General features: G+C 45.8%; 1 protein-coding gene across 1 annotated transcript; it reads right to left on the bottom strand.

The window, feature by feature from the left end:
- Window positions 1–8,552: 8,552 nt before the first annotated feature.
- LOC102397781 (aryl hydrocarbon receptor-like) lies at window positions 8,553–59,758 on the bottom strand. Its single transcript, XM_045165357.1, is given in 11 exon segments — window positions 8,553–11,155; window positions 16,538–16,679; window positions 16,850–16,890; window positions 16,892–16,957; window positions 17,800–18,002; window positions 18,917–19,059; window positions 23,398–23,524; window positions 28,483–28,572; window positions 40,333–40,451; window positions 50,466–50,653; window positions 59,526–59,758. Coding segments are annotated over 11 exon segments (2,976 nt in total). The 5' UTR covers window positions 59,603–59,758; the 3' UTR covers window positions 8,553–9,375.
- Window positions 59,759–144,179: the final 84,421 nt, after the last annotated feature.

Genomic DNA, 144,179 nt, shown 5'->3' on the forward strand with positions numbered 1-144,179 from the left:
TAACAAATTAGAGCTTAAGATAAAAACTCTTATGTGACTAAGACGAAGGAATGTAGGAAAAAAACATTTTTCCTTTTCTCCTCCTCGAGAGCCCCAGACCCTTTTCTCCTTCTTGAGGACCCGGACTCCTTATCCACCTACCTAAGAATTAGCGCTCTCAGTACTCCTCAGGACTGAGGGAGCTGGGGTGGCCACTGGGCGGCATTTACCACACACACACCCTGCACTGGCTTCTGTGCTTCGAGGACCCACCTCACTGAGCTTCTGGTGCCTCCTTCTTGATCCTCAGCCCTGCTCCTGTCCTTTGTCTTCTCCTGCCCCAGCAGGTGTTTATTTCTTAGACAAAGCAGTTTATGTCTTTGTTTCTCTGATTTCCTTCAGGCCCTGAGAGCCAAGCTTTTCACACCCAGAGCAGATTCCTAAGTGTTTTTTTTTTCCAATAGAGAAGGTCGTCTACTGCAGAGACACATTAAATTACCTCCTTTTGGGAGTCGCACATCAACTTTCCTTTCTCCCCTCTGCACACACACGTACACAAATACACATGCTCACACAGACACATAGTACACACATACACATGCTCACACAGACACACATGCTCACACATACGCTCACATACATGTTCACACACACACAGACACACAGCACACAGATAAACATGCTCCACACACACACTGCATAGATACGTACATGCTCACACAGACACACATGTACACACAAGACACGTGTGGACATACACATGTACACATACAAGACACATGTGCACACACAGTCACACAAGACAGACACACATGCTCACACACAGACACAGCACAGATATATACATGCTCACACACACAGTGCACACAGACACACACCCAGACATACAGGCACACAGACATACACACAGACACACATGTTCACGCAGACACACACAGTGCACAGATACACATATGCTCACATAGGCACACACAGAGACACATGCACACAGACACATGCACACAAGTACACATGCTCACGGTCTCAGGTCACATCCCCATCCAGTGGATAAAGTCAACATCTGAGGCTACATCTTTATACATGTACACTGATACACACACAAAGTTATACATACACAAAGTTATTCACTGAGTTATTGCCTGGTAATAGCCACATATTGGGTAAGCTCAATGCTCAACCACAGGAGTCAGGGTGAACTACCTCTGGTACATCCCCCAAATGGGGATGTACTACTATGTACTACTATGTTCCAACTACTATGTAGTTGGAAAAAAACCCAAACAACAGGAAAGTTTCTATGAACTGTTACAGCCTGATTCCCAGGATATGTTAAGTGAAAATAACAAGGATCAAAGAATATTCATGATGCTACTTCTTGTGTAAGAAGAGGAAATTTAAATACACATATACATGTATTATTTTCTGAAAAGAAACACATGAAAGATAGACTACAAACTAAGGAAAATGGTTATCTGCAGAAGATGGTTGGGACAGAGTGTCCCTTGGAGCCATGCAAACATAATCGCCTATGAAGTGTACAAAAAGTTAACTGGGGCGGGGGTGTGTGTGCCACATGGTGGCCCATGGAATGTGTAAACATGTCAGCCATGGACCCTAGCCCTGCCTGTGCTGTACATTTTTCTGGTTGACAGAAAAATCTTATGAAACAGGAAAATTGGAAGAGCTCCTTTAAATTGTGAAAGACATGTCATGTTCACAACAATTTTGAGAGTTCACTACTGTTTTCTGCTCCTCAAAGCCTCCCCAGATCGCCTGCTGAGTAACGAGTGTCACTTTATGTTCAAGCAGAGGGAGGTAGATTCTCACAGAACATATGACAACAGCAAGCATAAAAATGGACGGGGTTATTGGACCTCTTTCAGATTTCATTTTCTTCACTAGAATTCCCCTGAATGGAGCAACAAAATTTGAGTCAGGAGCCTAATGGGGAGCAGCAGGGGTGTGCAGCGATGCTCTGAGTTTCCAGTCGTGTGAAACCCGCCTGATGCACTGGCAACGCGGGGCTGCTACTGAGGGAGCTGGGCCTGGGGGGGGGGGGGGGCGGGGGTAGGAGGTCACACTCCACAGAGCTCTTCCTCTTGTCTTGCTTGCTTTGACCTATAAATACATTTTCCCACTACATAATCAAAACAATCCTTCTATAGACCACCTGAGAAATGTAGTGACATTAGAGAAAAAGGAATCTCCCAGTCCTGCCCCCGAGAGACAACGGCTTTTCACTTAACCTGTCTCCAGAGGGTACCACCTGGTTTTGGGACTCGCCTCTTGGGGCCTTTCAGAGGCCCTCTGCACACAGGCTGTACCTCCTCATCTGCTGGGTCCCCTCCCAACACCTCCTGCCTACTTCCTGTAAAATGTTGGGCTTCTCCTCACTTGCCCACCAACTCCAGTAGATCACCCCACACCCGCTGGTGACCCCAGGGCCTCAGGTCTCTCTCCTGAGCTCCAGATCCTGAGTCTGATGGTCCAGGACTTGGGTGCCTCAGACGTTCAGGCTCAAGTCCTGACTCCACCTTGAAGGAGAGGCACCGCCCTCACCGTGCCTCAGTTTCCCTGTGAGTGAGTTGGAGGTGATGATGTACCTTCTCCAGAAAGTTGTCAGGATGGTGGTGGTGGTTTAGTTGCTAAGTCGTGTCCGACTCTTGCAACCCCATGGACTGTAGCCTGCCAGCCTCCTCTCTCCATGGGGATTTTCTAGACAAGATTACTGGAGTGGGTTGCCAGTTCCTTCTCCAGGGGCTTCCCGACCCAGGAATCAAACCCAGGTCTCCTGCATTGCAGGATTCAGGAATATTCAGGAAGATTCAGTAAAACACTGAGCATCCACAACAGCCATCATGTCTACAGCCACCAAGACAGATGCCAGAATCCCTGTCAAGCCTCAGCCACCTGTCACAGCGCAACCTGGCTGCAAAGCAGCTGTGGCCCTCACCCCTCCTCTGGCTGGCAGCACCTCCAGGGATCCCTGCTCCCTCCCAGCCCCCTCCATCTTTGTCAGTGATTCTGGATCCCAAGAGGAGGTGGCCAACTGAGAATCCTCGCAGTTCTGGAAATGTGGGGATGCTGAGGTGTGCAGACAGGACAGAGGAGCTGCCCAGGCTGGCTCAGAGGTGCTGCCTCCATCCCAAGACTGAGGAAACCCTGATGGCTCCAGGACATGTGTGCCAGTTGTTGCTGGGCAGTGGTGGTGCTCACAGCGTGAGTCCTGAGCTCAGAGGCTGGCCACGTACCCGGGCACGTCCCGGCAGAGCGGCTGCATGTGGGGTTGTTTGTCCTCCCCTGCGTGATGCAGGAAGGTGGCCCATCTGCACCTCCAGGTGAAGTCTGTCTGTCGAGGCCGACTTGCCGCCCTCTGTCCGCAGGGACTGTTCAGGTCTGGCCAGTGGGGGAGCAGAGTCTGTGGCGCCCCCAGGAGAGGTCCTGAGCAGGGACTTGCCCTCTTCTGCTCTGGGCCTTGTTTTGTTGTGAGGTGCACCAGGCCATCTGGCTAACGGCACAGGTTGAGGCCCTGCTAAGGCTGAGTAAGGGTGGAACTTGCTCTTTCTGCCTGTGTGGGGCTCAGACTTGGGCTCAGACTACAAGTCATACTGTTGGCTGCTGGTTCTCAGGGACTTAGGCTGGAACTGCACCATTGACTTCCCTGGGGGCCCAGCTTCTCTCTCTCTCTCTCTCTGCTGTGCGAGCACTTACCTGTGAGGAGTAATGTAGAGTCAAAGAGTGAGCACCACTTCAACCCGACATGACGACTGTTGTTGTTCCATTGAGTCAGTGATGCCATCCAACCAAGTCATCCTCCTGACATGACAATGCCAAAGTGTCTTCCAACCTTGTACGGACCTGCACTCCCACCAGAAGAGAGTAAGATGCTCCACATCTTTGCCAAAACTTGGTTTTGCCAGACTTTAAAACTTTCTCCCATCTAGGATGGGTAAAATGCTCACAATTTTAATGTCCTTTTGTTTCTGCTTAAGTTAAGTGTCTTTTTACTTGTATTGATTGCCTTTCTCTTTCCTCTTGTGAAATGTTTATGTCAGTTTTCTATGGGATGTTTTTCTTCTTGATTTCCATATGTACAACTTCCCAAGTTCTCTGAGAAACCCTGAAATTCTGGCTGGAATTGCACTGAATCCTTAGATCAATCAGGCACGATGGGTACTTTATGGTGCTGAGTTTTCCAGTCAGAGCTGGAATGGGAGCTCCTCTGGACTCTCACAGGCTCTGTGTTCAGAGCGGGGTCAGCCTGGACTCAGCCCCTGTGTTACTGGGTTCCACGTGGCTGCCTCAGGGCCTAACACAGCTTCAGGAATCAGAGCTCACTGAGGGCAGAGACAGAGAGCTCGTCAAGCCTTCAGAGGACTCATGGGTGCCAGAGTGCCCCCATTCTCCAGCCACCTCACCTCCACTGAGTAGTAGCAGCTACTACTCTTGGGAACAAGAGATGGACCCAGATTCCAAATCTACTGGAAAAATCCCAGACCACCCCATCCTCTCAAGTTAGCTCAGGCACATGCACGTGACCCATCCTGGATCAGTGGAAAGTGACTGCTGGGAACTTTCAGGAAATTTCACTTGCTCTTGAGAGAAGCCACAGGAAGGAGGGACAGTCTTGTGTGGCCTGTTGTGGCTGTGGTACAGGCGGTGTCCCTAGCCAGAGTGAAGGGAACACTTGGCAGAAGGCGGCCCCCAACTTGGAAAGAGACACAAGCAGCACCTGCTCATCTCACAGCTGCCCCTACACCAGTCTCTAGTTGGGGTTCAAGCCCTGGTCTAGCTGCTCAAACCAGAGCTGAGGTTTCTGTTTATGCCATTCAACTGCATTCCTTCTGATGATCCCCTACAGAGAGCTCCAAGTTCCCGTTGGAAAACTCTCTACCCCACTCACTGCTCAGGTATTTGGTCGGGGTGGGGGCCACTTCCCCAGCCTCAAGAGTGGTGCCCATGACCTTGGCTAAGCCAGAAGGCTTACTCCCAATCCAGGCAGGTCCTAGAGGGAACTTAACGCAGCTTTTGCCATGTTGACTCACACAATCCCACAGCAACGGAGGATCCTCTGGTCATTTTTATGCTGAACACTCTGGGCTTTCCCTTGAGTTCTGATGTCAGGAGCTTCTTCTGTTCCCTGGCCCCTGAGTACCTGAGCTGGGGCCACCTGGGTGTGGCCTTCACCCAAGCGAGGGCAAATGACAGTGCAGCCAGCCAGCGCGCAAGCCCACAGTCTTTCCCCTTTCACTCTACCCTCCCACCTACCTCCTCTGGCCAGTTCTAGCCCTGACGGTCAGGCACTCAGCCACCCCTTCAGCTGTCCTGGTTGTGGAAACAGCGTGTCTGGGTCCATAGGTGGTCCTCAGTCCTCTTCATCAGCCCCATTGCTGAGTCTGAATTACAGCAGCCACAGAAGATGTTTCTGGAACACTGGTGTCTTGAAGAATGTGTGCCAACTCAAAAGCACAATCATCAATTATTTTCAAACTATAATTAGCAGAAAGGAAGAACACAGTTTAATTATCTACTCTCACAAGCCAGGATGGTTTTCACATATACATTTACTTCAACTCCTTCTGCTTGACAGAGACCACAAATATACATTTTCAGAAAACTTCACTCACCAAAGATGAGGCAGACCTGGAGCCATGAACACACAAATACACGTGTACACATCTGCTTTAGTAAGCTAAGTCAAGAATTGTATCTAGGGAGTTACGACACTGGCCATGTAAAATATATTTTCTTTTTTGAATAAAGAATAATATTTTGTTGAGGGCATGGACTATATTTGATTAAAGGCCATTACTGCCAAGATCTTAATTAAACAAAATTTAGTCCTTCTTATGTTGTACATGCCAATAATTAGGGAGACTGATATGTTCCATGGAATGATTCATCTTTCTGGGACAATGGAGCTTCATCTAGGGTATGGATGATGGCTTTGTGCTTTACTAAATAGGGATCCTGCAATGTCTGGGACAAGAGGGCAATTTACATGAGATTGAAGGCTTTCAGGCAACAAGAGCACATTCTGAGCAGACAAAGGACAGACCCACGCAAGAGAGCACTTGGGCAATCACATGGCTGGCTGCTCGTCAGGATGAACCAGCAAGCCTCCTTGAAAGGAACTTGGGGGTGTCTGCATTTAAAATGAGTTTATGTGCTCACAGCTGTTTTCAACTTGTCTGGATCAGATTGAGGCCTGGCGTGGTTGCTGCCTTGACCCAGCAAACTGCCAAACACATCTGAGGGCACATCATGGACCCTTGAGCCCCAGCTGGGCTCCTTGGTGACCACGGCCACACGGGTGAGGCCGGAGTGCCCATTGCACCACAGAGCCATGAGCAGACAGATAGCTGCTGTTTTAATCTCCTAGGTTTAGGGGTGATTTGTTACTCAGCAATGTGGTGGATGAGATGGTTGGATGTCATCACCAACTCAATGGACCTAAGTTTCAGTAATCTCCAGGAGTTAGTGATGGACAGGGAAGCCTGGCGTGCTGCAGTCCACGGGGTCGCAAAGAGACAGACACAACTGAGCAACTGAACTGAACTGAACTGATTGTGATGGAACCACCAGAGGTATTCATGCCAGTGTTTTACTACAGTCTGTAGGGAGGAACCAAACACATGGAGAAGCAGGATGTGCGTGTTAACTATTACACACATGTAATGAGTCTGCACTTTACATGGAACTTTGAGAGCAGTTCTATAAAGCTTATGACCCAGCTGAAAATCCCACCGAAGGACAAGTCTTCACATCATGGCAGGCCTCAGAGTGTTCAAGTACATGTGCTGGTGTTGATTAAACTGCTTTCTTTGGACAGAGAAAAACACAAAAAGTAGTCCAGACAGACCATTGTCTGTTGGGACATGGTGCTCCCCACAAACAGACCCTACATGAGGTTAGAGAATTTCACCTTAGTCCACGATGGGAGGCTGTATTTTTTGGCTTGAGACATAAGGTTGAAACATTTGAGTATTTTTGTGTTTGTTTTCTCTCATTTGTCGGGTTGCAAGGCCTTAGTTGATGGCTAGGTGTTTTGGGTCCAAGAGTTCAGTGGCAGAGTTCCCATTCACAACATTGACTGGCACAATGACCAGCACATCCAGTGCTGTAGAGAAGGAGCATGATGGCTTCCCTCTGGCTCCCTGACACATGAAGGTCATGTGGTTCTGGCAACTGGTGGTGGACTCAGCCAGCTCTGAAATGGACAGGTCCCTGGCCTTTTGGTGTTTCAGTTCTGTGGTCTCTTCACCTGCACAGTCACTTGTTCTCACACGCAACAGACACTCATTATACACCTCCAGGGCCAGGTTCAGGGTGACAGAGCTGAGCAAGTCAGATGGTGGAGTCATACTTGATGACATCAAAGGTCCATTTCAGCTCCTGAACAATGAGTCCTGTGGTTCAACCCACAGGAGAAGGTGGACGTGCTCCCTAAGACTTGTCCATTCTGAACCCTTTGTGGGAGGACAAGCAGGAGTAGCCTGAGCCTTGCCAACTTCTTCCCTCTTGCTCTGCTGTGAGACAGAGGCCCCAAGGAGGCTGTACCCCTGCCTGGATCCCCCACCCACAGTGTCCCCAAGCCTGCCCCCCAGGAGGGCTACCACTCCTGCGCACTACCCTGGGTAACAGCTGAGCCCTTTCATGGGCCACACATCCCTTCTCCTTAGAGGCTGTCAGCGTGTCCCCATGCTGTAGGAAACAAGCAAGTGGATGGCCCTGGTCACAGATAGGCTATCTGGTGCTGAGCCTCAGCCTTGAGCCTATAAATGTGGCTGCCAAACCTCAGGGCTTGGGGACCCTTTCAGGCAAATGTTGGGACTAGTCTGGGAGGTTAGATCTTCACTATGTCCCTTTCCTATTAACATTTTTTGTGATTTGGACATTGCTTTTTAAGCAAAGGAGAGAATTCTGTATACTTTTTGAATATAAAGTGCACAAAATAAAATGAAGGAAAAAAATATCTTTGGGATCTAGAGAATAAGCTTTCAGATATGTGTATTTATACACATAGAAAAAAGTCAGATATTCATCAAGATATGAAACTTTAAGATACTTCAATTCCAGGGAAAATGTCAGCAGTTAAGGCCCCCAATCACATCCACAGACACTGGGTACAAAGCATGATGCTGTCCCTCTAAGTCAGAATTTGGAGGAAAACGTGCTTCCTTTTGGGCCCGGAGCCCTAAGGGCCGTGATGCTGTGCGCTTTGTTCTGTTGACATGGCTGTTAGGAAAATGGGGAATATTAAGTTAGAACAAAATTACACAAGATGAGGGTTAGTCCAAGTAACTAAAATTGACACTTGCTTATAAAAGATGCAAATTTGAGGCTTTAATTAGGAATCTGCTTTGGTTTCAGATGTAAGTCTAACAAATTTGATCTTCTGACTTTATTTTTTTTTTACAATATTGTATTGGTTTTGCCATACATCAACATGCATCTGCCATGGGTGTACACGTGTTCCCCATCCTGAACCCCCCTCCCACCTCCCACCCCTTACCATCCCTCTGGTCATCCCAGTGCACCAGCCCCAAGCTTCCTGTATCCTGCATTGCACCTGGACTGGTGGAGGTGGGGGGGGGGGATGATTTGGGAGAATGGCATTAAAACATGTATAATATCATATAAGAAACGAATCTTCTGACTTTCTAACCTATGACAGAGGGAAAGGGGTGTGAGCACAGGGCTCCTGAGACATGGGAGCCTGAGAGCTGCAGAAGTGAGGGCTGGCTGTGTGACATGAAAAAGGCGCAGAAAACCCAGAAGAGAGTGGGGGGTAGCGGGGTGAGGGAGTACCAAGTGCAGCTCCACGGGGCAACCTTAGCCCCGAGGGTATCATGGTATCATGGAAAACCTGAGTACTCGCTCCCCTGTGGGAGGCAGAAAGGTCACACAGTGTGACTTGCACCCAAAGCTGCATTTAAGGGTGTTAAGTGACAGTTATGTGACGATCAGAGCGTGTGGAGTATTAGGTAAGTGGGCAGTGCTCCTGTGGTAACCTCTCGTGGGCACAGGAAGTGGTGCCAGGAGGTGAGAGCAGAGCAAAAGTGGGCACTGAATTCAAAATACTCACGATCAACTCAAACTCTGGGTGTCCAAAGCTGGGCTCAGTGATGGTCCAGGAGACACCACGGAGTGAAGGGAAGGCAGCTGGAGAGCTCAGGCTTATAATTAGGGTTCTTCGGGGGTCCAGCTGTTCCTGCCACCACATGCCTCACTGACCAACGCGGACGGTGATGGCTTATGTTTGCAATGTCCCTTCACGTGTCCCTGCACTGGAGCCTCACAGCAGCCCCGTGCCCAGGCCCCACTTGGCCAGCCCAATCGCCTCCCCTGCTGTCCAGATTTGCCCGTAGGTCCCTGGGGCTCCGAATGCAATACCTATCTGGGACTGCGGGCTGTGGCTGCTATGCATGGAGGGGGTGGCCAGGCTGGATCAGGAGGGCAGGGAGGCAGGACTGGACTGGACTGCATCTGGTGTTGGCCCACAGCACTTGGTGCTGGGATGGCCAGTCTGTCATTGCTCTGCCTTGTGGGCTCAGCCGGGCTGTTGCCTTGGCTTCTTCCTGTGCCTGGGGGGCTGCTCTCCAAGGACAGGAAGGGGCTTAGCTGCAGGGCCTGGGGACAGGCATCTTTCAGGTGGCCGCCCAGGTGCTGGGCTCCTGGTGCTCCTTCTCTCACTTGCCCGCAGTGTTCCTGGGTCTGCAGCCCCATTTGCACCCACTGATGCTGCCTGGTGACTGGGCCTAGGTCTGCCCTGTAAGAGCCCTGGGTAGCCAAGGGTCCATGCAGAAGTGCCTGGGGAGGACAGGCAGGGCGCCCTGAGAGCTGGCTCCCTGTCAGGAAATGGGGTGGCTGCTCCTGACTCCCAGGTGTATCCTGTGGTGGACCAAGTGCCCCATGTGTCACTAGGGGCTGACTCGTGCACAAGCTGGGAGGAATGCCACTGGCTGGCCCTCCCCACTGAAGGCAAGGATCAGCTGTGGTAAACCACAGGGGACTGAAGGGGTCAGGCTGGGCCTCTCCTGCTCCCTGCTCTGCCCCCACTTCCACAGGGACCACTACTGGCTGGCCCTGGACACGAGAATCCCAAATGCTGCCCAAGGAATGGGTGCCACATGGATTGGCAAAAGATGTGGAGTCTGAGGCATTCAGGGGCCCCTGGCACTGACTACTCTGTGACAGTGTCCAGGGAAAGGATTCTTTGCAAAAATCCAGACTCCCAAGGCCTGGTTGAGCCAGGTGTCCAGGGACATTTTGTCCTAAAGGGAGTGAAAGTGCGCAGTTTGACTGGAACAGCTGGGCTGACTGGCTCGGGCTGGAGGCCTCAGGCAGTGAGACAAGGTCAAATGGTGTTGGTTTCTCGAACATTCCCAAACCGAGAGGGGCCACCTGGCTGTGCCAAGGCTGCCACCATGGAGGGCTCCAGAGTGTGGAGCTGGAGGTGAGACAATGCTGGGTGTGCGCGTGAACGTAGCTAGGCACTGCGCCTCTGTTCTGAGGTGGAGTTGCCGCCATGGCTGGCTGGCCTGCGTCCAGAGAGGACTGTGGCTTCGCTGTCTGTGGAGCAGCTGTGCTGGCTGCTAGGGGCGAGCCCACACTGCCGCTGCCATGAAAAAGTGCCTCCTCCTTGCTGTGGGGGCCCCTTTCCTGGCTGGGAGGCAGCAGGCAGCAGGTCTGAGATCCTGCAGTGTCTGAGTCTGCCCTCAGAAGGTTCTTTCCCCACAGACTCTGGTCAAGGTCCGTGACACCCAGATGCTGTAGGGTGGAGCAGAGGTCGAGCTGCTCTTCCACGTCTTTCTCCAGCAGGTGCTCGATGAGGGTCAGCAGGGAGTGGTCTCCCTTCTCTTCCTCTTTCTCCTGGTTGTCCTCACATTTGTCATGAGACCCCCACCTCTCCAAAGCTGAGCCTTGAGAGATTGGGGCCAGGCAGGACAAGTACTCAGATTCATCTTGCTGCCTCGTAGCTCCAAGGAGAGAGCCTGTGCACACGGAGCCCTGGTCAGTGGGGGGGCCCTTCCTTGCCCTGGTCCTCTTCCTGGCTGGGAGGGCAGTCAGGGGGCTGGGGAGGCTGCTCTCATACAGGATGGCCTCCCCTGTGGTGAAGGTGAACGGCCCCTGCAGCGCTCGCTTACGCAGGTGATCCTCCCCCTCTACATCCCTGTGGTTAAGAAAACACAAGACTGAATCGGGGAATCAGTGTACGAATGAGACAGGGGGTACCCTGGCCAGAAGGCAGCAGTGGCCAAGCAACCAAACAGATGAACAAGAGGCAGGGTATCCTCTGTTCCAGTTTTTACACCCCAGGAAGCAGCCCTAACACTGAATTTGCTTCTTTTTTGTATTTTTTTGGAGTATAGTTTTGGATTCTGAAATACATGTGGTCTCAGAGGAAACTGCTCATTTCTGGAATGAATATTCTAGAAATCCATGTAGAATTCCCTAAATGTCAAGTTTACTTTGAAAAGAATAAAGAATTACACAAATACATACATACAACTTTTCTCACCAGGGAAAAAATTTCCCTTTTTCTCCCTTTCCAAGAGATTCATGGTACATGTCTGCTCGAAGGCTGCCCCAACAGGCATGTAACACCACGCTCAGCAAGGAGAGCCTTCCTTCAGTAGCCTGACTCCACCTGCAATCTCACATTTGGTTTGGAGTCCCACAAAAGAAAACTGATCCAGCTAAAATAGAGTGTCTTTCGCAGAAGCTGACCAGCATGGCATGGGCACAGGCTGGAGGGATCTTTAGAGAAGTTAGTCCTTATCTAAAGATCTCTGCTCATGACCTTTGTCTTTAACTCTACTTTGTCAGATATTATTACAGTCACTCTGGCTTTCTGGTGCTTATTGTTTGTATTACATATCTTTTTTTTTTACATCTGATTATTTCTAATGTATTCATGTCATTATTTTAAAATGTGTGTCTTGTAGAAGACATACAGTTCAGTGCTGCTTTTTTGCCCATTCTGACAATCTTTGTCTTTTAATTGCAGTGTTTTATCCATTAACATTTAATAGATTTACTGACAGGCCTAATTTGGGTCTTCTATATTGCTGTTTGCTTTCTGTTTGTACCCTCTTTTTTGGGGGGGGGAGTTGTTTCTTTGTTCATGGCTTTTCTGCATAGGCACATGAATTTTTTAAAAAGTTCATTTGGAGTACACTGGATTTTCTGCTGTATCTTTTGCCTTATACGTTTCATGGTTGCTCTAGGAATTACAATATACACCCTTAACATTTCGATGTCTACTTATAATTAATCTTGTGCCACTTTACATAAAATATATGCACCCTGCAACTCTGTAGTTCATGTGCTCTCAACACATCTCTTTTATGCTAAGTTGTCATCTATATTATATCCACATGTAAAAAATTTCATACTATGTTTTTGACTTTAAGCAGTCACATGTATTTTGAAAAAAAGAGAGAAATAATTTTATGTTTATTCACATGTTTACTATCTCCTGTTCTCTCCATTCCTTTTTCAGCTTCAAGGCTTTGGTAGGTGTCATTTCCCTTCAGTCTGACAAATTTCCTTCAGCATTTCTGGTAATAAATTCTTAGCTTTTGTTTTTAAAGAAAAATACCTTTACTAGCTACCATTCTTAAAGGGTATATTTACTGGTCATAGAATTCAGAGTTGACATTTTAAAAAATACTTTAAAGATATTGTTCTAATGTCTTCTGATTACCACTGTTTCTGGTGAGAAGTCCACAATAATTTAAATCACTGTTCCCCATATTTAATGTGCCCCTTATCTTAGATTGCTTTCAAAGTTTTCCCTTGATCTTTAGTGTGCAACAGTCTCACCAGAATATGCCTTATTGTGTTATTTTTTTGTATTCATACTGCTTGGAATTCACTGAAGTTATTGAATCTGTAAAGTTAAAGCTTTCACAAAATTGGGGAGGTTTCTGATTATTATTTCTTCTAATATATGTATATATGTACATTATAAATACTCAAATGAAAATTATATATACATATATATTTTTTTCTGCCCATTCTCTCTGTTACTTTTCAGAGATTTGATTTAACCATATGTTAGACCATTTGGCATTGTTGCACAGATCTCTGAGACTGTTTATATCTTTATTCAATCATTTTTTTCTCTTTGTTACTCAGATTGGATAATTCTATCAATCTAGCTTCAAGTTCACAAATTCTCCTGTCATCTGAACTTTTACTATAGACACTGTTCAAAATTTTCTGCTTTTTACAGTTTCTAATCTTCTGCTGAGAATTCTTATTTTTTCACTCATCATAAGCATATTTTCCTTTGTGTCCACAAGCATAAAGTTGCTATGAAATTCTTATCCAATAACTGAGTCATCTAAGGGTTGATCTCTATTACTTTTGACTTTCTTTCTTGTTTCTTCATATATCGAGTAATTTTGGACTTCATTCTTGACAAAATGATAAGCAATTTTGGATTTTATATGGACATTGTGATAACATATTGTAGATCTGGATTCTTTTATGTCCTTCCAAAGATCAGGGATATTTTTGTTTTACTTAACTTGGCTAGACTGAAAATGTGGACTCTGTTTCCTGTATGATGGCTGACAGCTGAAGTCTTTCTTCAGTTCTTTTGGCCTTAAAGTTGGCAGCTTGAATTCTAACCCACACATGCATGGTTCAGGGGTCAGCAGAGATTTGAACTGAGTTTATCCACAGAATTTGAGGGCTCCTACTTTCTGGTTCTCTTTCTATTAGAAAGAAAATTTTAAAAATAGAAAGTTTATATTTATTCATTTGATGCTGCTGCAATTACTATTGTCTTTGTTGTCTGGTTTTAGTGTCATTAAGACCATAAGTTTCCTATTCAAGTTTTTAGCTGTCCAGCCCAAGTGCAATCTTCTCTAGACTGAAAGCAGTATAACCCAGGAAACTCACTCTGTCATTCCATTCTTTCAATCACTGATTCTCCATGACTGAGGTTAATTGTTATTATTTTTTTTAACATTTTGTCCAGAGGCTTCAGTTATAGATGTTGCTATAGTTTTACTTATGGGAAGGTTGATGCAAAAAGAACAACTTTGCCGTTACCAGCAGCAAAACTGTTTCAGAAAATTTAAACAAAAACAGAATCAAAACTGGGTAAATTCTCAATGTAAACAGTATGAAGTAGAGATTTCATTTTCCCCATCTTCCAAAAGGCTAATCTATTACTACAAACTCACTACTTTGTTCTGTCCTTGTAGATTTAAAATGCCTCTTTAACTATACTTTGTGTCCAACTCTTTGTGACCCTATGGACTGTAGCCCGCCAGGGTCCTCTGTCTATGGGATTCTCCAGGAAAAAATACTGGAGTAGGTGGCTGTGCCCTTCTCCTGGGGATCTTCCTGACCCAGGGATCAAACCTGCAGTCTCTTAAGTCTCCTGCATTTGCAGGCAGGTCCTTTACCGATAGTGCCACCTGGGGAGCCCGAATGGTACTTCATTTTCCATATGTCCATCCAGATTTGTTTCTTGCCACCCTGCCTCTTCATTGCTCTGTCTACCTGATTCTAGGACAACTCTTTGCTAAAACTGGTGTAGCATTAAGCCTGGCCAGAGAATAATTTGGTACAACCTTTTTGAAAAGCAATTTGACAATATTATCAAGAGCCTTTGAAATGTTTAAACACTTTGACCTAAAAATTCTACTCTTGAGACTCCTTCTAAGGAAGTCAGACTATCAACCAGATATTTATATACAGACATCTCACCACAGTATTTCCATAATAATGAAAAACTCCCAAATTTTAATATTTAATGAAGGGCCATGATGTATTCATATATTATATAGTTATCAAGATAATTATGGATACTTCTAATATGAGAAATTGCTTTTAATTTATTATTATGTGGAAAAATCAGGACATAAAACTATATATAGGATATAATTTCAAATATGAAATTTAAATATATGCCAAATATACCAGAAGGAAATGTACGAACATACTGACAATTTTCCCTTAGTAGGATGACAGCTGATTTTTGTATCACTTTTGCAATGTTTTTCACTTTCTACAAAGAACAAGTGTTACACACTTAGTGAAACAAACATTACTAAAGGAACTGCTGGTTCCTGAACTTCTTGCTTAGTGAATCCAAAGAACAACATAGCTGATACGAGTCATAGAAAATGCACACTAAGACCCTCTTATTTTTGCAAGGCAGCAAATTGAGGCACATTTACTAAGTGCTTTTCTGAGGCCAGGGTGGAATCAGGCTCAGAATCCAAGTTGTTGGACACATCTTGAATTTCCCAATGATCTAAATATTACTCAGTGAGGCTGCATGTTCAGGGGCCAAAGAGTTTGTTATATGTGGCATATTTTGGCATTACTGGATCTCTGATCCAGAATACAGTGCTAATGAGACCTGGGCCAGATAACTTATTTGGGCTCTTTCATCATTCCCTACATTTCGAATCTTGACCATCCATTTTATACAAATACGTCACAGACCCAAATGGGGTCCGGCCATGCAGATTCACAAGTTGGAAGAGAACTTTCTATTGCCTGACATGCTAGCAACATAAAAACAAAAATGAAACTAGACTCTTACTTGTATGCACATTACAAAGTATGTTGTGGATCAACAAACAGGTGGGTATGGAGGATTAAACGTGAAACCCTGGTCTTCTGGAAGTGAGGGAGCAGATGCTGTGTTACTCGGGAAGTGTCCTGGTCTTGTGCTCAGCCTGCCCCACTGAAGAGCCTTTGACCTCCTCCTCCCCGCAAAGCTACGCATCACAGATTCACAGGAGCAGGGAAACGGAGCAGGGAAACAGGGAGTGGAGAAAGCAGGTTGAAGGAACAGCATCTCTGAGGACAGGCAAGTAGCTTTCTGCACAGTGCAGTGGAGCACAGTAACATCCTTTCAGTATAGCTGATGGCAGATTCTATATGAAACTGAATTCTGGGCAAAGAGATTCCAAGAATTCTTTGGAACTAGTATTCAGGGTCTCAGTGTGAGCAGCCATTTTGGTACCGGCCTGAAGAGACACGAGGGTGAGAACTGGTGATCAAGGAAGACGTGGAGAAAGCCCACCTGGGGGAGCAGACGCAGAGAAGGCCCTCTGTGGGGCTACTTCAGGGGAAAAGTGTCCGTGTACATGCTTAGATTTACTGCTCAATGGAGAGGCACCCAAAGCCATGCACGAGTTGTCCTGCCAGACTCTGCTTCCCAGACTCCACCAGCCTGCATCCCAACCCCCGCTGGTTCCTATGCATTCACCCCCACGACCACCCCCAGTGGAGTACTCTATCTACTCTAGACTTGGAGAAACTGAGGGCCATGCTAGCCTCTTGTCCAAAGTCAAACAGCTGGAGAAAAGCTGCAGAATGTGGAGCATCTCAGAGGTGGCTGGACTCACTGCCAGAGAAAGAGCCCAGCTCACAGGGCACACGGCCCTCAATTCCAGCAGGGTCCTCACTTCCGGCTCTCCTTACTACAGAGTCCTCTGCTACATCTAGGTCTTAACTCACTCTCGTGTCCTGCTTTCTCTAATATCTGGGCCTCGTTTACTACGGGCCTCTCACTTACGTCAGGGCCCGCTGTCGCGCGACGATGCATTCGGGTCGGCCGCCACGGAACACCAAGTGGGCATTGGACTGCACCCACAGCCAGCCGGCCCGCTTGGTGAGCAGCCGGAACACCGTGAGCCCGCTCTCACCTGTTCGCATCACTGCAGAGAGAGAGGCACGCTCGCTGTGGAGCCGGGCCACACCCTGCCCACCCCGGGACCCTGGGAACCCACCCCCCGCGAGGGACAGTGGGCGGCCGGGAGCCCCGGAGACGTGTGGAACCTCCAGCTTGCCCGGCCCGGGGTGGACTGGGGGTGCCTCCAAAACTCACTGCGCGCGTGATTCTCGGCGCAGTACATGGCATCGGCCGCGGATGAACTGGTAGCCGGATCCCTGTCTGCAGAGTTCGCTGTCGGTGTAGCCCAGGACCACCTTGCCTCTGCAGAAGAGACGCCACAGCCTGACCTCCCGGTCTCGAAGTGGAAAGGAACATTCACTGTCCTACCTGGTCCTCTGAAGCAAGACCTGCGTTTGCCCAGAGGATCTCACCCTGGACTCAAGTGCCAAGGACACTCTGGGTTCAGAGGGGGCAGCTCTCCCACAGCAGGGCTGGGGCAGGACCTGTAAGCAGCTTCCACACTGAAAAGGTTGTGGTGCCCTCTTAGAGCCTTGTGCCACACAGGTATTCCAAAACTGTTTTAAGCCTATGTTTGTTTACCTCGCTGGATCTAAAATATTCATATAGGAGAATCAGCGGACTTTTTTCAAGTTCCACAGCTTTCATCCGAGGGCTCTGTGACTCCCCTAAAATTTGCAAGTCATAGTACCAAGGATATATTGGGTCACCTGTTCTTAAACCAGTGCTTTCTAGAACTTGTTCTAAGAGGCATTGGTACTGAAGCCTGTTGATTGATGTTTACCCAAGAAAGATCAATGGTCAAATAAATCTGGGAACATTTGCGTCAAACCTAGTTAATTAGATTTCATAGTGGGACCTCTAGGAGTTTCACTATGATCTGTTTCTGGAAGTCTCTGAGGGATTGTCCAGGATTTGCTGTGTACATCACTCTGACCCAAACCCCATATTCCTGTGTGGAAAATTTGCTGCATTGCCCCTACAAACACCATATTTCCTACCGACTCACTTTGCAGAACCCATTTGGACAGGACTGGACAATTGTTCTTGCCTTTCCTTTGGTTCTAGACCTAGGATTTTGGCCATAGCTAGTCGAAGCACTCTTAGGTCTCTGTGAGTCACGATTTCTGGTCACAGGGATGTACCTAGAATCACAGGCTATAGGTGTGAAGTCCAATTTGTGTTTTGTTTGGAAAAATACATCTTTGTTTTGGAGCTCCAGGATGGTGAATGGCTGGCGAGGTGTTGCCACAGCAAACAGGGTGAGTTGAGAAGATGTGGGGATGCCATCTTCTGAGCTATTGTTCTTCCCAGGGAGGAATTTAAGATGGCCATGGAAATTCAACTCCTAGAAAAAGAAGACCCCCACCCCCCCAAACATAATGAATGAGCAGGGAGAAGAGAATGTTAAGTAGCTAAAACAGTGGACATAAATTCCCCCTCTGGAGCTCAGAGTGTCCAGTATCCTTGGGGTTGAACAGGCAGGATCGCTTCCTCCTTCCTCCCCTTTCCACAGAGCACAGGCATGCTCAGTTTTGGAGCCTCCTCATTCTTCTGTTCTGCTCATCAGGCCCTGATCATTTTTCATGGCTTCTCTGTCCTCCCTCAGTGCCCTGACTCATGCAGTCTCTTAAAAAAAAAAAAAAAGAACAGAGCTGCAGAGTATATAGTTAATTGACCTGTGAGAGGGTATTTAGTTCCAGGAGTTGGTAGGCATTGTTAGCTTATAGCATATTTTGGTGATGGTGAAGAAGGTGGATGTTAATATCCTGAGTTCACCTGGGATTCCCCACTTTGGGCTGTATTAGAGGTAACGTGTGTGTGTGCTAAGTCACTTCAGTCGTGCCCAACTCTGCGACCCTATGGACTGTAGCCTGCTAGACTCCTCTGTCTGTGGGGTTCTCCAGGCAAGAATGCTGGAGTGGATTGCTGTTCTCTCCTCCAGGGGATCTTCCCGACCCAGGGATCGAACCTCCGTCTCTTGCATTGGCAGGTGGGTTCTTTACCACTAGTGCCACCTGGGAAGCCCTACCAGAGGTAACAAGTGTAAATCTCAAGCAAATATATCCCAAGTCTTAACTAGGCAGAGGAAGTTTCAAAAGACAACTGTATCTTAAACAGTCTGACCCTCTGAAATCGTAGTGAGCTGAAGGCCAGAAGGCCTTCCTGGGATGGTGAGGAAGCCTGGCCCAACCCTTCCATCCAAACAGAGCCATGCATCCGTTTAAGAAGTTCCTGACACTTTAAGTACAGTGTGATTACCAGAAACCCAGAAGAATTGTCCAGCAGGCAGCGGAACCGACAGACAAAGCTTCTCTCAAGGTAAGAGGGTTCCTCCAAGGACAGATGCTGCAGGCTGTCACTTGAGGTGCCACCAAGTGGACAAAACTTCTTCCCAGGTAGAGCTGAGAAGACAGAGACAAATGAAGAGTCTTCGTCAGAAAAGTCACTATCACAGAGCTGAGACATCTGTAGTCTTGGAAGAAGCTGGTGGGTGGAGACAATGGGGAGTCACAAGCCCTGTGGCCAAGTGAAGCTTCCCCTTCCCCAGTAGACTGACCTTGATCAGCCACTCAGGCTGGCTTTCTCTCATCAGATGATCCTAGCACTCCTGCAGGCTTACCTGCCTTACGTTGTCACGAGAATCAAGATAAAAATGGGATGATGCACCTAAGTATTAGTCACTCAGTTGTGCCCGACTCTTTGTAATCCCATGGACTGCAGCCCGCCAGGCTCCTCTGTTCATAGAATTCTCCAGGCAAGAATACTGGAGTGGGTTGTCATTTCCTTCTCCATGGGATCTTCCCGACCTAGGGATCAAACCGGGGGCTCCTGCATTGCAGGCAGATTCTTTACCGTTTGAACCTCCAGGGAAGCACATAACATATATATCCAGCAACCTTATTGGCTCTACTGTTGAAATATACCTTGGAAACAACTCTTTCTCACCACTTCCACTTTTACTGTGCCGGGCAGTCATCGTCTGGGGATACATCTCCCCCTTATCAGCTGGGGAAAAACCTTGGTGGTCAAGAGCATGAAGACTGAAGCTTCACCTGTTGTGTGACCCTGGGAGAGTTATTTAACCTCTCTGTGGGCCTTAGTTTTCTTATCTGACTTAACAAGGTTGTAATGAGAATTAAACACATTTATGTATATAAAGCACTTGGAATAATGCCAGGCATGTTGTAACTTCTACATAAGCTGGCTGCTATGCTCATCATTTTTTCCCTGTTTTAACTTTGCCTCAGCCTTCTAACTGGTGTCCCTGCTTCTACTCTTGCCCACTATGGTCTGTCCTCCACTCAGCACAATAGGTCAGATCACGTCACTTCTCTGCGCAGAACTCTGTGCTGACTTCTTACCTCAAGGTCTAGAGTGGCCTGCATGGTCTGTCTGCCCCTCCTTCTCCTGTTCGCTGCTTCGCTCTCTCTGTGGCCTCCTTGCCATTGCTCAGCTTTGCTGAGTGCACTTCTACCTCAGGGCTGTTGCACCTCTGCTGCTCTTTCACCTGCACTGCTCACTCCCATTTATCCATGCCTCTTTAAATGGCAGATGCCCACCTGATAACTTTGGTCTCTCCTTGCTTAATTTTAGTTTCTTCTTGGCACTATATCCCACCAGAAATGGTACATAGCTATTCATTAAATTTAGGCTCCACTGGAAGAGGAATTTTGTCTCTTTTGCTCACTGCTTTATGCTTAATGCCTGGAACATAGCCTGGCACGTAATGGGCACTCAGAACACATTAGTTGAATGAAAGGATGAACCAAATGGAATAGAAATGATCATTTTTCTCATTCTTATTTGCTGCAGTGAATGTCAGTTACTGCCACTTGTAAGGAAAAGAAAATGCTGTGCACAGAAAAGTGACATGATTGTGTAACCTACTAGGAAAAAGCACTTTCTGCTTTTCACCTTTTTTGGTGGGGGCTAGTTCAGCCTCATCTCTTTCCTGTCCCAGGAGTTTTCAGGCAAGTCTTCTCAAAGAATAATAAGAGGATACTCTTGGGGTTAAAAATCCATCTAAGAACCATCTGCACTTCATTAGGAAGTCAAGGATGAAAACCCCAAGTCTGTTCTATTTTTCTGTAATTCTTAACCTGACAAATCAGATTATATTTACACTGGTAATACTAGTTTTCCCTATGTCACATGAAAATTGATTTATCTAGATTTAAATTCTGCAGAAGAGTAAGAATAGTTTAGCAATATTCTAGCAACTTAAATGTTCAATGGGAAGAATGAAGGGAAAGGCTTAATCAGAGTGTGATCTGATAAATTTTACTACTGTTTTTTCTTAATCTCATTTGATAAAGCCCCTAGTCCAGTGCCTAGCACATGGTGTTGTTTTAGTCGCTAAGGCGTGTCCAACTCTTTTTGTGACTGTAGCCCGCCAGGCTCCTCTGTCCATGGGATTTCCCAGGCAAGAATACTGGAGTGGGTTGCTACTTCTATTTCCAGAAGATCTTCCTGACCCAGGGATCGAACCCATGTCTCCTGCATTGGCAGATGGATTGTTTACCACTGAGCCACCTGGGAAGCCCTAGTACATGGTATGCCCCTAATATACACACATGTATAAAGCATACATCCACTTGAATTTGGCTTAGGTGGGCGGTCTTTAGGCATTTATCTGGCATATATATAGCACTGTTATTAAACTAAGGGCTTCCCTGGTGGCTCAGCTGACAAAAAATCTGCCTGCACTGCAGGAGACCTAGGTTCGATCCCTGGGTTAGGAAGATCCCCTGGAGAAGGGAACAGCTACCCACTCCAGTATTCTGGCCTGGAGAATTCCATGGACTGTATAGTCCATGGGGTCACAGAGTCAGACACAACTGAGCGACTTTCAGTTTCAGTTTATTAAAGTACTACCGTATTTTGTTTTTAAATTTAATTTTGGATGACTTGGATCTCTTGCTGCACATGGGCTTTCTCTAGTTGTGGTGAGCAGGGGCTACTCCCTTGTTGGGGGGCACAGGCTCTAGGGTGCATGGGCTTAGTTGCCTCTGGGCATCTTTCAGACCAGGGATCGAATTTGTGTCCCCCTCACTGCCAGCCAGATTCTTAATCACTGGACCACCAGCGAAGTCCTTTATCTTTATTTTGAAGAATATTGCCATGCATATATTTATAGACATGGGTAGAATCTTTCAGACCAGGGATCGAATTTGTGTCCCCTGCACTGCCAGCCAGATTCTTAATCACTGGACCACCAGTGAAGTCCTTTATCTTTATTTTGAAGAATATTGCCATGCATATATTTATAGACATGGGTAGAATGCTGGACAGGGAAGCCTGGCATGCTGCAGTCCATGGGGTTACAAAGAGTCGGACATGACTGAGCGACTGAACTGAGACCATTATATGGTTTCTGCTACAAGTATGTAAGTAGCAGTTTCTGCTGCAAGTATGTAAAGGATTAAAAGAAAATTTAAAGTATGAAGTTATATGCCAACTTTCAGAGTATTCATTGTTAAGGGCATAATTTAAGCTTGGCAGTATCAGGAAATATATAAAAGTCTGAACTTCAGGTCTTTGCTCCTTGTCCTTGTGACCCTTGCCAGTCAGAATGGACAGAAGTAGAGGCACAGAAGGAGCCCACACAGAGGCATGAAGCTCAGTACTGAGGACAAGATTCCTCCCTTTAAGGAGCTGATAATCTGATGGGAAAGAAAAAAAAAAAAAGATGTATTTCATCAAGTGACTTTAGACCCTGGACTTAAGCTGATGTTCTGTTCTGGAGATGGAGACTGTGTGGACGGTCTTCGGTGGAGGCTGGCTTCAACAAGAGCAGGACTGGGATCAGAGCAGCCAAAGCCAAATTGAAACAAAGCTGCATGTCGCAAGGTTGTACAACCATACTTGTAAGTTCATTCCTGTTTAGTATTTTAGGCTGTCTACTGCAAAAAGGAAATCATTATTACTGGGCAAACACTGGCGCATGGCTTAATTCTTTTCCCGAGTGAGACATCTGTCTTTTGAATATTTCATTCTTTTCTGGCCACACTTCACAACAAAACAGAAGAGTCTTGCATGCTGGGTGAATGCATTAAATGTGCTCTAAATCCTTGGAGAGTGGACCTGTATCTGGATTTACAAAATGGCATTGACTTGTGAACAATAGTGTTGCCTTTTCCCTGTGGTATCCTGTCAGTCAGCAGTATGACATGTGGCCAGGCACAGATATGAGCCCCCCCACCAGCTCAATCATTGTTCAGGGATGCACCTCCCTGGGCAGCAGAATGTTCACTTCAGCATGAGTCTTGGCACTCACAGTTGGATCCATCTGGGCGGACCTCAGTCTCATCCATACATTCATTTGTTTAAGGGACTAACCCTTACTGAGTGCTACTGTCTCAGGCACTATTCTAGCCTTGGGGATACACAGGGGAACCAAACAGCAGGATATCCCTTCCTGCATCCTCCTGGTGTAAAGACAACAGAAGGTCATGCCCCATGCATGTTTTCTAGTCACTCGGAGGATCAGATGAGGCCACAGGTGTGAGAAGGTGTAGAGGATGCAGAGTCCTGTGCCAGCACTCTACCTGATTCCCATACAGGTCCTGGACCTATCCCCCACTCCATCCCTCATGTACCTGAGGCTTAGTGGGTACGTGATCAGTACTGTACGCTGAGAAAGTCTAAACTCCTGGTCCTATTTCTTCATCAGGGGCTACTGAAACACAGACAGGGTTGATTTCAGGTTCTAGCCCTTCTCCTGAGCCGTGGTAACTTACAGTGGGTGTCCTGCTGCTCTGCTCTGCTGATGGGAGTGGTGTCTGGAGGCCAAAGGAACTGGCTCTGGAACATGGCTCTGTCCTCCTTGTGGATCAGCTCAAACACGCTCTGATAGATGACGTCTGACTGCAAAGACCAAGAATCCCCGTCACCCTCCTGGGGCTGCTTCCTGCCTTCCTGAGACTAGGAGTGACCTATTCGCTTTCCATGTCCCTGAGCCATGCCAGCCCCTTTGACATCCTCCTAGGCCTCCTTGCCTCACCTGCCCATGCCCCTTCCTGAGCTGGTGGCTGGCCATGTGCTCCCTCACCCTAACCCTCGTCCCTCTTCTGATCTTGAAGATCAGAATCTTCCTAGGTTGCTGCTGTCCCCAGATCCAGAAAACATCACCCATGGTGTTGGAGGCCAACCTTGTATTGTGTCTTGTAAGGGTGGCACTTCCTGGGGTCAGTGGGAAGGAGTGATTGGTGAGGAGACGAGTCACAAACCAGCAGCAGGGGGATGCCTGAGGTGGAGCACCTGCAGAAGCCACTGAAACAACACTGAGAGCTGGCCTGAAGCTCTGCCAAAGTAGAATGCTGAGCTTTCCTGGAAGCCAGCTCTTCTGGACGACCAAATCCAACTGAATTTGAACAAAAATTTCATTTCCAGGGAGATCCAAGTTTGTTCCATCACTTATTAAAGGAGATCAGATCAGATCAGATCAGTCACTCACTCGTGTCCGACTCTTTGCGACCCCATGAATCGCAGCACGCCAGGCCTCCCTGTCCATCACCAACTCCCGGAGTTCACTCAGACTCACATCCATCGAGTCAGTGATGCCATCTAGCCATCTCATCCTCTGTCGCCCCCTTCTCCTCTTGCCCCCAATCCCTCCCAGCATCAGAGTCTTTTCCAATGAGTCAACTCTTCGCATGAGGTGGCCAAAGTACTGGAGTTTCAGCTTTAGCATCATTCCCTCCAAAGAAATCCCAGGGCTGATCTCCTTCAGAATGGACTGGCTGGATCTCCTTGCAGTCCAAGGGACTCTCAAGAGTCTTCTCCAACACCACAGTTCAAAAGCATCAATTCTTCGGCGCTCAGCCTTCTTCACGGTCGAACTCTCACATCCATACATGACCACAGGAAAAACCATAGCCTTGACTAGATGAACCTTTGTTGGCAAAGTAATGTCTCTGCTTTTGAATATGCTATCTAGGTTGGTCATAACTTTCCTTTCAAGGAGTAAGCGTCTTTTAATTTCATGGCTGCAGTCACCATCTGCAGTGATTTTGGAGCCCAAAAAAATAAAGTCTGACACTGTTTCCACTGTTTCCCCATCTGTTTCCATGAAGTGATGGGACCGGATGCCATGATCTTCGTTTTCTGAATGTTGAGCTTTAAGCCAACCTTTTCACTCTCCACTTTCACTTTCATCAAGAGGAGATGAGAGGATATAAATGCCAATCTAATCTCAAAAGAAATGGGTCAAGAAGCAACAGTTAGAATCAGACATGGAACAACAGACTGGTTCCAAATCAGGAAAGGAGTACATCAAGACTATATATGGTCACTCTGCTTATTTAACTTATATGCAGAATACATCATGAGAAATGCTGGACTGGATGAAGCACAAGCTGAAATCAAAATTGCCAGGAGAAATATTAATAACCTCAGATATGTAGATGACACCACCTTATGGCAGAAAGTGAAAAAGAACTAAAGAGCCTCTTGATGAAAGTGAAAGAAGAGAGTGAAAAAGTTCGCTCAACATTAAAAAACTAAGATCATGGCATCCAGTCCCATCACTTCATGGCAAATAGATGGGGAAATAATGCAAACCGTGAAAGACTTTATTTTGGGGGGCTCCAAAATTACTGCAGATAGTGACTGCAGCCATGAAATTAAAAGATGCTTACTCCTTAGAAGAAAAGTTATGACCAACCTAGACAGCATATTAAAAAGCAGAGACATTACTTTACCAACAAAGGTCCATCTAGTCAAGGCTATGGTTTTTCTAGTAGTCATGTATGGATGTGAGAGTTGGGCTATAAAGAAAGCTTAGTGCAGAAGAATTGATGTTTTTGATCTGTGGTGTTGGAGAAGACTCTTGAGAGTCCCTTGGACTGCAAGGAGATCCAACCAGTCAATCCTGAAGGAAATCAGTCGTGAATATTCATTGGAAGGACTGATGCTGAAGCTGAAACTCCAATACTTTGGCCACCTGATGTGAAGAACTGACTCACTGGAAAAGACCCTGATGCTAGGCAAGATTGAAGGCAGGAAGAGAAGGGGATGACAGAGGATGAAATGGTTGGATGGCATCACTGACTCGATGGACACGAGTTTGAGCAAGCTCTGGCTGTTGGTGATGGACAGGAAAGCCTGGCTTGCTGCAGTCCATGGGGTTGCAAAGAGTCAGATATGACTGAGCGACTGAACTGAACTGGTATGGTGACTTGAACATGAAACAGAATTAAAGTGTCCTGTCTCCATACAGATTTTGGAAGTATTTTACACATAAAGAGAATGTTCGTCTCCAAGCCAGTTTGCCTTGGGAAGTCTTATGTAGTCCTTGAAAATAAAATAGGTTTGATTAAAATTTAGTGCGTCTCTGTACCCTTTGTTGTTGCCGTTCAGTTGCTAAGTCGTGTCTGTCTCTTTGCCACCGCCAACTTCTATCTGAAATAAATTACATACTTTTTCCTTCTCCTCCTGCACTCCCACTGCCTACACAGCATGATTGCCAGCAGCTGCTTGTATGTAACCGCTGTCTGCCACGAAATTCTGTGAAAACAGCTTTGCAGGAGCATCTCCACCCAGTATGTGGTTATGGTGACAAATGTTAGAAAGATCTAGTCTAATCTCTGAAAGGACAGAGACAAGGAAGGGCCTGGCCAAACGGCCTCCAGGCTGGCAGAGGGGAAACTCAGGTGGGGGAAGACACCAGGTTACAAGGAAAGCCTGAGGGGGGTTAATGGAGACAGAGGTTTATGAGATCTTGACCGATGGCAGCCTGGGGCTGAGACCAAGGGAGGCTTCAGGGACTTCAGGGCAGAACAGAACAGAGCCTGGAGGAGTGAATGGGCCCCAGGAAAGCACAGCCCCCACACACGCTTGTGCTCCTTCCTCTAGAAAACCCAGCACTGGTGTTGGGGGGCTGTGCACAGAGGCAGGGGCCACTCCTTCCCCCCTGCCCTGACTGCCCTCCTGCCTACCTGCGGCTCTCACTCGTCCTGCCATCTGCCCTCTGCTCCTGCAGGCTCTGGGGAGGAAGGCCTCTCAGCAAGGCCCCGCTCCACCCTCAACATTCCCTGCACCAAGCAAGGGGTTTCTCTGAGATCAAGGGCTTTACTCAGGTTTGGTTTTTTTCTTTCCTTTGGAAGCCCTTTATTTTATAAGGGTCCCTGTTCCTCTACCTTCCCCAATCACGCTTGTCCTCAGTGAGGACACGTGCGTCGGGAAGTTGCACATGGATGGTGTCGGTGTGCTGAGCTCAGGGTCTCAGTTCTGTTTTGCCGAATAAAACTCCTCTGAGTTTCAGCTGAGAAGCAGCCGCCACAGACTGGAACTGACTGACACTTTTTCGAAAGGAAAAGTGAAAAGACTAAAAATTCTCGTGTCTTTTCATCACAAGTAGGGGGTGGGTGGTCCCAGATCCGCTAGTGGGCAGGCTGCGCCCTGTGTGGGAATGTGCTGCGGTGAAGAGTGGGGTCCTGAGTCCTTTTGCTGCTTGGTTTTCAGAAAACCGTTTGTTGCCATGACATTTTTCAAGCCCCTCACTTGTGCCTGGTGAGTAAGGCACATTAGCCAGGTGGGTTTTCAGGCTGCAGAACAGGTCTGTGAGGCATGGAATGTCTTCCTTCAGTGGGGTTGTGGAGACAACCCTCAGGGCTCCCACTGGCCCTCAGGCCTCTGTTCACTGAAGTCCATGGGGCAGTGGCTCTGAGGCAAATGTGTCCTGGGAGACAGGGCTCCTCCAAGGGGCAGCTGGGCCTCCAGGGCTGGCCTTTGGCCTTGAGACACTTCCTTGGAGCCGCTCCATAGGCTTACCGCCTTTCTCCCAGTGGTCAGATAAGAATTCTCAGAACACAGAATTTCACACCCTGGCAAGGACCCCAAGAAATGGGATGAACTTATTGTTGGGGGTAGGTGGGCTCTTAGAAGCTGGAAAAAGCCAATGGCCAGTGAGGTGGCAGAGGGCAGTGTGTGCTCAGTCATGTCTAACTCTTTGTGACCCTATGGACTGTGGCTCACCAGGCTCCTCTGTCCATGGGATTTTCCATGTGAGAATACTGGAGTGGGTTGCTATTTCCTTCTCCAGGCAGAGGGCAGAGGAAGGGACAAAAAGGCTGGGGGAAACAGGTCCAGAGGTGACATGCCGAGGGAGGCCAGGGCCAGTGCTCCCCAAGGCCACGGAGGTGCACTAGTGGAGGGCCCAGCATCCCTGAGAAGCTTGGTGACTGTGCTGTGTGGTCAGAACAGATGGCAGAGAGGAAGGCACTGGGCTGGGCTCATTAACATCCACCGGGATGATGGAGCCATGAGGTACCAGAGGCCAGGTGGCAGCACTTATTGACCAGAAGTCAGTGGGCTTTAGTCAGTGACAACCGGCAAGGCCAGAGGGGTCTTGGGCCTTGGGGGCTGTGGAGATGGTTGCAGAGCACAATGTCCTTAGGGAGAAGTGACGGGCAGCCAACAGCGATGCTGCTTAACATGTATAAAAGGAAGTGAGGATGGAGGCCCAGGAGGCTCAGGGCCATCACCTCCATGAGAAGTGATCATCCTTTGCTCAGTTTCCAAACCTGAGACAGTTTTAAGGTCTGGAGCCCCCTGACTGGAGAAGTGGCAGGGTCCCTAGGAGATACTCAGGTGACCACACCTTCTATCCAACAGACTTCAAAATGCCTGGTCATTCTCCTTTCCCCAGAGTGTGGTCACCTTCCACCAGGTTGAGGAAGCCAGTGTTTAGGGAAGGCTCAGGTGGGGACATGCAGTGTGTATGTGCGGGATTGAAACCTAGGTTCCCACAGTCACCCCACAGACATTAGCATAAGGTGGCCCCACCTTGCCCCTAACTACTCAACTGAAAGATAACCACTCACCTGATGGAACCCCAGGTAGTCCTGGACCGTGGGAGAGACATAGAAAACATAGCCGTCTTCCGTGACCGCCACGAGGAAGCCGTCGAGGGCCTGGAGAGAGGCAGAGAGGGCTCTGTTCAGAGTGTGCTGGCGGGTGGAGCTCCTGAGGCCAGGCCCAGGTTGGGAGGGGCTTCTGCTGAGCTTCCTTTTGGTGTGGGAGTCGCGCACATCCTGAATCATCACTTTGTAAGCTATCCTGCTAGGCTGCTCAGTGCAGATACCCCTCATTCACTTGGGCTCCGCTGGAAAGGCGCACGTGTGTGCATATGTGTGGGCGTGTGTGTGTGCACACGTGCGCATATGCATGTCTGAGACAGCGGAGTCAAATTCCAACTTCTGTCAGTTGAGAACACTGCAAACCGAACCGCAATTAAACAAACAAATACACACACATTTTTTTGTTTTGTTTTCCTCTCCTCATCTGTCTTCTTGATGCAACTGATCCGTTCAGCGCCCCTCGTCAGGAGACAGAGCAGACTAGTGCTCTCCATCCGCTGAGGCTGTGGCTGGGCTCGCCTGGCCAGGGGTAAAAATGGAGCTCATCACCTCCCAGCCCACCTGCAGCCACCCGGTTGGAAACCCCAGGAATACAAAATTTTAACCATTTTCCCAGGAGAGTCTTAAGAGGCATCAAGCCTCAGGAAAAACATTTTTTTGGTTGTGGTTGAGATGAGTTTTAATTTTAAGCTTTCAGTTGGAAACAGTTTTTTATACTTATGTTGAGGAAACACGTACTTATGGCTTGAAGCCATCCCCCACCGCCCCCAGCATTTCCAAGTAAATGACAGTGATGGCAATAACAAGAAGGGTAATGGTAATACTGCTGGAGGAAGCCGGGTTCTGCTCGCTCCTTATCACGCCTGTACTGTATGCTAATATCAATTATTGTAATGGTTGCTTCGTGTACACTCCCCAGTTCTGTGCTCCTCTCTTGATTCACTGAGCTCAACTGGGTGAGTTCTAAACCTGGTTAAATTCAGCCTTCTGTTCACTCCATGTCTGCAGCCTCACAGCTGAGCATGACATTTCCACATTACTCTCCCCACTGTGAATCTTAGATGGTCCCAGATGCTGCTTAAGCATTCTGTTACATTTTCCTTGGTCTAATTCAGTCTCCTGTTCTCTTAGATGACTGTTTCACACCCCTCTCTCTCCCCTCACATCTCTGACACCTCCTTGCCTGCCATCACGTTCAGCCTTGTTACTTTGCACTGAAAATAAAGAGCAGTGGGAAGAGGACTTCTACAGGGTCCCACCGCCCTGCAACCTGAGTTTGCATGCTCAGTCACTCAGCATCTGACTCTCTGCAACCCCATGGACTGTAGCCTGCCAGGCTCCTCTGTCCATGGGATTTCCCAGGCAAGAATACTGGAGTGGGTTGCCATTTTCTACTCTAGGGGATCTTCCCAACCCATGGATCAAACCTGCATCCCCTGGATGCAGGATTTTTTACCACTGCACCCCCTGGGGGTCTCACAATGTATGTTTATCTGGTTCCATAAGCTTTGCTTTTCTGCTGGTTAAAATGGGTGAACTCTTCAGCTTGCAAACCAAGCCCAGCCCCTCCACTCACTGATACACTAGATCCCACCCCCCATCACTTGGGCAATAAAACAATGTGGAAATACGTCTTAATGCACCACTATTCCTAGTCACATGGATTGGTGGAACAAAAATTCAAACAATTAAGCAGTTATTACAGAAAATCCTGGAGTATGAAGTCAAGTGGGCCTTAGGAAGCATTACTATGAACAAAGCTAGTGGAAGTGATCGAATTCCATCTATTTCAAATCCTAAAAGATGATACTTTTACAGTGCTGCACTCAATATGACAGCAAATTTGGAAAACTCAGCTGTGGCCACAGGACTAGAAAAGGTCAGTTTTCAGTCCAATCCCAAAGAAAGGCAATGCCAAAGAATGTTCATACTACCATACAATTGCGCTCATTTCACACGCTAGCAAGGTAACGCTCACAACCTTTCAAGCTAGGCTTCAACAGTATGTGAACCAAGAACTTCCAGATGTACAAGCTGGATTTAGAAAGGGCAGAGGAACCAGGAATCAAATTGCCAACATTCTTTGGATCATAGAGAAAGCAAGAGAATTTCAGAAAAATGTCTACTTATGCTTCATTGCAGGGAAGGAAATGGCAACCCACTCCAGTGTTCTTGCCTGGAGAATCCCAGGGATGGGGGAGCCTGGTGGGCTGCTGTTTATGGGGTCACACAGAGTCGGACACAACTGAAGTGACTTAGTAGTAGTAGTATGCTTCATTGACAATGCTAAAGCCTTTGACTGTGTGGATCACAACAAACTGTGGAAAATTCTTCAAGAGATAGGTATATGAGATCACCTTACTTGTCTCCTAAGAAACCTGTATGGAGGTCGAGAAGCAATAGTTAGAACTGGACGTGGAACAATGGACTGGTTCAAAATTGGGAAAGGAGTACGTCAAGATTATATACTGTCGCTCTGCTTATTTAACTTATATACAGAGTACATCATGCAAAATGCTGGGCTGGATGAATCACAAGCTGAAATCAAGATTGCCAGGAGAAATATCAGCAACCTCAGATATGCAAGTAATACCACTTTAATGGCAGAAAGGAAGAGGAACTAAAGGCCTCTTGTTGAGAATAAAAGAGGAGAGTGAAAAAGCTGGCTTAAAACTCAACATTAAAAAACTAAGATCGTGGCATCTGGTCCCATGATATCCCTATCTCTTTTCTAAGAATTTTCCAGTTTGTTGTGACCCACACAGTCAAAGCTTTTAGTACAGTCGTTGAAGCAAAAGTAGATGTTTTTCTGGAATTCCCTTGCTTTCTCTATGATCCAACAAATGTTGGCAATTTGATTCCTGGTTCCTCTGCCTTCTCTAAACCCAGCTTGTACATCTGGAAGTTCTCGGTTCACATATTGCTAAAGTCTAGCTTGAAGAATTTTGAGCATAACCTTGAGTTGAATCCTTTCCAGGAGCAGGATTTTGCTGTTTTGAGGCTTATTCTGACTCCAGGCTTTTTCTAAGCTGTCTGTTTCCCTGATTTTCTCTGTTAAACTTTAGCTGTTCTACAATTTCACCCCTCTGAATTGGTAACTATCAAAATTACCATCATTTTTGAGAGTGCCATTATACTGAACTTCCCCAAGCTCGGTTCCAAACTAATTTAGTCCCTTTAGGGAGAGCTTCAGAACTCCCTATTCTTATGGCCTATTTCTCTCCAGAGCCCCTTTACTGGAGCTGGGACCATGGGTGGTGGCCACTTCTCTGGAATTATATCTTTTCTCTATGAGTGAGTCTTAGGCAAGGATGGTAATCTCTGATCATCTTGACTAGACCGTTTGAGTATGGATCCTCCCCACAAAAAGGGAAATGAGTTGGGGAAATTTTCAGTCTGCCATTCCTGTGACAGACTTTCTACCCTATAAATGGGGCCTTGATGTGGGAAGGGAAGCCCAGGATTTTTGGCCATACTTTCTTGGAACAGAGCTTTGGCAAAATGAGCTGGGGTGATGCGAGCTGACAGAAGCCTGCCACTCCTAGGGTGAAACCACAACCATAGATTGGGAACTGGGGGGAGAAGGAGCCTTATCTTACTGGCTGCATGCATCCAGAGTAGAGCCTCTGCACACTGAACTGGGGCCAGAGGGCCATCTGCCAAGCTCTTCCCACTGCCAGTCTAGAAGTCCCAATTCTCCACACACAACCAAAGAAACAGAGAAAACATCAGTTATTCTATTTGGATGGCATCAGATTTTTACCATTTATTATTTTTTATATTTTATGCCTGGTCTTACTTCATCATTTCCTTGTCTAGTGTATTTTTAGAAAAAGAGAATTATTTAAATTTGACTTGTTCTTGAATGCCAAACATCTTAAAGGGCACCTAAAAAATGTCAAATATTTATTCAGCAACTGAAACAAGTTTTTTTCCTTCAGCAACTGAAACTGATTCTTACTGGCAGTCATTTAAAATGTTATTAAATATGAAGCTGTGATGGTTCATTTTTATGTATCAACTTGGCTAGGTATGGTGCCCAAGAGTTTGGTCAAATACTAATCTAGATGTTGCTGTGAAAGTATTCATTTTTGAGATGTGAGAGTGAAAGTCGCTCAGCCCTGTCTGACTCTTTGTGACCCCATGGACTGTAGTCCATGGAATTTTCCAGGCCAGAGTACTGGAGTGGGTAGCCTTTCCCTTCTCCAGGGGATCTTCCCAGTCCAGGGATCAAACTCAGGTCTCCCGCATTGCAGGCAGATTCTTTACCAGCTGAGCCACCAGGGAAGCCCAAGAATACTGGCGTGGGTAGCCTATCCCTTCTCCAGTGGATCCTCCCGACCCAGGAATCAAACTGGGGTCTCCTGTATTACAGGTGGATTCTTTACCAACTGAGCTATCAGGGAAGCCCCTTTGAGATGTGAATAACATTTAAATAAATGGACTCTGAGTAACACGGATTGCCTTCCATAATGTGGGTGGGTCACATCCAGTTAGTTAAAGGACTTAAAGGAAAAAGTTTGAGATCCCTAAGAAAAAATTCTGCTTTCAGAATTTTTGGACTTCAGCCTTTGGACTGAAGATTGCAACATTAACTTTTGCTTGGGTCTATAAGCTTCTAGCCTTCCTGCTAATTTCAGATTTGCTACACCCCACATTCACATGAACCAATTTCTTAAAATCTTTCTCTCTCTCTCTCTTCACACACACACACACACACACACACACACCCACACACACACACACACACATCCTACTGGTTCTGTTTCTCTGGGGAATCGTGATTAATACAGAATTTTGGTAATTTTCAATTAAACAAACTAATTTAAAACTATTCTTTAGGCACCTTATTTCAAGAGACTTTTGGTTAAAATTCCTATGTTAAAGGTATAGATACAAAGCAGTTCAAATTCGCTACAAAGTAAAGTGATCATTGTAATCAACCATCATAAGTCCAGCATTTATGGTAACATTTTGACAGTTTTTGTAGCAGGTCTTTTTTTAAGTTTTTTAAAGTATGAAGTATTAAAAAAAAATAGTACTCTTGAGAGAGTCTTTCCTAGGCAGGTTGATAGGGAGTCTAGGGGTCCCCAAGGAGAGAGGGGTCTGGAATTCTCAAGTAGGAAGAAAGGACAAACTTTTTTTCTTTCTCCACATTTCTTAGGATTATATAACAATAATGTATCCTGCCTAAGGACAGTCTTGGATTAAACCTCCTGGCTAATTCTGTTATCTTAAAATGTAAATTATGGGAGTAGGTCTGGTGAGGTCTTTACAACCTCCAGACATTCTTTGGAGTATATAACTTCATTGCTAACACTATCAAGTGGGTACTCTTTCTGCCCCCTTCTGATGCCTATGTCAGAAGCTTTCTCTATCTCCTTTATGCTTTAATAAAACTTTATTACACAAAAGCTCTGAGCGATCAAGCCTTGTCTCTGGCCCCGGATTGAATTCTTCTCCTCCGGGGGCCAAGAATCCTGGTGTATTCGCATGATTCAACAACAACCTTTCATCTTGGGGGCTCGTCCGGGATCCTTCAGGACAAGGTAAGGATGCTTGGAGCTTTAGTTCTTTGTTCTCTTAGCGAACACGTTTTCTGCTGTGCTTTACTAACTGTACGGTGTGCTTCTGTGAATGAATGGCATGCCCTGCGTGAAGCAAGTAAGGAGCCCTGCTCTGCGGTTCCACGGTGATCTCATAGGGCTTATGGCAGAAACCTGTCAGGGCGTTATACTGACCTGCCAATGGCAATAGGCACCCAATGTCTCCTTCGGGAACTGACCAGAAATGGGCAAAGCATGTGGACTGAACTCTCCTTTTTTGGTCAAACTTTTAGGTCTCTTTGACCATTTCATAACTCCTTGGGAATTAGAAGTACTAACCTAATCTATCGGATCATAGACTTTCAAGGGACTTGTGATCTATACTGTTATTGTGTACTGTGGCTTAGGTCCCAAACTTGGATTGGTATTCAAGAAAGCACCTAGCCTGGCTAGGAATCAAAGGTTCGGAAGCTAGATGGAGCTCTAGCTCCCAGAACATCTCAGAGGTTAAAGGTTACTCAGATTGGGACTGCGATGGGTTTTTTTTCTTTGGTAACTCCGGCTCTTAGTGGATCAGAGGAGGCTATTATACTGGTGTGGTGATGCTTAGAAAGAACATCTCAGTTTTATGTTCGTGTCGATCTTATTGTAGTCAGGAAATACTCAGGGTCGTGCACAGGCACTCAGGTGATGAATGTTTTCCACAGCGGTCTTAGCTTGGGAGGCATTCCGGAAGGTTACTCTGATTCACCCCGGGTGACATCAGAGGCAAGCAAGGTTAAGGGTGAAGAGCTGGACGTCAAGTAGGGATGCTATCAAGTCTACCCCTGGTACATCCCTATCCCATCTCGGTGGTAGAACTGGGAGGGACGAGTATGGCGCCTGCGTCGGTAAGGGACAGACTAAGTCTGACCAGGAAGGAAAAGCTTTTGGTATAACATCTGTCTATACCCCCATCTAGAGCAGGGAGGGACGCCTTGGGTAGAAAAATGGCGCTGGTCGCTTTTTTTCTCTTACAGATGGGAGCTAACAATTCCAGCTTCACTCCTTTGAACTGTATCCTGAAAAACTGGGATAGATTTGATCCCCAGGGCTTAAAGAAGACACACCTGGTCTTCCTATGTGATACTGCATGGCCACGGTATCCACTGGAGGATGGCGAACGGTGGCCAGTTGGAGGGTCTCTTAAGTATAATACTGTTCTACAATTAGACCGGTTCTGTAAGGAACAAGGGAAATGGGTAGAAGTAGCATATGTGTTGCCCTTTTTCTCTCTGAGAAATATGCCAGACTTATGTCCTAAGGGTATAGATTTGGGCATGAAACCTTCAGCTCCCTCCTGTCCTCTTACTTTGCCCCCATACCTGGGACTCCAAACTGGGATTCAAACTGCCCACATGGAGGTCCAAACAACTCCTGTCTCAGTACGACCTCAGACTACTCTGGTTTTGGTAGAAACTCAGACCATCGAAGTAAGAGATGAGATGGAGGACAGGAGACAAAGAGAAGAGGAAAAACAGGTTTCTCCAATCTATCCCTGGGATCATATGTGCAGAGCAGCCAGAGAGACTGAGGAACAGCCACACAAGCTGTTGCCTCTTTATGAAACACCCACCGGGAGAAATAATCAGTCTGTGAGGGTTAATAAGCCTTTCTCTTATCAAGAAATACAAAGAATCAAGGAGGATCTGGGAGACTATTTAGAGGACCCAGAAAAATATATTAGAGCTTTTAAAGGTGTTACTCTGCTTTATGACCTCACTTGGAAGGATGTGATGTATATCTTGGGACAAACGCTGACTCCTGAGTCAAAGACTCGAGTTTTGGGAAAAGCGGTTGATTATGGAGATGAATGGCTTGGTAATGAATCAGTAGGGAAGAGGGAGAACGAGATAGCGGCCCTCCCCACTGGGAATCAGGCGGTCCCAACTATAGAACCAGACTGGGATTACAACACAGCTAAAGGAAGATGGGATCAGAATCATTTTGTTAGATGTATTCTTGAAGGACTTAGGCAGGCGCGTTCTAAGCCTTTAAACTATGGCAAATTGGCAGATATAGAACAGGAGGAGAAGGAAGCTCCTGGTAAATTCCTAGATAGACTGAGAGAAGGCCTTTGCAGATTCACTGAGATTGATCCTGAAAGTGAAGAGGGAAAAGTGATCTTAAAGGATAGCTTTCTCACTCAGTCGGCTCCAGATATCCGCGGTAAGCTATTAAAATGGGCGTATGGACCAAATCAGTCTTTAGATACTCTGTTACAACTGGCTCAGACAGTCCATTATGGTAGGGAATATGAGGAAAAGAAAGAAATGCAAAAAAAGACAAAGGAAAAGGCTGAAGCCTTCGCCATGGCTATGAAAAACGTTCTTAAACAGCCTGAGAAAAATGCCCAGAGGGACGCAGGTGAAAAGGGATGGGCTTGCTATTACTGTGGAAAGGAGGGGCACCTCAAGCGGGATTGCCCTCAGGCATCTAAGCCGCCCCCAGCTCCACGTCCGGTCTGCAAAGGACCACACTGGAAGAGAGACTGCCCCCAGAGGCGTAGGTCTCCAGGGTTGGACTCTCAAGACAATCAGGACTGAAGGTGCCCGGGGGTCCCCACACAAGCTTCTTGTCCTAATTACACCTGAGGAACCCCGGGTATTAATAATTGTGGGGGGGCCAATCGTCGATTTCCTTTTAGATACTGGGGCAACTTATTCTGTGCTTACTGAAGCCCCTGGCCCACTTTCTTCCCCATCCGCTTCCGTAATGGGACTGTCTGGACGAACCAAAAGGTATTATTTCAGTTATTCTTTATCTTGCAACTGGGATTCTGTGCTGTTTTCACACGAGTTTCTGATCGTGCCAGAATCTCCCTCACCCCTTTTGGGAAGGGATATACTGAGCAAGGTCCATGCCTCTGTTTTCGTGAATATGGAGCCCTTCCTTTCTCTCCCTTTAGTTGAACAAAATGTAAATCCTAGAGTATGGGCTGATGGAAAATCTGTGGGTCAAGCACAAAATGCTATTCCTGTAGTTGTTAAGCTCAAAGACCTGCACGTATTTCCACATAAGAAGCAGTATCCACTGAAACCTGAAGTTAAGGAAGGGTTAAAACCCATCATCGAAAATTTAAAGGAGCAGGGACTATTAATTCCCTGTAGCAGTCCTTGCAACATTCCTATTTTGGGTATAAAGAAATCGAATGGTAAATGGAGACTAGTTTAAGATTTACGAATAATAAATGAGGCTGTAGTTCCTTTACACCCCGTGGTGCCTAATCCTTATACTCTATTGTCTTAAATTCCTGAACGGGCCAAATATTTCTCAGTAATTGATTTAAAGGATGCCTTCTATTCAGTGCCTTTGGCGGGAGAAAGTCAATTTCTATTTGCCTTTGAAGACCCTACGCAGCCAGCTTCTCAGTTAACCTGGACAGTTTTGCCCCAGGGATTTCGTGACAGTCCTCACTTATTCGGACAAAGTTTGTCACGGGATCTACAAAACTTTAATAGCTCTGAAGCAGTGGTGTTACAATATGTAAATGATATTTTGCTCTGTGCCGAGACAGAGAAAGCTTGTTTGCGAGCCTCAGAAGATTTCTTAAACTTTCTGGCAGGCTGTGGTTACAAGGCATCAAGAGAAAAGGCTCAGCTTTGTCAACAGTCGGTTAGATATCTGGGCCTAATCATATCAGAAGGAACTAGGGCCACAGGCCCTGAGAGAATTAAACCTGTACTAAATCACCCCCTACCTATGACTTTAAGACAATTGAGAGGATTTTTGGGAATCACAGGTTACTGTTGCATTTGGATTCTGGGTTATGAGGAACTTGCCCGGCCTTTATATAAACTTATAGCTGAAACTCAGCAGGCCCAAACCGACAAACAGAAACTCAAAAGGCTTTTAAGGTTCTTCAGGCTGCTCTCCTGCAAGCTCCAGCTCTGAGCTTGCCCACAGGGTCAGAATTTAATTTGTTTGTCACTGAAAGAAAAGGTGTGGCATTGGGAGTTTTGACACAACCCCGAGGGCCTCACCAGCAACCTATTGCTTATCTAAGCAGAGAATTAGATGTAGTTTCACGTGGGTGGCCCCACTGCCTAAGAGTAATTGGGGCAGCGGCTTTATTAGCACCTGAAGCTTTAAAAATAATTAATGGACGAAACCTTACTGTACTGACTTCTCACGATGTGAGTGGAATCTTAAATTCTAAGGTTAATATTTGGAGGACAGACAGTAGGCTTCTTAAGTATCAGTCATTGTTGTTAGAAGGACCAGTAACTAAGCTTAAAGTTTGTGGAAATCTAAATCCTGCCACTTTCCTTCCTGAGAAGGAAAATGAAACACCTGATCACGATTGTTCTCAATTCCTAACTTGAAACTATGCAGCTCGGGAGGATCTAATGGATACCCCATTAGACAATCCTGATATGGAAATATTTACAGATGGCAGTTCTTTTGTTGAGGATGGAAAACGTAAAGCAGGTTACACCGCCGTGACTGCTGAACAGGTTTTGGAGGCAAAATCTCTCCCCCAGGGAATGAGTGCTCAGTTAGCGGAGCTTGTGGCTCTGACCCGAGCTCTAGAGTTAAGCAAAGGGCAGCGGATGGGCCTGATAATCTATGTGAGTCTACTTCTGCTGACTCCAAAAATCCTGAATCTGCCGTTGGATCCTCAAGACAATGTCTTCCTGTCCTGGGCTCACTCCTACGCTGCATTCCACAATCGGTCTAAATGCTGGGTCTGCGGAGCGCTGCCCTCTTCATCAGTGGAAGGCTTCCCGTGGTGGACATCCCCACTACAAGGAAAAGACTTTCTCCAAGTCTGTGAATACCTTCGACAACAATCACCTGCGACGCCTCTTCTTCATCTGATGACATCTACCAACCCTAAGATGGACTGGTGCAACACTTTGCACTTTACCTATGGACATAATGTGACTTTTAATTTCGATTTTAACTTGTTTTAATGACTATGTTGCCTGCATCTGTAATTGTATAACTGGATTTGTTTCTAGCCGCTTGAAAGCTTTTAAGTTACAAATGATTGCTCAAACTTCTGCTACTGTTGCAACTTCCTCCAGCTACTATTTGGGGTCCCTGGATCAGAGATCCTCAATATGAGGATTAGGAGAATATGTTGCCTCACCAATTTAGGGACAACGCCCCTTGTCAGCTCAGAAGCAGTTATGGAACGAGAACGACACCCCTTTTCCCTAGGCAACATAATTCTCCTAAAAGAAAAGGGGGGAATGAGAGAGTCATTTCCTAGGCAGGTTGATAGGGAGTCTAGGGGTCCCCAAGGAGAGAGGGGTCTGGAATTCTCAAGGAGGAAGAAAGGACAAACTTTTTTTCTTTCTCCACATTCCTTAGGATTATATAACAATAATGTATCCTGCCTAAGGACAGTCTTTGGATTAAAACTTCTGGCTAATTCTGTTATCTTAAAATGTAAATTATGGGAGTAGGTCTGATGAGGTCTTTACAACCTCCAGACAGTCTTTGGAATATATAACTTCATTGTTAACACTAGCAAGTGGGTACTCTTTCTGCCCCCTTCTGATGCCTATGTCAGAAGCTTTCTCTATCTCCTTTATGCTTTAATAAAACTTTATTACACAAAAGCTCTGAGCGATCAAGCCTCGTCTCTGGCCCCGGATTGAATTCTTCTCCTCCGGGGGCCAAGAATCCTGGTGTATTCGCGTGATTCAACAACAACCTTTCACCCTTCAGTGGAGAGAATAAGTGACTTTTAAGACTCTAAGATAGAGTGACTGTCCTGAGGGAGAAGGCAATGGCAACCCACTCCAGTACTCTTGCCTGGACTGTGCTGAGATTGAATCCTCAGCAGATAAATAAGCCAACACCATATAAGTAAGGATGCAGTGATCTCTTCTTCCCTGAAGAAGAGGCCCAACTGCTTCTGTGGCTGGTTGTCCAGGGCCCTGCATGTTCTCCATGCTCAGGGCCTAAAAAGCTCAGATGGAGAACACCTCTTGGGGAGAGGCACCCACACTTGACTAGCAAGTGGCCACCAGGGCCTGGCATCCATGGTTCCCAGCTCTTCCTGCCCCTGTGTGACTCCCACCCACATGCAGTATGAGTATAGAACTGTCCAAAATGGAAAACTAGATATAGAACACTCAAACAGGATTTTGACACAATAATTAAAGACAACTTCAACAAGAGCTGAAACAAAGTGTTTTCTGGAAAACTCTGGAGCTTGATTCTGTTATGATTCATAACCTCTGATAGAAAGTATAGATGTCAATTCATACAATACCTGAAGAAGCAAGTCTCCTTCAGAAAACAATTCTCCATGGACCTGTGCAAAAGGGTGCTGTCTTCTGGGGTTCATGGATGGGTCAGCAGAGTAGTCCACACTGCCGTCCTTTAGGGTGGCTGAGAAAGAGAACAGGTGTTATGAAGATGTTCTGTCCACCTGGGACAGACAGGAGAACCCAGGTGACCCTGGTTCTCAGCTCAGAATGGCAGATGCAGCTCTGTCCCCTGGCACCTTGCGCTCTTCCCCAAAGGCTCCTGTGAGAGTGGCCATGTAATTAAAACCTGCCCCTCCACCTGGGAATAGGGCGTCATTTCACTCTTTGTTTGAACAGTTCTTATTGAAAGCTTCTCTGCAGGCAAAGCATTCATTCAATTCCAAATGCTGCCTCCTCTGAGGAAGACTCACCATTTCTCCTGATGAAAGTTACTTGCTCCTCCGTCTCCTAGCAGTACACAGGTGTCGTGTGCTGTTTCTGCCTGACCCATCAGACCAGGCTGGAGCAACCGACACAGCCTGTGATAGGAAGCTGCCTTTGCTTCATCACCTCCACCCATCTTGGTCTGAAACACCAGCTCTCACTGGACCAAGACACCAGCCTCCTCACTGATCTCCCTACTTCTACTTTTGTCCCAGGCAATCAAGCCTCTGAGCAGCAGCTGATGTAGCATCTCTTGCACTTACACAGCACATGATGCCACTTCCCTGCTCAGAAGCATCCAAAAGCTTCACATCACAGGGAAAAATCATAATCCTGACCATGATGTATCAGTTTGATTTTGAGTAACTGGAGTTAGCAAGGAAACAGCTTCCCTGTACAGTCTCGGAGGTTGTAGGCAGGACCGTGCACAGCTGTGTTCCATGACGCTTCCTGGGACCGGCTCCTTGGAGCTTGCCCTCTGCCCTTCTGGGCCCCAGCCTTTTCACTGTTTTCAGAACAGTCCATGCCCCTGTGCCAGGAGCCCTTCAGGTACTGCCCTCTGCCAGAGGGCTCCTCCGTCACGTGCCGTATGGGCTCAGCTGTCCTCAAGTGGCCTCCCGCTCCACAGTGTTGATCAGCAGCACCTGCCACTCTGCCCTGGCCCCTCAGCAGCCCCGCTGAACCTGCATCTGATGTCTTATTGTGCATCTGTCTCTGAAGTCACAGTCGTGTCCTCCACTCCTAACCTCTGTGCTGATAGGTCTTTGCTCCCCGTGAGCCCCAGCACCTGCAGAAGAGCCCAGAGTGTGACGTGCCTTCACGTGCTCTGCAGGGTGAGGTGGGCAGACAGATGTCACATGCTGGGCCTTTATCCTGGCATTGCCAAGGGCTGAGATCATTGTCATGTTTGTGCGCAAGGAAAGCAACAGGACTTGGGTTCGGGGATCACAGGCAAGGGAAGAAGCAGGTTCCCTGGACAGGCCTCAGGGGTTGGGGGTCACTTCTCTGTCCTTGTCCTCTATTCCACAAATCTAAGGTGAGTGTCTTCCAACCATAAATTCCAAACCCCATTTCCCTGTATCTGTAAAACAAAAAGAACATGGCCCCACGAGGTACACAGGTATATCCATTCTATACAAACCACCCTGAATTCTAGCAGTGTGCCAGAAAAATGAGCCAAGGTTTTTTTCATTTCACATTTCTTGGTGTTCTCTTTAAGTAAGACTGACTGTATGAGTCCCAGAGATATTTAGCTGGGTAAACACAAGATTTATTACTAATGCAGATAAGGAGGTAATTTCACGATTTATTTGACAATGAATGACTCTTCAGTGCAAACTCTGGAAACTCCTCCCCTTAGAATCATCAGTAATATTGGTGACTGTATTTTTTTTATCTCAAAGATGAAGTCTGAAAACAAAAAAGCCTTTTCTAAAAAACCCTATTGGACCAGCACATGCGTAAGTAGTGGAACAGTGTCTGACATTAGAAACACAGGTCGGCACTTGCCTCATAAACAAGTCATCCTTTAGTTTACACAGAGAACAGCATCACATGTGAACTTCTAAAGTCTTCGGGAAAGTGGCCAAGACGCACTAGCAAGCTCGTTAAAAGTCCTCAGGAAGAGGGCTTTCCTTTTGTCACATGGACTTGGCCACAGTACACCAACACAACAGCTTGTGGACATCAGAGCAACACGGACTGATACAAACTCAGTCCATGGTCTGTATAGAATGGAGCTGTGTACCTCATGGGGTTGTGTTCTCTTTGTTTTTACAGATACAGGGAAATAGGGTTTGGAATTTATGGTTGGAAGGTACTCACCTTGGATTTGTGAAATAGAGGACAAGCACAGAGAAAAGGTGACCCCCAAACCCTGGGGTCTGTCCAGGGCAGCTGCTCCTTCCCTTGCCTGTGACCCCCGAACCCAAGTCCTATTAGAGGCAGGACGAATGGCTGCAGTGTTCCCCAGACTCTGGAGACAGTTTTTGCAATCAAGGGATTTAAGGCTCAAAATGCCCCCTAGTCCAGGTATCACTGTGTTATGTTACATACGTTAGTGTTATTCCTCAGGGACACGAGCTTCCTGAAGGAGGGAAACCTGGCCCCCGTAGATAAGCCCCCTCCCCACCCTTCTTTTTCCTCTGTTGCTCTCATTAAGCTTCTTCCAGCCAAAGAGTCAACACATTCCTCTTTGTCTACAAACTTAATGTCTTGACAAATGTATTTTTTTCCTTCCTCAAACCTCTTGAAGGAAAAGCACCTGCAGTTGGGTAAGACAAACTACTATTAAGATGTCTGGCTTTCGTTGACCAGCTATTTCACTCAAGCCCCCAGATGTTTTCCTTCCATTCCTCTCAAATGTTTACCAAAGACGGGCTGTGCTTAAGGCTGCATGAAGAATACGGGAATGGTGAGAGAGGCACTTTTGGGCTCGGAGGTGGGGGGTAGAAAGCACCACCTGAAGCACTGTGGCCTGAGGTGCTCCATCCAGCAGGAGGGGCCCTCAGCTCCAGGATGTCTTCCTGGAAGAAACAGCATGTGGAACAGCCCTTGAAGGATGGGCAAGATGCCGACAGCCAGTGCTTTCCATCAGAGCTCACCCCAGGATGTCCCCAAAGGCACAGCTTGTGTGCACCTCCCCGCCATGCACTCAGGGTCCCGTTCCTCATCACGGAGCCCAGAACCTTCCTCCTGTCCCAGTCTCTGAGGCCATACATCCTGAAGGGGCTGAAAGGCTGCTCCCATTTCCATGCTTTTGTCTCCAGGTGAGTCCCACCCCAGCCCAAGGTCTTGCCAGTCCTTCCCAAGGAGACTCAGGCTGTTGCCTGCAAACATTGCAGGAAGCGAGAGAGGAATACAAATCCGAACTGTAGGAAGGGGCCTTGAAGACACGTCTGTCTGGTGAACTGCACTTAGCACCTTTCAGATTTCAGGAAATACAGGGAAAAGCAAGATGAAAATCCAAAAGCCACAGAGAGATCTTATGATTCAGTGTTTTGGTAGCATTTTCTTTTTAGTAACAATAAGAGGTGGTGACAGGCTGTTAACACTGGTGCAGAAACCATCCTTCACTGGGGTGACTCAGGCCATCCCAAAGCCCCCAAACCCCTGTGCTCTGGCTGAGGATTCAGGGTGGTGGCTCATGTCACTCAAAGAGGGAACTGCTGGAGAGCAGTGACGGCAGGGACTGAAAAGAGCGGGAAACTCGGTCCTGAGGGGTCAGCTGAGCAGCTGCATATCACACGCTCTGCTTCAGGATGTTCAGAAAAAAGGAAAGTGTGTCCTGGTCAAGAAACAATGGAAGCGTGGAGGGACTTGAGGAGAGGATGTCACAGGCAACGAGAGGCAGAGTAGACACACCATGGAGGAGACGCCAGGGTCTTGGGTCACAGGAACACACAAGATTCCAGCCTCTCAGAACACACACCGATCTCATGAGTCCCCTAGCAGAGCAGAAGCCCTCAGTGATGCTCCAAGCCTCTACTTTCAAGGAATGGACCACCACCTCTATGTCTGTAGTGAACACCTCTTCAGAAATATTTGATAAGAAAAAAGATCCAAAGATTAAAAATAAATAAACATGTTTAATGATCTCATTGGCACAGCTCTTGTTCAAGGAAAGCATCTTACAGCCACAAAAATACCTATTAAGTGATATGGCTCTGATTCTTGGAAAGAAATCCAAAGGCTGTTGAAGCTGCCTGTGCTTGTCCAGACCAGCATCAGAGATGGAGCGGCCTTGAGAAACAGCTGGGTCTAGCTTGAAATCAGAAGAAAGTCATTTGTTTGAAGAGGTCTGTGTGTCATTTTAGTATTTAGCAACTCAACAACAAACAAACAGCCTTCTTTGTCATCACAGAGTCCAGTGGAGACCAGGGGTATCCCTACCCGAGAGCTCTGGGCCAGGACCCCTGCAGCATCCCTGGGTCAGATGTTGCTGGTTGACTGGGAGGATAAAGGTGTGGGAGGGAGGAATTCTGCAGAAGGAATTCCATGCTCCAGGAGCCTTGCACCAAGGAGTCCTGAGAAATACGACTTTCTTCTCTTCAAAGTGAGACATCTGGGCAGGCTTCAGGCTGGCAGGGGTCCAGAGTGCCCACACCCTCTGATTCTACACACACCCCTTCTCAGGCTCCTTAGCCTCCTGCCATGCTGAGGGGTAATGTGCTTGCCCACCAGGCAGGGCAGCCCCAGCAGGCCATCCCCCAGGTTCCCAGAGGGGTATGAGCAGTGGGCTCCTGTTCAGCCATGTGCTTTTCCCATCTCTCCAGCAGAACCTCCTCACATGCTTTCTCTACACAACAGTGGGCCCCAGAGAGTCCAAGACCCAGGTGATGCCCACCCAGTCTCCTCCAGCTCAAGTTCACGGTGTCATACTAATTCCTTCTGTGGCGGAAGAGGCTCTGCCCAGTGCGGAGCTGGCTGGGCCCTAGCTCTGTCTCTTGCTGCTCTGCCACCTTTGGTGTATCCTTGACCTCTCTGAGGTCATCTTTCCTCATCTGACTGGAGTATGGTGACAGGGTACCACAGTCAGATACCTACACAGAAGGCCTGGCTTAGAGAGGATGCTCAGAAATGGCACTTCTTTCTCATGGATGCTGAGTCACAGAGAAAGAGTAAGAAACCGGAGTGGTGAGCATGTATCAGGTAACAAGGGTTAACCTTTAGTAGTGACATTGTTGGCACATGGCGCTTCTGGAGGTGGGGGCACAGGGAAATGCCCCCTGAAGCAGGTGGACACATCTACTCCATTTACTGACCATCCAGTGGCTGGACAGAGAAATGGCACGAGGGCAGGAGGTACTGAGGGTGGGAGAGAAAGATCACGGTTGACACAACATGGTCAGAATAAATCACAATATTCCCAGAGCCACACAGATCTTGAGTCAAAGCCCATTAGGTCAACTTCAGACTTTAGGTCAGCGACTGCATTAGAGAGGTCGGAAGAAGAACTGTGCCAGTGGGGGAGCTCTCCTTGTGCTGGAAGGCAGCTCCCCTTGTGCTGGGAGGGGTGCCACAGGAACGTGAAGAGGCTCTGCTCACACCCCTTGCTCCTGGGAAGCTCTGCACTCTGCCAGCTTCTGGAGCCTTGGGGCAGGGTCGTGGGAGGGGAGTAGGGAGTAAGTGGAGGGAAATCCCCCAGCCACGTCCAAGCAGATGGTTGCTCTGCAGTCCTGGTCTGCAGAGCCTCTCCTGGCATCTCCAGAGTCCCTGGGGGGATGAGTGCCTGTCTAATTGCAGGACTAGAGGTCCAGGCCCATCTTAGCTTTTATTGTTGCCACTTCTCAAGTAACCAGTGAAAGGCCGGGTATGGACCCTCGCTGCTCAAGGTGTGGTCTGGAGCTGGGCCCTGAGAGCCTGTCTGAGATACAGGTACAAAGCCAACCCCCCACACTCCCGCAGTGACTGCAATCTGTCCCACGGGCAAGTGCATGTCACAGTCTGGGGCACCGTGTGCACTTGGCCTGCTGCCCTGCTCTGCTGCCTGCCTTCCCACCTCCGGGGCTTTGCCCGCTCCTCACTGCCCACCTGGTGGACAGTCTTGGCAGGAGGGACCACCTTTGGGGTCCCTTCCTCTCTGCTCCCAGTGAACAAGTCTCCTCATTGCTGGTCCCAGTCTGGGACTGAGTTGACATCTGCCGAGAGCGGTTGGAGTTGTGGTTTCTGCTACTGGCAGCCCAGAGTGTCCTGACTGAAATGCACCTACTGATTATTATTGTTCAGCTGTTAAGTCATGTCTGATTCTTTGCAACAGCCTAGACTGCAGCACACCAGGCTCCCTGTCCTTCAGTATTGCCCAGAGTTAGCTCAAACTCAGATCCATTGAATCGGTGATGCCATCCAACTATCTTATGTTCTGCTGCCCTCTTCTCCTCTTGCCCTCAGTTTTTTCCCTAGCATCAGGGTCTTTTTGAATAAGTCAGCTCTTCACATCAGGTGGCCAAAGTATTGGAGCTTCAGCTTCAGCATCAGGCCTTCCAATCTATATTCAGAGTTGACTTCCCTTAGGACTGTTGGTTTGATCTCCTTGCAGTCCAAGGGACTCTCAAGAGTCTTATCCAGCACCACAATTCAAAAGCATCTATTCTTTGGTGCTCAGCTTTCTTTATAGTCTAACTCTCACATCCATACCTGACTACTGGAAAAACCATAGCTTTGACCAGACAGACCTTTGTCGGCAAAGTGATGTCTCTGCTTTTTAATACACTGTCTAGGTTTGTCAAAGTTTTCCTTCCAAGGAGCAAGCGTCTTTTAAATTCATAGTTGCAATCACCATCCATGGTGATTTTGGAAAACAAAATCTGTCATTGTTTCCACTTTTTCCTCTTCTATTTTCCATGAAGTGATGGTACTGGATGCCATGATCTTAGTTGTTTGAATGGTGAGTTTTAAGCCAGGTTTTTCACTCTCCTCTTTCACCTTCATCAAGAAGCTCTTTAGTTCCTCTTCGCTTTCTGCCATTAGAGTGCTATCATTTGCATACCTGAGGTTGTTGATATTTTCCCCAGCAATCTTGATTCCAGCTTGTGCTTCATCCAGCCTGGCATTTAGCATGATGTACTCTGCATCTAAGTTAAATAAACAGGGTGACAATATACAGCCTTGACGAACTCCTTTCCCAGTTTGGAACCAGTCCGTTGTTCCATGTCTGGTTCTAACTGTTGCTTCTTGACCTGCCTACAGGTTTTTCAAGATGCAGGTAAGGTGGTCTGATATTTCCATCTTTTAAAGAATTTTCCACAGTTTGTTGTGATCCACACAGTCAAAGGCTTTAGCATAGTCAGTGAGGCAGAACTAGATGTTTTTCTGGAATTCTCTTGCTTTCTCTATAATCTGATGAATATTGGCAATTTGATTCCTGGTTCCTCTGCATCTTCTAAACCCAGCTTGTACATCTGGAAGTTCTTGGTTCACATACTGTTGAAGCCTGACTTGGAGAATTTTGAGCATTACTTTGCTAGCATCTGAAATGAGTGCAATTGTATGGTAGTTTGAACATTCCTTGACTCTGCCCTTCCTTGGAACTGAAATGAAAACTGACCTTTTCCAGTCCTGTGGCCACTGCTGAGTTTTCCAAATTTGCTGATATATTGAGTGAAACACTTTCATAGTATCATCTTTTAGGATTTGAAACAGCTCAGCTGAAATTCCATCACCTCCACTAGCTTTGTTTGTAGTGATGCTTCCTAATGCCCACTTGACTTCACATTCCAGGATGTCTGGCTCTAGGTGAGTTACCACTCCCCTGTGGTTACCCTGGTCATTAGGACATTTTTTTTTGTATAGTTCTTCTGTGTGCTCCTGCCACCTCTTCTTAATTTCTTTTGCCCCTGTTAGGTCCTTACTTTTTCTGTCCTGTATCGTGCCCATCCTTACATGAAATATTCCCTTGATATCTCCAATTTTCTTGAAGAGATCTCTAGTCTTTCCCATTCTGTTGTTTTCCCCTCTCGCTATAACAAGGCCATGATCCATGAAGAGGTTCTCTTTGTTTCCTGGACAGTAAATGATGAAGGCAAACTAGCCTCTGCCCTTTCAGGCATCTTGGGAGGAACACAAGGACAGTCACAGAATCTTCTTGACTGGATGGCCAGAGCCATCAAGGATGTCACAAAAGGCCAGGAGGCAGGGGAGGAGGAGAAGAGGAGGAAGGAGGGGACCCAGTGGGGAGGAGAGGAGGGCAGGGGACTCTGGGGGTGCTGGTGTAAGGCAGGGGATGAAGATGGGAGGTCGCAGCCATGAGTGGTCTGGAGGTGGGGGACAGGAGAAAGGCCAGGCGAGGCCTTGAAGGGCAGACTTTTACATTATCCAGAATGGAAAAGATGGTCCTAGCCCCCAGTCTCAGGCCATGGCAGGAGGCTGCTAGGCCGTTAGAGTGGCAGCCAAGTGGACTGCATGGCTGGGATGGGCCAGGACCCAGTGGACAGTGGCATGTCCTCAGAGGAGCCCCGGTAGGTGTGGATCCTGGGTTCAGCCCTCCTGCCCTCTTGAGGGTCCAGCAGGAGTGAGCACTGTTTTCCCAAGCTGGCTCCTGAGGTGACACACGTCTCTCCCAGATGCTCCACTCCTGCCTGGATGGGAAACGGCTGTCCCCTCACCATTCGGATGAGGGACCCAGAGGAAGAATGTGCAGTTAGTGGGAGAGCCAGGACCTGGACACAGCTCTGAGCAGACCAGATTTGGCCTGGGGTAAAGACCACAGTGTCTCACGTGAAAACAACACATGACCCTGTGAAGAAAGCAGCTCTCCAGGGCAGCCCAAGGACACACAGGCACATTTTCCTTCAGGCTGACTCATGGGGAGGTCAGACCCAGGGCAGAGGTTGGGTCTGCCACTGTTGGCAGCCTGCCAGCACAGCTGAGTGGGTGAGGACAATCTCCCATGCTCCTTGGCCCCTGCTGGGGATGTCTGGAGGTGGACAGGCCCTGGCACTACAGCCTGGGGATGGAGAGAGGTGAGCAGAAGGCAAGACATTCAGGGCCTTCATGTTCTGAGAGGGCTGGGCCCTCTGCCTCCCTCCCTACAAAGAAGTCCAGCCCTCTTGGAATTCACGTGACATGAAATGAGCCAACTTAAACTAGCAGTCCAGTGGCATTTAGCACATTGGAAACACTGTGCAGCCACCACCCCATCTAGTTCCCAAACACTGTCAGCACCAAAGTGAGACCCAGTACCTCCTCAGTAACGCCTGCAGCCCTGCCCCAGCCCGTGGCCACCACCTCAAAGGTGTGTGACCATGCTGGGGACATTATTGTACAGCATTAAACACTTACTCCCTGGAGGAGGAAATGGCAACCCACTCCAGTATTCTTGCCTGGAGAATCCCATGGACTGGGGAGCCTGGCAGGCTATAGTCCATGGGGTTGCAAAGAGTCAGACACAACTTAGCAACTATACAGAAACAGTTACCACTGCATTTTGGGTAAAGTTTCCTAATTCTCAGTGAATTATCAGAGTCAACTAGATCTAATCAATTTTTGAATTTCTCTTTTGAGCAGTTGTAAAAATTTATAACACATCACCCTGTCCGAGACTCTTCTGTTCATTCTCCCAGAACCTGGCTCTCAGAGTTTGAAGGGCACACGTTCTCCTCCAGAGGACATGGGAACAGCAACCTCGTCTGTGCTCACCCACGTCACCCGATCCCTGGAACACAAGTTTCATTTGCAGGAAGGGGTTAAGACCACCTCGTCGTTCAGCAACAGCGCACAGAAGTGAATGGGCAGTGGCTCCAGGAGCAGGACATGTGCCCACCACGTGATAGAGAAGTTTAGAAGAGGAAGTTTCCCAGAAGACAAGAAAAAAATATCCCGCTTTCAGAAGAATGAGCCCTTCTTTCTGAGCCAAAGTTCTGCAAGGTGGTGGAACACTTGGGTTCTCACAAGAAATGACAAAGCAAAGGAAGGAAAGAAGACGGGTGTCCACTCAGGCTGCTGTGCAGAAGACAGCTAGGCGGGGACCCTGCGTGGCTCTTCTGTGGGCAGCCTGAGAGGTGACGTGGAGCCTGGGATTCGCACGTCAGGTTGGGCACTGACACATCTGTGTTCTGGTTCACCCATCACACCTGTGTTGGGCATGGTACCTCCCACCTCTGTCTGAGATTCAAAAGCAATGACGTAGCTTTTGCCTGGACAGAAGGTTAACCCCAAGTGCTGGTGTCCACGGCCTCCGCTCACGTCTTGTCTTGGAATCACAGCTGCCACCTACCTGTGAAGTAGCTCTTCACCTTCAGGTAGCCCACGATCAGCCTGAGGACGGAGAGCTTGTCAAGTTGGGCTCGCACATCCTCCAGGAAGGGCAGCAAGCTGCTGAGTTTGCCTAGCTCTTGATTGAGGCGGTCCCGGTGTTGTTTAGAAGGGTTGGACTTAGCACCCTCTGGAGGTTGTGGCCTAGGACTTGCAGAAAGAGAAAAGTGGTCATCGTCCCATCCTCCTCTGCAATTTATTTAAAAAACAAGCAAACAATATTTATTGGAGTGTAGGTGACTGACAATGTTGTGTTAGTTTCAAATGTACAGCAAAATGAATCAGTTACAAATGTATATATATCCACTCTTTTTTAGATTCTATTAGGTCATTAGAGTGTTGAGTAGAGTTTCTTGTGTATAAAGTTATCTTCTTTATGTACAGTTGTATGTATATCTCCCAGTTTATCCCTTCCCTTTGCAATTTCACTTCTGTATTACTCATGAGACTCCTGGAATTCTAAAATCCCTGGAGTTTCTGAGGCAGGAGCCCTGTCTATAGTTTTAGCTTCTGTTGGTCTATGAAGCCCTGTTGCAGCTCTGCCCACTGCCTTCCTGGCTGTGGACCTTGGTCACAGACGGGGCTGTCTCACACAGTGCAGCAGGTTAGACCTGGTTGCCCTCAGAGCACCAGGCCTGATGCTTTGATTATTCGTCCTTCCTCATTTCCCATGGCCTGACACATTTGCATTCATATTAAGTTAGGAAATCTCTATATTGCAATCAACACAGAGAAGATGGAAATTATAACTTATTAATAATTGAGCCACACACACAAGTGTATAGTCTGTATCTGTATCTATCAATATGTAGACTTTCTTTGCACACACACACCCCAGATCAAAATATAATCAAATTGCTGAAAACCAGTGATGGAGAGAAAGGTCTTAAAAGCAGCCAGTGGAAAAACACAGATTATACACAGATGAATAAAGAGAATGGATGCGGGCTTTCACCAGGAAGCACGTGCTCCAGAAGGCAACGCCCTGGGAGCAGGAGACAACCCAGAATCCCAATCTGGAGAAGGTCCTTCAAAAGAGAGGGCAAAGTAAAGACATTCTCGGACAAACAAAACTGTAAAGAATGTATCTACAGAATATCTGAGCTATAATAAGTACTAAAGAATAGCTTAAGCTGGAGGAAAATGTTACTAGACAAAAATGTGGATCTACGTGAAAGAATGAACAATGTTGCTGCTGATAAAAAGAGGTTAAGAACTAGGCAAATTTCATTTGAAAGATATTTGACTGCTCAAAGAAAAATTAGTAGTGTTGCTTGTGGGGTAGAAGTGAAACGTATCAAAACAACAGCACAAAGACTGGGACAGGAGACATCAGGTTACTGAGGGAGGTGTGTACAACACCCATGGAGGTATTTAGTAATTTACATTTAAACCTTATGGCAACGGCTGAAAAATAAAGTACAGCTGATAAGGCACAAAAAGACTTGAAGTGCTAACGGTATTAACTCCGGAGGAAGAAAGGAAAGAGGACAATTATCAAAGCACGGCGGACAGAGATGACTTTACCACATTGAATCTTAACCTTTCTACTAGCCTTGTATCGGGTCTATTTGCTACTGTGACTGTATATTTACCTTTACCAAAAAGATTTTTCCTTTTGTAACTTTCATATTTCTTGTTGTGTCCTTTGCTGTTCTGTTTGGAGAAGCCCTTTTCACATTTCTTACAAAACTGGTTTGATGGTGCAGAGCTCTTAGTTTCTGCTAGTCTGTAAACTTTTGATCTCTCCATCCAATCCAAATGAGAGCCTTGCCACATTGAATATAGGTCTTTCCCTTTCATGATTTTAGCTATATTGTGCCACTCCCTTCTGGTTTGCAGGGTTTCTGCTGAAAAAGTCAACTAATAACCTCATGACGGTTCCTTGTATGTTACTTGTTGCTTTTCCCTTCTGCTTTTAATAGTCCCTATATTTAACTTTTGCCTTTTTAAGTACAGGATATCTTGGCATGGTCTTGTTTGGGTTGATCTTGTTTGGGACTCTCTGAGCCTCCTGAACTTGAATATTTCTCTCTTTTTGCAGGTTAGGGAAGTTTTCAGCTATTATGCTTTCACATGTGTTCTCTGCCCCTTATTCTCTCTTTTCTCCTTTCAGTACCCCTATAATGTGAATGTTAGTACCCTTGATGTTGTCCCAGAAGTCTCTTAAATTGTCCTCACTTCTTTTACTCTTTTCTTCTTTTTTTCTGTTCAGCTTCAGTGATTTCTACTACTCTGTCTTCCAGTTCATTGATCTGTCCCCTGTATCATATGATCTACTGTTGATTACTTCTAGTGTATTTTTTATTTCAGTTATTGTATTCTTCATCTCTCTTTCTTCTTTATATTTTCTAATCCTTTGTTAAAATTCTTAACTTCTCTTTTATTTTTCTCCCCAGTTCTTTGACCATCTTTGATCAATACCTTGAACTCTTCAACAGGCAGATTTTTCATCTCCATTTCACTTCCACTGAACTTTCATTGTCCAAAGCTCAGAGTAAAATACAGATGACCTGTTTCTAGCTCCTGTGACAAGCTTACAAGGCTGAGTTCTTTCATTTTGAATAGATTCCTTGGTCACCTCATGTTTTCAGTTTTGTGTATTTCATAAGTTGGTTATGTTTGCTGACCTTGAATAAGTGGCCTTTTGCAGGAGATGCTCTATGTGTCCCAGCGGTGCACTCCCCTCTGGCCCAGGGATACCCGCGATGGGCTGCATGGGTCCTTCTGTTGCGGTGGGCTATGTGGGAGGCCTGGGAGACTTGGCTGGTCCCCCATCTGGTTGACAATCCCTGCTTTGTGTTGAGGCTGCTGGCCCCTGGGGGTGGGCCTGGGTCATGAGGCTGTTGGCTGCAGAGACTCTGGGGGCCCTGGAGCTGCTGCTGGCCCACTGGCATGTGGAGTTAGATTCTGAGACTCCTGGATCTAGTGTCCACCTGCTGGTAGGCTGGGCTGATTCCTGACACAGCTGGCTCTGGGGTCTGGAGTATCCCAAAGATGGTGTTGGTACTCTGGTGGGTGCGTCCAGATCCTAGGGCAGCTGGTTGAGGGTCCAAGGTGCCCCACCATTGAAGTTAGTCTGCTGGTGGGTGGGCTGTGTCCTATGCAGCAGGCTTATCCTGAGGCTCCCAGGACTGGTTCCAACACGCTGGTGTGTGGGACTGCTCCTAGCACTAATAAGCTAGAAGGAGTACAAGTACATTAAGACAGCCTGCTTATTTAACTTTTATGCAGAGTACATCATGAGAAATGCTGGGCTGGAAGAAGCACAAGCTGGAATCAAGATTGCCGGGAGAAATATCAATAACCTCAGATATGCAGATGACACCACCCTTATGGCAGAAAGTGAAGAAGAACTAAAGAGCCTCTTGATGAATGTGAAAGTGGAGAGTGAAGAAGTTGGCTTAAAGCTCAACATTCAGAAAACTAAGATCATGGCATCTGGTCCCATCACTTCATGGCAAATAAATGGGGAAACAGTGGAAACAGTGTCAGACTTTATTTTTTTGGGCTCCAAAATCACTGCAGATGGTGATTGCAGCCATGAAATTAAAAGACACTTACTCCCTGGAAGGAAAGTTATGACCAACCTAGATAGAATATTGAAAAGCAGAGACATTACTTTGCCAACAAAGGTCCGTCTAGTCAAGGCTATGGTTTTTCCAGTGGTCATGTATGGATGTGAGAGTTGGACTGTGAAGAAAGCTGAGTGCCGAAGAATTGATGGTTTTGAACTGTGGTGTTGGAGAAGACTCTTGAGAGTCCCTTGGACAGCAAGGAGGTCCAACTTGACCGTTCTAAAGGAGATCAGTCCTGGGTGTTCTTTGGAAGGAATGATGCTAAAGCTGAAACTCCAGTACTTTGGCCACCTCATGTGAAGAGTTGACTCATTGGAGAAGACTCTGATGCTGGGAGGGATTGGGGGCAGGAGGAAAAGGGGACGACAGAGGGTGAGATGGCTGGATGGCATCACTGACTTGATGGACATGAGTTTGAGTGAACTCTGGGAGTTGGTGATGGACAGGGAGGCCTGGCGTGCTGCAATTCATGGGGTCACGAAGAGTCGGACACGACTGAGCTGAACTGAAGACAAGTACAACGGTACTTGTCAGTACCAGTGGTAGAGCAAACTCCCGCAAATGGCTCTCCCCCTGTCTGTGTCCCCAGGGTGAGCTGCAGTTGCTTCCTGTCTCTCCAGGAGACTCTCTAAGATCAGCAGGTGGGTCTGAGCCAGTGTCCTTTCAAATGACTGCTTCTGTCCAGGGTCCTGGAATGCACAAGACTTTCTGTACACCCTTTGAGAGTGGGGTCTCTGTTTTCTATAGCCCTCTGGCTCTCCTGAAAGCAAACCCTGCTGGCCTTCAAAGCCAAACTTCTGGAGGCTTGTCTGCCCAGTGCAGGAGCCCCAGGACTCCTCACTCCTTAGGGAGAACCTCTTGCAACTGTAATTATCCTCCCATAGGTGAGTTGCCTACCTGGGATGTTGAACTTGACCAATCCCCGACTCTGCCTCCTCACATCTTGTTGTGGTTTCTTTTTTATATCTTTAGTTGTAGAAGATCTTTTCTCCTAGCCTTCAGGTCTTTCTCATCAATAGCTGCTTTGTAAACAGTTGTAACTTTGGTGTTCCTGTTGGAGAAGGTGAGCTTAGGGTCTTCCTACTCTGCCATCTTGGCCACTCCCTAAATCAACTGGAATTCTCATTCATTGGAAAACTATTTCACAGTTTCTTAAAATGTTAAATATTACCTAACAATTATACTCCTGGGTACTTATTTGAATGAAACAAAAATATATGTTCACTAAAAGCCTTATACAAGAATCTTCATAGCAGTTTGTACATAATGGCCCCAAGCTGGAGTCAGTCCAGATGTCCAACTATAAAAAAAAGGATTTTAAAACTCAGACATTAATAAAATAAAATAATTGACCATGGAGAGGAACAAACCACTCATACTTGTAGTAACATGGATGAAATTTAATTGTAAAAGAAGTCAGACACAAAAAGTACACACTGTATGATTCTACTTCTAGGAAATTCTAGATTGGGAAAAACCTAACCCCTTGTGGTAAGAGCCAGATCAAAGTTTGCTCTGAGGAGCTGGAAGAACTTTCTGGGGTTAAGGAAATGTTCTATATTTTGATATCTTTTCATTAAGCTGACTGAATGGTTAACTTAGATCTGACCATTTCTCTATCACATCAATAAAAATGATACATAGGAAAACATTTTAAAATGTTTACCCACAAAACATTCTTCCCACAAGGAATTCCTAGGCTTAGATGTCTCAAAGGTGATTTCTATCAACTACTTAAGGAATGCATGTGTGTGTTAGTTGCGTAGTTATGTTCGACTCTTTCCCACCCCATGGACTGAAGCCTATCAGGTTCCTCGATCCATGGGATTTTCCAGGCAAGAGTACTGGAATGGGTTGCCATTCCCTTCTCCAGGGGATCTTCTCAACCCAGGGATCAAACCCAGGTCTCCTGCTTTGCAGGCAGACTCTTTAACTGTCTAAGTCATCATGACTACCTAAGGAATAAAGGTCCAAATTTACACAAACACAGAGAATTGAAAAGGGCAGATATCCCTAAATGGTTTTTATGAGACTAGCATAACCTTCATTTCTAAATTTAACAAGAATAGTTCAAAAAACAAAAAGTACAGGCAAATCTCACTCACAAGCAGACATGTTGAATCATAAGTTTAAAAGTAACAAACCAGGACTTGCACAGTGGTGCAGTGGTTAAGAATCCGCCTGCCAATGCAGAGGATGTGGCTTTGATCCCTGATCCAAGAAGATTCCGCATGCCACAGAGCAACTAAGCCCGAGCACCAAACCTGTGAAGCCTGTGCTCTGCAGCAAGAGAAGCCACTGCAGGAAGGAGTCCGCACATGGCAACTGGAGATCAGTCCCTGCTTGCAGTAGCTAGAGAAAGCCCTTGTGCAGCAACGAAGGCCCAGCACAGCCAAAAATAAATGAATAAATAAGAAATAACAAACCAAATGCACCGAAGTATGAAAAGACAATGCCTTGCGACCAGGTTGAGCTTATCTCGATGCAATTTGGTTCAACATCAGAAAATCATTAAGGTAGTTCATTACATTAAAAAGTTAAAGTATAATTATCTCAAGAGATGAAGGAAAGTATTTGATAAAGTGTGAAATCCTTTAGTAACACAAAAGTTTTAACAAAGTTGGAATTGAAGGGAACCCCCCCTGCCCCGAGCCTACAAAGGGTACTTGCAAAAAACTTAGAGCAAATAGCACAATTAGTGAAAACATCTGGTGGATGAGTGAATGGCTGCAACAGTGCCACTCACAAGCCCCAGCTCAGGCCACTTGGAAACCAGAGTCAGGAGAGCCTGGTTCTCTTGTAGCAGTGAATCCTTGTATGGAAGTTTGTGTGTGCAGAGCACCTGGATTCAACTGCACACAGATATAAGGCTTTAAACTGAGGTTTATGTTCAACCACACACACACACACACACACACACACCCTGCATCACTGGAGAAGCCTGTCCCCAAACTGAATGGATGACTTGCATTAAAATCAAGGGAAGGCACGTGTCTCTGGGGGAGGGGCTCTCCAAGCTCAGACCCAGGGTCATCTCATAGATTTAAAGGGAAGATGGAGGAGGAGTTCTTGACGTTGTCAGCAGCACTTCCAGACTGACAAACAGTGCCACAGAGTCTCTGGAGCATTCTGAGTCATGTGCGCTCAGTCGTGTCCAACTCTGAGACCCCATGGACTGCAGCCCTCCAGGCTCCTCTGTCCTTGGAATTATCCCTGCAAGAATACTGGAGTGGGTTGCCACTTCCTCCTCCAGGGGATTTTCCCCATCCAGGATCAAACCCTTGTCTCCTGCAGCTCCTTGCATTGCAGGCGGATTCCTGAATGCAGTATTGGACCAGGTGTTGGCAGCTGCATTCTGCTCTGCACACCTCCCAAGGGCTCTTATTCATTTAACAAGGAAATTGACTTCAAGTCCAAGGTCCTAATTCTTTCCAATGTGAACTTAAACCATGTGCATTTGCATACAATACAGTGACAGAACACACAGACCAACGCTGTTAACAAGCCGCACAAAACAGGTGCAGGCTCTGCATCCCGGCTCCACCAGAGAGCGGCTGCAGCATGGATGCGACCATCAGCTGTGACCCAGTTTCTGGGGAAGATCAGCCAGCCAAGGGGGTAGGGAGGGGATTCAGTACTCAGCCCTCTGCCTCCCAAAGTGGAGTCTGTTCTCCAGGTGACCTGCCCCACAAGGTCTGCCCTGGTCTGTAGATAGGATCCCAGACTCTTCAAGAAACTTCATAGATGGGCTGGGTCCAAGTGAGGTGGCAGGTAAAGGTGCAGCCTTCTTACCATCCAGCCTGAGGATCAAGTGCAGTAGTACATTTGAAATAATTCTGAAAGCAAGAGTGTAAGGTTTTGCAAACAAGAAGGATGTTACTCCAGTAAATGACTCTTACATGGCAGACAATGAGCTGTGTGCTAACCGAGAATCATTGTTCAAAGTCCTCAGACCATCTCATGTCAGCTCTTGTTTATAATTATTAAGGAAACAAGAGTACAGTTTCTAAGAAAACAATGCTGGGTACTTTAGAAAGAGTCAAGGAAGCCTGGTTGAAGAAAACAGCTGCTGTTGGATTAAGCGTTCTGTGAAACACGGGAGAAAACTGTCTCATATCTGGATTGTGATGCAAGCTCTTTAAACTGTAGACGGTACATTATGGGAACGATTTGTGCAGTAAAATGGACCAGCGTCACGAGATTGGCAAGTTCATATATGTTGGTGCGTTCACTTAAATTGTGTAAGTTACTCAAAAGACTCTCATCCCCGCCATTTTAAGCACCTTTTCCGATTAACCAGTGATTACAGGTTCGCTGATCTGGAGAGAGAACGTCTGACAGGCTTCGTTCTGGGATACTGGCGCTCCGTCGCAAAAGCTGCGCGGTAGCTCTTTTTGTGTGTATGTGGTAAAATACACATAACAAAAATGCTGCCATATTAGTAATTTTAAAGTGTGCCATTCGGTGGCATTAAGTACACGCGCGATATTGGGTCCCCAGTACCACTGTCTAGTTCCAGGACTTGTTCATCCTCCAAAGGAAACCCCTTACCTTCTATCAGTCGCTCCTCCGGCCCCGCTTCCCGGCTGCTTTGGGTAGATCGACACGATATGAATGGAATCATGGAACAATTTCTCTTTTGTATCTTGCTTGTCTCAAGGCATTTTTTGTATTTAAAAAATAAATGTAACTAGAAATTTCTCAGACATGGACGCGCCTCCGGCGCTGACAACACTGCGCCCCCTGAGAAGCGCGAGTCTCCAGGGCCTGGGAGGCGCTCGGAAGACCGCGCGGCTCTTGCAGCCTCAGGGGCCGCCCAAAGACCCTCGGAGTTCTGGCCAGGGGCTCTGCCCAAGGAGCCTCTCCTCCACTGGACTTTCGATCCACTGTACTCAGAAGCATCCTCCCACCACCCCCACAGGGCCTGGAGGGGACCCCTCCGGGTCAGTTCGGGCCAGACACACACCCGCAGGGGTCCTCACCCAGTAGGGGTCCTCTCCCAGCAGGCCTCGGCATCTAGTCTGTAAAGGGGTAGGGTCTCCCATACCTGCAGACCTGTCCCTTCCAGCCGCACTGTGATCCGGGACCCCTACCGCACGTGTGCGCGCTCGGAAAACCCAGCCTTAGCCCCGGGCGCGAGCCCCAGAGGCACACGTCACTAACCCCGAAACCCGGTGATTCCCAGGGACTAGTGTCACCAGCCCGACCCCAGGCCGAATTCGGCTTTGAGCTTGTCAAGAACCCAGCAGGGGTGTCAGGGGTGAGGAGGGGACTCTAAAACGAAATCTATCCTTCCCGAGTCGATAAAGTCGGCGATCGAACCCCCGGGAGACCCGCAGAGAGCCGGGTTGAGGGCCGCGGGAGGACTAAGACCCCCTTCCGCACCCCCAACCAGGTTTCCGGGTCTTCACTGCCCTCCCGGCCCCCACCTCTGCCACGCATACCTCTTGGGCACGGCTTTTTTCCTCTTCTTCATGGCGTACTGGCCCCCGGTGGACAGCATGGGGCCCGCAAGCGGCATCACAAAGGGGCGCGGGGCGGGGATGCCGCCCAGCTCCTGGAAGCTAGTCCGCCCCCCGGAGCCTGTCTGCTCCGGCTGGTTACTCCTGGGGGTCGCCAGGGCGGAGGTCTGGGCGCGCCCCTTCAGACTGTGACCGCGCAGGACACGAGTGCCGAACCCGCGTACACCTTGGAAGGATCTGCACTCGCCAGTCCCAGGGCGGGAGAGCGCGTTGCTGCGGGCGACTGGAGGGCTCTCCAGGAGTCCCTCCTTGGTGCGTGAGACCGAGGGGCGTCCTCCGGGCTTGCAAGGGTTGGCCTCCGGCGAGAGATGGGGAAGCAGGCGCAGAAGTGGCGGGCTCCCCCGGGGGCTCTCTGTCCAGGCTTTCTCATACGAAGGTGCGCGCCACAGTCGCAGGTAGCAACTCACTCACATCAACACCAGGCTAATTTGGAAACCGCGCGTCTATGGACGAAGACATCCCCGGAAGGAGTCGGGAGAAGTCCTTGTCCCCGCGCGCGGCCCCTCCCCACGCGTGTCCTTGGATGAATAAGAATCCAGACCCCAGACTGACTCCCTTTTCCCGCAGCGTCGCGTCCAGCAACTGCACTCTACGGGCAGCAGGTCGCCAAGGCGCAAACTCGGGACAGGTGCCCTGGGAACTCGGTGAGGTGTTGGCGATGGAAGGGGGCGGAGGGAAGAGCTGACAGGATCCCCGGCCCTGCCCACCGACGCGCCCGGCAACCAGTAGTCCAGCCGCCTGGAGAGTCCAGATCGGACCAAGGAGGCAGACGCGCAGCTCCGGGAAGCGAAGGCCCGGTGGGTGCGTAAGTCTGTGCCCAGGAGCCTTTGTACTTAATTCTGCTGGATGCATCTATGTGTGTGAGGCTCTGGGTGTTTTTCGGAGCGAGATATTGTATAAATACTGGAAATGCCTTGGGATCGTCCACACCCACCGGTGACGAGTGAGATACGATTACTCCAGCGTGTGGTGTGTGTGTGTGTGTGTGTGTGTGTGTGCGCGCGCGCGAGAGAGAGAAAGCACACATGCATGCCTGCTCTGGAACCAGGGGTAGACTGTAGTGAATATGTCTCGTTTTCTGTTTACTCTGTAAAGAGAAAAAAAAAAAAAAAAAGATAATTCCAGGTGTTTGTATCTTGTTCTCAATCTCAAGGAGAAAGAATTTAAAAGATTTCACCAGCAGCTGTAATGGTTGGTGTAAGTGTGATGTAGATGCACTATCAGATTAAGTACATTTCCTTCTATTCATAGTTTCCCAAATCTTTTTTTTTTTTTATCATAAATACCTGTGTAGTTTTTACAGTGATATTTCTTTTTTTTTAAGTTTTTTTTTTTGATGTGGACCATTTTTAAAGTTTTTATTGAATATGTTACTACACTGTTTCTATATTGTTTTGGTTTTTGGCCCGGATGCACGTGGGATCTTAGTTGCCATGACCAGGGATCGAACCCCCACTCTCTGCACTGCAAGGTGAAGTGTTAACCACTGGACCTCCAGGGAAGTCCCTTCAGTGATATTTTTGCATTGAAATGCTATGATTTATTTGTTTGTGCCATTGATACGGTTAATTGCTTAAGTTGATTTTTGAACATTGAATCAATTTGTTTTTTGGGAATAAATCCATTTAATTGCCATGTACTATCTGTTAAATTTAATTTTTTAATGTTTTGTTTAGGAATTACAGTCTTGACCTTCAATGTTTATTTCCCTTTCCATAAATGTCTTTGTAAATTTTTATATCAAAGTTATGCCAGTCTTATATGCTGAGTTGGGATTGTTCCCATTTTTCACTTTCTCTGGAAGAATTAACGTTTTTTATTTCTGCCATCCAGTCTGGATATCTTGGTAAGAAGCTGACCCAGGTCGGAGGGAGGCAGAACCTACCTGTAACAGAACTGAAGAGTAGAGAGAGGATCATCTGAAGGAGACAAAGACAGAATGTGTAGGACTTTTACTACCTGGCTCCTTTCCACACAAAAAGGACACAGTGTCCAGTCTGGAGACCTGGGGAAACTTCTTGACTCTGTGTCTATGCATGGCTGACTTCCCTCCTACACCAACCAGCACCAACCATCAGAACCACGTGAACTCCGTTATTTACCCATTCTGGCTTCTTGGTTGCAATTGTGGGACCCAAATAGTCAAGGGACCCAAATCTCGATTCCTGCCACTTCCCCCTCAAAGTGCTCACTATTTCAGGGGCTGGAAGTTGCACCGAGCATGGCTGATCATTTTTAGAAAATAAAGGAGGGAATGCTTCCCAAGGCATTTTGGGGCCCAGCACTACCCTGATACCCAACCAGACAAGGACACAGCAAGAAAAGAAAATTGCAGGCAGTATCTTTCATGAACATGGAACAAAAATCTCAACAAAATATTAGCAAACTCATACATGAAAAGAATGACATATAGCCACTTTCTTGTTGTACAACCTTTGTAATTTACTTAACTGCTCTGAACGCTGTTAAGTCACTCAGTCGCGGCCAACTCCTTGCAGCCCCATGGACTGTAGCCGTCCAGGCTTCTCTGTCCTTGGGATTTTCCAGGCAAGAATACTGGAATGGGTTGCCATTTTCTTCTCCAGGGGATCTTCCTGATCCAGGAGTCAAACCCACATCTCCTATGTCTCCTGCATTGGTAGGTGGATTCTTTATCACTGAGCAACCTGGGAAGCCCATTTACCAAAAAAACAAAAAAACAAAAAAAACAAAACCTTCCTGTGGACAGTGCTTGGAGACCTGTTACAGTCTTCACTCTCCTCAGTAGTAGGTACAGGGTTTAGGCCTGTAGCAGAACTCCGCATCCGACTGGGAATGGCCAGTGGACTAAAGTAGGCACAGCACTGAAGGAGAGATAAGAGCGCCTTAAGTGAAAAATCGAAAGAAATAGAGGAAAACAATAGTAGAATGGGAAAGACTAGAGATATCTTGAAGAGAATTAGAGATACTAAGGGAACATTTCATGCAAAGATGGTTACAATAAAGGACAGAAATTATATAGACTTAATAGAAATAGAGGCTGGTAAGAAGTGGTGGCAAGAATACACAGAAGGACCATACAAAAAAAGGTCTTAATGACCCACATACCATGATGGTGTGATCACTCACCTAGAGCCAGACATCCTGGAATGTGAAGTCAAGTGGGTCTTAGGAAGCATCACTGCAAACAAAGCTAGTGGAGGTGATGGAATTCCAGCTGAGCTATTTCAAATCCTAAAAGAGGATGCTGTGAAAGTGCTGCACTCAATATGCCAGCAAATTTGGAAAACTCAGCAGTGGTCACAGGACTGGAAAAGGTCAGTTTTCATTCCAATCCCAAAGAAAGGGTTAGTTGATCTCTGGTTCCTCTGCCTTTTCTAAATCCAGCTTGAACATCTGCACAGTTGCACTCATTTCACATGCTAGCAAAGTAATGTCAAAAGCCTCCAAGTCCAGCTTCAACAGAACATGAATTGAGAACTTCCAGATATACAAGCTGGATTTAGAAAAGGCAGAGGAACCAGAGATCAAATTGCCAACATCTGTTGGTTCATAGAAAAGCAAAACAGTCCCGGAAAAACATCTACTTCTGCTTCATTAACTATCCCAAAGCCTCTGACTATGTGGATCACAACAAACTGTGGAAAATTCTTAAAGAGATGGGGAAACCAGACCACCTTACCTGCTTCCTGAAAAACCTGTACTCAGGTCAAGATGCAACAGTTAGAACCAGGCATGGAACAATAGACTGCTTCCAAATTGGGAAAGGAATATGTCAAGGCTGTGTATTGTCACCCTGCTTATGTAAATTATGTAGAGTATGTCATGCTAAATGCCAGGTTTAATGAAGCACAAGCTGGAATCAAGATTGGAGGGAGAAATATCAATAACCTCAGTTATGCAGATGACATCACCCTTATGACATAAAGTGAAGAGGAACTAAAGAGCCTCTTGATGAAGGTGAAAGAGGAGAGCGAAAAAGCTGGCCTAAAACTCAACATTCAAAAAACTAAGGTGATGGCATCAATCCCATCACTTCATGGCAAATAATGAGGAAACAATGGAAACTGTGACACACTTTATTTTCTTGGGCTCCAAAATCACTGTGGTTGGTGACTGCAGTCATGAAATTCAAAGACACTTGCTCCTTTGAAGAAAAGCTATGACAAACCTCAGATCAGATCAGATCAGATCAGTTGCTTGGTCGTGTCCGACTAATTGCAACCCCATGAATCGCACCACGCCAGGACTCCCTGTCCATCACCAACTCCCGGAGTTCACCCAGACTCACGTCCATCGAGTCAGCGATGCCATCCAGCCATCTCATCCTCTGTCGTCCCCTTCTCCTCCTGCCCTCAATCCCTCCCAGCATCAGAGTCTTTTCCAATGAGTCAACTCTTCACATGAGGTGGCCAAAGTACTGGAGTTTCAGCTTTAGCATCATTCCTTCCAAAGAAATCCCAGGGCTGATCTCCTTCAGAATGGACTGGTTGGATCTCCTTGCAGTCCAAGGGACTCTCAAGAGTCTTCTCCAACACCACAGTTCAAAAGCATCAATTCTTCGGCCCTCAGCCTTCTTCACAGTCCAACTCTCACATCCATACATGACCACAGGAAAAACCATAGCCTTGACTAGACGCACCTTTATTGGCAAAGTAATGTCTCTGCTTTTCAATATGCTGTCTAGGTTGGTCATAACTTTCCTTCCAAGGAGTAAGCATCTTTTAATTTCATGGCTGCAGTCACCATCTGTAGTGATTTTGGAGCCCAGAAAAATAAAGTCTGACACTGTTTCCACTGTTTCCCCATCTATTTCCCATGAAGTGGTGGGACCGGATGCCATGATCTTCATTTTCTGAATGTTGAGCTTTAAGCCAACTTTTTCACTCTCCACTTTCACTTTCATCAAGAGGCTTTTTAGTTCCTCTTCACTTTCTCCCATAAGGGTGGTGTCATCTGCATATCTGAGGTTATTGATATTTCTCCCAGCAATCTTGATTCCAGCTTGTGCTTCTTCCAGCCCAGCGTTTCTCATGATGTACTCTTCAAAGAAGTTAAATAAGCAGGGTGACAATACACAGCCTTGACGTACTCCTTTTCCTATTTGGAATCAGTCTGTTGTTCCATGTCCAGTTCTAACTGTTGCTTCCTGACCAGCATATAGGTTTCTCAAGAGGCAGGTCAGGTGGTCTGGTATTTCCATCTCTTTCAGAATTTTCCATAGTTTACTGTGATCCACACAGTCAAAGGCTTTGGCATAGTCAATAAAGCAGAAATAGATGTTTTTCTGGAACTCTCTTGCTTTTTCCATGATCCAGTGGATGTTGGCAATTTGATCTCTGGTTCCTCTGCCTTTTCTAAAACCAGCTGGAACATCTGGAAGTTCACGGTTCACATATTGCTAAAGCCTGGCTTGGAGAATTTTGAGCATTACTTTACTAGCATGTGAGATGAGTGCAATTGTGCAGTAGTTTGAGCATTCTTTGGCATTGCCTTTCGTTGGGATTGGAATGAAAACTGACCTCTTCCAGTCCTGTGGCCACTGCTGAGTTTTCCAAATTTGCTGGCATATTGAGTGCAGCACTTTCACAGCATCATCTTTCAGGATTTGGAATAGCTCAACTGGAATTCCATCACCTCCACTAGCTTTGTTCTGAGGCCCACTTGACTTCACATTCCAGGATATCTGGCTCTAGGTCAGTGATCACACCATCGTGATTATCTGGGTCATGAAGATCTTTTTTGTACAGTTCTTCTGTGTATTCTTGCCATCTCTTCTTAGTATCTTCTGCTTCTGTTAGGTCCATACCATTTCTGTCCTTTATCGAACTCATCTTTGCATGAAATGTTCCTTTGGTATCTGATTTTCTTGAAGAGATGCCTAGTCTTTCCCATTCTGTTGTTTTCCTCTATTTCTTTGCACTGATCGCTGAAGAAGGCTTTCTTATCTCTTCTTGCTATTCTTTGGAACTCGGCATTCAGATGTTTATATCGTTCCTTTTCTCCTTTGCATTTCGCTTCTCTTATTTTCACAGCTATTTGTAAGGCCTCCCCAGACAGCCATTTTGCTTTTTTGCATTTCTTTTCTATGGGAATGGTCTTGATCCCTGTCTCCTGTACAATGTCACGAACCTCATTCCATAGTTCATCAGGCACTCTATCTATCAGATCTAGGCCCTTAAATCTATTTCTCACTTCCACTGTATAATCATAAGGGATTTGATTTAGGTCATACCTGAATGGTCTAGTGGTTTTCCCTACTTTCTTCAATTTAAGTCTGAATTTGGCAATAAGGAGTTCATGATCTGAGCCACAGTCAGCTCCTGGTCTTGTTTTTGCTGACTGTATAGAGCTTCTCCATCTTTGGCTGCAAAGAATATAATCAGTCTGATTTCGGTGTTGACCATCTGGTGATGTCCATGTATAGAGTCTTCTCTTGTGTTGTTGGAAGAGGGTGTTTGTTATGACCAGTGCATTTTCTTGGCAAAACTCTATTAGTCTTTGCCCTGATTCATTCCGTATTCCAAGGCCAAATTTGCCTGTTACTCCAGGTGTTTCTTGACTTCCTTCTTTTGCATTCCAGTCCCCTATAATGAAAAGGACATCTTTTTTGGGTGTTAGTTCTAAAAGGTCTTGTAGGTCTTCATAGAACCGTTCAACTTCAGCTTCTTCAGCATTACTGGTTGGGGCATAGACTCGGATTACTGTGATATTGAATGGTTTGCCTTGGAAACGAACAGAGATCATTCTGTCATTTTTGAGATTGCATCCAAGTACTGCATGTTGTTCTCTTTTGTTGGCCATTATGGCCACTCCATTTCTTCTGAGGGATTCCTGCCCGCAGTAGTAGATATAATGGTCATCTGAGTTAAATTCACCCATTCCAGTCCATTTCAGTTCGCTGATTCCTAGAATGTCGACATTCACTCTTGCCATCTCTTGTTTGACCACTTCCAATTTGCCTTGATTCATGGACCTGACATTCCAGGTTCCTATGCAATATTGCTCTTTACAGCATCGGACCTTGCTTCTATCACCAGTCACATCCACAGCTGGGTATTCTTTTTGCTTTGGCTCCATCCCTTCATTCTTTCTGGAGTTATTTCTCCAGTAATCTCCAGTAGCATATTGGGCACCTACTGACCTGGGGAGTTTCTCTTTCAGTATCCTATCATTTTGCCTTTTCATACTGTTCCTGGGGTTCTCAAGGCAAGAATACTGAAGTGGTTTGCCATTCCCTTCTCCAGTGGACCACATTCTGTCAGATCTTTCCACCATACCCGCCCGTCTTGGGTTGCCCCACGGGCATGGCTTAGTTTCATTGAGTTAGACAAGGCTGTGGTCCTAGTGTGATTAGATTGACTAGTTTTCTGTGAGTATGGTTTCAGTGTGTTTGCCCTCTGATGCCCTCTTGCAACACCTACTGTCTTACTTGGGTTTCTCTTACCTTGGGTGTGGGGTATCTCTTCACAGCTGCTCCAGCAAAGCGCAGCCATTGCTCCTTACCTTGAATGAGGGGTATCTCTTCACCGCTGCCCTTCCTGACCTTCAATGTGGGATAGCTCCTCTAGCCTCTCCTGTGCCCTCGAAGCCACGGCTCCTTGAATGATGACAAACCTAGACAAAGTATTAAAAAGAGGCATCACGTTGCCAACAAAGGTCTATATAGTCAAAGCTATGGTTTTTCCAGTAGTCATGGATGGATGTGAGAGTTGGACCATAAAGAAGGCTGAGCACCAAAGACCTGATGCTTTCAAATTGTGGTGGTGGAGAAGACTCTTTACAGTCCCTTCGACAGCAACATCAAACTGGTCAACCCTAAAGGAATCAACCCTGAATATTCTTTGGAAGGCCTGAAGCTGAAGCTCTAATACTTTGGCCACTTGATGTGAAGAGCTGACTCATTGGAAGAGACCCTGATGCTGAGAAAGATGGAAGGCAGGAGGAGAAGGGGACAACAGAGGATGAGATGGTTGGATGGCATCAGTGACTCAATGGACATGAGTTTGAGCAAACTCGGGGAGATGATGAAGGACAAGGAAGCCTGGCGTGTTGCAGTCCATGGGGTTGCAAAGAGTTGGACACAACTGAGTGACTGAACAACAGTGTTGCCTGTAATGGGTATAGTTTTTTTCATAAGATAAAAAAGAGTTCCATCCATCAAGAGGTGGATGCTTGTGATAGCAGCATAGCACTACGAATATTTTCAATACCACTGAACTGTACGCCATAAAGTGAGCAAGGTGGGAAATTTTGCACAAGGTATGTTTTACCAAAAGGAAAAAAAAAAATACTTAGAGAAGAATGAAAAAGAGAACACCAAAACTTTGCAAAACAATGAAGCAGTGCTCAGAGAGAAATTTATAAGCGTAAATGTGAGTATTTTTTTTTTTAAAGAACTCTCCCAATCCAATAAATAACTTTACTCCTTAAAGGTGTAGAAAAAGAAGAGCAAACTTCACCCTAGGAAGCAGAAGGATTGAGCTCTTGAGACATGCAACAGCTTGGATAGATCCAGAGAATAATGCTATGTGATAAAAGCAAATCCCCTAAGATCATATGTGGCAAAATTATGTGATTACATTTAGATAATGTTCTTGAAAAAATAAATTGTAGTGAATAAGAGGTAGCATGAAGTAAAACTTTGTGTGGATGGAACAGTTTCGTATTTTCTTTTTTGGCTACACTGCGGCTTGTGGGTTATTAGTTTCCTGAGCAGGTAGAGAATACAGGTCCATGGCATTGAAAGCCCGTCTTCACCATCAGACCCCCAGCTTTGCATCTTGATGGAGATGATGGTTACACGAATCTACGCAGGCGACAAAATGATATGACTATACATACACATCAATATAAAATTTTTATATTATATTATAATTATGAAAGATGCAACATTGGGAAGGGTTAATGGGACTTCTCTGGACTATTTCTACAACTTCCTGTGAATGCATTTATTGAAAAAAAAAGGTTTACATTTTAAAATGTAAATTTTTCATGTGTTTGAAACTGCATAAATTATATCACTGTTTTATACTGCAAATTCAAATAAAAATTACATTCGCCTTACATGGAATTTTTAGAAACCTGAAATTCAGCTCTGAACAGTCACCACTCCAGCCTCAAGGATGACACATGTGACCAGTGTAACACTGAATATTGACATAACTTTTGTCAGCCTTAGAGAATTAAACTTATGATTATCTTTCTGGCATTGTTCTAGAACCCTGAGGGACAATTACCAACTCAGGAAGAATCTATTACCTCAGAAGGTAATTGCACACTTTAAAATGATGACTCTAATAACTAACAGGAGACAAATGGCATCAGAGAGGACAATTTAGGCTCCCCTGGGCGTGCCAGACTGAGTCCCTGTACATGAGGCCATTTCCACTTTGGATAACAAACAGGTAAGTGCCCAGTGGGAGATGAAATCACACAGCCCCTTCCCCATAACTCTGGCTGCCTGTCATTGCTTTTCAGCGCAGCACGTGTGAGTTAACCTGCCTGCACCAGGCCACTGAGACTGGCTTTGGTAAGGATGCTGGTGTGATTGGGGTCTCAGGGCTGCAAGGAGATACTCAGACTTCTCTAGAACCTCTCCTACTCATTCTCTTCTCCTCTTTCCAAATCTAAACTCATGCTCCATCTCTTACATCCCCCATTTCAGTTTCTTCTTTGTATTGGTTTTATAAAAAAATTCTTATGGTATGATTTCATTGTGGTTTTACTACATCAACTTTAAAAATTTCTTCAGTTTATCTTCGTTTTCTATTCTATTAGTAATTCCCCTTTTACTGAACTCTTCTTTTCTCTTAAAATTTCTTCCTCAGCTTCTTTGGTCATTTCCATTTCTCTTCTTTAATTTTTGTTCATTAAAAAAAAATCTCTTCTATGTAATTAAGATAACCATGTATACTTAATTATAAATCAAAATATGTCATCTATTGATTGGGTAACCTTTTTTGCCCATTTTCTTCTATTATTTTTTTCTTTGTCCTTTACACATTGTGTGTCTTAACCCCTATTCTATTTTTATTCCTTGTCTCTTTCCTTGGTGGCATTTTCTCTTAAACTTTCATGCATTTGTGTTTTAGAGTTTTTTTTAAAGCATATATCCAATGATTTTTCCTATCAATTAATATTTCAAGTCATTTTCTTCATTCTTCCTTTTATCTACTTCTGCAATGTATATCACTCTTTTTTCTTTCTGCTACTAATTACAATATTTCTCTGTTTCCATGATCTTCTCCACCATCATCTATTTTCAGAAGAGTATTTGTTGTCCTTTTGTTTCTCTTTCCCTTGTCCTTTGGTTTATACTTAATTCTATTATCTTTATCCAATAAATTTTGCTCATCCTAATACATCTGCATACCAGGATTTGCAGTTACGTTGTGGCAGGTATCTTCCTCCTCCATAGCTGTTGTTGTTCAGTTGCTAAGTCCTGCCTGACTCTCTGCGACCACATGGACTGCAGCACGCCAGGCTTTCCTCCTCCATAGGACTGGTTATTACATTCACTTTATATTAATTGTAACATGGTCAAATTTTAAAAATATTTTTATTTGTATTTCTTTTTTAAACATTTGAGAAAAATGTATCTGGCCTAAACTCTTGAAGATATTCTCTATATTAATTCCAAGATATTTAATACATTTATTTGTATAAAATAGATGTTCAGTGCATTTTCTGATAAAATAATGGCATTATATCAGAAATATCTAAGATCATTTGTAGAAAAGAACACTATTTTTGAAAAAGACTCTTTTTTCACTTTACTTCCTCCATCATATATCAGGATGAGGAGAATGCGTAGATTGATATCCAGGAATTCTAATATGTTTTATAGGGACCTCCTGGACCAAAATCATTTTATTTACTGATTTAGCTTTATAATGATTTGTTTTGATATCTCCTGCTGCTGCTGCTGCTAAGTCGCTTCAGTCGTGTCCGACTCTGTGCGACCCCAGAGATGGCAGCCCACCAGGCTCCCCTGTCCCTGGGATTCTCCAGGCAAGAACACTGGAGTGGGTTGCCATTTCCTTCTCCAATGCATGAAAGTGAAAAGTGAAGGGGAAGTCCCTCAGTCGTGTCCGACTCCTAGCGACACCATGGACTGCAGCCTACCAGGCTCCTCCATCCATGAGATTTTCCAGGCAAGAGTACTGGAGTGGGGTGCCATTGTCTTCTCCTTGATATCTCCTAGAACAACTATTTACACATTTTTCTTCTTAAAAATTTATTTGACTATTCTTGACATTGTGCATGTCATTCTATAGTTGGAATAATCATTTTTCAGAAATAGTTTGGATTCTATAATATTCGTATATTATTTCTGAAACCTTGTCATCACTAATGTATTATAGCTTTGAGTCTTTGAATATAAGGGATCTTAACATTTATTTAGAGCTTTAATATTTATTAACAGAATCATATATTTTTCTCTTAGTGCTCTCATGTCTTTTGTCTTTGTATTTATAGTTCCTTGATATTTCTATGCTATTTAGAGAGTTCAGTTTAGTTCACTGGCTCAGTTGTGTCCGACTCTTTGCGACCCCATGAATTGCAGCACACCAGGCCTCCCTGCCTATCAGCAACACCCGGAGTTCACCCAGACTCATGTCCATCGAGTCAGTGATGCCATCCAGCCATCTCATCCTCTGTCATCCCCTTTTCCTCCTGCCCCCAATCCCTCCCAGCATCAGAGTCTTTTCCAATGAGTCAACTCTTCACATGAGGTGGCCAAAGTACTGGAGTTTCAGCTTCAGCATTATTCCTTCCAAAGAAATCCCAGGGCTGATCTCCTTCAGAATGGACTGGTTGGATCTCCTTGCAGTCCAAGGGACTCTCAAGAGTCTTCTCCAACACCACAGTTCAAAAGCATCAATTCTTCGGGGCTCAGCCTTCTTCATAGTCCAACTCACATCCATACATGACCACTGGAAAAACCATAGCCTTGACTAGACGGACCTTTGTTGGCAAAGTAATGTCTCTGCTTTTCAATATGCTGTCTAGGTTGGTCATAACTTTCCTTCAAAGGAGTAAGCGTCTTTTAATTTCCTGGCTGCAGTCACCATCTGCAGTGATTTTGGAGCCCCCCAAAATAAAGTCTGACACTATTTCCACTGTTTTCCCATCTATTTCCCATGAAGTGATGGGACCAGATGCCATGATCTTCGTTTTCTGAATGTTGAGCTTTAAGCCAACTTTTTCACTCTCCACTTTCACTTTCATGAAGAGGCTTTTTAGTTCTTATTCACTTTCTGCCATAAGGGTGATGTCATCTACATATCTGAGGTTGTTGATATTTCTCCCAGCAATCTAGATTCCAGCTTGTGCTTCTTCCAGCCCAGCGTTTCTCATGATGTACTCTTCAAAGAAGTTAAATAAGCAGGGTGACAATATACAGCCTTGAAGTACTCCTTTTCCTATTTGGAACTAGTCTGTTGTCCTATGTCCAGTTCTAACTGTTGCTTCTTGACCAGCATATAGGTTTCTCAAGAGGCAGGTCAGGTGGTCTGGTATTCCCATCTCTTTCAGAATTTTCCACAGTTTATTGTGATCCACACAGTCAAAGGCTTTGGCATAGTCAATAAAGCAGAAATAGATGTTTTTCTGGAACTCTCTTGCTTTTTCCATGATCCAATGGATTTGGCAATTTGATCTCTGGTTCCTCTGCCTTTTCTAAAACCAGCTTGAACATCAGGAAGTTCGCAGTTCATGAACCAGTTCATTGCTGAAGCCTGGCTTGGAGAATTTTGAGCATTACTTTTCTAGCGTGTGAGATGAGCGCAATTGTGCGGTAGTTTGAGCATTCTTTTGCATTGCCTTTCTTTGGGATTGGAATGAAAACTGACCTTTTCCAGTCCTGTGGCCACTGCTGAGTTTTCCAAATTTGTTGGCATATTGAGTGCAGCACTTTCATAGCATCATCTCCCAGGATTTGAAATAGCTCAACTGGAATTCCATCACCTCCACTAGTTTTGTTCATAGTGATGCTTTCTAAGGCCTTGACTTCACATTCCAGGATGTCTGACTCTAGGTGAGTGATCACACAATCGTGATTATCTTGGTCATGAAGATCTTTTTTGTACAGTTCTTCTGTGTATTCCTGCCACCACCTCTTAATATCTACTGCTTCTGTTAGGTCCATACCATTTCTGTCCTTTATTGAGCCCATCTTTGTGTGAAATATTCCCTTGATATCTCTAATTTTCTTGAAGAGATCTCTAGTCTTTCCCATTCTGTTGTATTCCTCTACTTCTTTGCATTGATTGCTGAGGAAGGCTTTCTTATCTCTTCTTGTTATTCTTTGGAACTTTGCATTCAGATGCTTATATCTTTCTTTTTCTCCTTTGCTTTTCGCTTCTCTTCTTTTCACAGCTATTTGTAAGGCCTCCCCAGACAGCCATTTTGCTTTTTTTGCATTTCTTTTCCATGGGGATGGCCTTGATCCCTGTCTCCTGTACAATGTCATGAACCTCCGTCCGTAGTTCATCAGGCACTCTATCTGTCAGGTCTAGTCCCTTCAATCTATTTCTAACTTCCACTGTATAATCATAATGGATTGGATTTATGTCATACCTGAATGGTCTAGTGGTTTTCCCTTCTTTTTTCGATTTAAATCTGAATTTGGCAATAAGGAGTTCATGATCCTAGCCACAGTCAGCTCCTGGTCTTCTTTTTGTTGACTATATAGAGCTTTTCCATCTTTGGCTGCAAAGAATATAATCAATCTGATTTCGGTGTTGACCATCTGGTGATGTCCATGTGTACAGTCTATGTCTACCTAGAGCTAATTCTTTCATTTCTTAACTTTCTTTTTAAACTGTGGCCATGGTACCCCACTCCAGTACGCTTGCCTGGAAAATCCCATGGACAGAGGAGCCTGGTAGGCTGCAGTCCATGGGGTCACGAAGAGTTGGACACGACTGAGTGACTTCACTTTCACTTTTCACTTTCATGCATTGGAGAAGGAAATGGCAACCCATTCCAATGTTCTTGCCTGGAGAATCCCAGGGGCAGCGGAGCCTGGTGGGCTGCCATCTATGGGGTCGCACAAGGCCAGACATGACTGAAGTGACTTAGCAGCAACAGCAGCAGCACACGCTAGTAAAGTGATGCTCAAAATTCTCCAAGCCAGGCTTCAGCAATACGTGAACCATAAACTTCCAGATGTTCAAGCTGCTTTTAGAAAAGGCAGAGGAATCAGAGATCAAATTGCCAACGTTTGCTGGATCATCAAAAAATAGGAGAGTTCCAGAAAAACATCTATTTCTGCTTTATTGACTATGCCAAAGCCTTTGACTGTGTGGATCACAGTAAACTATGGAAAATTCTGAAAGAGATGGAAATACCAGACCACCTGACGTGCTTCTTGAGAAACCTATATGCTGGTCAGGAAGCAACAGTTAGAACTGGACATGGAACAACAGACTGATTCCAAATAGGAAAAGGAGTACGTCAAGGCTGTGTATTGTCACCCTGCTTATTTAACTTCTTTGAAGAGTACATCATGAGAAACGCTGGGCTGGAAGAAGCACAAGCTGGAATCAAGATTGCTGGGAGAAATATCAATAACCTCAGATATGTAGATGAAAACCACCCGCGTGGCAGAAAGTGAAGAGGAACTAAAAAGCCTCTTGATGAAAGTGAAAGAGGAGGGTGAACACGTTGGCTTAAAGCTCAACATTCAGAAAATGAAGATCATGGCATCCGGTCCCATCACTTCATGGGAAATAGATGGGGAAACAGTGGAAACAGTGTCAGACTTTATTTTGGGGGGGCTCCAAAATCACTGCAGATGGTGACTGCAGCCAGGAAATTAAAAGACGCTTACTCCTTTGAAGGAAAGTTATGATCAACCTAGACAGCATATTGAAAAGCAGAGATATTACTTTGCCAACAAAGGTCCATCTAGTCAAGGCTATGGTTTTTCCAGTGGTCATGTATGGATGTGAGTTGGACTATGAAGAAGGCTGAGCCCCGAAGAATTGATGCTTTTGAACTGTGGTGTTGGAGAAGACTCTTGAGAGTCCCTTGGACTGCAAGGAGATCCAACCAGTCCATTCTGAAGGAGATCAGCCCTGGGATTTCTTTGGAAGGAATAATGCTGAAGCTGAAACTCCAGTACTTTGGCCACCTCATGTGAAGAGTTGACTCATTGGAAAAGACTCTGATGCTGGGAGGGATTGGGGGCAGGAGGAAAAGGGGATGACAGAGGATGAGATGGCTGGATGGCATCACTGACTCGATGGACATGAGTTTGAGTAGACTCGGGGAGTTGGTGATGGATAGAGAGGCCTGGTGGGCTGTGATTCATGGGGTCGCAAAGAGTCGGACACGACTTAGTGACTGAACTGAACTGAACTGAACACATGTTCATAGGAGATTCAGTTTAAGTCATACCTGGCTGGCCTCATGGTTTTCCCCACTTTCTTTAGTTTAAGCCTGAATTCTGCTATGAGAACCTGATGATTTGAGTCACAGTCAGCTCCAGGTCTTGTTTTTCCTGACTGTGTATAACTTCTCCATCTTTGGCCACAAAGAATGTAATCAATTTGATTTTAGTATTGGCTATTTGGTGATATTCCACGTGGCTGGTGGTAGAAGTAAAGTACCATACTGTAAAGAACAATATTGCGTAGGAACCTGGGATGTTAGGTCCATGAATCAAGGTAAACTGTCAACTACAAGTAGCCACTTCCCAAGAGCACTGCCAATGAGTGAACAACAAAGGCATTTGCCATCTGCCTCTATGGAGATTGAACCCCATGCTGCTATAACTGTTGACCTCAACACCCCTGGATGGAGTTCATGGTGGAGTGAGGCATCCTGTGCTCCAGGGAATCTGGTGGGACAGGTCTTTAGATAGTTGGATGTTTTCAGGAACAGATTTTATGATCTCCATCCTTGCATCTCCTCATAACTAGAGAAGCACTAAATCCCTTCATGGTGACATCAGATCCTCATGACTAACAAAAAGTCTTTTGTAAAATTGTACTCCCCCTTCACCAAAACATATATTGACCTTCCCCCACTGCCGCTTTGGAGCACTCTCTCAGAGCTATCTGAGATGCTCCTTCCCGGTCTGCAGTCCTCATTTTGCCCTAAATAAAACTTAACTTGCAACTCTCAAGCTGTACATCTTTTTTAGTTGACAACCGGAAGTGGTCAAACAGGAGATGGCAAGAGTGAACACAGACATTTTAGGGATCAGTGAACTAAAATGGCCAGAAAGGGTGAATTTAATTCAGAAGAAGATTATATCTACTACTGTGGGCAAGAATCCCTTAGAAGAAATGGAGTAGCCCTCATAATCAACAAGAGTCTAAAATGCCATACTACCTGCCTCCTGAGAAACTGGTATACAGGTCAAGAAGCAACAGTTATAACTGGACATGAAAAAATGGACTGGTTCCAAACTGGGAAAGGGGTACGTCAAAGAGTACATCAAGGTTGTATATTGTCACCCTGCTTGTATAACTTATATGCAGAGTACATCATGTGAAATGCCAGGCTGAATGAAGCACAAAGTGGAATCAAGATTGCTGGGAGAAATATCTATAACCTCAGATATGCAGATGACACCACCCTTATGGCAGAAAGTGAAGAGGAACTAAAGAGCCTCTTGATGGAGGTGAAAGTTCAGTTCAGTTCAGTCACTCAGTCGTGTCCAACTCTTTATGACCCCATGAACAGCAGCACGCCAGGCCTCCTTGTCAATCACCAATTCCCCGAGTTTACTCAAACTCATGTCCATCGAGTCAGTGATGCCATCCAACCATCTCATCCTCAGTCATCCCCTTCTCCTCCTGCCCTCAATCTTTCCCAGCATCAAGATCTTTTCCAATGAGTCAGCTCTTTGAATCAAGTGGCCAAAGTACTGGAGTTTCAGCTTCAACATCAGTCCTTCTGATGAACACCCAGGACTGATCTCCTTTAGGATGGACTGGTTGGATCTCCTTGCAGTCCAAGGGACTCTCAAGAGTCTTCTCCAACACCACAGTTCAAAAGCATCAATTCTTCTGCTCTAAGCTTTCTTTATAGTCCAACTCTCACATTCATACATGACCACTGGAAAAACCATAGCCTTGACCAGACACACCTTTGTTGGCAAAGTAATGTCTCTGCTTTTCAATATGCTGTCTAGGTTGGTCATAACTTTCTTTCCAAGGAGTAAGTGTCTTAATTGATGTTCAAGCTGGTTTCAGGCAGAGGAACCAGAGATCAAATTGTCAACATCTGCTGGATCATCGAAAAAGCAAGAGAGTTCCAGAAAAGCATCTATTTATGCTTTATTGACTATGCCAAAGCCTTAGACTGTGTGGATCCCAATAAACTGTGGAAAATTCTGAAAGAGATGGGAATACAAAACTTAACTTACAAACCGAGTCTGAATATGGAAGTTTGTCCATTCCTTGTCTCAACTGCCAAGCCCTGGGGGCAGCTGGCTCTGCTTCAGGGAATCTTGAAGGAAAGAATCTCAGGACAACAAATGGCCCCAGCAGCTTCTAGGGTCTTGTCCCTATATTCCCTGCTCGGAGCCAGAGAGCCACGAGCAGCAAGGCTTTTGGCAGGCTAAGCCAAATTTTTACTGAGTCTAAGTTTGCTCTGATCACCACATGGCAGGCCAATGAATTCCTTGAGAGATGAGGTGTTGAGCCACGGAAGGGACTTAACTGGGCAGCCAGCTGAGAAGTCAGGCTAGTGCCCCAAAATAACCATCTTGTCAGGGCCTGGTTGCTAGGTCCTTTATGGATCAGAGATGGCAGGGAGGTGAGGTAATAAAGAAAAAAGACTATTCAATCCTTGAAAATGTCCCCTAGAATGGCAAGCCTCAGGAGGGGAATGTGTTAGTTTCACTTCCTACAGTCCTTCACAGGTAGGCGGCTCAGGTCGCAGGCCATTATGTATGCTTACTGTTATAAAAAGGGTTAAACTCACAGAAGCAGATCCAGTGTAAATTTAAAATTAACCCTTCCGGGTTATACTTCCAACAGCAAAGACACACAACCAGAAAAATCTCCAACGAGAGGTTAAAGCTGGAACAAGATGTGGTACATGTATACAGTAGGCTATTTCTTACTCATTAAAAATGGCTACTGAAATTAGGGAATTAAGACAGTGTTAGCTGCAGGGACAGACCTTGAAGGATCACAGGCAAAGGGAAGTCAGTCAGGCAGAGGATGACTATGGTGTAGGATGTACCTTCCCAGCAGAATAAAATAGACATACAAAGCAAAAAAATTTACAATCCAAAAAGAGACTCAGAGAATTCAAAGACAAACAAAGGGTTCCAGAAAAGAAAAATATGTGAATGGCCTTGAATGAATTAGGAAGTCCTTATCCTCATGTGAATCTGTAATAGATAATCCACAAAGAATATTCTTTTCTCTCCTTCTATCCTTCCTTCCTTGCACAGATACACAGAAATCTGTAACTCTAAGAGATAATCGACAATAATTATCTCCTAAGTTTTTTCTATGTATACACAGAAAAGTATAACTGAGATAGATAATTCAGAAGGACCTGATGTTCAGCACTCTTCTTATCCTTCTATGGCAAAAAAAAAAAAAAAAAGATAGAGATACTCCATCCCATAAATACTATGCCTGAGTCAGGAGGCTGTAAGTCTGACAACAACCACAAGATTGCAAATCGAGTGTACTGCACTGCAGCATCAACAAGATGGTGATAAAAGGAGAGACGAGCAGCGTCTACTTTTTTATCTCCGACCTCCCTGACTCGGGACGCTATCATGTCCCTGGAGCCTGGACAGGCTTGGGTCTCACTGCTGCACTGGGGGTGGTTGACAGAGCCTGGCAGGGTGCCCTTGGTTGACCCTTTTAAAGGTCTCCTTTCTCCTATGTTTTGGCTGGGACCTGAGTCCTGCGTGGCATCAAGGCCTCAAGGGATTTGAAGGCAGGGTTCAGCTAGCCTCGACCTCTCCTGAGGCTGGGGGTCCGAGCTCAAGCCTCGTTCCTGAGGGTGCAGCCTCGACCTCTCCTGGGGCTGGGGGTCCCAGCTCAAGCCTCGTTCCTGAGGGTGCAGCCTGCTGGCACTAACACCTAAGCATCCTCAGCAGTGTCCTGTGGCCCTGGAAAGATTCACCAGGGTGGGCCATTTGTGTGAGATTTAGGGGGAAATATTGCTGAGACTCAAGCCCTTTCGGGCTAGTTCAGGCACACTCCTCCCTATTTCACTGCCCAAGAAGCAAACTTTCCCTAAGGTTTTGGTTACCCCAGGAACCAAAGGTAGGCTGAATAATACTGCTGCCTTTTGGACATTTTCTGTAACTACAACATTTTCTCCGCTGTTCACTGGCAACTCAGATCACGAGGGCTGGATTTCTGTTAATGACAGAAATTAACATTACCTGCCTCAGGAAATGTCTTGGGGCGGGTAATGGAGAAATAAATTCCAAACAGTAATGCAGTTGTCAGAGGCAAATTCTCCTGACCACTTTTTAGGGAGAAAAAAAAAAAAGTCAAAACAAAATCAAACCTCCACAACAGGACAAGATACTAAGGATCCCTAATTTCTGGAGGAGTACCATTCAAAACTACAACGGCAAATCAAATGCCACCGGTCACAGTGGTCATCATCACCAATCTACAAACAATAAATGCAGGAGAGAGCCTGGAGGAAAAAGAATCCCCTAGAGCTGTCTCTGGGAATATACATTGGCAACAGTCAGTATAATGGACAGTTTCTGAATGCCTCAAAAAAAAACTCTCGGAGAGATTAAAGCTAGGATCTGACATTCCCTCACCTTAGCCTATATCCTGAGGAAACCATTGTTCAAAAGGCGCTGACACCCCAACAAAGCTTCAGCACTGCTTCCAAAAGCTGAGACACACTACCCCAAAATCTCCAACGAGGGGTTAAAGCTGAAACAAGGTGTGGTACATATATACAGTAGACTATTTCTCACTCATAAAACACCATCCCTGAAGTTAGGTAATTATGACAGGAGTAGCCACAGGGATGGTCCTTGACGGATCATACACTAAAGTAAGTCCATCAGGGAAAGGAAGGCCATGGTATATGAGGTACCTTCCAGGCAAAATAAAAGTAGACCTACAAGGCAACAAGCTTACAACCCAAAAAGAGACTCTGAGAATTCAAAGTCAAATGAAGGGTTCCAGAGAAATGTAAGTGACGGCCCAGGTATGAATTAGGATGTCCCTGGCTACATACACAAGAAATCTGTAATGTACTAGATAATCTACAGTGATTATCCCCTTCCTTCCTTTCTACCTTCCGTATATAGACAGCAATCTGTATCTCTAAAGACAGAAATCTGTATCTCTAAGAGATAATCCATAAAAATTATCTCTTAACTTCCTTATTTATGTACACAGAAAAGTGTATCTGAGATCTATAATTCACAAAGACCTGATGCTTGGCACTCTTCTTGACCTTCTATGGTAAAAAAAAAATTCAAAAATGCAAAAGAGATACACCATGGATATGTTATACCTGAATCGGGCAGCTGTACACTGAGGACAAGCGCAATACTACAAATCCACTCTTCTCCAACATAGCACGGTAATATGTCAAAGAAAAAGAAAAGCAATGCCTGCTTTATTCCCTCCGATCTCCCTGACTTGGGATGTGATCCATCCTGGAGTCTGTGCAGGCTTGGGTCTCAAGGCTAGACTGCTATATTTCTGAGACAGCCTGGCAGGGTGTTCATTGAGCCCTTTTTAAGCCTATACGTCCGCTGTGCTCTGGTTGGGACCAGAGACTCGAGTGGGATCAAGTCCTTGAAGACCCTGGGGGCAATAGTCAGCTAACCTCCACGTCTCCTGGTGCTGGAGTTCCCAACTCAAGCCTCCTTCCTGAGAGTGCAAACTCCTAGGCACTAAAGCACAACCAGCAAGGTGCTGTGGCTCCTGTTGGGATTAGTCTGGAAGCCATTGTGTGTGTGTGTGTGTGTGATGCTTTAGGGGGAATAAGTAGACATAAGCCTTGAAATGTTTGCTCTGGTACATTCCACTCTGTTTCACAACCCAGGAAGCCAACTTTCCCTATGCTGTTTGCCCCAAGAACCAGAGTGGTCATCAAAAAGTGCTGCCACCTTGTGGAAAGTTTCAGTAACTACAACTTGACCAAAGGCCCCTCCAATTCACAAGGGGGTGGGTGTGCTGTCAACGTGCCTCAAGAAAGGTCCTGGGGTAAATACTAGAGAAATAAATTGCAAACAAACCCAACTTGCAAGATGCCAATTGAAACATAAAATTTCCACACATTTATGAAAGAAAAAATACTCTAACCAACATAAGACAAGATGCTCGGCATTCATAATTGTTGCAGGAGGAATGCTAATCAAAACGACGACAAGAAATCAAATTCCACCAGTCAGAATGGCCGTTCTTTTTTTTTTCACTTTCCAAAAATATTTTATTGAAACTTAATTGATTTATAATGTATTAGCTTCAGGCATTGGAGAAGGCAATGTCACCCCACTCCAGTACTCATGCCTGGCAAATCCCATGGACAGAGGAGCCTGGTAGGCTGCAGTCCATGGGGTCGCTAAGAGTTGGACACGACTGAGCGACTTCACTTTCACTTTTCACTTTCATGCCCTGGAGAAGGAAATGGCAACCCACTCCAGTATTCTTGCCTGGAGAATCCCAGGGACAGGGGAACCTGGTGGGCTGCCGTCTATGGGGTCGCACAGAATTGGACAGGACTGAAGCGACTTAGCAGCAGCAGCAGCAGCAGTTCCAGGCATATAGGAAAGTGATTCAGTTATATATGTAACACAATAAAATAAATACAGAGAAGAAAGAACAAACTCACTTTGTTTATCCTAAATACTAAGTTTGGCAGTAAATCAGGAGAATATTTTACCAAGACCAAATTAATTTTACTTTGGGGATATATGGATGATTTGACTAGAAAACTAGTGATAAAGCATATTACATTGGTAAGTTAAAGGAAGAAAATGGAATATTTAAAATTTCTTTTTTAAAAATTTATTTTAATTGGAGGCTAATTACTTTACAATATTGTGGTGGTTTTTGCCATGAGTCACGTGAGTCAGCCATGGGTGTACCTGTGTTCCCTGACCCCCCTCTCTCCTCCCTCCCCATCCCATCCCTCTGGGTCATCCCAGTACACCAGCCCTGAGCACCGTGTCTCATGCATTGAACCTGGACTGGCGATCTGTTTCACATATGATAATATACATGCTTCAATGCTATTCTCGAATCATCCCACCTTCACCTTCTCCCACAGAGTCCAAAAGTCTATTCTTTACATCTGTGTCTCTTTTGCTGTCTCGCATATAGGTCATCATTACCATCTTTCCATATTCCATATCTGCGTTAATATACTGTATTGGTGTTTTTCTTTCTTACTTTGCTCTGTATAATAGGCTCCAGTTTCATCCACGTCATTAGAACTGATTCAAATGCATTCTTTTTAATAGCTGAGTAATATTCCATTGTGTATATGTACCACAGCTTTCTTATCCATTCATCTGCTGATGGACATCTAGGTTGCTTCCATGTCCTGGCTATTGTAAACAGTGCTGTGATGAACATTGGGGTACACGTGTCTCTTTCAATTCTGGTTTCCTCAGTGTGATTGCCCAGCAGTGGGATTGCTGGGTCGTATGGCAGTTTTATTTCCAGTTTTTTAAGGAATCTCCACACTGTCCTCCACAGTGGCTGTACTAGTTTGCATTCCCACCAACAGTGTAAGAGGGTTCCTTTTTCTCCACACCCTCTCCAGCATTTATTGTTTGTAGACTTTTTGATAGCAACCACAGAATGGCCATTCTCACAAGTCAATACGTGTGTGAGAACCCTCCCACATGGTCAGCGGAAGGAAAACTGGCAACAGCCACTAGAACTGACAGCCTCTGTGTGTGTTGGAGCTCAATAGAGCTAACCCTAGGATCTGACCTTCCCACATCTCAGCCTATATCCTGAGAAACCCGTTATTCAAAAAGTCACATGCGCCCCAACATTCACTTCAACACTACTTACAAAAGCCAAGACACAGACCACGCGAAATGTCCACTGACAGATTAAAGCTTAAAAAAGACCTCGTACTTATAGACCATGGACTATTATTCAGCAATGAAAAACTGGAACTGAAATTATGAAATTATTCCACTTGCAGCCATAGAAATGAATGCTGGAGGATCACATACTAAGTGAAATCAGCCAGACAGAGGAAGACAAGAGCATTTGACGTCTCTTATAGACAAAATTTAAAAAGAGATACAAGGGGACTAAATTACAAGACAAAAAACTGACTTTGAGAATTCAAACACAGAATTTTAAAAAATAAATAAAAAAGGAAAGGCCAAGGATTAACTAGGAGGTTGGGAATAACACATACACAGAAATTTGTGTCTATACTAGATACTCCACAAGGACCTGATGATCAGCTCAGGGAACTATGTTGACCTTCTGCAAAAACCTCGATGGCAAAAGAATACAAATAGAGCAGATATGCTGTATGTATGTGTCATAAATGAATCAGCCGGCTGTACGCTGACAACAAACAAAACCGCAAAATTAATATACTCCAGCATAGCACAGGCATGAAATGAAAGAAAATAAGAGCGTTGCCTTGTTTATTCCCTCCAACCTTCCTGACTTGCACTGAAATTCTGTCCCTGGAGCCTGAGCAGGCTTGGGTCCCATTGCTGGATTAGGGTGGAGTTGATAGCTGAGCAATGAGCCCTTTATTGAGACCCCCTCTTAAACCTCTTCTTTCTGGTCTCCCTGACTGAGACCAGAGTCCCTAGTGCTCCCAAAGATGTGGACCCAACCCCTCTATCTTCCAGGACCTTAGAAATGTTACTGAGACACCGGGACCTCTGGTGCTGAGGTGCCCAGCTCAAGCTTCCTTCTTGAGAGTACACCTCCTAGGCCCCTCAGCAGGGTACTGTGGCCTTTGTTGGAATGAGTCTGGAGGGGAGGGGTGAAGCTTTAGGAGTAAGAAGTGAGATTCACTCCTTTAAACTGTTGCTCAGGCACATTCCGCTCCAATTCACAGCCCAGGAAGCCAAGTTGCCTAAGGCTCTGGTTGTCCAAGGAGCCAGAGGTGGTCAGGGGAAAGTGCTGCCACCTTGTGGACACTTTCTGTAACTACAGTTTCACCTCTGGTGCTTACTGGCACCTCAAGCGTTGCGGGTCTGTTCATGACAGTTGTTCTCAGGACATGTCCCGGGGCAGGAACTGCAGAAATAAATTCCAAACACAACCGGCTTTCTGGAAGCCAACTGCCACAGGTAAATTTTCCTCACAGCGTTCACGGAAAAAACAAAGACCCAAACCTCCACCACAGGACAAGATGCTCAGCATCCCTAATTACTGCAGGAATGCCCATCAAAACGAAAACAAGAAATCAAGTCCCATCAGTGCAGTCAGAGTATCCTCAGGAGAGCCTGAGGAAAGGGAACGCCCCCCACAGTAGGTAGGACGGCACAATGACCACACCCAGTGTAATCGACAGTCTCTGAATGCCTGGAAATACACCGCCAAGAGAGGCTAAGTCTAGGATCTGACACTCCCACATCCGGGCCTAGATCCCGAGAAATCATCACTCAAAAAGGCACATGCGCCCCAACTAGCACTGCGGCACTACTCACAACAGCCGACACAGACAGACAGCAAAATCTGCACCCACAGGTTAAGCTTAAACAGAATGTGCTACATATATGTGATGGACTATTAGCCATAAAAACCAAAACTGATGTAAAAAAAAAAATTATGCCACTGGTAGCCACAGGGAAAGAAGGATCATTCCCTAAAGGAACTCAGCCGGACAAAGGAAGGCAATAACAAAAGATGTCCCTTCTAGACAAAATTTTTAAAAAAGTGAAACAAAAGAAAGAATTTACAACCTGAAGACAGACTCTGAGAATTCAAATTCAAGCCAAGAGTTCAAGAAAAAAGTGAAGGGCCTGGGATGAATTAGGAGGTTGGGACTAATTTAGACACAGAAATCTGTATCAGTAATAATAATCCACAAGCATTATCAGCTTCCTTCCTTCCTCCCTTTCACATACACACAGAAATCTCTATTTCTCACCTATACACAGAAACATGCATCTCTAAGAGACACTCCACATAGGCTATTTTCTTCTTTCCTTCCTCATATACACAGAACCCTGTATGTGAGGTAGATAACCCACAAGGACCAGATGCTCAGCACGTTGCTTGGCCTTCTGCAATGAACTCTATGGCAAAAGAACCCCCCAAAGACTAGCTATATGCCATGGATACGTGATCCCTGAATCAGCCGACGGGCACAAGGTGGCAGATAGACTACTTCTACACAGCATTGGCATGAAGTCAAAGGAAAGGAGAGAAAATCAGTGCCAACTTTATTCCTTCCAACCTCCCTCATTTTGGGCTTCTGTGGCATCCCAGGAGCCTGAGTAGGCTCGAGTCCCAAGGTTGGACTGGGGTGGGATCCAGACAGCTTGGCAGGGTGCCCTTCATTGAACCCCTTTTTAATTATTATTATTTCTGAGCCCATTTGAAAATCACGACTGTCTGCTTGTCTCCGCTGGGACCAGAGTCTCAAGTGCGATCAAAGCCTGGAGGCTCGTGGAGGCAATAGTGACCTAGCCCACGCATCTCCTGGTGCTGGGGTTCCCAGCTCAAGCCTCCTTCCTGAGAGTGCAGCCTTCAGCACCTAAGTACCCTCAGCTGGGTGCTGTGGCCCCGGCTGGGATCAGTCTGGGGGTCAGGTGTGTGAAACTTTAGGGGGAAGAAGCAGTGAGACACAAGGCTGCCAGTTTTTTGCTCTGGCACATTCCACTCCAATTCACAGCCCAGGAACCCCACTTTCCCTAAAGCTCTGGTTGTCTGAGGAACCAGAGGCAGGCAGGGAAAAGTGCTGCCGCCACCTTGTGGAGACTTCCTGTAATGACAACCGCACCACCTGTGCTTACTGGCACTTCTACTTCGAATGTCCTTGTTCAGTTGCTCAGTCGTGTCCAACTCTTTGCGATCCCAAGGACTGCAGTACGCCAGGCTTCCCTGTCCTTCACCATCTCCCGGAGCTTGCTCAAACTCATGTCCATTGTGTCAGTGATGCCATCCAACCATCTCATCCTCTTGTCCTTCTCCTCCTGCCTTTAATCTTCTGCAGCATCAGGGACTTTTCCAATGAGTCAGTTCTTTGCATCAGGTGGCCAAAGTATTGGAGCTTCAGCTTCAGCATCAGTCCTTCCAGTGAATATTCAGGACTGATTTCCTTTAGGATAGACTGGTTTGGTCTTGTAGTTCAAGGGACTCTCAAGAGTCTTTTCCAACACCACAGTACAAAAACATCAATTCTTCGGCGCTCAGCCTTTTTTATGGTCCAACTCTCACACCCATACATGACTTTGTCATGACAAAGTCATGACAAAACCATAGCTTTGACTGGATGGGCCTTTGTCAGTAAAGTAACATCTCTACTTTTTAATACGCTGTTTAGGTTGTCATAGCTTTTCTTCCAAGTAGTAAGTGCCTTTTAATTTCATGGCTGCACTCACCATCTGCAGTGATTTTAGAGCCCAAGAAAATAAAATCTGTCACTGTTTCCATTATTTCCCCATCTATTTACCAGGAAGTGGTGGGACTGGGTGCCATGATCTTCATTTTTTTAATATTGAGTTTTAAGCCAACATTCATATATACTGAGGATTGTTAATGCCGGCTACTCTCAGGCTATTTACTGGGGTGGGCTTTGCAGAAAGAAATTCCAAACACAATGGACTTTCAGGAAGCCAATAGCGAAGGGAAATTTTCTGCACACCCTTAAAAGAATAAATAAAACAATACAAAACCCAAATCTCCACCTAGGCCAAGATGCTCTGCATCCTTAATTACTGCAGGAATGCCAATCAAAAATGACAACCAGAAATCAAACTCCATCCTTCAAGTTGGGCATCCTCACGAATCTACAAACAATAAAAGCAGGAGAGAGCCTAGAGTTAAAACAGCCCCTTATACAGTCGGTGGGAAGGTAGACGGGCAACATGAAAGATAATTGACTGTCTTCGAATGCCTGAAAATAAACTATCGAGAGAGGCTAAGCCTAGGTTCTAACATTCCCCCATCTGGTCCTAGATCCCGAGAAATCCATCATTCAAAAGACACATGCACACCAATGAGCACTGCAACTCCAGCTACAAGAGGCAACACTGATGAACAGCAAAACCCTCACCGATAGGTAAAAGCTTCAACACCATGTGCTCCATATGTATGATGGACGGTCGCTCGGTCATATTGAAACAACACTAAACAAGGAAATTTCCCCCCGGGAGCTGATTAGGCCTACATGGGGGCTCATGGTAGAAATGGCTCATTATGTTGACCTCGCAAACAAAGAATAAAATCACAGTGACCCTTGAGACTGACCAAATTGCCCAAACAACATTCTATTTTCCCACAGGCACCTACCTTCTCAAGGCTATGAAACCACTGAATTCCAGACCTCCAGCTACATGACCACAGGACTCAGCTACAGGCTAAAAATTAACCATCCCTTCAAAGAATTTTTTTATTGGCAGGGTATAAGAAAGACCCTGTCTGAAAGGGAGGACACTGGTTCTCCTTAAGGGCCAGTAACCCTCTCATTTCCCTCTGATAAATTTCCTTTTCTTGCCTGACTGCCCGGCTCACTCACTCTCTTTTCTCTGCACTCACCTTACATTCTGGTGCTGAAACTTGGGAGGGAAGATCCACCCCAACTGGGTTGGCCCTTCTCATGAGACCACCTGTGGTCCCCTCCCTTGGACCTTGCCAAACTGAGATGAGCTCCGGACAGGACTCTCCACTTGCCTTGCTGGACTGACATCCACACACCAGCCCACATTTCATTCATCGATTACAAGAGTGAGTGAAATCCCACCCTCTTGGGTCCTCTCTCTTGCCTCATTTCCAAGTCCTAGAGCTAGGTGGGAGTATTCCCATGGCCCCCAGGTCCTCCTCAGCCTTGTGCCCTGTCTGACTTTGAAATAGGGGATGCCCATTTCTAAGCAGACAATTACTACTATTATTGCTATGATTATTACTATCATTGAAACCATTTACCTCAGATAGGGACTCGAACCCACATGGCTGGGACTCGAACCCAGTCAAAACCCACAGAACCTGGTTTCAGGACCTAATGAAGCTCAGGTTCTTGATGACTCATCACAGAAAGAATTCAGTAAGAGAGAAAGTGATAGGTAAGAAGTGGATGTATTCAGATACAGAGAGAAGCACACTCCACAGACAGAATGTGGGCCATCGCCGAGGGTGAATGCAGGCGGCGGTAAAATGTGGCATGGTTAGTTCTTATAGGCTGGGTAATTTCAGATGCTAATGAGTGGGAGGAATATTCCAACTATTTTGGGAAAGGGGCGGAGATTTCCTGGATTTGGCCACCTCCCACTCCTTGATCTTTTAGCAGAGCCAGACATCCTGGAATGTGAAGTCAAGTGGGCCTTAGGAAGCATCACTACGAACAAAGCTAGTGGAGGTGATGGAATTCCAGCTGAGCTATTTCAAATCCTAAATGACGATGCTGTGAAAGTGCTGCACTCAATATGCCAGCAAATTTGGAAAACTCAGCAGTGGCCACAGGACTGGAAAAGGTCAGTTTTCATTCCAATCCCAAAGAAAGGCAATGCCAAAGATGCTCAAACTACTGCACAATTGCACTCATCTCACACACTAGTAAAGTAATGCTCAAAATTCTCCAAGCCAGGCTTCAGCAATATGTGAACCGTGAACTTCCAGATGTTCAAGCTGGTTTTAGAAAAGGCAGAGCAACCAGAGACCAAATTGCCAACATCCGCTGGATCATGGAAAAAGCAAGAGAGTTCCAGAAAAACATCTATTTCTGCATAATTGACTATGCCAAAGCCTTTGACTGTGTGAATCACAATAAACTGTGGAAAATTCTGGAAGAGATGGGAATACCAGACCACCTGACCTGCCTCTTGAGAAATCTGTATGCAGGTCAGGAAGCAACAGTTAGAACTGGACATGGAACAACAGACTGGTTCCAAATAGGAAAAGGAGTATGTCAAGGCTGTATATTGTCACCCTATTTATTTAACTTCTATGCAGAGTACATCATGAGAAACGCTGGACTGGAAGAAGCACAAGCTGGAATCAAGGTTGCCGGGAGAAATATCAATAACGACAGATATGCAAATGACACCACCCTTATGGCAGAAAGTGAAGAGAAACTAAAAAGTCTCTTGATGAAGGTGAAAGAGGAGAGTGAAAAAGTTGGCTTAAAACTCAACATTCAGAAAACGAAGATCATGGCATCTGGTCCCATCACTTCATGGGAAATAGATGGGGAAACAGTGGAAACAGTGTCAGACTTGATTTTTGGGGGGCTCCAAAATCACTGCAGATGGTGACTGCAGCCATGAAATTAAAAGACACTTATTCCTTGGAAGGAAAGTTATGACCAACCTAGGTAGTATATTGAAAAGCAGAGACATTACTTTGCCAACAAAGGTCCATCTAGTCAAGGCTATGGTTTTTCCAGTGGTCATGTATGGATGTGATAGTTGGACTGTGAAGAAGGCTGAGTGCCAAAGAATCGATGCTTCTGAACTGTGGTGTTGGAGAAGACTCGAGAGTCCCTTGGACTGCAAGGAGATCCAACCAGTCCATTCTGAAAGAGATTAGCCCTGGGATTTCTTTGGAAGGAATGATGCTAAAGCTGAAACTCCAGTACTTTGGCCACCTCATGCGAAGAGTTGACTCATTGGAAAAGACTCTGATGCTGGGAGGGATTGGGGGCAGGAGGAGAAGGGGACGACAGAGGATGAGATGGCTGGATGGCATCACTGACCTGATGGACGTGAGTCTGAGTGAACTCCGGCAGAGGGTGATGGACAGGGAGGCCTGGCGTGCTGCAATTCATGGGGTCACAAAGAGTCGGACACGACTGAGCGACTGAACTGAACTGAACTGAACTGGAACTGTCATGGCACCTCTGGGTGTGTCATTTCACTTGCTGATTCAGGATCAAGGTCTGGTCTTGTCTGCCATCTTGGTCCCATTTGATTCTAATCGGTTTATGTTGTGGCCTTGGGCTATGTCATTCTTTCAAAAGTTGTGCCCTGCCCTTTTCCCTGCTGTTACAACTTCTGCCACTGCAAAGGCAAGTGGTCAGAGATCCCTCCTGTGCAGACTTTCTTCACTCCTCGATCTTGACCCTCTCCTTGTGAATCGATCGTGCTCTACTTCTCAGATACTTTTAGCCCACTCTGAGCAACATCCTCCTGATACAATGTCTCCCGATCCCTGTTCAGACGTTTCTTCTTCTTCCTTCAACCTTCCGACCACAGCCCACCCCCTGTCGCTCCCAATCCCCTTGCAGCTGCTCCAAACCCAGTTTCAAAACCTTATGCCCCTTCCTCCCTGCCTCCTTCTCAAACACAGGCCACCGCCTCAGCTCCCAACCCCCCTCCCCTGCCTGTTCCAGATGCAAGCTCTGAGACCTCAGCCTTACCCTCTACCCTGGGGGTCCCAAGGCTTTGCCCGAACCTCCCTACATCCCCTCCCCACATTCGATCCTGAACAACTTTAAAACAGGAAACTTGACAGCAGGAGCCCGCTCCTTTCCCTGCTCCACTCCTCCCTTTAGGGGAAGCAGCTGGAGCAGAAGGCAATGTTCGGGTTCATGTCCCAGTATCCCTCACCGATTTACCTCAGCTTGAAAAGCAGCTTGACTCTTTCTCTTCAGATCCTGAAAATTATCTAAAAGAATTCAAGTATCGTACCCAGTCTTACGACTTAACTTGGCATGATATTTACATCACACTTTGCTCCACTCTTCTCCCAGAAGAGAAGGAACGAGTATGGCAAGCCTCTTAGGCGCATGCTGATGAGGTACACAGGACAGAGGACACTAAGCCCGTAAGGGACATGGCTGTCCCCCAAGATGATGCCAACTGGGATTATCAGGCAGGGAGACCTGGACGAACAGCCCATAATCATATGGTTGCTTGCCTCATCATGGACCTTCAAAAGGCAAGACATAAAGCCAACAACTCTGATAAACTTCAGCTAATAACTCAAGGACTAGACGAAAACTGCACACAGTTTCTAGCCAGGTTAACAGAAGCCCTACGAAAACATACAAGATTAGACCCCACTTCAGCAGAGGGCACCACTGTCCTTAACACCCATTTTATCTTCCAACTGTTCCCAGATATCTGAAAGAAACTAAAGAAGGCAGAAGAAGGCCCTCAAACCCCTCAATGAGACCTTCAATGAGGCCTTTAAGGTTTTCAATAACAGGGAAGAACAGACAAATCTAGAGAAGGCCCAGGGAGATCAGGTTAAATACCACCTTTGAGGCACTGCCCTACATGGCTCCACATTTCCATCAACCAACAAAGAAGGAAGCCCCCTGGGCCCTGCTTCAAATGCGGCAAAGAAGGTCACAGGGCCCACTCATGCTTAAAGCCAAGGCCCCCTCCAGGTCTGTGTCCCAGCTGTGGCATAGAGGGACATTGGAAGGTCCACTGCTCAAATCCTCCACCAGGGATCTGGACACCCCTCCCCTGGTCCCAAGCAGGAGTCCTCTGACCCAGCTCTGCCCAGCCTCCTCACTGATGAGGACTGAAGGTGCCCAGGGCCCCACACCCGACTCTCATCACCTCTATGGAGCCCGGGGTAACTCTTACAGTGGCAGGTAAGCCGATCTCATTTCTCATTGACACAGGGGTCACTTACTCTGCTATGCCTGTCTACTCTGGAAAAACCAAGGTCTCTCAGGTCTCTGTTATGGGGGTTGACAGTTTAATATCTACACCATGAATAACCGAGCCTCTACCTTGCACACTTCAAGATACCCCATTTTCCCATTCTTTTCTCATACTCATCAAACACCCCACTCTTATTCTTGGGTGAGATCTTCTCTCAAAATTCAAAGCCTCTATTACTATCCCAAGTCCACCCTCTGATCTAGCCTGGCTACTGCTCCTCAACCCCACCTTCTCTTCCTCTGGTCCATTGCCCACTTCATCCATAAACCCCATAGTTTGGGATACAAATAACCCATCTGTTGCCTCTCACCATGCTCCAATTCATATCCATTTCAAAGACCCCTCTAAATTTCCCAATCAACCACAATACCCCATCTCCCAAAAACATCAACAAGGGTTAAAGCCTATCATCACTAAACTCCTATGTCAGGGCCTCTTGCACCCAACTTACTCTCCCTATAACACCCCAACCTACCTGTCAAAAAGCCAAATGGCTCCTATCGCCTGGTCCAGGACCTGAGACTTATCAATGCAGCTATTGCCCCATACACCCAATAGTTCCAAATCCCTATTCTCTTCTCTCTCTCATCCCCTCTTCCACTACCCACTTCGCTGTTCTGGACGTCAAAGACGCCTTCTTTACTATCCCTTTATACCCAGGCTCTCAAGACCTCTTTGCCGTTACCTGGAGTGATCCAGACAATCATTGCTCCCAACAGCTGACATGAACAGTTCTCCAACAAGGCTTTCGTGATAGCCCTCATTTCTTTGGCCGGCTCTAGCACCAGACCTAACCTCTCTTGATCTTACTCCAAGTACTGTCCTCCAATATGTGGATGATCTCCTCCTCGGTAATCCTTCATGTACATGCTCTCAACAACACACTATACAACTCCTCAATTTTCTAGCCAATGGAGGCTATCAAGTGTCTCCCACCAAGGTTCAGCTTTCTCTTCCTAGAGTCACCTATCTTGGAGTCCTTTTAACACCAACAAAAAGATATATTACTACCGATAGAAAGTCCCTTATATCTACCCTACCACTCCCTACATCAAAAGCAGAGAGCCTGTCCTTCTTGGAGTTAGCTGGATATCTATGCCCCTGGATTCCTAATTTCACCATCTTGGCACAACCCCTATATCAAGCCACCCGAGGAGATCTTTCAGAACCCCTTAGAGCTAAAATCAAATATCCGTTCAGCCTTTAAGACCCTTAAGCAAGCCATTCTCTCAGCCCCAGCTCTCGCACTTTCTGACCTTTCTTGCCCCTTATACTCTACTGAGAGACACAAGATTGCCCAAGGAATTTTGGCCCCTGCTTCACCCCTGTCATTTATCTATCAAAGCAATGAGATCCCACAGTTCAAGGACGGACAGCCTGCCTGCGTGCTCTGGCAGCAGCTGCGCTCCTCACTCAGGAAAGTGAAAAACGGACTTTTGGAGCACCCACTGTCATTCGTTCACCACATGGCTCTAAGGACTTACTTTCTCACAAATCCATGACCCTTCTGTCTCCTTCATACATCCAACTAATTCATGTCACCCTTCTCGAATCTCTCGAGTTCTCCTTTGAATGCTGTCCTATTCTCAACCCCGCCACCATTATCCCTAGTTCTTCTGAGCTCCCCATCCATACTTGCAAAGAGGCATTAGAAGACCTGATGCTCCATTTCTCCCACATTTCCTCAACCCCTTTAAATAACCCTGACTTTCCTTGGTATATTGATGGCAGATCCTCTACAACACACGTATAAACACACGTTTATTACAACAGGGAGCGCAACCACAAGAAGACTGTTTACAAAAACAGGGCTGCTATGTCCTTCCCCAAACTCAGGCCACACAGATTCTTATGGACATTCATCAGGCCCTATATGTAGGCACTAAACCTCTTTATCATCTCTGAAGACCTCTTATCTTAAGCCCTCTTTTGGCACCACTGACTTGCTGGACATGGATTTGAGCAAGCTCCAGGAGTTGGTGATGGACAGAGAAGCCTTGCGTGCTGCAGTCCATGGGGTCACAAAGAGTCGGACACGACTGAGTGACTGAACTGAAGACCTCTTATCACCTATCCTAACCTTCTTTCATCCTACAACAAATCACTGATTCTTGTATTATCTGCTCCTCGGTCTCACTGCAGGGAGCCCTTAAACCTATTCCCTCATTCACAACACATCAAGCTCGAGGGCATATCCCAGGAGAGGACTGGCCAATTGACTTCACTCACATGCCTCCAACACTGCTGCGTCCAGCACAGTGGGTGAGAAAGACCTGAAAAGGGGAAAAACGAGTAGTGAAAAGATAGACACGTATAATTTGGCAAGCGGGGAGTCAGGGGGCCTTCCTGATCTCCATGGCAGGAAGACAAAATGGCTCCTTTCAGCCTGAACTTTTATTGGCAGAAGTCACATGAGATCATTATGGAATAGAGATACTGGGGAGTTTGATTAGTGCAGGCTCTGCTGTTGATCAGGAATATCTTACTTTGTTTCCATGGAGATGGATGCAGGGGTAGACAGTGAAGCAGAGCAGAGAGCACGTCCCTCCCCAAGAATGTCCGCTTGGCATGCTTCCTAGAACAATCACAAGGGCACAATTTGCTGCACCCTCAAATCATGGGGCAGGTCCTGGTCTCTGCTCCGCCAGATTGCAACACAACACGAAAATTAAAACTCAGGCTCACTTTCAGAGACACCTTTTCAGGGTGGATTGAAGCTTTTCCTATGAGATCAGAAACTGCCTTAGAGGTAATACAGTTTCTCATAGGATAAATCATCCCTCACTTTGGCCTCCCACTTTCTCTCCAATCTGATAACGGGCCAGGTTTTATCTCTCAAGTCACTCAACAAGTAGCCCAATCCCTTGGTGTAACCTGGAAACTACATATTCTTTACAGATCCTCTGCCGGAGTCCAGCTCCAGCAGCCAGGGAATCAGCCTGAAGGGATGAGCTGTGTCGGCGGAGAATGATGCAGCCTCTGACTCAAGGTGCAGGACTGCATGTTTATTTCAAGCTTCAGATTTTCTTTTATACTTTGACAAAAGCATTAGGTCATAGGTTTGACATTTTCAGTCCCCCCCACACCCAGATTTATTGTCTCCAGAAATCATTGTTGCCCTTCAGAGTTCCTGCTTCAGCGATTCTCTCAGAATCAGCTTTACTGTCTATTATCTACTTCATCTTATGTGTCCTATACTTAACTTGTGATTACATTGTAATCATACATTCCTCAGTTTATTTCTTATCTTTCTAAATCCTGTTTGCCCCAAGTATCTTAAGATCACCATCTCCTAAAAAGGCTTCTAGTTATTAACATCTCTAAAATTCCTAATCTCTATAAGCTATAGTAAAAAATGCTAATTGGAGAAGGAAATGGAAACCCACTCCAGTATTCTCGCCTAGAGAATCCCAGTAGGACATGATTGAAGTGACTTAGCAGCGGCAGCAGGAAAAAATGCTAATATACAACATTCCTTAAAATTTTAGCTTCTAACTATTCTTAATTATTCCTAAACCCTAAGTTCAGCAAACTTCTTTTGCCATAAATATTTCCCTCACAAACAGGTCTCAGATAACAATCCTTCCCATGGCCTCAAGCTGCAGCCTATGTGCTCATCCTGGAATGTTCTTTGTAAAGATCCTTGAACAAATGTCAATGGTTAACTTTATGGATTATTCTCTGGGCACAACTGCAGAAGGCTTTATGCCTTCTCATGCTCCTCTCAAGAACAACAAGCACCTTAACATTCTTTCCAGCCAACTGAACCGAAGAAAGGAAAAAACAAGTCAGAGTCACAAGACCTAACTCTTTCATCCCGGGACTGTGCCTGTGGGACAAGGAGAGGGGGTTGGGGGCATGCCTCCATTTTGTCAGTAATGCCTAACGTGGCTACCAACAACCCTCCCTATCCCACTAATTCATAACTGATCCAAATGGGCAATTCAATTCATTCCTCTATTAATAAGTATAGGAATAGCAGCTGGGGTTGGAACAGGGATAGTGGGGCTCACAACCTCTTTAAATTACTGCCAAAGTCTTTCTGAAGACCTCACTGAGAGCCTAGAAGAAATAGCTACTTGTCTTATCACTACCCAAAACCAGCTAGACCCTGGTAGTCGTGGTCCTCCAAAAACAGAAGAGGATTAGAACTTCTTACAGCAGAAAAAGGGGGCTTATGTCTATTTTTGGAGGAAGCTTGCTGCTTCTACACCAACAAATTAGGCATTGTAGAAGAAGAAAGTGAAAGTCGCTCAGTCACATCCGACTTTTTGTGACTCTATAGACTATATGGTCCTTGGAATTCTCTAGGCCAGAATATTGGAGTGGGTAACCTTTCCCTTCTCCAGGAGATCCTTCCAACCAAGGGATCAAATACAGGTACTCCACACTGCTGGCGGATTCTTCACCAGCTGAGCCAGCAGGTTGTAAAGGAAGCAGCAAGAAATCTGACAAATAGGGCCTCGAGAATACGTCAACACCTCAGTAATTCATGGGAGAACTGGTTAAGCAATTGGAATTGGATGCCCTGGGTCCTACCTTTTCTAGGCCCTCTTCTTCTACTTATCTTTATTCTAACTTTTGGCCCATGTTTAATTAGTCTTTTTTCAAAATTTCTTCAGGACTGCTTATGAGCCTTTACCAACTGAACTATCCACGAGCTACTTCTAATTCACTCAAATTGTCAAAAACTTTGACCCTACACAAATCCCCTTGACCCACATTCCAGGCTTTTCTCATCTCACCCCCGTGACATCCCTGTCCCACAGGAAGCAGTTACAGAAGATTGACCAGTGGCCCTTATCCCAAATCAAAAAGGCTGAATGACAGAGTCTACATGGGGGCTCATTGTAGAAATGGCTCATTATGTTGACCTTGCAAACAAAGAATAAAAATCACAGTGACCCTTGAGACTGACCAAATTGCCCAAATGACATTCTGTTTTCCTGCTGACGCCTACCTTCTCAAGGCTACGAGACCACCAGATTCCAGACCTCCAGCTACATGAGCACAGGACTCAACTACAGGCTAAAAATTAACCATCCCTTCAGAGAATTTTTCATTAGCAGGGTACACAAAAGACCCTGTCAGAAAGGGAGGACACTGGTTCTCCTTAAGGGCCAGTCACCTTATTGTTTCCCTTTAATAATTTCCCCCTTTTCTTTGCCTGACTGCCCGGCTCGCTCTTTTCTCTGCACTCGCCTTATAGTAGCCACAGGGATAGAGCTAGAATACATATACACTAAGGAAACTCAGCCAGACAGAGTAAGGCAATAACTCAAGATGTCCCTTCTAGGCAAAATGAAAAGAAAGTGAAAAAAAGAACAAATTTAAAACCCAAAGAGATTTTACTGAGTCCCAGCTCACTCCAGTCACCACAAAGTTATGTCTCTGCTTTTTAATTATTCTGTCTAGGTTTGTCAGAGCTTTTCTTGCAAGGAGCAAGCATATTTTAATTTCATGGTTGCAGTCACCATCTGCAGGGATTTGGGAGCCCAAGAAAAGAAAATCTGTCACTGCTTCCACTTTCCCCCCTTCTTTTTGCCATGCCATGATCTTGGTTTTTTGAATGTTGAGTTTTAAGCCAGCTTTTTCACTCTCTTTAATCTTCATCAACAGGCTCTTTAGTTCCTCTTCAGTTTCTGCAAGTATGAATGGCTTATCTGTAGGAATGCTACCAGTGCAATTTATCACATGAAAGATCAGAGGGGGAAACAGCTGCAATTTCTATTAAGAATTACACTTGAACCAGTGTACTTGGGTGACAAAGAAGAGATGAAAACCATAGGAATTGGAAAGTAAGAAATACAAAACCATCGTGTATTGTATATAATATGATTGTGCCAAAAATCCAAACAATTTAAAAAATAAATTTGAATTTAAGATGATCACTGGACATAGGCCAGTGATCCATTGTATTCCTTTATAAAAATAAAAAGAAATTGAAAATCAAAGAATTTTAAATATGATTTACCAAAAATCCATAAAAGACCAAATACCTAGGAATAAATCTAGTACAAGTTAGACTGCAAACTACAAGATATTATTAAAAAAATTAAAGGGGAAACATTTAAAGACTGAAATAGAGGATATATCAGATTTGTGGATTAAAATTTTCAATATTGTAAAACTATCAGTTCTCCCAGATTGATCCATAGATTTAATCTTAATTAAAATCCCAGTAGAATACCCCAATAATTTTTTTTTTTAATCCCAGTGGAAGTTGTTGTGGAAATTATCAAGATGGCTGTAAAATTATATGACAAGTCAAAGGGTTTAGCATGTCCAAGCAAGAAGAACAAACCTGGAGAATTTACATTATCATCTATGGAGAATTTTTATTATAAAGCAATTAACACAGTAGGAAACTGATCCATGGAGAGAAAACCCAACTAAGGGAACAGAATTGAGAATCTAGAAGGAAATACACACACACAGAGAATTACCTGATTTATAATAATAGGGACAGTGTAATGGAAAGAATAACTCTTTAATGATGGTTCTGGGTTGATTGGCTCACTACTGGGGAACAAAATGCCTTTAAACCCAGCGTAAGGAAAATATCAATGTCCAATGTATTGCAGGTGTAAAAGTGAAACATGGAACCATGTGACTAACTGCATGGGAGCATTAAATATGCCATAAACATTGTTGCATTACATTGCTTCTCTGTTTCTGTTTATGAGGTGTGCATGGGTGCTCAGTCCTGTCTGACTCTGAGGTACTTACTAACTACTTGTTAACTGAATGAAACAGTGGTTTAACTCAAAATATGAATTGGAGTATCACATTCTTTCTTGTAGAAAATATTTGTAACTCCAACTATAACATTATTAGTCTTTTTGCTATAGACATCTTTCAGTTCAGTTCATTTCAGTCACTCAGTTGTGTCCAACTCTTTGTGATCCCATGGACTACAGCAAGCCAGGCCTCCCTGTCCATCACCAACTCCCAGAGTTTACTCAAACTCATGTCCATTGAGTTGGTGATGCCATCCAACCATCTCATCCTCTGTTGTCCCCTTCTCCTCCTGCCTTCAATCTTTCCCAACACCAGGGTCTTTTCCAGTGAGTCAGTTCTTCACATCAGGTGGCCAAAGTATTGGAATTTCAGCTTCAACATCAGTCCTTCCAATGAACACCAAGGACTGATGGTGACTGCAGCCATCAAATTAAAAGACACTTGCTCATTGGAAGAAGAGCTATGACCAACCTAGACAGCATATTTAAAAGCAGAGTCATTACTTTGCCAACAAAGATCTATCTAGTCAAAGCTATCGTTTTTCCAGTAGTCATATATGGATGCGAGAGTTGGACCATAAAGAAGGCTGAGCACCAAAGAATTGATGCTTTTGAACTGTGGTGTTGGAGAAGACTCTTGAGAGTCCCTTGGACTACAAGGAGATCAAACCAGTCAATCTTAAAGGAAATCAGTCCTGAATATTCATTGGAAGGACTGATGCTGAAGCTGAAGCTTGAATACTTTGGCCACCTGATGTGAAGAGCCGACTCACTGGAGAAGCCCCTGATGCTGGGAAAGATTGAGGGCAGGAGAAGGAGACGACAGAGGATGAGATGGTTGGATGGCATCACTGACTCAATGGACATGAGCTTCAGCAATCTCCTCTAGATGATGAAGGACAGGGAAGTGTGCTGTGTTGCAGTCCATGGGGTCACAAAGGGTCAGACACAACCAAATGACTGAACAACAACAACCCTATGGAAAACTGTAGAAGTCCATATTCATTGTGAGCTGCTCTTATGTCTAAATTAAAATGTTCCTACTGGGATGCATTTTCACTTGTTCTTTTTTGGATGAAGAATAATGCCTGTCCATCACCTCCCAAAGATTGAGCCAAAGATGGAGAAACTCTATACAGTCAGCAAAAACAAGACCAGGAGCTGACTGTGGCTCACATCATGAACTCCTTATTGCAAAATTCAGACTTAAATTGAAGAAAGTAGGGAAACCCACAGGATCATTCAGGTATGACCTAAATCAAATCTCTTATGGTTATACAGTGGAATTGACAAATAGATTTAAGGGCCTAGATCTGAGATAGAGTGCCTGATGAACTATGGAATGAGGTTCGTGACATTGTACAGGAGACAGGGATCAAGACCATCCCCATGGAAAAGAAATGCAAAAAAGCAAAATGGCTGTCTGGGGAGGCCTTACAAATAGCTGTGAAAAGAAGAGAAGCGAAAAGCAAAGGAGAAAAGGAAAGATATAGGCATCTGAATGCAGAGTTCCAAAGAATAGCAAGAAGAGATAAGAAAGCTTTCCTCAGCGATCAATGCAAAGAAATAGAGGAAAACAACAGACTGGGAAAGACTAGAGATCTCTTTAAGAAAATTAGAGATACAAAGGGAAGATTTAATGCAAAGATGGGCTCAATAAAGGACAGAAATGATATGGACCTAACAGAAGCAGAAGATATTAAGAAGAGGTGGCAAGAATACACAGAAGAATTGTACAAAAAAGATCTTCACGACCCAGATAATCACAATGGTGTGATCACTGACTTAGAGCCAGACATCCTGGTATGTGAAGTCAAGTGGGCCTTAGAAAGCATCACTACGAACAAAGCTGGCGGAGGCGATGGGATTCCAGTTGAGCTATTTCAAGTCCTGAAAGATGATGCTGTGAAAGTGCTGCACTCAATATGCCAGCAAATTTGGAAAACTCAGCAGTGGCCACAGGACTGGAAAAGGTCAGTTTTCATTCCAATCCCAAAGAAAGGCAATGCCAAAGAATGCTCAAACTGCCACACAATTGCACTCATCTCACACGCTAGGAAAGTAATACTCAAAATTCTCCAAGCCAGGCTTCAGCAATATGTGAACTGTGAGCTTCCAGATGTTCAAGCTGGTTTTAGAAAAGGCAGAGGAATCAGAGATCAAATTGCCAACATCTGCTGGATCATGGAAAAAGCAAGAGAGTTCCAGAAAAACGTCTATTTCTGCTTTATTGACTATGCCAAAGCCTTTGACTGTGTGGATCACAATAAACAGTGGGAAATTCTGAAAGAGCTGGGAATACCAGACCATCTGACCTGCCTCTTGAGAAATCTGTATGCAGGTCAGGAAGCAACAGTTAGAACTGGACATGGAACAACAGACTGGTTCCAAATAGGAAAAGGAGTATATCAAGGCTGTATATTGTCACCCTGCTTGAAACACTGGGCTGGATGAAGCAGAAGCTGGAATCAAGACTGCTGGGAGAAATATCAGTAACCTCAGATATGCAGATGACACCACCCTTATGGCAGAAAGTGAAGAGGAACTAAAGAGCCTCTTGATGAAAGTGAAAGTGGAGCGTGAAAAAGTTGGCTTAAAACTCAACATTCAGAAAACGAAGACCATGGCATCTGGTCCCATCACTTCATGGGAAATAGATGGGGAAACAGTGGAAACAGTGTCAGACTTTATTTTGGGGGGCTCCAAAATCACTGCAGATGGTGACCGCAGCCATGAAATTAAAAGACGCTTACTCCTTGGAAGGAAAGTTATGACCAACCTAGATAGCATATTGAAAAGCAGAGACATTACTTTGCCAACAAAGGTTCGTCTAGTCAAGGCTATGGTTTTTCCAGTGGTCATGTATAGATGTGAGTGTTGGACTGTGAAGAAGGCTGAGGGCCGAAGAATTGATGCTTTTAAACTGTGGTGTTGGAGAAGACTCTTGAGAGTCCCTTGGACTGCAAGGAGATCCAAACAGTCCATTCTGAAGGAGATCATCCCTGGGTGTTCTTTGGAAGGAATGATGCTAAAGCTGAAACTCCAGTACTTTGCCCACCTCATGGGAAAAGTTGACTCATTGGAAAAGGCCCTAATTCTGGGAGGGATTGGGGGCAGGAGGAGAGGGGGACGACAGAGGATGAGATGGCTGGATGCCATCACCGACTCGATGGACGTGAGTTTGAGTGAACTCTGGGAGTTGGTGATGGACAGGGAGGCCTGGTGTGCTGCGATTCATGGGGTTGCAAAGAGTCGGACACGACTGAGCGACTGAACTGAACACATGCTAGCAAAGTAATGCTTCAAATTCTCCAAGCCAGGCTTCAACAGTACATGAACCGTGAACTTCCAGATGTTCAAGCTGGATTTAGAAAAGGCAGAGAAACCAGAGATCAAATTGCCAACATCCATTGGATCATAGAAAAAGCAAGAGAGTTCCAGAAAAATATCTACTTCTGCTTTATTGACTATGCCAAAACCTTGACTGTGTGGATCACAACAAACTGTGGAAAATTCTTAAAGAGATGGAAATACCAGACCACTTTATCTGTCTCCTGAGAAATCTGTATGCAGGTCAAGAAGCAATAGTTAGAACCAGACACGGAACAATAGACTGGCCTCAAATTGGGAAAGGAGTTCTGTCAAGGCTGTATATTGCCACCATGCTTATTTAAATTATATGCAGAGTACATCATGCAAAATACCAGGCCAGATGAAGCACAAGCTGGTTTCAGGATTGCAGGGAGGAATATCAATAATCTCAGATACTCAGATGACACCAACCTTATGGCAGAAAGTAAAGAGGAACTAAAGAGCCTCTTGATGAAAGTGAAAGAGGAGAGTGAAAATGTTGGCTTAAAACTTAACATTCAAAAAACGAAGATCATGGCATCCGATCCCATCACTTCATGGCAAATAGATGGGGAAACAGGGGAAACAGTGACAAACTTTATTTTCTTGGGCTCCAAAATCACTGCAGATGGTGACTGCAGCCATGAAATTAAAAGATGCTTACTCCTTGGAAGAAAAGTTATGACTAAACTAAACCGCATATTTAAAAGCAGAGACATTACTTTGCTCGTAGTCAAAGGTCCACGTAGTCAAAGCTATGGGTTTTCCAGTAGCCATGTTTGGATTTGAGAGTTGGACTATAAAGAAAGCTGAGTGCCGAGATATTGATGCTTTTGAACTGTGGTGTTGGAGAAGATTATTGAGAGTCCTTTGACTGCAAGGAGATCAAACCAGTCAATGGCAAAGTAAATCAGTCCTGAATATTCATTGGAAGGACTGATGCTGAAGCTGAAGCTCCAATACTTTGGCCACCTGATGTGAAGAGCCGACTCAAAGGAAAAGACACAGATGCTGGGAAAGACAGGAGGAGAAGGGGAGGTCAGAGGACGAGATGGTTGGATGGCATCACTGACTCGATGGACATGAGTTTAAACAAGCTCTGGGAGATGGTGAAGGACAGGGAGGCCTGGTGTGCTGCAGTCCCTGGGGTCAGAAAGAGTTGGATATGACTCAGTGGCTGAACTGACCTGAATAGTCATAGTCTTCTTACTTGTGACCATGGGAAAGGAAAGCCCTCCCCGTCTTTCTCTCAGCACACTGTGTGTTCCCAATGACTGGGGCTATGGCCTGCGGAAGGACTGGGCTTTATGAGACACAGTCTGGAAACTGGACTATTGGGGTCTCGTGGGTTCTCTGTCCTTCCTCAGCTTTGCTCCTTTCACCCTCTGTTCTAGCTGAGATGAACCTCGCAGACCCTGGGAAGGTGCGTGCCGCAACCTCTACTACTCCACCACCTGAATTCTTTCCCTACTCTGTGTTGGTCCCTGACTCTGTGAAATCAGAGAGCGTGTGAGTGACTGGCCCCCTCCAAGGGCACAGAGACCCTCTAGGACATCTTGGTCCATATGTGTGGGACATTTTCTCCATGAGGCCAAACAGCCAGAGCTGAGAGTGAACAAGAGGAATCTATCTCGAGGGGGTACCTCTCTGCTTTGTTACTACTCTGAAAACTCCTTGAAAGTCAGTCAGTGAGTGATTTTATCCATACCTAGCGGGTCAGTTTTGTCTAAAATTTCATTTATAAAATAATCATTGACTCATTAAACACCAGGAGAGTGTTTTAAAAGACAGACTCCTCTGAAACATGGGTAGGTGCAGTGAAACACTCCACAGGGTTGCAGGTTCTGAAAGTCTAGGAAAGTCCCCAGACATGGGGTGGGGTGAGGTAGGGGGTCTGCCTGCCCAGCAGCTTCTTCCCCTCACTGTGTCACTGATGGCTCCCAACTGAAGTCTGCCGAATAGTTAATAAGTGGGTGTTTGTGGGATGAGATATAGCTCTGGTTCTTGCTTCCTCATGGATTATTTGGGTCCTCAAAGAAGATAGAGATCAAGGGAAGCTTCATGGTTATTACTGCAGAAATAATCAACATTTTACATTTGGGTAGCACTTTCTTCAACAAAATGTCTTGACACCTATTACTTAATTTAAACACCTTCCTCAGCCTTCAAGGACCTCTCAGAGACCTATCACCAGCTGCCCTGCCCTCTCATCTGTTGTGTTTTACAAAGAGACTCTGGGAACGGAAAGCTCTGGGTGCAGCCCTTGTATGATGCAGTCAAGCAGCCCTGTGTCTCTGGACCTGCTACCTCTCACCACCCATGGCACCTACACCTCCACCCAGCCTCCTCCCTAGGTATCTGAAAAGATGGTCCCGATGCACCGTGGGGATGTGTACCACCAAAGTCACCTTCCCAAGGGAGGAGATGGCCCTTCCTGATCCAGAGTGTGCTCCTGAGGCCTCCCCTGCCCCCCACAACACCCCACTGACTGTTGAGAAATGGTTTCCTGCTGTATCAGTAAATGAGGACGTCGCAGCCACTGGCGGTTCCAGCCCTCCAATGTGAGCACCTGAACCCTAAGGGCACCCAGGAAGGAGAATAATACCTGCACAATCTGGTAGCCATCAGACTGCAGCCATCCCCCACGGTGAGCCCTGAGGAGCTCAGGCCGTGAAAATGAAGAGGAAAAGTTAAAATTTTACATAACCTCCTGCTCCTTCTGCCTCTGTTACTCAGCTTGCTCCTTGCAAAGTCTGGATCATGTAGGTCACGTAATCTCAGAAAGTAAGGGACTTAACAATACTAGGAACTGGAGCTTATCTCACTCGCCCTTGTCCTACTCTTTGCAATTGCCCAGCCCCTGCAAACCTGCTTAATCATGCCTGTTTGTGTAAAAGTCAGGCACCCCCCTCCCCATCTTGACTGCTGTTCCCGTGCGCACGCACACGCACATGCACACGCACAAACAAAACTCCTTAGTTTAAACCAGCCTATTGAAAGCTAGTGTTGCCAACTATAGTCTGTCTATAAAAACTCTGTAATCCCTTTGTTTGAGGCTCAGAGCTTGGAGTGTTAACTCCTCTGGGCCCGATGGCATAATGAACCTGAGTTCTCCAACTCTCCGATTATGGTGGTTGTTTTCTCAGTTACTGTTTTCTGCAACAAAAACACACCAGATACTGGCCCAGATAACTGAGATGCACAGGAAAGAAATGTCAGTCAGCCCAGAGTCTTGCATCTTCCAATATATAGAAAAGCACTAAATTCCTTAACATGGTATATCTGGTTTTCTTTAAAGTATTCACAAAAATACTTTTGATATTCAGACTACCTGCCCTTAGTTGCAAATTTGTATATAACCTGGCTCCTCTTCTTGCTTCCTCAGAGCAGTTCTCTCAGGGCAGCTTGAGATGCTGTCTCCCTGTCTTGAAGTCCTAAAAATTCCCACTGAATATAACATAACTCTCTAAGGTTGTGGCAGTTTTGAAGTTGACACCATCCAGGCAGGTCTCTTGAACAGGTTCAATCACTCACAATCAGCTACATCAATGACACCCCAGGACATTAACACTGCCTTGCAGAGAATCAGCCTGGTGGGATTTTCAAAACCTTGCAGCCGCTTACAAGCTCCTTACCCAGCCATGTGTCTCCCCAGCTCCCCATAAGGAGAAAAGGAGGATGTTGGATTCAGAAGTGTCATATGGGGCAGGGGCACCTCCTTCGAGGCCTACAATTTGTTGCTGGGGCACTAAGGCCCAGGAAGCACAGTCCCTACTCCATCCACCCCCACATGCTGTGCAACAGAAGAACAGAGCCCAGCTCTAGGGCTTCAGACCCCTACAGCCCCTCAGGTGGGGATTCACATTGCAGAGGCTTAGTCAGACGACTGCAAAGTCCAGAAGCAGAGAAGGACTCTGACTCTCCTCCCTGCCTTCAGAACACACTTGATGTGTGCTTATTTCACTGAAATTCTGAACTCTGTGGGCCACATTCCAGGAAGTCATGAATGGCTGCAATTGTGAACTGTCAACCACAACCAAAAGTCTGTTGAAAACCTGATTGTAAGGATCCTCCAGTGGCAGATATCTTTATATCTTGTTAATAGTTTTATTTGTGTGGTTTGCTAATGACTGCTGATAAAAGAGTATAAATTGTGAGAGTGTTAAGTGGTGTGTCCTGGTATGTGCTATAAACACAGATTTTATTTGTATAGTTGTATATATAGATACGTGTATAAGATCTATATATACTTCTTTTAATGAAGTTTTTTTTTTTTTTTAAACTTGACATTTAAGAGAATTACGTAAATGTGTATCAGGAGGCAAAACTGTCACTTTTATCTGTGTTTTAAAAACCTGTAAGTAACTTCCCAGAGCTCTGAAAAAACTTAAATGCATTTAGTCTTTAAAAGTGAAAGCTCCTTCCTTGAATCTGTATTTCTTTTGGGAGCTTATGGTTCCTTATCGATATTGAATTTTGCCTTGTGGCTTTATAGTTGATGTTTAAATCACATACTAGATATCATCTTATGCCTAAGTACTCTTACTAAGGATTTTGTAATCAAAGTTTGATTGACATCATATGAGTGACATTGTTATTTAGTATAAAAACTGATATTGATGCATTCGTCAGAGTGCCTCACTGGTATGCTTTAGTCATAAAACCTGGCTCTAAGTCAAGGAAATTATCATAGAGTTCCAGAAACCCCAATGATCAAAAAGTGCCTGAAATTCTTAAAACCAGGAATTGTATCAGCAGGCATATGGCCTTTTTTATTCACGGTGACACAGTTGTTTAAAATTTTCTGTGAACTAAATTGTATGGACTGAACATTGGTTAACTTTTCTAGAAAATATAAGGGCTCTTATGTGTGTGGATAAGATACATTGCCAAGTAACTAATTTATTAACAGTCTTTTTCTTGGAAGGGATGTAGGGTTATTTTGAATTATAGTGAGAAGTTTTTCTTTTTTTTTAGTACTGGTAGGGGGGTATATGTTTTCTCCTTTATGAGAATAAATGTAAGACCAGTCTGTTCTTTGGGAATTTTGATAGCACTAATTTGGAAATAATAAAACATGATACTAGATTTATGACCTGGTACTTGGTAATTCAGTGGGTAAAGAATCTGCCTGCAGTGCAGGAGACCCGGGTTTGATCCCTGGGTTGGGAAGATACCCTGGAGAAGGAAATGGCAGCCCACTCCAGTATCCTTGCCTGGAAAATCTCATGGACAGAGGAGCCTGGTGGGCTGCAGTCCATGCGGTCGCAAAGAGTCGGGCACGACTGAACGACTAACATGCTAACACACAATGAAATCGACTAGTGTCATTTCTGGAGGGATCTGAAGAGCTCTGAAGAGCTCTGGTACACAGTCCTTTATGTCTCAGTGCAGAGAAGAATTCAGCTAGAGCAAAGTGGTAGTTAAGAGGTGATTCATTAGAATAGAACGTGCCCTCAGAATTTACTGGCTACAGTTTCACAATCAGAGGAAAAGTGGGGAGATGGAGGAGACCTTCTTTGTCTTTCTTTCTTTTTTTTTAAATTTTATTTTATTTTTAAACTTTACATAATTGTATTAGTTTTGCCAAATATCAAAATGAATCCACCACAGGTATACATGTGTTCCCCATCCTGAACCCTCCTCCCTCCTCCCTCCCCATTCCATCCCTCTGGGTCGTCCCAGTGTACCAGCCCCAAGCATCCAGTATCGTGCATCGAACCTGGACTGGCAACTCGTTTCATACATGATATTTTATATGTTTCAATGCCATTCTCCCAAATCTTCCCACCCTCTCCCTCTCTCACAGAGTCCATAAGACTGTTCTATACATCAGTGACTCTTTTGCTGTCTCGTACACAGGGTTATTGTTACCATTTTTCTAAATTCCATATATATGCATTAGTATACTCTATTGGTGTTTTTCTTTCTGGCTTACTTCACTCTGTATAATAGGCTCCAGTTTCATCCACCTCATTAGAACTGATTCAAATGTATTCTTTTTAATGGCTGAGTAATACTCCATTGTGTATATGTACCATAGCTTTCTTATCCATTCATCTGCTGATGGACACCTAGGTTGCTTCCATGTCCTGGCTATTATAAACAGTGCTGCGATGAACATTGGGGTACAGGTGTCTCTTTCCCTTCTGGTTTCCTCAGTGTGTATGCCCAGCAGTGGGATTGCTGGATCATAAGGCAGTTCTATTTCCAGTTTTTTAAGGAATCTCCACACTGCTCTCCATAGTGGCTGTACTAGTTTGCATTCCCACCAACAGTGGAAGAGGGTTCCCTTTTCTCCACACCCTCTCCAGCATTTATTGCTTGTAGACTTTTGGATCACAGCCATTCTGACAGGTGTGAAATGGTACCTCATAGTGGTTTTGATTTGCATTTCTCTGATAATGAGTGATGTTGAGCATCTTTTCATGTGTTTGTGAGCCATCTGTATGTCTTCTTTGGAGAAATGTCTATTTAGTTCTTTGGCCCATTTTTTGATTGGGTCATTTATTTTTCTGGAGTTGAGCTGTAGGAGTTGCTTGTATATTCTCGAGATTTTCTTTGTCTTTCTTGAGTAGACATCATGCTCCCATCATCAGCTCTTCCTCCAAGTTGAGCAGGGGAGTTTTCTTGTCCCTACATGGTCAAGCAAGGTCCACAAATTATTGTTTTTTATGTGTGCAGAGAGCATGTCCTAGGGGTCGCTAACTTATTGAGCTCACCAGGCAGGATGTTGGTCTCATGTCACCACTGTTTTATTGTTTGGGGCGTGTCTCGTGCTTCTGTCACACGGTCTTGTTGTTCAGCAAGACTGCTTGGCTTTGTGGTTAAGCAATGCTGCTTTCTCCAGTGATCATTAACTTACAGGGGTCTCCCACATTTTTCTACTTATGATCCCTTAGTGGGGTGAAATATTTCTTCTTTTTTAATTCTAAGAATTTTATTATAGAAACAAAACAAGGAGCATAATTAAGTATGAAACAATTTCATTCTATTTTTTGGTTTGTTTTTCTTTCTTAAAAAAATTTATTTATTTTAATTGGAGGCTAATTACAATATTGTAGTAGTTTTTGCCATACATGCACATGAATCAGCCATGGATTCTTGATGAAAGTACTGTTAGGAGGGTAGAATAGGGAAAAGGAGTCCAAAATGGTGGTGGCTAAAAGACAAGGAAGGGAAAAGCCCGTGAAAATAGAACAAAAGAAGGTCCAAGGAGCGGAGTGAGGACCTCGGGAAAAACAAACAACACTCCTGGCTGGCCCAATTTACATAGGACAGGCCCGGGGGTGGGGTGGGGGCACATATAAAAAGAGGAACCAAAGGGCTCTTTCTCTCCTGCACGCTGGGGTGCTCTTTTCTTCCCGTCTTTGGATCGACGTGCCCTCACACCTCAGAGATGGATTTTCCTGCTATCTTCTAAATAAAATAGAGCTGTAACACTGAGCTGTAACACTGATTTGTCTAAGAGCTATAACATGGTCCTTTTGAGACCTGAGAGCTATAACACGGTCTATCAAAGACCTGAGAGCTGTGACGCCGAGGGGGCTTTAACGACCGTCATTCCAAATCTTTGTTGTGACGAGACAAAGAGACGAGGAACATACACTCGCGTGACAGTACGTTTAATGTTACAAAGTAAACTAGTTTATAACCCAACTTTTTAAAAGGATATTTTTACTGAAATTAACCTTTATTCTTTTGTGAAGATGTATCCTTAGTTACAGGAAGAATACAATTTAAATATACATTGTTGTAGATACCATTCAAAAGTCAACATACATATAATCATATAATCAGTTGTATTACATGGTTAATAAACACACACATAAAAAAATGCTAAACACTGCTAAATTATTAGAGAAATGCAAACCAAAACTACAATGAGGTATCACCTCACACTGGTCAGAATGGCCATCATCAAAAAAATCTACAAACAATAAATGCTGGAGAGGATGTGGAGAAAAGGGAACTCTCTTGCACTGCTGGCAGGAATGTAAATTGATACAACCACTATGGAGAACAGTATGGAGATTTCTTTAAAAACTAGGAGTAAAACTACCATATGACCCAGAAATCCCACTACTAAGCATGTACCCTGAGAAAACCACATTTCTAAAAGACAGGTACCCCCAATGTTCATTGTAGCACTATTTACATTAGCCAGGACATGGAAGCAACCTAGATGTCATCAACAGACGAATGGATAAAGAAGTTGTGATACATACATACAATGAACTATTACTCAGCCACAAAAGGAACAAACTTGAGTTAGTTCTAGTGAGATCAATGAACCTAGAGCCTGTTATACAGAGTGAAGTAAGCCGGAAAGAGAAAAACAAATATAGTATATTAATGGCAACCCACTCCAGTGTTCTTGCCTGGAGAATCCCAGGGACGGGGGAGCCTGGTGGGCTGCCGTCTATGGGGTCGCACAGAGTCAGACACGACTGAAGCGACTTAGCAGTAGCAGCAGTGTATATATAGGGGTCTAGAAAGATGGTACTGATGAACTGATGAAGCTCTCTGTAGTGTGGCAGTTGAGGTGCAGACATAGAGAACAGATCTGTGTACACAGCATGGGAAGGAGAGGGTGGGACAGATTGAGAGTAGCATTCAAACATATAACCACACGTTAAATAGATAGCCAGTGTGAATGTGCTGTGTATGATGTGAAGAGCTCAACCCAATGCTCTGTGACAACCTGGGGAGGGGGGGATGGGATGGGAGGCGGGAGGGCATTTTAAGAAGGAGGTGGTGGTTTAGTCGCTCAGTCATGTCCGACTCTTTGCGACCCCATGGACTGTAGTCTCCCAGGCTCCTTTGTCCATAGGGCTTTCCAGGCTTGCTGGAGTGGGATGCCATTTTCTCCTCCAGGGATGAACTATTTAATTGCCTATCTTGTCCCTGTATTCTATCCCTATCACTAATGAGCCATCAGTGGAGACTATGGAAACATCCTGTTTTCCAACCACTTCCTCTCCAGGTTGAACATCTACTGGGTCTTCTTGAAAAACTCAGCAGTGGCCACAGGACTGGAAAAGGTCAGTTTTCATTCCAATCCCAAAGAAAGGCAATGCCAAAGGATGCTCAAACTACCACACAAATGCACTCATCTCACACGCTAGTAAAGTAATGCTCAAAATTCTCCAAGCCAGGCTTCAGCAATATGTGAACCGTGAACTTCCTGATGTTCAAGCTGGTTTTAGAAAAGGCAGAGGAACCAGATATCAAATTGCCAACATTCGCTGGATCATTGAAAAAGCAAGAGAGTTCCAGAAAAATATCTATTTCTGCTTTATTGACTATGCCAAAGCCTTTGACTGTGTGGATCACAATAAACTGTGGAAAATTCTGAAAGAGATGGCAATACCAGACCACCTGATCTGCCTCTTGAGAAATTTGTATGCAGGTCAGGAAACAACAGTTAGAACTGGACGTGGAACAACAGACTTGTTCCAAATAGGAAAAGGAGTGTGTCAAGCCTATATATTGTCACCCTGCTTGTTTAACTTATATGCAGAGTACATCATGAGAAATGCTGGGCTGGAAGAAGCACAAGCTGGAATCAAGATTGCCAGGAGAAATATCAATAACCTCAGATATGCAGATGATACCACCCTTATGGCAGAAAGTGAAGAGGAACTCAAAAGCCTCTTGATGAAAGTGAAAGTGGAGAGTGAAAAAGTTGGCTTAAAGCTCAACATTCAGAAAATGAAGATTATGGCATCTGGTCCCATCACTTCATGGCAAACAGATGGGGAAACTGTGGAAACAGTGTCAGACTTTATTTTTCTGGGCTCCAAAATCACTGCAGATGGTGACTGCAGCCATGAAATTAAAAGATGCTTACTCTTTGGAAGAAAAGTTATGACTAACCTAGATAGCATATTGAAAAGCAGAGACATTACTTTGCCAACAAAGGTGCGTCTAGTCAAGGCTATGGTTTTTCCTGTGGTCATGTATGGATGTGAGAGTTGGACTGTGAAGAAGGCTGAGGGCCGAAGAATTGATGCTTTTGAACTGTGGTGTTGGAGAAGACTCTTGAGAGTCCCTTGGACTGCAAGGAGATCCAACCAGTCCATTCTGAAGGAGATCAGCCCAGGGATTTCTTTGGAAGGAATGATGCTAAAGCTGAAACTCCAGTACTTTGGCCACCTCATGCAAAGAGTTGACTCATTCGAAAAGACTCTGAGGCTGGGAGGTATTGGGGGCAGGAGGAGAAGGGGACGAAAGAGGATGAGATGGTTGGATGGCATCACTGACTCGATGGATGTGAGTCTGAGTGAACTCTGGGAGTTGGTGATGGATAGGGAGGCCTGGCATGTTGCGATTCATGGGGTCGCAAAGAGTCAGACACGACTGAGCAACTGAAATGAACTGAACTGAACTGGGGTTTCTTGCTCAACCCTGTCCACACCATGATGGCTACAAATTTTCAACTCCTCCACTCCTTTCAGAGTGTTACTTCTTATACCTTCACGGTGTTGGGGGGTTGGGGGTTGGGGGATGGGGAAAACGACTCATTATAACAAAACAATGTGGTAAACTGCCAGTGAAACACCTGACAAGTAGGAAAATATTTGGTCAATACTTCAAAGATACATGCATACCCATTTAGGAAGCAAACAAATTTAAAAGGCAAACTCAGGGACTACCCTGGCAGTCCAGTGGTTAGGATTACATGTTTTCCTTGCTGAGGGCGTGGGTTTGATACCTGGCAGGGCAACTAAGATCCCACAAGCCATGCAGTGCAGCAAAAAAATAAATTATATAAATTAACTAAATTAAATAAGGCAAATAGTTAGGATGTTCTTCCTTGTGATGAGAGCTTTTAAGATGTACTCTCTCACCATCTTTCAAGTATATAATGTAGTATTAATTATAGTCACTCTGCTGTACATTTCAACCACAGGAATATTTTATAGCTGCAAGTTTCTACTTCTAACCCTCTTCACCCACTTTGTTTCCCCCTCCAACCACCACCTGTGTCCATTTCGTTTCTTAGATTCCACAGATAAGTAAGATCCTTTTTAACTGGGTTGAGCTTCTAAAATTTTAATGAAGTCCAATTTATCAATTTTTTCCTGACATGCATCTTGCCTTTGGCACTTAATCTAAAATGTCACCTCCAAACCCAGTCATCCAGATTTTCTCTTATTTTCTAGGAGTTTTACAGTTTTATATTTTACATTTAACTCTGCAACGCACTTTCAATTTTTGTGACGGGTGTACGATCTGCATCTAAATTCATTATCTTGCTTATGGCTAAATGTCCAGTTGTTCCAACACCATTTGTTCAAAAGACTACTGTTTCCTCATTGAATTCCCTGTGTGCTTTTGCCAGAGAACTGTTGGGTATATTTCCATGACTCTCTCTGTGCTCTCTGCTCTGTTCCATTGAATACCTGTCTAGTCTTTCCTTAATACCACAGTGTTTTGATCACTGTAGCTTTACGATGAGTTGAAGTATTAAAGTTAGGGAAAATGGCAACCCACTCCAGTGTTCTTGCCTGGAGAATCCCAGGGACGGGGGAGTCTGGTGGGCTGCAGTCTATGGGGTCGCACAGAGTCAGACACGACTGAAGCGACTTAGCAGTAACAGCAGCATCAATATAAATAATTTGTTTCAAAGTCCAGTTTTTCCTTGCTAACAAATAAGAAAGTGGATAGCGGAGAAACCTATATTCTGCTAGGAGGTGCCTGCACTGCCCACAAGGTGGTGTGGTATCATCTGAAAGAAGACTGATTAGTTGTAAGTGTATACTGCAAACTCAAGGATGGTGGTTAAAACATCTTTTAAGAGTATCATTGCTCCAAATTCATCGCACCCACCCACGCTTGCCCCCCGTATATGTGTTTTTAAGTGACCTTACTTGGGGTGGGGATCAAAGTTGCCAGACTGAATGGATCTCTCCTTCCCCAGCCCCCTTTTTATTTGAAAGTTTGTGGCAGGGAAAGGACAGACTCTGGAGCCCTCCTTCCACAAGCTGCACTTAGACACTCAGGGCATGGGCTGAAAGTCAAGTACAAATATAGTATCTGTGCTGTATTCAGAAGCGCCTCTGCCCTCTTATAACTAAAGTTGTTTGCTTGCTCTTGTTTTTTTTTTTTTTTTTTACTACACCCAAAGTAAACCAGCTCTGCCCAGGGAGTATCCTTAGTTTTTCATGCAAATGGACTTCTAGCAAAACCAGAAGCCTTCGGTTGACCACTCATGTTTGAATCTCAGAAGATTCAACTGAGGTCAGAGAGGAAGTGGTCATCCATTCCCCTTTCCCCTACCCAATGAAACTACACCCACAGACTCCTGGACTCAAGGGACAAATGGATCACCCACAACACATAAACTTCCCAGACAGACTGCCAGCTGCCTACAAGTCTCACTGGAGGGCCTTCAGAGGAACATCAGGTCTCTACTCAGAACTCTCTTCCTCCATTCTCTTGCCGGCCATTTGGTTTGCATGAAAACCAAAGAAAAGTCTACAAAGCTTAAGGCTGAGTAAGCCAGTAAAGTTACCCACATGGTTGAAAAAAAAAAAAAAAAAGAGTATTGTTGATAAATTGATACAATGAGAACAAAGCAAGGCCTTATATATATTATATTCAGGTCAGTTCAGTTCAGTCGCTCAGTTGTGTCTGACTCTTTGCAACCCCATGAACTGCAGCATGCCAGGCCTCCCTGTCCATCACCAATTCCCGGAGTCCACCCAAACCCATGTCCATTGTGTTGGTGATGTCATCCAACCATCTCATCCTCTGTCGTCCCCTTCTCCTCCTGCCCTCAATCTTCCCCAGCATCAGGGTCTTTTCAAATGAGTCAGCTCTCCACATCAGGTAGCCAAAGTATTGGAATTTCAGCTTCAACATCACTCCCTCAAATGAACACCCAGGACTGATCTCCTTTAAATGCTCAATTAAAACCAGGCAGTGGCACCCCACTCCAGTACTCTTGCCTGGAGAGTCCCATGGACGGAGGAGCCTGGTGAGCTGCAGTCCATGAGGTCGCTAGGAGTCGGACACGACTGAGCGACTTCACTATGACTTTTCACTTTCATGCATTGGAGAAGGAAATGGCAACCCACTCTGGTGTTCTTGCCTGGAGAATCCCAGGGACGGGGGAGCCTGGTGGGCTGCCATCTATGGGGTCGCACAGAGTTTGACACGACTGAAGTGACTTAGCAGCAAAACCAGGTAAGGGAGAAACAATCCACTAGATGGCGGTAGCTCCCCTCTCTCCCAATTGCCAAGGCCCCACTGGCTTGGAGGAGCCTCATCTGCCCACGGGCGGTGAGCTCGCTGCCGGCCCTTCCTGGTCCGAAGGGGTGGACAATTCATGCTCCCAGGACAGACTGGCCTGTGTGTCTCGTTTGGGGGGCCATGCCGTGTGGGCAGAGCCCTGTGTAGTGAGGGCCACAGGTCCCCCTGCAGCCGGGAGTGTGTGAGGCAGGAGGCACTGGGGGTGGTAGGTAGGGTCCCAGCACCCCACCACTCCCAGGAGTTCAGTGCCTGAAGCCCATCCAGGGGGCGGCGGAGTTTCCTCCCCAACAGAGGGCAGAATGTGGTGCACGAATAAGGCAGAGTGTTAGCAGGGCCCGCTGTGACCAGCGCCTGCCCAGCGGACTGGGTACACTCTCAGCTCCCTCCCACGTCCCTGTGCGGGAACTGAGTGTGTAGTCTGGAAGGCCCGAGTGACAGGCAGGATCACACCTGAAACCCAGGCTCTCTCCACGCAAGTCTGTGTTCCTTCCACAACCCTGAAACCCTGCTCTTCTGCCCCACGGAGCCCGGAGAATGGACCCCGAAGATGGGGTGGGGGTTCCTCCATCTGATGTGTCCTCTCAGGCCGTGGACTTCCCCAGAGCATGTGTCCAGAGGAGGGGTGGCCTTGCACTTCCTCCTGCAGGCTGGGCCTGGGACCACAGGGCTGAGGGCAGGGTCTGCTGGGCAGAGAGGAAGAGGCGCGAGTGGCTGTAGGAGTGTCCAGGTAGGTGTCCGACCCTGATGCCTGCCCTCCAATGGTGTGATCCAAATGGGAGACAGGTTCTCAGAAAGGACTAAAGGGTTCGGATTAACTCAGTTGCTGGAGAATGTGGGCATCTGTGCTTCCTTTGTTTGCAGAGCCTGGTGCCCACCTCTGTGAGCCACAGGTCCAGTGGCAAGCTCCCCTGGTTACTAGGGACTGAATGAATTCACTTTTCACGTCATTCATGGCCTGCATGACGGGGCCGGAGGATGGCTCTGAAAAGACCCTGTCGGCTGAGACAGGGACGTTGGACCAGTGGGGGCGGTCAGTCTGCTCCTGGTTCACACCGTGGATTACATTCTCAAATAATGTATCATAACAGATCAAGCTGGAAAAGACATTCTTTCCAGTCCACTGAGCGCTTTATAGGATTATTCAGTCCAGATGGGCTCTTGTCTGTCCAGCTCTTCAGGGCAGGAGACAGCATTCCTGCAATGGCCTGTGTCCGGGTCAGAGCTGAGATGCAGCTGGAGCCTGGCCCTGAGTGGCCTGAGGTCATACCAGGAGCTGGCCCGTGGCTGCCTCTTCCTAGCAAGACCGCTAGGTCTCGGAATAGCAGGCACTGAGCCAGTGAGTACTTGTCTTCTTTGTAATTAAACTAGAGGGGCAGCTGGAGGGCCTACTGGAGGTTGGCTTTTCTATAGGAGGAGAGCTTGACTCCTGGGAACCCAGACAGTTCAGTTCAGTTCAGTCGCTCAGTCGTGTCCGACTCTGCGACCCCATGAATTGTAGCATGCCAGGTCTCCCTGTCCATCACCAACTCTTGGAGTTCACACAAACTCATGTCCATCGAGTTGGTGATGCCATCCAGCCATCTCACCCTCTGTCGTCCCCTTCTCCTCCTGCCCCCAATCCCTCCCAGCATCAGAGTCTTTTCCAATGAGTCAACTCTTCGCATGAGGTGGCCAAAGTATTGGAGTTTCAGCTTCAGCATCATTCCCTCCAAAGAAATCCCAGGGCTGATCTCCTTCAGAATGGACTGGTTGGATCTCCTTGCAGTCCAAGGGACTCTCAAGAGTCTTCTCCAACACCACAGTTCAAAAGCATCAATTCTTCGGAGCTCAGCTTTCTTCACAGTCCAACTCTCACATCCATACATGACCACTGGAAGAACCATAGCCTTGACTAGACGGACCTTTGTTGGCAAAGTAATGTCTCTGCTTTTCAATATGCTATCTAGGTTGGTCATAATTTTTCTTCCAAGGAGTAAGCATCTTTTAATTTCATGTCTACAGTCACCATCTGCAGTGATTTTGGAGCCCAAGAAAATAAAGTCTGACACTGTTTCCACTGTTTCCCCATTTATTTCCCATGAAGTGATGGGACCGGATGCCATGATATTCGTTTTCTGAATGTTGAGCTTTAAGCCAACTTTTTCACTCTCCTCTTTCACTTTCATACAGAGACTTTTTAGTTCCTCTTCACTTTCCACCATAAGGGTGGTGTCATCTGCATATCTGAGGTTATGAATATTTCTCCTGGCAATCTTGATTTCAGCTTGTGCTTCTTCCAGCCCAGCATTTCTCATGATGTACTCTGCATATCAGTTAAATAAGCAGGGTGACAATATACAGCCTTGACGTACTCCTTTTCTTATTTGGAACCAGTGTGTTGCTCCATGTCCAGTTCTAACTGTTGCTTCCTGACCTGCATACAGATTTCTCAAGAGGCAGGTCAGGTGGTCTGGTATTCCCATCTCTTTCAGAATTTGAACCCAGACAAACCCTTCCCAAATGAGGCTTCTTCTGGGTCCAACCTGCCCAGGACATCATGATGCCTGGGGGTGGCAGTGCCTAGGACTGAAATGACCCCCAGGAATCTGGGCATCTGCTCCTCAGAGCCATGGGGCCCTGTCTCTGTTCCCCCTCCCCAACCCACTGCCCCATCCAGGAGCATGGCCCAGAGCTCAGGGAAGGCTGTCTGGCCCCAGGTGCACTGCTGTGGCCACACCTGCAAGGAGTCCTGGCAAGGGAACCAACCGGCCTCCCCTCAGGGAGGATCAGAACCCATTTCCTCCCTTCTGAGAAATGGAACAACGTGTTAGGAGGGGGATTAACACAACTTGATCTGGGGGGGATGGCGATCAGAATTGAGGCCAAGGGGCAGAAACGCCTTCACTGAGTGAGCCCTTACTCTGGGCCCAGCACTGGCGTGGAGGTGGGGGGCGGGGATGTACGCCCCGGTCGGGGCCTCCCTGAAGCACAGGTAAGAAAGCATGGAGTGCTAGTCTGTGATCACGTCGGGGGATGAAGACATGTCAATGTACAGATCCGAATCACGGCCACATAGGGACATGACCATGGGCGAGAGGGATGGTGCAAGCAGAGGGCACGGCAAGGGTGAGGGTCTCTAGCGGGAGGGAATGGACCCCGCCCCCTGCAGCTCAGACAGAAGCCCCCGGGCTAGAGCCACATGATCATGATGGAGGGGCCCAAGTTTGGAGAGAAAAGGCTGGGCTGGACTTGCCTTGGCTCTGCAAGTCTGGAGTCTTCTGAGCATGGATGTGACCACCTGATTCCCCAGAAGACCATCTGTCTTCACAGGGATTTAAACATTTGATGTGTTTTAAAAAACTTTTGTTTAGTTATTCTCGGTTGTGCTGGGTCATCGTTGCTGCATGAGCTTTTCTCTAGTTGCAGTGAACAGGGTCTGCTCTGCGTTGTGGTGCACCAGCTTCTTACTGCGGTGGCTTCTCTTGTCGTGGAGCACAGGCTCTAGACAGACAGGCTTTAGAAGTTGCAGCTCCCAGAATCTGGACCACGGGCTCAGGAGTTGTGGCACACAGGCTTAGCTGCTGGACCAGGGATCAAACCCATGTCTTCTGCATTGGCAGACAGATTCTTTATCACTGAGCCACAGGGAAGCTCAGTGTTTCAATGTGATAATTCTCACATCTTTAGTCAGGGGGGGCCTCTTCAGCGAATGTTTTTAACATGGATCTGGTGACCCATGGTGGCTTTCTTGCCTTCTGGTGGACACAATGTTTTAGATTGTTCATTTCCTGACTCAGACATGAAATCTTCCATTTCTTCCAAAAGCCACAGATGGTTTTAATGAGAAATCTGCTCACTTGGGGGTGACTACTGATCGGGTTTGGGCACTGTTTTCAGTCCTTTTGTGTACAAAGCTTGGCATTTAGTATTTATACCATTTGAATTTAGGAATACAGTGTTTTTACTTAACCTCACCCATCGTATAAACATCTCCTTTCAACTCAAACAATTTATTCTCAATATTATCAGAGTATTGACTCACCCAATCTGACCACAACGTAAAAACATTAGTCTCAGAAGAACAGTGCCCATGCCCATACTCCCAGGACTGGTGGTTTCCTCCTGTTAGTGTTGTGATAGTCGTGTCATTATGGGAATGTTTCAATATGCAGGAAGGCCTGCATTTTCCTGGCACACAGATATTTTAGGCAGGGATTTGATAATGCTTGTGTAGATTTCCCTTGTGATTGTCCACTGCTGCTTATTGTAAAAAGTAAGACAAATGAAGGCTTCTCCTGAATCTAGGAAGCAGCAGTGGGCGGGCATAGCACTTTAACTTCATAGCCCTCGTGCCTCCTCTTCTGCTGTTTTCACAAAGCGATGAACAGTCTGGCCTGGGATGTTAAGAAATCAACCCCCTCTGCTCTTCTCCTCGTGCCCCTACTGTGCGATCTGCTCAATTTGGTTGGACTCAGGCGTTTCTTCTGAGAGAAGGAATCTGGGTGCTGGGGGAGCTCTGTTAGTTTTGAGTTTATAGGGTTCAGATTGTTCCGGAACTGTGCAATCGTTGGGTATTGGGTGGATATTAAGATGGGCACAATAAAGGACAGAAACGGTATGGACCTAACAGAAACAGAAGGTATTAAGAAGAGGTGGCAAGAATACACAGAACTATACAGAAAACATCTTAATGACCCAGATAACCATGATGTGTGATCACTCACCTAGAGCCAGACATCCTGGAGTGTGAAGTCAAATGGCCCTTTGGAAGCATCACTACCAACAAAGCTAGTGGAGGTGACGGAATTCCAGCTGAGCTATTTCAAATCCTCAAAGATGATGCTGTTAAAGTGCTGAACTCAATACGTCAGCAAATTTGGAAAACTCAGCAGTGGCCACAGGACTAGAAAAGTTGTTTTCATTCCAACTCCAAAGAAAGGCAATGCCAAAGAATGCTCAAATCCTACCTCACAATTGCACTTATCTCACACTCTAATAAAGTAATGCTCAAAATTCTCCAAGACAGGCTTCAACAGTATGCCAGGGTCCAGCCCCAGCTGATCCAGGGAGTTTGAAGCAGGGATGGCGTCAACGAGGGTCAGGATACAATAGCTTCAATTAGATATTAATTAGAGATATAAAGAGTAATAGAATGAAGATAGCTCAGTAGGAAAATTCAGTGGAGAAAAGAGGCTGAGTAGCTTGGTTTACGTGGGAGACCAATAAAACTTCAAGACAAGAAGTTTGCACCACTTACGTAGGCTGCAGGCGTCCTTCCGTTCTCCCGAAGGAGAGGAGACACTGAGGCCTCCCCGGTTGGATCTTAGAAGCCCAGGCATAATTAGTAAGCATGGCGGGTTCTGTGCTCCAGATGGAGACTCAGCCAGAGTTTGAGAGAGAGAGAGACATGGGGAGACCAGTCTTTCGAGGAACTGATCCCAATTCTTTATTTTCCATGGTCTACTTTTATACACTGAGATGTTATGCAAAAGTCACACGGGATCAGCAGTCCTGACTTTTATCAAAGTCAGGTGCTTCATACAAATGTATACAGAGGTCTTAGGGGTGTTACATCATCTTCTGGTCAGGGGGCCTGCTGACAATTTATGACCCTCTCCTTGTGACAGCGGTCAGTCAACCAGGACACTTATTTCTCCAGGGGTGATTATTCTTAAAACAGACACCACCCAAATAAAGTTACATTCCTATAGGGTGAGGGTGTAGTGGGTTTTAGTTAAGGAAAGAATTTACTTAGCCTAAGGTCTAATGTGATTTATATCAAAGGTTAATACTTATTTCTTCTATATATTCATTAATGTGTGTAAGGGCAGGGGATGTGGAGACTTAGCAGTAAACATTGGCTCAACAAATGAAAAACCCTTCACCAATACAATTTCTAATCAGCCCACTATACTTATACTAATAGTTTTCTAACTTCTTTAAAGAACCTGTTTTTAGAAGGTTTAAAGCATCTCCTGCCTCTCACGGTTGGGAGGCTGTGGCCTGACAAGCCTGTCAGGCAGGCTAGAGAACGTTCAGAGGAGTTTGTAGGTTAAAACACTCTTGTCATGCCCAGGAGTTTTTATTAACTGGAGCTCTAAGTTAACTCCTTCTCCGAAAGAGGTGGTGGGGGACAGCCTCCCGTAAAGTCAGAGGTGTAGGTGAGAGCACAAAGTAGTAAAGTAGGCAGGCTCTGGTTATGGGGGTAGATGCTCGAGGATTTCCAGGGGGGACTCCTCTTTGCGTATGTCGAGCCTCCTTCCTCATGACCTTTGCCATGGGCAGAGTGCCTCGTACTGGCCCCCAACAACAGTCCATGAACTGAGAACTTCCAGATGTTCAAGCTGGATTTAGAAAAGGAGAGAAACCAGAGATCAAATTGACAACACCCACTGAATCATAGAAAAAGCAAGAGAATTCTAGAAAAACATCTACTTCTGCTTCATTGACTACGCCAAAGCCTCCACAGTTTGTGGTGACTGTGTGGATCACCACAAACTGTGGAAAATAATTAAAGAGATGGAAATGAATACCAGACCACCTGACCTACCTCCTGAGAAATCTGTATGCAGGTCAAGAAGCAACAGTTAGAACCGGACATGGAACATCAGACTGGTTCCAAATGGGAAAGTAGTATGTCAAAGCTGTATATTGTTACCTTGCTTATTTAACTTATATACAGAGTACATCATGTGAAATGCCAGACTGGATGAAGCACAAGCTGGAATCAAGATTGCCCAGAGAAATATCAATAACCTCAAATATGCAGATGACACCACCTTATGATAGAAAGCAAAGAGGAACTAAAGAGCCTCTTGATGAAAGTGAAAGAGGAGAGTGAAAAAGCTGGCTTAAAACTCAGCATGAAAAAAACGAAGACCATGGCATCTGGTCCCATCACTTCACGGCAAATAAATGGGGAAACAATGAAAACAGTGATAAACTTTATTTTCTTGGGCTCCAAAATCACTGCAGATGGTGACTGTAGACATGAAATTAAAAAGAACTAGCTCCTTAGAAAAGCTATGACCAACCTAGACAGCATATTAAAAAGCAGAGACCTACTTTACTGACAAAGGTCCATATAGTCAAAGCGAAATTAAAAGATGCTTACTCCTTGGAAGGAAAGTTATGACCAACCTAGATAGTATATTGAAAAGCAGAGATATTACTTTGCCAACAAAGGTCCATCTAGTCAAGGCTATGGTTTTTCCAGTGGTCATGTATGGATGTGAGAGTTGGACTGTAAAGAAAGCTGAGTGCCAAAGAATTGATGCTTTTGAACTGTGGTGTTGGAGAAGACTCTTGAGAGTCCCTTGGACTGCAAGGAGATTCAACCTGTCCATCCTAAAGGAGATCAGTCCTGGGTGTTCATTGGAAGGACTGATACTGAAGCTGAAACTCCAGTACTTTGGCTACCTCATGCGAAAAGTTGACTCATTGGAAAAGACCCTGATAGTGGGAGGGGTTGGGGGCAGGAGGAGAAGGGGATGACACGATGAGATGGCTGGATGGCATCACCGACTTGATGGACATGAGTTTGAATGAACTCCGGGAGTTGGTGATGGACCGGGAGGCCTGGTGTGCTGTGATTCATGGGGTCGCAGAGTCGGACATGACTGAGTGACTAAACTGAACTGAACTGATGGTTTTTCTAGTAGTCATGTTTGGATGTGAGAGTTGGACTATAAAGAAAGCTGAGCACCGAAGAATTGATCCTTTTGAAATGTGGTGTTGGAGAAGACTCTTTGAGAGTCCCCTGGACTGCAAGGAGATCCAGCCAGTCCATCCTAAAGGAAATCAGTCCTGAATATTCATTGGAAGGACTGATGCTGAAAATCCAATACTTTGGCCACCTGATGAGAAGAACTGATCTATTGGAAAACACCCTGATGCTGGGAAAGATTGAAGGCGGGAAGAGGAGGGGACGACAGAGGATGAGATGGTTGGACAGTATCACCAACTCTAAGGACATGAGTTTTAGCAAGTTCTGGGAGTTGGTGAAGGACAGGGAAGCCTGTTGTGCTGCGGTCTATGGGGTCACAAAGAGTCAGATATGACTGAGGGACTGAACTGAACGACTAGGTTGCTAGTTTTGCTTTTCAAATCTAGTGTATGTCTATCTGGGAGCATTTGGAGAAAATACAAAAACAGTAAATTGGCACCATCTTCCCAGACTCCTTCTTAAATGGGCTTTCAACTCTCCAATGGAACTCAGAACAGGGTTGATAGAAAAGAATACATCATTATTCTTGTGGACAATATAATCATTCACTGAAATTCAAATTTGGTGTGCTTCCTCTGGAAGATTGTCTCCAAAGGTTCTGGTCTGTATGCTTCTCTCGAGGTTATGAAATAATTTTCTTGGCCACTAAGAAAACGTGGTCGATATTCCTCTACCTTCTCATGGGTGAAGCTCCTTCCCTCCCCCTGCCTTCAAGGCTCTGCCCCTCCTCTGCCCTCCAGGCCTAAGAACAGCTTCTTTTCTGGACTCTGCTTCCACTCTCAAGTCCTCTTCCTCTGGTTCTGGCTTTCCTGCCTCCTCAGCCACCATCAGGTTGCAGGTGAAATTCAGACCCAAGAAAGAGCCTGGGCAGAGGAGCAAGGTGTGGGACTCCTGGCCACCACGGAGGCTCAGTGCCAGATGAGGGTGGCAAAAGGAGCACTTGCCAGATGCCCCCAGCCTGCATTTTCTTTCTGGAAGTTTGTGGTTTTAGGTCTTACGTTCAAGTCCTCAATCCATCTTGAGTTAATTTTCATGCTCTGGGCAGCATTTTTAAATATCCACAAGATGAGGAGCAGGAGGGTAAAATTATCGCTGTCCTCCTTCTGATTTTCCAAGCAGTGTGCAGAAGCTTTTCTGAAGCCCCCCAGGCTCTGAGACGCAGTCCACCCAACAGCAGCGTCCATTGATGAGTGTGGATGTGGGTGAGGCTCAGGCTAGCAGTTGGGCAGCTGGGGTGTGGGTCCCTGACAAGAGGATGTAGGGGTAGCAGGCCACATATAGTAGCCATGCGTTAGTGGGAATGGATCATAGAGAAAACAAAGGAATGCCAGAAAAGCATCTACCTGTGTTTCATCAGCTACACTAAAGCCTTTGACTGTGTGCATCATAATAAATTGTGGAAAGCTCTTAAAGAGATGGGAATACCAAACCATCTTATCTGTCTCCTGAGAAACATGTATGTAGGTCAAGAAGTAACAGTTGAAACCCTGTATGGAACAACTGATTGGTTCAGGATTGAGAGAGTACCACAGGGCTGTCTGCTGTCACCCTGTTTATTTAATCTATACGCTGAGCACATCATGAAAAATGCTGGGCTGGATGAGTTACAAGCTGGAATCAAGATAGGTGGGAGAAATATCAACAACTCTAATCGCAGAAAGCAAAGAGGAACTTAAGAACTTCTTGATGAGGATGAAGGAGGAGAGTAAAAAGCCAGCTTAAAACTAAATATTAAAAAAAGACTAAGATCGTGACATCTTTCCCCTTTATTTCATGGAAAATAGAAGGGGAAAAGGTGGAAGAAGTGACAGATTTCCTCTTCTTGGGCTCTAAAATCACTGTGGATGGTGACTGCAGTCATGAAATCAGAAGACAATTGCTTCCTGGCAGGAAAGTTATGACAAACCTAGACAGTGTGTTGAAAATCAGAGGCATCACTGTGCCAACACAAGTCCCTATAGTCAAGGCTATGGTCTTCCCAGTGGTCACGTATGGTTGTGAGAACTGGACCGTAAAGAAGGCAGAACACCAAAGAATTGATGTCTTCAAACTATGGTGCTGGAGAGGACTCCTAGAGTCTCTTGGACAGTGAGAAGATCAAACCACTGAATCTTAAGGGAAATCAACCCTGAATTTTCACTGGAAGGACTGATGCTGAAGCTCCAATACTTTGGCCACATGATGCAAACAGCTAACTCATTAAAAACATCCCTGATGCTGGGAAAAATTGAGAGCAAGAGGAAAAGGGGGCAACAGAGGATGAGATGGTTGGATGGCATCACTGATGCAATGGACATGAACTTGGGCAAACTCCCAGAGATGGTGACAGACAGGGAGGCCTGGCATTCTGCAGTCTATGGAGTTGCAAAGAGTCAGATGTGACTGGGTGACTTAACACCAAAAAGAAAAACGGAGGTAACAATGCAGTGGAATGGTCAGAAGACAAGGCTTAGAAGCGTAGAGCAGGGAGACAAAGAGATGGTTAACAGCAGAGAGAGGGCAATGGAAAGACTGTGTAAGGGGATGTTATCAAAACAAAAGCAAGAAACTTCCCAGCCCTCAAGGACTGGGGTGCGCTCAAGGACCCGCTGCGGGGTGGTAATGGGACTCAGACCATCACAGCAGCCACCGACCCAGTCTGAAAGTGTGGACTGTGCAGATTGGCACCATGAGGTGAGAACCTAGGGTTTAGGGTCTGCCGGGGTGGGCCGAGCTGGGGAGAAATGGCTGGGACATTATGGGAGGGTGACAAGGGGCTGGGGCTGCTGCTTGAGGAGCAGGGCATGGAGCAGGTGTGCCCTCCCACAGCAGCCTTCCTTAAAGACCAGATGGTGTTTCCCGTTCCTCTCCTCTCATCAGCCACCTGGGGAACTCTTCTTATCAGTCAGCTCACAGATCTTTGCAAAGCACATCTCCCTCCTTCAGTGTGCCAGGTCCAAAGTAGTTGTGGCAGGTAGATGTATCTTTATTTCCCCAGCAAGACTGTGTTAGCCATGAGCACTCTCCTCTGAAGGGATTACCTGTTTCACAGGCTCCTGTTCCTGCCGGTGTCAGGGTGACGCCTTTCAACTGAGGTCAAAATTAAATGAAATCAAAGTGAAGATGTGGTTCATGTTGCTCTGGGTCTGGGGACTCTATCTGGTGTCTGGAGAGAGGACGGGGCGGGGGTGCAGGTGACGGGGCAGAGTGGGCATGGAAGTGAGTGAAGGTGGCACCCTGCTCTTTCCGGGAAGACAGGGAGCTGTCTGCAGGACTCAGAGGTGGGAGGCATCTGCAGTGGGTGGTGCGGGGAGAGCAGTATCAGGACGGGCTCTGGGGACTTTGGTTCCTGAGGACAGTCTATGGTGGGGACTGGTTGGGCTCAGGCTCTGTAGGGTCTGAACTTAGGCAGGTCAGAGAGCCTCTTCACGAAGAATTCAAATTGATGGAGAAGGTGTGGGCACCTCGGAAATCAGTTCTGTGGGACAACATTCCTTATCAGCAGAAGCCTGATAAGGGGAAGCTGGCACTGCTGTGACTGAATGACCGTTGGATCTGGAGTGTTTATTGGGTTTGTTTCAATATAAAACTTCCTTTCTCCACAATGTGGTCAGCGTGCTTATAAACCAAGCAGAGGAGCACTGGTAACCATTTACTGGGAGAAGCTCAGCCAAGGGAAGAGTGATGCCCTGAAACCACTCTGGCCTCCCCCTGGGGATGTGGACACCCAGGGACAGGAGGATTAAAGAGGATGGACACCAAGGTCTGGATGGTTCAGCGCCAGCAGGGGAAGGGGGCCCCAGCACCACAGTGCCCCCCCTCCCAGACCGTTTGCCTGATGCTGGGGGCCAGTGGTAGGCGGGCTCCCCTCTGGGCTCGCCCACTGTTTCCTGGCCTCTTTGCTTTCCTGAGACAAGTGCAGGTAGGTTCTCATCTGAAGGGTTCTGACCCCTCCTGGTCATGGGTCTTCCAGGTCCAGGGGAGCTGATGCCCTCGAAAGGGAGCAGCCGACCCTAGGTCTTGGCAGTGCAGGACCAGGGTTCCAATTTCTTCTGGAAACGATGCCAACCCTCAGCTGTTCAGAGATTCTGGGGCTCTGCCATCACTGCCTGGAACATTATTGCCAAGACCATGCTGCCCTTACCTCACTGCCTAGACGGTGCAAAGGCCCAGCCCTCAAAACACACCTGACTGCCGGTGATCAGCCGAGGCCTTGGCACAGAGGTTGGGGAGCAGCTGGCTGGGGTATGAGTGACCAGAGTCTGAGATGGTCACTGGTTCTCACATGCTGCTGAAATGCACACGGAGGTCAGACAGGCAACATCACAAGAAATTGGTCTTACTTCTTGGAACGAGAGATGGAGGCATGAATCAAGACCAGCTAGACTGAGCCATGGTGACAAACCAGGGGGAAGTCACAGTGACGGGCAAGAGGAATGACTTTCCTTGCCTCCCCATGGGCTCGTCTTGTTTGGGCTGCAGGGCTCCAGATCCTGGGGGTCTCATGGTCTGCAGAGCTGGACACACCCAGGCAGGAGTTCGGATCCACCAGCTGCCCCATGGAACAGCGGGGTTTCAGGTCTCCAAGGGGGCCTGTCCCAGAGGACAAGGAGCATTTTGGTTTTTGAAGAGCCACCCGAGTGTGAGGGTCTCTGTCATTTTATTTGCCAATTTGCTGAACTTTCAAGATGACATGTTCCCCATCGACTTTTCACATCTTCTAATGAATTCAGTAAAGCACTTATTGGTGACTTTGTCTGGCCTAATGGTGGTAATAACTTTACATGATTAAACTTAATCAAATGCCATGTCATTAATGAAGCCATGTGTTTTCTGCTGACAAAATTAATAAATGAGATGTCACAGCCCATATGTTCACTTCAAGTGACTCTGCAGGGCCTTCTCCATGTCCACAAAGTTACACAGTGAGGAAAATTCCTCTCTCAGCAGCTTCCAGTCAGTTACCACACTGGAGTCTGGAAGGCGGAGGTGCCGTGAGACTGTCTATACAGTCAGCAAAAACAAGACGGGGAGCTGACTGTGGCTCAGATCATGACCTCCTTATTGCCAAATTCAGACTTAAATTGAAGAAAGTGGAGAAAACATTTCATAGAAAACCCCCTCTTCCAAGAACACAAGAGAAGACTCTACACATGGACATTACCAATGGCCAACATTGAAATCAGATTGATTATATTTCTTTGCAGCCAAAGATGGAGAAGCTCTATACAGTCAGCAAAAACAAGACAGGGAGCTGACTGTGGCTCAGATCATGACCTCCTTCTTGCCAAATTCAGACTTAAATTGAAGAAAGTGGAGAAAACCACTAGGCCACTCAGGTATGACCTAAATCAAATCCCTTGTGATTATACAGTGGAAGTGAGAAATAGATTTAAGGGACTAGACCTGATAGAGTGCCCGATGAGCTATAGACAGAGGTTTGTGACATTGTATAGAAGACAGAGATCAAGACCATCCTCAAGAAAAAGAAATGCAAAAAAGCAAAATGGCTTTCTGAGGAGGCCTTACAAATAGCTGTGCAAAGAAGACAAGTAAAAAGAAAAGGAGAAAAGGAAAGATATACTTGTTTGAATGCAGAGTTCCAAAGAATAGCAAGGAGAGATAAGAAAGCCTTCCTCAGCAATCAATGCAAGGAAATAGAGGAAAACAACAGAATGGGAAAGACTAGAGATCTCTTTAAGAAAATTAGAGATACCAAGGGAAGATTTCATGCAAAGATGGGCTCAATAAAGGACAGAAATGGCATGGACCTAACAGAAGCAGAAGCTCTTAAGAAGAGGTGGCAAGAATACACAGAAGAACTGTACAAAAAAGATCTTCATGACCCAGATAATCATGATGCTGTGATCACTCACCTAGAGCCAGACAGCCTGGAATGCAAAGTGGGCCTTAGAAAGCATCACTATGAACAAAGCTAGCGGAGGTGATAGAATTCCAGTTGAGCTATTTCAAATTCTGAAAGATGATGCTGTGAAAGTGCTGCACTCAATATGCCAGCAAATTTGGAAACTCAGCAGTGGCCACAGGACTGGAAAAGGTCAGTTTTCATTCTGATCCCAAAGAAAGGCAATGCCAAAGAATGCTCCAACTACCACACAATTGCACTCATCTCACATGCTAGTAAAGTGATGCTCAAAATTCTCCAAGCCAGGCTTCAACAATACGTGAACTGTGAACTTCCTGATGTTCAAGCTGGTTTTAGAAAAGGCAGAGGAACCAGAGATCAAAGTGCCAATATTCGCTGGATCATTGAAAAAGCAAGAGAGTTCCAGAAAAACATCTATTTCTGCTTTATTGACTATGCCAAATCCTTTGACTGTGTGGATCACAATAAACTGTGGAAAATTCTGAAAGGGATGGAGATACCAGGCCACTTGACTTGCCTCTTGAGAAACCTATATGCAGGTCAGGAAGCAACAGTTAGAACTGCACATGGAACAACAGACTGGTTCCAAATTGGGAAAGGAGTATGTCAAGGCTGTATATTGTCATCCTGCTTATTTAAATTATATGCAGAGTACATCATGAGAAATGCTGGGCTGAAAGAGGCACAAGCTGGAATCAAGATTGCCGGGAGAAATATCAGTAACCTCAGATATGCAAATGACACCACACTTATGGCAGAAAGTGAAGAGGAACTAAAGAGCCTCTTGATCAAAGTGAAAGAGGAGAGTGAAAAAGTTGGCTTAAAACTCAACATTCAGAAAACGAAAATTATGGCATCTGGTCCCATCACTTCACAGCAAATAGATGGGGAAACAGTGGAAATAGTGTCCGACTTTATTTTTTGGGGCTCCAAAATCACTACAAATGGTGATTGCAGCCATGAAATTAAAGGACACTTACTCCTTGGAAGAAAAGTTATGACCAACCTAGATAGCATATTCAAAAGCAGAGACATTACTTTGTCAACAAAGGTCCATCTAGTCAAGGCTGTGGTTTTTCCAGTAGTTGTGTATAGATGTGAGAGTTGGACTATTAAGAAAGCTGAGTGTCAAAGAATTGATGGTTTTGAACTGTGGTGCTGGAGAAGACTCTTGAGAGTCCCTTGGGCTGCAAGGAGATCCAACCAGTCCATCCTAAAGGAGATTAGTCCTGAGTGTTCATTGAAAGGACTGATGTTGAAGCTGAAACTCCAATACTTTGGCCACCTGATGCGAAGAGCTAACTCATTAGAAAAGACCCTGATGCTGGGAAAGATTGAGGGCAGGAAGAGAAGGCACGATACAGGCTGAGATGGTTGGATGGCATCACTGACTGAATGAACATGAACTTGGGTAAACTCCTGAAGTTGGTGATGGACAGGGACGCCTGGCATGCTGCAGTCCATGGGGTTGCAAAGAGTCGGACACGACTGAGCGACTGAGCTGAACTGAATGTACATGTATCTATTATACAAACTTGTTTTTGAAAGTGTTACTTTACACAAATGGCACCATGCTGCAGTAATTATTCTGTCCTTTCCTCTTCTCACACCATGTCATGATCACAAAATCCTTATTATCCATATTTCATCCTACTTGTGTTTGGGTTGTCACATTTAGGCTTTAATTCATCTTATTCTTAAAGCAGGAGTCTCCCTGAATGGTTTTCCTGACCGAGAAGTCTAGTCTCCCCATATTCCATACTGAACGTCTGCGGATGCTGACACTGTCAGATCCCCAAATCCTCAAAGACGTACAGGACTGTCTGAGCGTTTCTCTGTTGGCTTTTCTACTGCTGTGTTGTTGTCACACTCTTTATTATTGTACCTTTGATAATATTCACTTTCTTAAAAGTAATCCCAACTTGGTTTTTTCTAAAAAAAAAAAGCTTTAGGTAGTTTTTCTTCTCAAACTTTTTAAACCTTATATTATAAATTTATAATATAAATTATAAAATTATAAATTTTAAACATGCAAAAGTAGTTGTTGTTGTTCAGAGGCTAAGTCTTATCCAGCTCTTTGCAACCCCATGGATTGCAGCACACCAGTCTTTCCTGTCCTTCACTATTTCCTGGAGTTTGCTCAAACTCATGTCCACTGAGTCAGTGATGCTATCCACCCATCTCATCCTCTGTTGCCCTTTTTCTCCTCCTGCCTTCAGCCTTTCCCAGCATCAGGGTCTTTTCCAATGAGTTGTCTCTTCACATCATATGGCCAAAGTATTTGGAGCTTCAGCTTCAGCATCAGTCCTTCCAATGAATATTCAGAGTTGATTTCTTTTAGGATTGACTGGTTTGGTCTCCTCGGTATCCAAGAGACTCTCAAGAGTCGGGCCCAGTAGTGTAACCCATTCCCAGCTTCAGTGATAATCAACTCCTGCCCAGTATGTTTCCCCTATGCCTCCCCCAGATCCCCCAACCAAGTACTGTATCATTCCAAGCATTTCTTAAGCTATTTCTTTACACACATTCTTTAAAATCAGCTTTTTAAATTCTCCACAATTTTGTTGGAGCTTTGATTGAATTATCATTGAATTTAAAGATTTTGGAGAGCTCACTTGCACAATTGAATCTTTCTATCTATCTTCTCCCCATATATCGAATGCTTTCTTTATATCTTTCAATAACCCATTTGTTGTTTTTTCTGTCAAGAGCTTGCATACTTGTTAGCTTTTGCCACACCTATGAATGTCATTGATTTTACTGTGGCTATGAATATTTTATAATTCCCACTTGTTATTGCTATTGTAAAGAAATACTATGAACTTCATGCATTGCTCTTGTTCTCTGCAAATCTTACTGAATTTTTATTAATCAGGATATTTTATTGGATTTTATATACACTCATATCATCTGCAAGGAAATGATCGTTTTGCTCTTAACTATTCCTAAACACTCATTGTTTCTATTTTTCGTTTTGCTGCAAAGGCTTGTTGCTCCAGCGCATGGTTGAGAAGGGAGTGCTAACTCGCCTTTGAGTTTGGCCCTCATGTCTGTGGGTCACGAGGTTCCCTAAACAGCTTCCTGCCCAGCTGTTTGACTTGTTTCCAGGTCTCAACCCAGCCCCAGGGTGACTCTGACCAGTTGTCATTCATCTTTGGGGCAGTGGATGGGCTGAGCCAGCCTAGTCCTGAAGGCCCATGGAGGGAGGGACGGGCTGAGCTGCAGAGAGACTGTGACTGCCACCTGGGCTTGCTGTCGTCCCTCCAGGTGCCCCTGAATCACACTGGGCGACGGCTGCCCCACCACCGACTACCCCCCCCCCCCACCCCCCGCAACCCTGCCACCTCCCCTTGGCCAACTTCCTCAGCTAAAAGGCTGACTTGTGGGCAGTAGAGCTCTGGTGCAGGCTGACCTCCAGTTTTTGTTTTTATATAATTTTATTTATTTAATTTTGGCTGTACTGGGTCTTTGTTGCTGTGTGGGCTTTTCTCTAGCTGTGGCAAGCAGGGGCTGCTCTCTGGTTGCGGTGCTCAGGCCTCTTGCTGTGGTGGCTTCTCTTGTGGTGTGCAGGCTCTAGAGCACGCCAGCTTCAGTAGTTGCAGCCTGAGGGCTCTGGGGCACAGGCTCAATAGTTGTGGTGCAGAGGCTCAGTTGCTCCACAGCAGGCGGGATCTTCCCAGACCAGGGATCGAACCTGTGTCTCCTACATCAGTAGGCAGATTCTTTACCACTGAGCTGCCAGGGAAGGCCCTGGCCTTCAGTTTTACCTCCTGCCTTGGAGATGGGTCTCAGTTCCCCCTTCTCAGACCCATAAATCTGGGAATTCTCCTGCACCCCCAACTCTGGGGTATAGCTAAGCTCCAGAAGCAGGTTGAATGGGGCAAGTACCCTCAGTGGCCGAGCACCTCCACCCTAATGTGTCCTCAAGATCCCACTGCTTTCTCTCCCTGGCTCTGTTCTTTGCCTTGGGTGTGAGTCAGGGACAGGGCGTGAAGATGGGTGGGGGGACAGGCGACCCTGGGTGCAGTAGGCCCTGGGCACTCAGGCTTTCTTTGCTCCCTCCCCTCCTGCACCTGATTCCCAAGACTGCAAAATGAGGCTCTACTTCCAGCCTCCTGTATGGTCATGTCAAGGAAGACCCAAGAGCCTGTTTTTCCGTATTTCACCTCAGGACATTTGGACATCGAATAGTTCAGCAGCAGGAAATAAGCCACCATATAAGCAGAACATTTCTCAGTCAAAAAACAAGCAATCAGAGAAAACGTATTTTAAAAAAAGAAGATTTAGTGGGTGGGCCAGGTTTTCTATCTTTCACCTGGTAGATTAACGATTATATGGCTGCACAGCAGCAGCTAACATTTTCAAACAGGAAGACATATGATTAAATCTCTTTTGATGTTATCTGCAAATAGTTTCTCTGAGCTCTGCTTCCAAAGGGTCATTCTCTAATTAGAGTCAGAGATGATTATTGTGGCACCAGCCCTGCCTGCTTCGATGGTGAATTCTTCAAAGCATAATTAGCCTACATGCAGTATCTTGTAGCATGTTGGACCCTCAACATTTTGTTCTTTTCTATTAGTAACTAGAACCATTTCATCTCATATGTGAGTGCGTGCGTGTTCAGTTGTGTCTAACTCTGTGCAAACCCATGCACTTCAGCCCGCCCAGCTTCTTTGTCGATGGGATTCTCCAGGCAAGAATACTGGAGTGGGTTGCCATGCCCTTCTCCAGGGGATCTTCCCGACCTAGGGATTGAACCTGTGTCTTCTGTGTCTCCTGCATTGCAGGTGGAATTTTTACCACTGTATCTCCTGGGAAGCCCATTTCATCTGATGCTTTTCCAGTAGAATGGAGTTCTTTGCTATTCCTGCCCAAGGAGTGGACAGGTCCACTCCCTGTGACCTGCCACAGGGAGTGGACAGCCCTGTGGCTACTGCTCCCCTGGCCCTGGGCAGACCATTACGCCCTCAGGACTGATGATTTAATAAGTTAATTTCCACTCAGGACATTTGCTAAGGCCTCTCTTTAAGTAACAGACTGTTGCTCTTGACAACTTATTACTGCTATTGAAGTGGACCTTGCATCAGGGTGAAGGGTGCCTAAACATCTAATGGTCACTGGTGAGCAAAGTGAGGTGGAGGAGCAAAAGCTAATCAGGTACCATGTCCTCTAGTTTCCTTTTGCTCAATAGTGACCACTAGAAGTCAGTTCAGATTCCTGGCATTAGGTCATTTTTTTGAAGAGTTAATTGATGTTATGGGCTTCCCTGGTGTCTCAGAGGGTAAAGCGTCTGCCTGCAATGCAGGAGACCTGGGTTCATTCCCTGGGTTGGGCAGATTCCCTGGAGAAGGAAATGGCAACCCACTCCAGCATTCTTGCCTGGAGAATCCCATGGATGGAGGAGCCTGGTGAGCTACAGTCCACAGGGTCGCAAAGTAACATTATATAAATGACATTGACTTGCTTTAAAAGAAGGCTGAGCACTGAAGAATTGATGTTTTTAAGTTGTAGTGCTGGAGAAGACTCTTGAGAGCCCCTTGGACAGCAAGATGAAACCAGTCGATCCTAAAGGAAATCAACCCTGAATTGGAAGGACTCATGCCGAAGCTCCAATACTCAGGCCACCTGAAGGAAAGAGCCGACTCATTGGAAAAGACCCTGTTGCTCAGAAAGATTGAGGGCCAGAGGAGAAGGGGACAACAGAGGATGAGATGGTTGGATGGCATCATAGACTCAATGGACATGAGTTTGAACAAACTCCAGGAGACAGTGGAAGACAGGGAAACTTGGCATGCTGCAGTCCGTGGCATCACAAAATCGGACACAACTTAGCGACTGAACAACAACAGCAACCCCTCTTTTCTGAGTGAGCTCCAGGCTCTTGTGGGTGAGATGTCTGCCAAGTGAGCAGACTTAACCAGCCTCGCCTGAAGGCGCTGGAGGAGGTGCCTCCCAGGAGTTCCTCCTGGGCCCTTGGCCTTCCCACTTGGCTGGGGCTCCTCCTGGAAGCAGTGGCCACACGAGACTGGCTGGCTGTTCAGTCTGCCAGCTGCCTCCCTCAAGGTTCCCAAATGAAGGTATGAAAACCCAACTTTACCTCCATGAACACATACTTGGTATTATTGTACTCAGAATTTTTGTTTTTTGGGTAAGGGTATAATGACAAAAGGGTACTATTTGTTCAGTAACATATAACAAATGTGTTATTAATCACAAACACATCTAAGTACATACATAGACAAGGAGCCACGGTGAAAAATGTGTGCTTTTTGGACCACACTGAGTACAGGGTCCCTGTGACACACGCTGCCAAGGGTCCCAAGACCCCCAGCCAAGCCTGCAGCATCCAAAATGCATTTTACTGCCGAGCCTGGTATACAAGCCCTCAGCTTCGGGCGTCCTCTGGAATGAGAGCTTTATTTACTTATTTGGCTGTGCTGGGTCTTAGTTGTAGCACATGGGGTCTTCAATCTTCACTGCAGCATGCAAACTCTTAGTTATGACGCGTGGGATCTAGTTCCCTGACCAGGGATCGAACCCAGGCCCCTTGTGTTGGAAGTGTAGAATCTTAGCCACTGGACCACCAGAGAAGTCCCTATTAATTTATTTTTTATTGAGGTAAGTACAGTTGGTTTACAATGTCATGTTAGTTTCAGTTGTACAGCACAGTGATTCAGTTATAGGCATATAACTGAATATATATTGCTTTTTAAATTCTGTTCCCATATAGGTTATAACAGAATATTGAGTATAGTTCCTGTGCTGTCCAGAAGGTTCCCGGGGCAAGAGCTGAGAGCCCTGAGCTCACAACGTGGCCTTCCAGCCTCTAGGCTCCCAGTCAGCACTCAAAGAGCCTGGATGTCACCACCCCTGTGGTTTTACAACAAGTTTAAGAAGCCAACAAGTTGAAAACCAACAGTGCTTCTTAGAGCTGCAAGAGAACTGCGATCACAGGGCAAACCGAAGGTCTCACCTGCAGTGGGGAGGGGGCCCTTGTGAAGGTCATACGCCAGGCACAGGCACCTTCAAGCCTGAGATGCAGGCACACCCCAAGCCCCCAAGCCCAGCCTCCACTCCTGACACCCACGTCGCTGTGGCCTCAGTGGGCCTCAGCCTGCTGCAGGATTCAGCTCCCAGCCAGAGACTGAGGTCGGGCCATGGTGGTGAGAGTGCTGAATCCTGGCCACTAGACCACCGGGGACAGTGACAAGGCCCTGGCCTGTCGGCTTTGTGCAAGTGAATTTCCACAAAGAGACAGAAGTAGTGAAAAGAATAAAGTATACTAGGAGGAAAAAGAATACGTGTAGATAGACCCCCATGGAGAAGGAAATGGCACCCCACTCCAGTACTCTTGCCTGGAAAATCCCATGGATGGAGGAGCCTGGTAGGCTGCAGTCCATGGGGTCGCAAAGAGTCGGACACGACTAAGTGACTTCATTTTCACTTTTCACTTTCACGCATTGGAGAAGGAAATGGCAACCCACCCCAGTGTTCTTGTTTGGAGAATCGCAGGGATGGAGGAGCCTGGTGGGCTGCCATCTATGGGGTTGCACAGAGTCGGACATGACTGAAGCGACTTAGCAGCAGCAGCAGCAGCAGCAGATAGACCCCCAGTGGGCTCAGAGAGGGAGTCATGCCCTCGGGGTGGTCTGAATCGCTTACCCAGACATTTCTTCCGGTTTTCTCTGGCCAATCACCTGGCTCTGTCTGACTCTGAGTTCTTGTTTGGAGTATCTTGGGGTCCTTCCTAGTGTACATGCATGTCTCTAAGCTGAGACAGATTCCTGCACAGAGGCCTGTGGGTAGGTTGACATCACCTGCTGTGGGGTGGGGCCACCTCTCTTTGACCTTCAAGGAGTCTTTCTGCACCTGTGTAGTTAGGAAGGTCTCCTTGACCTTGAGAAGGAGGAACATGTGATCTCCTTGCCTCTTATCTGGGCAGGGCTCAGCTCCTTCTCCCTTCTGCCATCACCCTCTTCTGCGAGACTCTGTCCACAGGGGACAAACTCCAGCTGCTCAGCTGGGACCCTGTCCACCTCCCGCCCCACCCACACCCACACCCCCATTCCCCACATCCACATTCCCTGCCTCACCACCCCCCCACGGCCCATCAGCAGGGTTCCAAACAACAGGGAATTCCCATGGAAAACACTGCACGTCTCAGCCCTTGTTGACGGGGACCTGCCTCTCCTAAGTTTCACTTCTAAACACTAAATTGTTCAGTTACACATGTAACAAACCACCTCGCGAGAGCCATAAAAAGAACCAAAGTTCACATGCAGATCCACTGGAACAGCATCATGGTATCTACTTATAAGCAATAAGGAAAAGTTGCTCTGTTTCCATAACCATAAATCTCTTCTCCTGGGTTATCAGGAGGTCTTCCCTCAGATGGCCCGATCTCTGCAGCCTTTGTCCTGGGCATTGACTCTGCTCACCCAAGGACAACAGGGGACAACACGTTCCCAAGCCCTGGGCACTGCACTATTCTCCTGGGTGTCCAAAACCCTGCCCACGCATGTGTACATAGTCCCCGTGTTAAACCTGCCTTCAGCTACCCCTGTGTGAAGGTTCCATCGTTCCCCACAGGGCTCCTGCTACTCCTGAGGATGGAACCAGGGACCTACTAGGTAACACAGACCTCTTTCCACTTGCTTTGGCAAAATAAATGCCTGTTGTTTTGAGAAAAAGCATACTGTGTTCTGTAACTTAACCCAGATGGTGTAAATGTGTGACATTTCATCGAGTCATCCCTCTTCCTCTGGGGAGGCTGCAGGTAGACGGGAGGCTGCAGGTAGACGGGATATCAGAGGACAGCTCAAAATAAACCCTCAGAAGCTGGAAGAGCCCCAGAGTTCTATTTGCTGCACTCTAGGCTGCTGCTGCTAAGTTGCTTCAGTCGTGTCTGACTCTGTGCGACCCCATAGACAGCAGCCCACCAGGCTCCTCCATCCCTGGGATTCTCTAGGCAAGAACACTGGAGTGGGTTGCCATTTCCTTTTCCAATGCATGAAAGTGAAAAGTCAAAGTGAAGTGTCCGACTCTTAGGGACCCCACGGACTGCAACCTACCAGGCTCCTCCATCCATGGGATTCTCCAGGCAAGAATACTGGAGTGGGGTGCCATTGCCTAGGCAGCTATCTGCAATAGAACCCTATTTTCTTTTTACTTTTGCACTTTTCTTAACCGGAGGGCTGTCTGAAATACTGTTACCATTTTCCTGTTGCCACTGTGAAAAGTCCTGTTGGGGAGCCGACACTGAGTTAAGCAGGCAGAGGTAATTTAACATTTAGTTTTGTTTCAGAAATTGTGGTTCTCTGCTCTTGACACCATTCACTGGAAAAGTCCTCACTTGCTGCAACTCAGAGACCAGCGTCACATAGGACGTTGAGCAAATGTTTTCCACACACACAGTGTTTACGGAGCAGGACCAATCACGTTTTAATTTGGGCCATAGTGACATCAAACTTCATCAAGTAAATAAGCAACATAATCTGGAAATATCTCAATTTACCAATCCTCCTGGTATAGTTTTTCAATTGGGTTCAATAGAATCTTCAGGTCTAGAACAAGAACATGTATATTGAACATTTTTCATATGAAGGATGTGTATCTTTCATTTGCTCATTTACTTATTCAGCAAGTATCTGTTACATGTCTAGTACAGATCAGGTATTGTCTTGGAAGCTGGGGTACATTGGTGGATAAGAGGAAAAAAATCTTTTTTGCTTTGGTGAAGCTTACATCCTGGGGGTCCCAGCTCAGTCGCTTCAATCGTGTTCAACTCTTTGTGACCCCATGGGCTATAGCCTGTCAGGTTCCTCTGTCCATGGGATTCTCCAGGCAAGAATACTGGAGTGGGTTGCCATGCCCTCCTCTGGGGGATCTTCCCAACCCAGGGATCAAACCAGGGTTTCCTATGTCTACTGCATTGGCAGGCGAGTTTGTTACAACTAGTGTCACCTGGGAGATCCTATCCTGGGTTGTAATTAATAAATTAATTAATAAAGATGAAAAATAGACCAGTGTGAAGGGGTTTCTGAGTGCCTGAAGGCGGTTACAATTTTAACTGACATGTTGCAGGTAGATCTAGTGAGAAGGTGACGTGAGATCAGAGCCTTGCTAAGGCAGGAAGTCATTGTTTGCAAACCTATGATGTGAGGGCCACCTGAAGGCCCAGCATCCACAAGACCCTGTGCGGACACTGTCTACCAGGCAATTTCCCTTCCATCAGTTCAGTTCAGTTCAGTCGCTCAGTCATGTCCGACTCTTTGCAACCCCATGAACCACAGCACGCCAGGCATCCCTGTCCATCACCAACTCCTGGAGCCCACCTAAAATCATATCCATTGAGTCGGTGATGCCACCCAACCATCTCATCCTCTGTCATCCCCTTCTCCTCCTGCCTTCAATCTTTCCCAGCATCAGGGTCTTTTCAAATGAGTCAGCTCTTCACATCAGGTGGCCAAAGTATTGGAGTTTCAGCTTCAACATCAGTCCTTCCAAAGAACACCCAGGACTGATCTCCTTTAGGATGGACTGGTTGGATCTCCTAGAAGTCCAAGGGACTCTCAAGAGTCTTCTCCAACACCACAGTTCAAAAGCATCAATTCTTCGGCACTCAGCTTTCTTTATAGTCCAACTCTCACATCCATATGTGACTACTGGAAAAATCATAGCTTTGACTAGACAGACCTTTGTTGGTAAAGCAATGTCTCTGCTTTTTAATATGATGTCTAGGTTGGTCATAACTTTTCTTCAAAAGAGTAAGAGTCTTTTAATCTCATGGCTGCAATCACCATCTGCAGTGATTTTGGAGCCCCCCAAAATAAAGTCAACCACTGTTTCCATTGTTTCCCCATCTGTTTGCCATGAAGTGATGGGACCGGATGCCATGATGTTAGTTTTCTGAACGTTGAGCTTTAAGCCAACTTTTTCACTCTCTTCTTTCACTTTCATCAAGAGGCTCTTTCGTTCCTCTTCACTTTCTGCCATAAGGGTGGTGTCATCTGCATATCTGAGGTTATTGATATTTCTCCCAGCAATCTTGATTCCAGCTTGTGCTTCCTCCAGCCCAGTGTTTCTCATGATGTACTCTGTAAATAAGTTAAATAAGCAGGGTGACAATATACAGTCTTGATGTACTCCTTTTCCTATTTGGAACCAGTGTGTTGTTCCATGTCCAGTTCTAACTGTTGCTTCCTGACCTGCATACAGATTTCTCAAGAGGCAGGTCAGGTGGTCTGGTATTCCCATCTCTTTCAGAATTTTCCACAGTTTATTGTGATCCACACAGTCAAAGGCTTAGCCCCTTCCATACTTGGATAATAAAAGGCAGAGCACAGGGCCCTTCACTTCTGACAGCAGGGATCACAGCAAAGCTGTGCTTCCTTCTTATAAATGCTCTTTTAAGGTCTCATCGCTCTAACAGCTACTGTAGACAGCGCAATTGTCCTTGTTCAAAGGAGACATGTCTGTATAAATTGCGTATTTATTTTCCTCTCAAGATCTTTCTTTAAAATACATTCTATTTCCATGTGAATCTGAGGCTGTCTGGCAAACAGAATGCTGGCCGAATATTTCCTACCACTGCACGTATTCTCCTGGCTGGTAAGGACAGTATCTTGAAATATTAATCTCCGTGACTTTCTTTTATTGATTCCCTTGTACATGACTTTGCACGAGTTAGAACATCTACGTTGCCTTGAAAAGAAGTAGGAGTTTTGGAGCTGGAATGAGGAGCAGAAGAAAGGAAAGATGTTTGATTTATTTTACTGCAACTCACCAACCTGAGTCAGTAGGGCCAACAAACAGGAGCTAGGCTACTGTCTCCAGGTTTTGCTATATCATTAGGGCAACTTGATTGAGTCACTTAAGCAGAGCAGCCAAACTAATCCCTGGAATTTCCATCAACAGCTGCCTACATGTCAGACTCATGGATCATGGTGATGAGACACTGACTGTGCACAAAACCTCCCTGAGTCCCAACTGAGAGGCTAGGCTACACTGGGGACCCACTCTTACTGCGACCCAGGACATAGGACAAGTGTAAGTTCCCTCCCGGTTTGGCTGTGTCTCAAGGTTTCGGCAGGATATCTATAAACTAGGCATCTGGAGTCAGGCTCCCTGCCTAAGCATGTTCCTAGCATCGGCATGTGCTTCTCATTGCTTCTTTCCACTCAGACGGGTCAGAGAAGTTCTCCAGGAAGAATGACTTGCGCAGAGACTCTGCAGGCAGTGCGCACTGTACTCTATGTAGTCCTTTCAGTGACACTATACCTGCCAGAGGCTCAGGTCACTTACATTGCCCCAGGTTTCAGGCTGGAGTAAAAGAAAAAAGTGTTTGTTGAAAGACTGAGCAAAATTTTTGTATTTTTGCCGTCCTTCACTTCCCCTGATCTTGGGTTGGGTGAAGACACCTGAAATGATGCTGTGTGGGTCAGCATGTGGAGGAAAGGTGAGCCGTCACGGGGCCAGGAAGTACTTCCCCTGCTTACATGTCCCTGTGAGCGTGAGTTCTGATGTGCATAGAAACAAACTTTGCCCTTGCACACATCCCCTCCCCTGGCTGCGGTCACCTTCATCCAGCCGATCCAGACTCCTTGATGACACGAATTCACCTTCTCATCCTGCCATTCTCAGCAGTTCAGAGGACAATGAGATTTGCATGTGAACAGAGAAGCTAAATTTCTGTGTTCTGGTTGCATATTTCCATGTGTGCATTAGATATTTGTCTCCAAAAGATGAGGCTCATTTCTGTCGACATTTTCACCCATTCATTTCCCCTTGCTTTTGTAAATTATTTGGATTTGCTTTAACTTCTTTTTCTCCCAGACATTGGAAGAATGATTAATGCAGCTCATTAACCATTTTAGCATTTCATTGCTTATAATCAAACCAGAATTAATTTTCCAAAATTATGTGGCACATTACTATAAAGATTTACTAAAACCCAGATGCATTTAAAATACTCCCTTTCTTTTGCTTCTGTTTATTTTCAGTTCTATCAAAAAGCAGTAAACTTCTGCTGGCAAAATTGCTTGGAAAAACCCAACTGTTTAGCAGGCAATGTTGCTGTTTTCATTTACAGGTTTTTACCGTAGCCTGGGTGACAGGGCATCTGTACAGTTGCCTTCATTTGTACAATTAGTGACTCGATCAGAAACTCAGAAAATTCTCACGACTGGACAGGAGAGGCTCCGCTCATGCATTTCCTCACAAAGAAGGATCCCCTTAGTAGACTTTGCTCATCTCTAGGAGGCTGTGCCTCTGTGCTCCTCCCAGGAGGATACGGTCAGTTGTCCCCCTACTCAGCAGAGGACAGGAGACCAGGGTGACCACTGGTGAAGTCTGGGCCAGTAAGAGGGCCGCTTAGCAATGCCAAGGCTGCTAACACCTTACCAACCACTACCAACCTTTACCAACCTACAGGTGAGCTGTTACGGGGCCAGGAAGTACTTCCCCTGCTTACATGTCCCTGTGAGCGTGAGTTCTGGTGTGCACAGAAACAAACTTTGCCCTTGCACACATCCCTGTTGGTTGGTTGATAAAAGGCTGCAGACACCTTACCAACCACACCCAACCCATGGTGGTCTCCCATTTGATGGATGTAGGGTGAAGAATCAAGAATTCCAGGCTCAGAGGACAGCAGACATGGGAACCCATCTGCCATGTTTGCAGTGGGAGGTTGGGCCCAGCTCTGCTGCTCTGGTGGACCAGCTGAGTCATGAAAGTGTAGCCTTATCTACAAGATTAGGCTCCATGCACAGTTCTCTCTTGGTTCTAACAATCTATGGAAGTTTAATCTATGGCTTGGATCTCATATAAAGCAACATAGAAATTAAAGAAGCACATGCTAGCATGGGACTAACTATGCAGAAAGTGAAAGTGTTAATCACTCAGTCGTGTCTGACTCTTTGCAACCCTATAGACTGTAGCACGCCAGGCTCCTCTGTCCATGGAACTCTCCAGGCACAAATACCAGAATGGGTTGCCATTCCCTTCTCCAGGGGATCTTCCTGACCCAGGGATCAAACCCAGGTCTCTTGCATTGGCAGGCAGAGTCTTTACCATCTGAGCCACCAGAGAAGCCCCAACCATGCAGATGCCAAGCCAGCTTTCAGTACCATATATGAGGTGACTCTGAAGGCGGACTTGTTCCTGGTCCTTGTGTTGTGAGATCCAGTGGCGTCAGCTGGATGGGTAGCTAGCCTCTCTCTGTCTTCTCCACAGAGAACTCAGCTTTCAGGGCTCTGTAAAGTATCAGGCCCAGTCCCTGCCTTCAGAGAACTTACAGTCTTCATGCAAAGCTCGGGGCAGGGCAGGGCTGAGATTTAGGAGACTGAAAGTATTTACAAGAAACTGTGGTTGTCGTTTGTTGTGTAGCTGCTAAACTTGTTCAATTCTTTGTGACCCCATGGACTGTAGCCCACCAGGCTCCTCTGTCCATAGGATTCTCCAGGCAAGAATACTGGAGCAGGTTGCCATTTCCTACTCCTGGGGATCTTCTCGACCTAGGGATCGAACCCCAGTCCCCTGCATTGGCCAGGAGGATTCTTCACCACTGAGCTATCTGGGAAGCTTTTGTGGTTTTCTAGTGACTGGTAAAGACTACAAGCACTGGAGGGCTAGGGGAAGGAGCCCCTGCCCAGTGGGGTGCCTCCCAGGGAGGATGGACACACAGTGATGGTATCAGACTAACAAAGCCATACTCTGGAATCAGCCTACTTGTGGGGTTCCAACAAGGTCACCGAGCTTTCTGGAAGCCTCGGGGCTTCATCTTCAAGACACAGTAATATAGGACTGACCTTCTAGGGTAATCTTGGACATAAGGCAAGCACAGCATCTGGCACAAAGCCTGATGTGCAGTGAGCAGTAGGTAAAGGTCAGCCGCTCACGTCACCATTGCCATGATCAGAACTGTCCTTGTCATCACCATATAAGGAAAAGGTTGATGTGAGCCTTGAGGAACAGGATTGTGTGGACAGATGCTCCCTTGAACTTGTGGATGGAATTTCAAGATCCAGGACTGGGAGAGACTTAGAGACCTAGCATTTTTTGTTTCTAGATTGGAGAACCTGCTATCTGGGCTTTACATTTGAGGAAAGGGAGCATGGCTCTAAGAGATGTTGCCAAAAACATGTGCCCTGTCAGATTCCCTACTAAGTTAGGAGACTGCTTTCCCTCCTCACCTGCCAAAGTGTATTTTAGTATCTTCTTTGACTGCTCAGGCTAAAGTGATTTCTCTGCATCTATGACCCCCTCATCAAAATTTACTAGTCATTTGTGTGATTGTTTTGGTCCTTCCTTGGGTTCTTTTGAATTTTTATTTAAATTTTTGATTGCTCTCTAACATATATTTCTTGCCTCAATTGTTGTTACCTATATTTTCTGCCTTGATTATAGGGCACAAACTCCTAGTTGTTTCTATGTGTCTCTAGACTTCCCACAATTCTTAATATGATTCTGGGTGTGGGGTAAGCACTCAACATATTTGCTGGTTGTTTGATTTTTTAAATTCAACATGTTGCATAAAATTGGATCAGGAAAAGTCAGATAGAAATGTTTCTGCCAATGAAAAATATGTATTGGTTTATTGAGGTTTAACATACTTCCAGTGACATGCTCTGTGATATTTAACACATTTATATTCTCATTCCAAACCACCCCAGAAAGTTGCCCTGTCCCTCCTCTGGCACCACAAAGCCACCATAGGTGTCATTCTATCACCACGTTAGCTCTGTGTGTTCTAGAATTTCACATGAATGGAGTCACATGGCATACACTTCTGCGTCTGCGTTCCTTCACTAACATACTATCCCTAATAAGCATCCACATTGTCGCATGCATCAGTGGCTCATTCTCTTCCACCGGGTAGTGGTCCACTGCTTGAATATTCCCATCTGTTAGTTCACTTCCTTGCAGA

This window comes from Bubalus bubalis, chromosome 1 (assembly GCF_019923935.1).
Source record: "Bubalus bubalis isolate 160015118507 breed Murrah chromosome 1, NDDB_SH_1, whole genome shotgun sequence".
NCBI classification, from domain to species: Eukaryota; Metazoa; Chordata; class Mammalia; order Artiodactyla; family Bovidae; genus Bubalus; species Bubalus bubalis.